This window comes from Sturnira hondurensis, unplaced genomic scaffold (genome assembly GCF_014824575.4).
Source record: "Sturnira hondurensis isolate 20B ecotype Veracruz unplaced genomic scaffold, ASM1482457v3 Scaffold0019433, whole genome shotgun sequence".
Taxonomy (NCBI): domain Eukaryota; kingdom Metazoa; phylum Chordata; class Mammalia; order Chiroptera; family Phyllostomidae; genus Sturnira; species Sturnira hondurensis.
Window position 1 is genome coordinate 752,807 of NW_028092064.1, and position 112,890 is coordinate 865,696.

At 41.6% G+C, this 112,890-nt stretch overlaps 2 protein-coding genes, 2 non-coding genes and 1 pseudogene across 7 annotated transcripts; 2 read left to right on the plus strand and 3 right to left on the minus strand.

The window, feature by feature from the left end:
- The first annotated feature begins 1,593 nt into the window (after window positions 1–1,593).
- On the plus strand, window positions 1,594–17,095 carry F2 (coagulation factor II, thrombin). Its single transcript, XM_037028013.1, has 14 exons — window positions 1,594–1,712; window positions 1,962–2,125; window positions 2,781–2,805; window positions 3,048–3,098; window positions 4,438–4,543; window positions 4,655–4,791; window positions 5,884–6,198; window positions 6,717–6,845; window positions 6,943–7,069; window positions 7,583–7,750; window positions 8,268–8,441; window positions 8,681–8,862; window positions 16,328–16,398; window positions 16,830–17,095. The coding sequence occupies exons 1-14, from the start codon at window positions 1,601–1,603 to the stop codon at window positions 16,971–16,973; spliced, it is 1,905 nt and encodes a 634-aa protein (XP_036883908.1). The 5' UTR covers window positions 1,594–1,600; the 3' UTR covers window positions 16,974–17,095.
- Window positions 17,096–18,570: 1,475 nt separating this feature from the next.
- On the minus strand, window positions 18,571–112,661 carry CKAP5 (cytoskeleton associated protein 5). Of its 4 annotated transcripts, none has more exons than XM_037028017.1 (44): window positions 112,590–112,661; window positions 80,003–80,096; window positions 79,321–79,514; window positions 77,844–78,050; window positions 74,362–74,533; window positions 73,617–73,749; window positions 73,011–73,111; window positions 71,127–71,240; window positions 68,514–68,618; window positions 64,806–64,895; window positions 64,528–64,692; window positions 63,890–64,018; window positions 63,179–63,361; window positions 62,252–62,365; window positions 61,869–61,979; window positions 60,850–60,942; window positions 58,417–58,602; window positions 57,645–57,739; window positions 54,595–54,652; window positions 54,384–54,509; window positions 51,094–51,233; window positions 50,784–50,958; window positions 49,840–49,953; window positions 48,567–48,695; window positions 42,359–42,553; window positions 41,805–41,940; window positions 40,674–40,762; window positions 38,806–38,931; window positions 37,476–37,625; window positions 36,954–37,157; window positions 36,611–36,746; window positions 35,971–36,164; window positions 33,473–33,645; window positions 32,106–32,279; window positions 31,762–31,882; window positions 25,413–25,592; window positions 24,563–24,750; window positions 24,007–24,082; window positions 23,098–23,286; window positions 22,876–23,013; window positions 22,347–22,430; window positions 22,096–22,255; window positions 19,394–19,545; window positions 18,571–19,273 (listed from the first exon to the last, which is right to left on the minus strand). In XM_037028017.1, the coding sequence occupies exons 2-44, from the start codon at window positions 80,057–80,059 to the stop codon at window positions 19,034–19,036; spliced, it is 6,096 nt and encodes a 2,031-aa protein (XP_036883912.1). In that variant the 5' UTR covers window positions 80,060–80,096; window positions 112,590–112,661; the 3' UTR covers window positions 18,571–19,033. The 4 variants fall into 4 exon arrangements, with proteins under 4 accessions (XP_036883912.1, XP_036883911.1, XP_036883909.1 ...); XM_037028016.1 differs by having other exon boundaries at window positions 18,571–19,276; XM_037028014.1 differs by having other exon boundaries at window positions 18,571–19,276; window positions 22,876–23,286.
- LOC118974565 (small nucleolar RNA SNORD67) lies at window positions 36,375–36,484 on the minus strand. Its single transcript, XR_005063927.1, has one exon. It is a non-coding gene; the product is annotated as a small nucleolar RNA SNORD67 (small nucleolar RNA).
- LOC118974563 (small nucleolar RNA SNORA42/SNORA80 family) lies at window positions 65,474–65,607 on the minus strand. The gene has a single exon (XR_005063926.1). It is a non-coding gene; the product is annotated as a small nucleolar RNA SNORA42/SNORA80 family (small nucleolar RNA).
- On the plus strand, window positions 83,999–85,105 carry LOC118974519 (regulation of nuclear pre-mRNA domain-containing protein 1A-like; annotated as a pseudogene).
- Window positions 112,662–112,890: the final 229 nt, after the last annotated feature.

A 112,890-nucleotide genomic window follows, 5' to 3' on the forward strand; every position in this document is an offset into this window, starting at 1 on the left:
ACAAGAGCCCCCAAATAGAAGCTAACCCAAACGCCCATCAGCAGGCGAGCGGGTCAGTAAAATGCTTTCTCCATGCAGCTTTAAAAGGACCAACTGCTGTCGTGCACGATGCGGAGGGATCTCGGAAACACACGAGTCAGAGAAGCCAGACACGACCAGGCAGGCGAACGCTGGGGCACATTGCCACCTAGATGAGTTCAGAGGGTGATGAAACTCGTCTGTGGTGACGTGGGTCAATCCCAGGGAGGACACGAAGGAACCAGGCGGCCGGGATTGCTCTTTCCCTTGATCTGGGGGTGGTTCCAGGGTGTATGGATAAAAGCCTGAGTTAAACACTTAGGGTTTGTTTTAGCATTACTGCATATAGGTTAAACCTCGGTTTAAATATATATATATATATGCATATATATATATATATATATGCATATATATGTATACGCGCGCGCGCGCGCACACACACACACATATATATATGGAGAGAGAGACAGGAACATATACTAGAAATATAAGTTTATGTAACTATAAATGTAGGAACTGGGCCGCCCAGGAATTAAGTGGACTTGTGGGAGCCGGACCCCCAGTTCTCTGTCCGTCCTCTCTCCTCCCGGCTCTCCACTGGCCCCTCCCTGCCTGCCATCTTCCCAGACAGCACACAGGTACGTGACCGCAGTCCCGTCCCTGCCCGGCCAGGTCCTGAAGGAGGGTGAGGCGAGAACCTGTGTTCCCCGTGCTTCTGCTCTTTGTCCCTCTGCCCTAATTAGACCCAGGACTAATATTTACCTTGCTCACTACAAACAGGAAATGGGGGAGGGAGGGGAGCAGGGCTGGGCGGGCCGTGCAGAGCCGGCAGGTGCTCTAGTCTGGCTCAGGGGACAGACAGGCAGGGAGAGAGGGAGGGGCCCTGCCCCGGGGACCCAGGGATTTGGGCTGGCCCCTGTTCCCAGCAGGGCAGCAGGTCCTGGGAGGTGAGAGGAAGTAGAGCGGAGGCCCAAGAGGCCCTGGCCCTGGCCCCGCCTTCTAGGCAACGGCTGTACACAAATGTACCTCCACAGCTTCCCAGATGGGCAAGAGGGGACTGACCCTCCACCGGAGGCCAAGAAGCTGGGGCAGTGCCGGCCTCCCTGCCCCCAGTGTGTCCCTGGCAAGGCGGGCCGCACTCATCTCTCCACGCCCTTGTCTGTGTGCTCTGACTGCACAGACCTCCCACCGGTTTACATCCACACACCCACTCACTTACATTCATAAGCTGCTTCAGCCCCCACATCAAAGTACTATTTCCATTGTACAGATGAGGAAACCGAGGCACACAGATTAAAGCAACCATCACCATGTGTTAGGATTGGAAAGAGCCTCGGGCAGACCTTGTGACCCTGCTGGCCCAACATGGCCTCTGTCTCAGGGAAGGAGGAGCTGGATGGTGGTGGTTACCTTGATGTTTCCTCTGTGGCTGCCTCCTGGACCACCCATCCCTGGTCCCAGGAGAACCTGTGCCCCCTGATGGTGGGGGTGGACTATCTATTCACTTGTCCTCATGGCCCTGACCCGCTGACCTCTCAGCTGATTTCTTCACTCTGGTTTAACATTAACCTAGAGGGTCAGAATGAGCGTGCAGAGTCCCCAGAGCCCACACACTATGGCGCGCGCCCGAGGGCTGTGGCAACCTGGCTGCCTGGCAGTGGTCGCCCTGTTTAGCCTTGTGCACAGCCAGCATGGTAAGGGGGTCCCGGAAGCTGGGACAGGCTGGCAGGATGGGGGAGGGGCCCATGGGCTGGGGTCTCCTTGCTCCACAGAGAACCCAGAGCCGGCCTCCAGGGAGGCCTCAGCTGAGAGGGGGAGTCTCGCGCAGGCCTGGGCGGAGGGTGACTGCTTCTCTCTTGCAACATGGGGAGTAGGCAGGGGGTGACCAGTGACAGGAGGGGCGGGCTTCTTCAGGCCACTGTCCCACGCCCCTCCTGCTGCAGTGTTCCTGGCCCCTCAGCGAGCGCTGTCACTGCTCCAGCGGGTCCGCCGGGCCAACCGTGGCTTCATGGAGGAGTTGCGCAGGGGCAACCTGGAGCGGGAGTGCCTGGAGGAGCAGTGCAGCCACGAGGAGGCCTTCGAAGCCCTGGAGTCCGTCGCTGCCACGGTGAGCACGACGTCCCTCCATGGGGGCTCTGGGGCCCCAGTGACAGGGGCAGGGAGCACCACTACTCTCTGCTGGCAACTTAACCTGGTCTGTCTGTCTCGGGACCCCGTTGCCCTGGGCTGCCAAACGGGTGACGCCTCTTCCTGGAGGCCCTCATGCCTGGTCCTAGGGCCTGCGGAGGCTCCAGGACATCAGAGGGGCCTCTCCGTTTTCAGACATAGGACTATTTGGGGATCTCTGGAGCCCCGGGCCCCCATCGCCTCTCAGCTTCAGCTTCTCTGCTAACTCTGTGCCACCCTCGGGTGTGGGGCTCTGGAGAGGCTGGGAGCCCTTACAGCCTTTTCCTTCCTTGGGGCTCTGCTGGGCCCCCTGCCAGGGACCCACACCCCCTCCTCTCTAGTCTACCCACCCAGGGGAATCCCTTGTAGTCTCCCCTGGGGGTGTAGGAGCCCCCCTCTCCACAAATACCTTTCTCCTCAGAGGGCTTGAGCTTTGGGAAACAGAAGCAGGGAACTCTCGCACTGACCTCCCAGAGCCCGCCTTTGTGCACCCGGGGCAAAGGGGACAGGAAGGTATAGGGAGAAGACATGGCATTACTAAGACACAAAACACAGCAGGGGCAGCCACAGCCTCACATTCAGCCCTTGTTTTTCAGGATGTGTTCTGGGCCAAGTACACAGGTGAGCACTGGGAAGGGCCTGTTTCAGTGAGGGAGGGAGTCCCCGGGGACGCCAGGCAGAGATGCTGTACGTCAGAGAATCTGGCCCATCACTCAGCCACCCCCACTCCTGCCTCTCTCCTTCCTTCCATCCATCCATCCATCCATCTGTCCATCGCTCTGTTTCTGGATGTTGTCCCACCCTTTACTCGAGCCCATCCCTTCCCTACTCTAATCCCAAGGTTGTTTCTGGGTCTTTTCCAGCTTGTGAGTCGGTGAAGACATCTCGAGAAAAGCTTGGTGAATGTCTGGAAGGTGAGAAACTGGCATGGGGTGTGGGCACAGGCTACGCGGGGACAGCCTGGAAGAAGGGCCGAGTACGGGTGGCCCAGCGGTGGCAGCTCCTAACACCTGACGCTGCCTTTCTGTTCCTGCGCTCAGCGACGTATCTTTGCACCCGGCTCTGTGCCTGGCAGCTGATAAGACAGCTCATGCCGGAGGAACAAACGAGCGAGTGGATGATGAATTAATGTTTAAGGTCTCACTGCCATCCCGGCTCCTGCCCATGCACGGCTTCCCCCTGTCCCCAGGGCAGAGCTCTGATGGCGTCACACTCATTCTCCAAAACCTTGACTGGCTCCCCTTCGCTTCCACAGTAAAGCAGCGGCTTCTGAGCCTGGCAAACTTTGCAGGTTCTAGCCTTCACTTCCCCTTCTGGCCTCACTTCCCCTCGCACCAACCACGCACCCAGACCTCCACCTGAGCTTCCTGAGCTGTGCCCCGATGGTTTGGCTTTTGGGCCCTTGCTTACGTTTTTGTCTTTCCCTGGAGCAGCCATTACTACCTACTGAAAACCTCCCTCGCCCTCAAAGACTGGCTTAAGTGCCTTGCCGAGCCTTGTGAATACGCTGTCAGTGTGACTACCGGCTTCATAACATGGAACTCTTTCATTACTGGGCATGCTTTCATTTGTTAAATAATTTATTCAACAGACATTTCGCTAAGACCCTGCTGTGCGGCCGGCACTAAGTCAGGGGGTGGGTTGGAAGAAAATCAGGGAGCCCACAGCTTCAGAGGGAAACGAAAACACTAGACATCAGAGTGGTTGCTGGAAAGGTCCTGAGAATGCCAGAAGGAGGAGCCTTCACTTTGCCGACAGAATCAGGGACAGGCCCCGAGGAGAAGCAGAGTTTTACCTGGATTTGTGGGATGTGCTGATAAACAAATAAGACAGCACGCCAAGGCAAAGAAAATGTCATGTGCAAAGGCCCCGGGGCATGAGGAGCTAAGGTGACAAGACAGGTAGACCAGGGCCGGGTGAGGCCTGTTCACTTGTTCATCCCGTTGGCCATGCAAAGCCCCTCAGCATAGCCCTGGGACGGCAGGGGCCTGCCTGGTCCAGGACTGTCCTGTTCATCCCTGTGTCCTGGCACAGGCCCATCAGTGGGTCGTTACAGAGTGGGCACTCAGCAGATATTCGCTGACTACTGTTGACTGGACTGGAGAACTGCCGAGTGCAGAGAAGGGGCGGAGTAAGTTCAGGTTAAGGGTCATGAGCCGGAGGGACCTTGCAGTAGATGGACAGACAGAGCTTTGCTAAGAGAAAGGGAGGACAAATCCCCAGGATGCGGAAACCAGACTGGGGTCTCTGTAGGTAACTGTGCGGAAGGTCTGGGTATGAACTACCGAGGGAACCAGAGCATGACCCGGTCCGGCATCGAGTGCCAGCTGTGGAGGAGTCGTTACCCACATAAGCCTGAGTGAGTGACAGGCAGGCCTGTCTGCCAGCGGGCTGAGAATGGCGGAGCAAGGAGACCTGGGTGCCGGGGGTGCCTGGGCACAGCCTCCCACTGAGCGATCTCCTTTTCCAGAGTCAACGTCACCACCCACCCTGAAGCCGACCTGCAGGAGAATTTCTGCCGCAACCCAGATGGCAGCAGCACTGGGCCCTGGTGCTACACGTCGGACCCCACGGTGCGAAGGGAGGAGTGCAGCGTCCCTGTCTGTGGTGAGTGGTCGGGCTGCCGCCCAGGGGTCTCCATGGGGCCTGGCGGCCGGGGACAGGAACCAAGACCGTGTCTGCCTTCGAGGGGGGTTGGTCATTTGCCACATATTTGGGCCTGTTGGTCAGAGAAGTCAAGACCAGAGAGAGTTGGCTTCCAGTCTCCTCCCTCCCGCCCACCCAGCTTTACTGCCTTCTGCTCCAGGCTGTGGCTCATCCCAGATACATCTTCCCTGCTGCTCAAGGCACTCCCCCCTCCCGGAAGCCCTTCCTAATCATGTCCGTCCATGTGCCCTTCTCTGGACACCACAGAGCAAGCCTTGTCCAGTCCAGTCTTGCAAGATTCTGTCATTATTATTTCCCATGATGCGTCTCAGCTATAGCCACAATAACGCTGCAAAACCTGCAAAATCACAAACAGCCACAAAAGCTCAGGGGCACACACCTATAAGCATTTAGTTCTTCTTGGCTGGGGTGGCGCTGCTCACCTGTCTGTGGGGCCATGATGGAACCTGGGCTCGGTGGGTGGCTCCTGTGCGGCCTGGGTTCAGGCTGCTCAGCCCTGGCGCTGAGGCTGCCAGGCACCGCCTTCCCATGGTGATGGCTGGCGCACAAGCCGATGAGCAGAAGTACAAGATGTGTCTCCAGGCCTGGGCTTAGAACTGGCCGTCGCTTCTGCCCACAGCCCACTGGCCAGAGGAACCACAGGGTCAAGGTCAACAGGTGGAGAAAGCATGCTGAGAACTGACCTGCTGCCTGGCATGGAGAGCCTTCATCATCCCCTTATATTTCCCTCTGCGCCCCTGTGAAAACAGAATCCTTCTTTAAAAACTCCAGGCAGTCACTACCAATAGATTACAGACAGCCTGAAATGGTTTATGAGGCACCAGACATCAGTGGCGTTCATTCTGCTGAAACCTCTCAACACGCCCAAAAGAACAGCATCACTGACCCCTTCCATAGGCAAGCAATCAGAAGCTCAGACAGGGTTACCTGAGGTCAGGTGGGGAGAAGGCTGCAAGGCAGGGACTCAGGTCCCCTGGCCTGGCTCTGCGTGTGGCCCCACCTCCTCTGCTCCTTTGCCTCCTCCCCGACCAGGCACAGCAGGCTTCACAGCAGAGCTGATCACACGCCCAGGAGGCTCCTCAGTGAAGCTGCCATCTCCAGCAGACCAGTGTGTCCCTGAGCGTGGCCGACATTACCAGGGTCGCCTGGCGGTGACCATGCATGGGTCCCAATGCCTGGACTGGGCCAGCAAGCAGGCCAAGGCCCTGAGCAGCAACCAGGACTTCAGCCCAGCTGTGCCACTGGTGGAGAACTTCTGTCGGAACCCAGATGAGGACGAGGAGGGCGCCTGGTGCTACGTCAGTGGGAGGCCAGCCAACTTCGAGTACTGCGACCTGGACTACTGCGGTGAGAGGCCAGGGCTGCGGGCCTGGGCCAGGCAACAGAGCCTGGAGGGAACAGGGAACCAGCCTTCCCTAATCCAAGGGTTACCACGTGCGTGCGTGCTCATTACAGCCTTCCATTACCCATTTCACCTATCCCCATTTCACAGCTGAGAACAGTGAGGCCCTGAGGTTAAGTTGCCTAGTAACCCAGGGGCCAATTGCACTCCTAACCTCTACCTTACAGGTGGCAAACACAAGGCCTGCAGGCCCAGTCTAGCCCTCCACCTTTTTTCTATCCCTCGGCAGAGCACAGCTCTCGCTTAACTGTTAAGGAGCAGTTACATTTATACAGTCCTAAAATTACATTCGGCCCTTTGAAGGCAACCTCGAGGCTGATGTGGCGCTGGATGAAAATGAGTTTCATACCCCTGCTGTACCTCAACTGTCTCCGAGGCCCTGAGTGGGGGAGCTCGGGGGAGGTCTAGGGCATGGGCAAGGGGCAGCCAGGTCATGTCCCAACTGGTGCCCGGGTCCCTGCAGAGGAGCCGGTGGAAGAGGTGACAGGCGATGGGCCAGATGAAGACTCGAACGTGGCCGTCCAGGGACGCACCACTGACGAAGAGTTCCAGACCTTCTTCAACGAGAAGACCTTCGGCACTGGGGAGGCAGGTGAGGTGCGGGGCCGGGCGGGTGGGTGCGGGGCCGCGGGGCAGGCCCTGCGCTCTGCCACACCCCTCACCGCCCACCCGCCCGCCCCGCTCTTCAGACTGTGGGCTGCGGCCCCTGTTCGAGCAGAAGTCGCTGGAGGACAAAACCGAGGGGGAGCTTCTGGAGTCCTACATCGACGGGCGCATCGTGCACGGCTGGGACGCGGAGATGGGCCTGGCGCCCTGGTGCGTCCCTGGCCCCAGCTCCCTTCCTCTGGCTGGAGCCCAGCCCCACCCCCCACCCCACCCCCACGACCCCCAGGGGACTTCTCTCCCCTCACAGGCATAGGCTCACTGGTAGCGGTAGCGAGAACCCAGTACCAGCACCTCCTGGAGCCTCACAGCAGCCTTTTGAGGTTGGGTTTATTGCTCCTCACATGCAGAAGGCATGGCTGAGGCTCAGGGAGTTTAAAGTGGCACTGGTAATGGACAGCTCTGGGGTCAGTAGGACTGGGGTCAAGTCCACAGCAGAACTTGACCCCAGAGGTGGGCTAAGCAGTGCAACTCTGGACTGGAAGAAGCTGGGGAGGGGTGCAAAAGCAGGAAGCCCGAGTCCCCAAAGTGGCCAGGTCAAGCTGGAATCTGGGTCCAGCAGGCAGTTCTGTCCAGTTAGTTCTTTTTAAAAAATAGGACTTTCTGCTTCCAGGGCTGGTGGAGGGGCAGCTCCTCAGCTCTAACGCTTCCTGTTCTCCCTCCCAGGCAGGTGATGCTTTTCCGGAAGAATCCCCAGGAGCTGTTGTGCGGAGCCAGCCTCATCAGCGACCGCTGGGTCCTCACTGCTGCCCACTGTATCCTGTACCCACCTTGGGACAAGAACTTCACTAAGGATGACCTTCTGGTGCGCATTGGCAAGCATTCCCGCACCAGGTACAGAACCGGGGGCCCAGGGGAGTCTGGCGGGGGTCTTAGCCCTCCTGAGACCAGGCTGGAGGGGCTCCCCTGCTCTGGGGGCGTGAGCCACGACTGCACGTCTCTCTCAGCGGGAAACCCAGCATCCTCTGCTGCAGCGTCCAGGTGGCCACGTCCTGATCTAGGCTTGGAGCCGGAGTTGGAGAAACTAGGACTTTGCAGAGAGCACATCCCAGCCTGCCCTTAGCTCCCCTGCAGGCCCCAGGGCACAGCCCAAGGGTGACTTCTGAAAAGAGGCTCTTTGGACCAGAGCAGCCGCCGCTTCCCTCCCCTGTCTGCCCAGGCTGTTTGACAACAAAGTCCTGTGCTAGGCCAAGAAGAAGCTACCAGGGAGCTGCCAAGTGTCACCTTGTTAATGGCCCACTGGTCCCCCTGGCTCCCAGATCCGAGGGCAAGCAGTTTCCTTTCTCAGGGAACCACTGTCTTTTACTGAGTGGCTTATGGCTTCTCCCTTTCTCCGCTGGGATCTGCGCAGGTACGAGCGAGGCATAGAAAAGATCTCCATGCTCGAAAAGATCTACGTCCACCCCAGGTACAACTGGAGGGACACCCTGGACCGTGACATCGCCCTGTTGAAGCTCAGGAAGCCCATCGTCTTCAGCGACCACATCCATCCCGTGTGCCTGCCTGACAAGCAGACAGCTGTCAGGTAGGGCGGCCAGAGGGGTGGGGTGGCCTTAGTCGAGGAGTCTGGGCTGGGTTCCGGGCCTGCCTGCCTGCCTGCCTCGAGGCCACCCTTCCCTTTCCCAGGCCTCAGTTTCTGCGCTGGTTCAGAGGGAGGCCCAGAACCAGCTGTCTGAGGGAGGTTCTGGTTTCTGAGAGAGGGTGTTGGGGCCAGAGGCTCCTGGAGCAGTGAGTTCTCACCAGGTCCATCTCCCTTCCCCAAAGGCTGCTCCAGGCTGGATACAAAGGGCGGGTGACTGGCTGGGGCAACCTGAGGGAGGTGTGGAAAGCCAGTGTCACCGAGGTGCAGCCCAGCGTCCTGCAGGTGGTCAACGTGCCCATCGTGGAGCGTCCGGTCTGCAAGGCCTCCACCCGCATCCACGTCACCGACAACATGTTCTGTGCTGGCAAGTCCCTGGGGTGGCCCAGCGGGAGGGAGCAGCAGGGCCTCGGTCGGTCGGTATGGCAGGGGGCGGGGGATGGGGGTGGGGGCACGGAATGGAGACGTCTTAAGAGCACAGACCTGGTCAGGTCCTGGCTCCAGCCACTAACAAGCCACATGAATTTGGGCAAAGCTGTTTAACCTGTTGGGCGCTCAGTTTCTTTCTCTATAAAATGGAGATAAAAGCCTCTATTTCAGAAGGTTGCGTGAGGGTTCAGGAAGTGTATAGAGTGTTGGGTGTGGTTCCAGGCCCTGGGTATATTGTCAGCACATGTGAGCGCAGGGGGCAGCCAGAGGCTACCTGGCTGCTCAGGTGGGTCGGGGCAGGGAGAAAAAGCCATTCATTTGCTCAGGCCTTCAGCAAATACCTCCCGAGCGCCCCCAGTGACCCACGCGGTGGTCCAGGGCGCACAGCAAGGACCCAAACACCCCTGCCTGTGTCTTGAGAGAGCTTCCTTCCTAGAGGGAGCGCGTGTCCAGAAACAGACCCAAAGGAACAGTCCCTGGTGGGAAGAGAAATGAGGCAGAGGAAAGTCAGGGTGAGAGAGATGGGGTCCGGTGACCCTCCATGCACAGTGACTGTAGAAGGCTGGAGAAGCCGTCTCGGAGGTGATGTCTGAGCAGAGGCTGGGAGAACTGACGGGTGAGTCAGTCTGGGGGCATGCGCTGCAGGCTGAGGGGACAGCAGGTGCAGAGGCCCTGAGCGGGAGGCGTGCTCCGTGTGACTGAGGAGCAGCAGGGAGGCCTGAGGGCTGAGTTCAGCAGTAAACCCAGGAAGGAGGGCAGGCAGAGGCGGCCACTGTCCTTAGAGCCTGGAAGGACTCTGGCTTTTACTGAGATAAGCAGGGGTTGGAGGGCTTGGGACAGGTGAATAAATGGCCTAACTTAAGTAAAAAATTTCGTTTACATTTTAGTGTAATTTCAGACTCACATAAAAGTTGCAAAAATAATACAAAGAACTCCCGTACACCATCAGTGAGACCCTGCACCTCTGCTCCGTGTGGTGTCTGTGCACACACGCTGTTGGGGGCGGGGGGCTGTACACAGGGGGCCTTTGCACCTCTCGGGCTGAATGTCTCCAAAGCCACAGGGGTGCTGTCTTACAGGACCACAGAGTAGTCACTGCATCGGAAAATTCATAATGACACAAAGCCGTTGTCTGTCTGCAGATGCTATTCAAATGTTTTCCACTGTCCTACTTGTGAACATCTTATTGTCTTATAGTGAAAGACAAAAAAGGTGTTTCTTATCCGGGATCCAATGCAGGATTGCCACTGTATTTATTGTAAATCTTTGTCTTCCATGACCTTGACGTGTTTGGTAAGTACAGGCCGGTGAATCTGCAGGTTGGCCCTCCACTGGGCCTGGCTGTTTCCTTACGATGGGACTCAGGCTCTATGACGTTGAGTCTTCAGCACGTCCCATCAGCAGGCGCGCGAGCGGTATCCTTACGTATCACAGTTGGCAAGCTTGACTCTGACCTCTGGGTGAAGGTGGTGTCTGCCTCTGCCAGGTTTCTCACTGTCAAGTTCTGCTTTCCCCTTTACAATTAGTAAGGATCTTATGGGCAGAAACTTTGACACTGTTATCCTGTTTCTCATCAAATTGTTCTCCCGAGTATAATGGCAGCTGAATGGTGCTTTTGTGATTCTGTCATTTCTGCGTTTATTAGTTATTTTTCCATGGTAGGGAAGACCGCTTCTTTCATTGTATCAGTGTGGCCTCATGGGCCCTTTAAGGGGTCATAACTTGTTACCGTTATTCTTTATTTTGATGTTCAGATTATCCCTGGAATGGCAGGGGGGAGTCACTGCAACCTGGCATCTGGGACTTTAGGGGCTGTCCCTGTCATTGTCTGGGTGCTTTCTTACTTTTGGCACAACAAGACGTTCCCAGTCCACCCGACTTTCCTCCTGGTGGACAGTGGTGTTTAGAAGCCAGGATCTGGGAGTGGGGGGGTGGGTGAGTGCGTCGCTACTGCAGTGTCAGGGTGTCTAGGCCCTCTCCGCTGGAAGCACTAGAAATGTGTGTTATACACACCAACATCTGTACCTATTTTTTCTGTCTGTTTGTCTAAAATCGTGAATTCAGACCGAAGCCTCTCCTAGCCATCCAATAGGGTTACTTTCTCCTTTGTACACTTATAACTCTTGGTTGACAGTGAGAAAGCTGACTCCCATTCTCCATGTATTTAGTTATTTGATGGATACCAGAATACACAGTTTCAGAAGTAACTCCTCTATAGCCGGGACAACCAGTCCTGCTATCTGGAGTTCAGCCTTCCTGTCCTTGGCCTGAGGACATGCAATTGACCTACTGTGTTCAAAAGTGACCTGGGCTAGTTGCCTCCCACCCCTGGCCCCACCCCACCTCTGGGTTATTTAAAGTTGTGTTTGATTCGGGGCCCCTCCCATCTTTGTGGTTCCTATTTGTTTACTTCTGGAGTATTCAAATAGTTGTAAAACTCAGACATCTTGAAACAGGTACCCAGAGAACTGGCACTCCCCTTCCCTCCTACCCTGTTCCCACACCATCCTTTCCGCCCCCGCCCGGGCCTGGTAGCTAGCCTGTGTTAGTAGTTCACGGTTTGTTCTGCCGGTGTCCCCTTTGCACAAATAATCAGACACACATGTATTTTCTTACTTCCTTTTCTTGTACATAGGGCAGCATACTATATTCTCCTGTACTTTGCTTTTCTTTTTTTCACTTTATGCAGTCTGGACATTCACTCCATATTGGTTACACAGTTTTTCCTTACTCTTTAGTGTGGCTATTAAAAACATTTTTTATGCCCCATTATGTGGATGGACCCATAGTTTATTCAGTTATTTCCTGTACGTGGGCCTTTAGATCATTTCCGCTTGGACATCTTTTCATGTGCTTAGTGGCCATTTTTATATCATTTTTTGTGAGTTATTGCTTCAAGTTTTTGGCCTATTTGTCTCCTTTTCCCATCAATTTTTAAGAGTCCTTCATCTATCCCTGGCTGGTGTGGCTCAGTAGATTGAGTACTGGCCTGTGAACCAAAGGGTCGCCGGTTTGATTCCCAGTCAGGGCACATGCCTGGGTTGCAGGCCAGGTCCCCACTGGGCGCCACATGAGAGGCAACCACATACTGATGTTTGTCTCCCTCTCTTTCTCCCTTCCTTCCCCCTCTCTAAAATAAAATCTTAAAAAAAAGAGAGATTTCTTCACCTGTTAGTGACAGTAGGCCTTTATTTGTGATATGTGTTGCAAATATTTTCTCCCACTAGGTTGATTTTTTAATCTTTATAACTTGTGTCACTCACGTAAAAACTTTTATGTAGTCATGTAGTAACAGAGTCAGAAAACCCTTCCTTGTGCGCAGGTGGTGCAGAAAATCCCATGCTGCCTTCCGGCGCGTGGTGTCATTGTTCCACACTCAGGTCCCTGAGTTACTTGGACTTGGCGCTTGTGTGTGAAGCAAGGTGTGGATCGAATTGATCTTTTCCCAGATGGTTCACCAGCCTGCCACACCATTTATTAAAAATTCCATCTTTGAGATCGCCTTTGCCACACACTGGATTTCTGTGTGCACTTCAGACTGTTTCTATTCGAAGACGCTCTATTCGGTTCTCCTGGTCTGTTGTTCATTACAATAAAGCCTGGGCTCGTTTTAATTACAGAGTCTGTGGAGTAATGCTTTAGCATCTGGTGGGGCTTGTCTCTCGTAGCTTTTCTCTTCCAGAAGTTTCCTGGAAGTTCTTGCTTATTTGTTTTTCCATGTGAGCTTTGGCATGACCTCATCTAGCTTTGTAAAAAGGACTGTCGATATTTTTTATTTGGATTATGTTAAATTTAGAAATTAATTTAGGAAGAACCGGCATATTTCTGGTGTTGAATCATCTTATCCAAGGACAAGAAATGGTGTCCCCACTTGTCCAGGTCTCTCTGGTACCTTTCCGTCCTGAGGGGGTGTACTGGGACTTTTTCTCCTTGTCACCTTACTTCATATATTTATATTTCTCTTGAGTAAATTAGCTAGTGGTGTCAAAAATAAACAAAAGCTACTTAGGAATTTGGCATATTAATTAGGCTTATTTTTCAATTTTCTATCTCCTTAATTTTTGCTTTTACCTTTTCAAAAATTTTCTTATGCTTTTTCGGGGTTTACTTTGTTCTCTTTCTAACCTTTTGAGCGGACACTTTGGTTAATTAATTAATTACTTTTTAAGAAATATTTATTTTTAGAGAAGGGGAAATGAAGGAGAGAGGGAGAGAAATGGGGATTGGTTGTCTCTCTCACACCCCCAACTGGGGACCTGGCCCGCAACCCAGGCATATGCTGTGCCTAGTAATCGAACTTGTGACCTTTCAGTTTGCAGGCTGGCATTCGATCCAATGAACCGCACCAGCCAAGGCAATTTTTTTAGAAATTCTATAATTTTAGTTTGTGTTTCTCTTTCACCCAAGAGTTGTTTAATAGGTGGCTTATAAATTCCCAGATGGGAGGGGTCTTTTGTATTTTGATTTTGTTAATGATTTTGAGTTTTGGTGCATTACAATCTGAGAGTATTGTTTGTAATATTTCTACTTTATGGAACTGATTTTTTTTTAAAGATTTTATTTATTTATCTCAGAGGAGAAGGGAAGGAGAGAGAGAAATATCAATGTATGGTTGCCTCTCATGTGTCCCCTGCCAGGAGCCGGGAACTGGGAACTGGCCTACAACCCAGGCATGTGCCCTAACTGGGAATCGAACCGGGATCATGTGGTTCACAGGCCTGCGCTCAATCCACTGAGCTACACCAGCCAGGGCTGGAACTGATTTTTTTTGAGACAGCTGTTGGATTAATTTCTGTGAATGGTACATAGGTGTTTGAGGTATGTGGGTGTGATCACTTATGCATGTCATTTAGTATATAGTCATAATTGCACCTTGTCACTTGTTATTTACAGCATTTATATCCTTATTTCTTTTCAGTTCACTTGCTCTGTTTTGTACTGAGTTTGGTGTGTTAAACTCTATTATTAATGTATTTGTGTCTCCTTGCATTGCTTATAGTTTGTGTTTAACTTTATAAATATGATTGCTGTTATTTGATACAGATAATCATAACTTATTTATCCATTGTAATCATGGCTTTTAGCTTTAAATGTGTCCTTCTTTATTTTCAATTTTCTTTTTTTTAAAGATTTTATTTATTTATCTTTAGAGGGGAAGGGAAGGAGAGAAATATCAATGTATGGTCACCTCTCGTGAGTCCCCCACTGGGAACTGGCCTGCAACCCAGGCATGTGCCCTGACTGGGAATTGAACCGCGATCGTGTGGGTCGCAGGCCCACGCTCAATCCACTGAGCTACACCAGCCAGGGCTATTTCAATTTTCTATCCCTGCTCTGTTTTTATTTCCACTGGTCTTATATACCTTTGCTCATCTCTTTAATTTTAGCCTTTATGGATCACTGTCTGTTATATATATCTATATATCTATATGCCTATAGATAGATATATGTCTATATATAGATACAGCATAGTTGAGTCTTGCTTTGAGTCAAGTTAAAAACTTTTTGTTTTGTAATAAGTTAAGCCCATTTACATATATATATGACTGAATGAGTATTAACTCATTATTTTATAATATTTACATGTATTATGTTTCACTTGCTATGTTTTTCCTTATATGATCTTTTCTTTTAAAAAATATATTTGTTTAGGAAGGTTACGTTTTTGTTCTACACCTTTCTGGAACGTCCTTAGTTCCTTTTCTTCTGTAATCTTTTCACTGTTCACCTGCCCTATTAGCTCTGAACAGTCAGTGAGTTTACTTTCCCTTTTCTCCTCTCATTTTTAGCTACATTTTTTCCACTTGTCAGAAGTCAGTTTTTTGCTGAAGCGTTCGTCTCAGTTGGATGAAGCTTGTCTGCTAGTTGGTTCTTCAAGAAGGGTTTTGAGTTAGGATTTCCTGAGTTCTTATACATTGTTTTTCTGTTGCCCGGACACCCAACAGTCCGTTTGGGAGCACATGGAATCCATGGCCACATTTTCCTTCCTTGGATTTTTGGAAAATATATATATATATTTTTTAAGATTTTATTTATTTATCTTTAGAGGGGAAGGGAAGGAGAGAAGGAGAGAAATATCAATGTATGGTTGCCTCTTGTGTGTCCCCTGCTAGGAACTGGCCTGCAACCCAGGCATGTGCCCTGACTGGGAATCGAACCGCGATACTTTGGTTCGCAGGCCCATGCTCAATCCACTGAGATACACCAGCCAGGAAGTGGAAAATATATCTTGATTATTGCTGGCTTTGTGTGTTGGTTTTGAAAAGTCCGATGTCAGTGGAACTGTTTGGACCTGGTAAAGCGTTCGGTTGTTTTGCCTGGAGGCCTCGAGGGTTTCCCTGTCCCTGTAGTTGAACAGCTTTACCAGGGCACACCGTAGAGCAGAGAGCTTCAGGTCAGGTCAGTGTGGCAGGTGCCCAGGGACCTTGTCTGTGCGTTTGGTCTTCTTGCATTTCTGTGACATTTTGCTGGATATTTGTAGATATTAGTTCTTTTTCATCGTTTTGTTATTCTTCCTGAGGGACTCAGATTGCTTCTTTGGCCTGAATTCCATTTCAAGCACTTTTTGGTTTGCATTTCTTCTTACTGTTCTGCCCATTTATTTTACATTTTTGAATTTCTGAGTCAAGATGTCTTGTCACGTTGCAAAACTTTGCTTGAGGAAATTTAATTCGGTTTCAGTGTTCTTCTGTTTAATGGCTGTGTTTTGGGAGAGAATTTTTGTTAGCTGAGGGTTTTTTCTTATTTTTTATTTCCCTATAGTATCTTTGGATGGATCTCTTTAGCTTTCATCTATTCACTTTGTAGATTTGGGGTTATTTACAAGGGTTTACATTTCAATTGGGTTTATATTTAAATTGCATTTGATTTTTTAAAAAAATCTTAAGTAGATATTTTCTTATTCCTATCTGCACATAAGTTTTAAGATTAGGTGTACAATTAGATGTCAGGTTGATTTAAGTTTGGGTGTTCTCCATATTCTAGGTATACTGAAGGTGTGGTTTTTTTGTGTAGCTTTCTCGTTCACATTCTGCATTGTTTGTGGAGGCTATGTGGGGAGTTTGGACAAAGGCACCCACCATGTTCTCAGCTACCTGTAACCCTAAGATACTTAAGCCTTTCTGCCCATTGGATGCAGAATTGGTTGGAGGTGCGCAAAAGCAGCATTAGTTCCAGGTGGAAGTGCATGTGGTGTGACCAGGGGTAGAAGTGGTGGAAGTGGCTGGATATGGGACCTAGGTTGAGGAGAGAGCTGACAAGATTTGCAAAAGAATTGGTGTGGGGGCAGGGAAGTGAGGAGAGTTGAGCGAGACTAGAAGGGGTCACGTGAACACTTCCCAGTGTGTCTCCTGAAGGGGCTGGAGTGTGAGCCCTGCTCCTGAGTACTGCTGTTCTCTCTCCAGGTTACAAGCCCAATGAGGGGAAACGAGGGGATGCTTGTGAAGGTGACAGTGGGGGACCGTTTGTCATGAAGGTAAGCTAGCTTCTCTAAAGACCAGGAGCTGGGGGTGGATGTGCTGGTGGGTGTGTNAGCTGACAAGATTTGCAAAAGAATTGGTGTGGGGGCAGGGAAGTGAGGAGAGTTGAGGGAGACTAGAAGGGGTCACGTGAACACTTCCCAGTGTGTCTCCTGAAGGGGCTGGAGTGTGAGCCGTGCTCCTGAGTACTGCTGTTCTCTCTCCAGGTTACAAGCCCAATGAGGGGAAACGAGGGGATGCTTGTGAAGGTGACAGTGGGGGACCGTTTGTCATGAAGGTAAGCTAGCTTCTCTAAAGACCAGGAGCTGGGGGTGGATGTGCTGGTGGGTGTGTCAGGAGGGACCCAAGTTCAGAAACAGTTGCCTGATAGGCTAATGCTGCCACTACCCTGGACTTGACCATTGGAAACCCCGTGTTTTTTCCTCAGAGCCCCTTTAACAACCGTTGGTATCAAATGGGCATCGTCTCGTGGGGTGAAGGCTGTGACAGGGATGGAAAATATGGCTTCTACACACACGTGTTCCGCCTGAAGAAGTGGATACGGAAGGTCATCGAACAGTCTGGAAGTTAGGGGGCCACTCCCATTCTGGGCTCCTCACTGTAAGATCACAGAAACCAATCCAAGCGAAGAATTATTTTTGTGGTTTGTTCCTAAAACTGCAGTTCTCAATAAAAGTGAATGCGAGCCTCCAAGCTCCCAGGTCTGTTCACGGGCCTCTCAGGAGCTGGTACCACTCTTGGATGAGAAGGGAGACATATTCTTAAGCATTCCGTTTCCCTTGTTATTTGGGTCACTTATATCCTTGTATGTTTTCAGCTCACTTGACCTGTCTGTACATACTGCCATTCCTGCTGGACTGGGTGCGTGTATGTTACTTGGGGAACTGGTCACTACAGCACCCAACAGGTGTGGGTGACAGTGGGTTTCACCTGGTGTGAAATGCCAATCAGTTGGTGACTGCCTGGAGGACTGTGTTGAGCAGGGTCATCCCTGAGCTTGGAGGGGAAGCGTGAAGGGACTTAAGGTAGGTACCTTTGCTCCCCATTTTTCCCCCTTCCCATTTTTAGTACGTCAGGGAACAGAGTTCCCTGCCCTTTCTCTCAATCTGGGTTGGCCAGAAAACCGTGTAAAAACTAGGCATTCCGTGAGCTTGCAGGTCTTCGCAGCCCGGAGCTTCGATAGAGCAGGGAGGGGACTAAGAATGATCACACCCAGATCTGCTTTCTGAGCAAGGGCGTGCCCCTCACCAGATGATCGCCTCCCTCGTGACGCAGCTGATCTGTGGGCACTGTGAGCTCAGCACTTCGCTCTTCAGGGTTAAGTTAGCGAAGTCCAGACCCCAGCACAGCCGCTCTCCAAACGTCTTCTCCCGCGGCGCAGACTCCGCCTCCACCTTCCCCTCAGGGACCGCCTATTCCCCGAGTTGCCATCCGACGGGAGGGAGGCACGTTGCACTGCAGGTGGCGTGGGGGCCACCTGAAAATCATGACTGGAATCAAGAAAGAACTCATTTCCCATCAGCCTTTCATTTCTTGAACAAAAGGTAGTCTAGAAAACTTCCTTGACTTGATGATGGGCCCGGACGTCTGCCATCTGAATCCAGAACCTCCCAGAACCGCCCAGTGTTTCCGCCTCTGGAGGGAGGCCCGCTGCGTTCACTCCAGCGGTGACTCCTCCGCTGCCTTTGGGGGCTTCGCTCCCAGTGAGCTTCGGGCAGCAACTGTGGTGCGACTCAGGGAGACTCCGGTCACCAGGCAGGAAGCCCAGGGGCTCCCCCGCGCTCTTTTAGTCTAGCGACCTGAACAGTCGCAGTGTGAGAACCACTGCCGCCCCCCTGGCCCTAGAACAATCCTGTGCATTTGGGCAGCAACGAGGCAGGACGCCCACAAGCTCCTTGGAACCACAGTGATGGTGGGACGGAAGCCATGGCCCAACCTCAGAACAGGGAAGAGGGAGATTTCTCTGCCCCTCAGGAGCTGTGCAGGGAAGGCAAGTCCCTTCTGTGCCCAAACGGTGAAGAGGATGCCGAGTCTGAGCCGAGACAGGGCGGGGCTCTGAGGGCAAGCAGCTTTAATCTTTCTGACTGGCTGAGTACCCAGCTGGTCCCTAGAACAGGAGACAGGAAAGTTCCCAACACTCCCAGACATGGAGTATCTTGGGAGACAGGTATAGTTAATGCAAACTTTATTTATAAAAGACTCTTAAATTAGTTGTATCATGCCATGCATTCATACAGAATACAGTGACCCTTCAGGGCTATAAGGAGAAGAGCTCACAAACTCAAAGGAAGACTATCATTAAAGGGGTTCTAATAGTTAAAAGGTAGGAAAGATTAAGACAACTTTACAAATGAGCAAGTAAAAAGAAAAGGGCACGGAAACTAGTCTGAGCTGAGCGGAGGGCAGCTGTTTACAAGTCTGTACACTAAGCTAACACGCAGACGGTCTCCTAGAGGGGCGGGCGCTGATGGAGCAGCAGAGTATGTACAAACCCTTGTGCCGTGACTCCTCCCCAGATCCGCGGTGGATGCGAACGACCAGTTCGTGTGCGCCAGGCCCACCAAGGCCCCTGTAAACTATGAGGACTCTAGTTTAGTAAACTAAAGCTGCGGGGGCCAGGAGGGGGCGGCTTCATTTGCGACTGCTCTTTATTCTCTCCAGTCTCTTTTTCAAGTCATCGATGTTAGCCGTGGACGAGGCCGTGGTCGAGGTCCCTGAAGGGTGAGTCTGGTGAGGATCCAGGTCCAAGTGCTGGTGCTGCTCCCGGGACTCCCGGAGCTGGGAGAGTTTGCTGTGCAGCATGTCTGTGGAGGAGGCGACGGCAGGGACGGCTGGTTTGGAGAGCAGAGAGGTCAGCGGAGGCCGGTCATCCTGCTGTCGAGAGAAGGAGAAACACTGTGGAAGGTCTGGAGGGGCCCTGGAACAACATTTACTGAGACTGGGCCGCTCCTCTGGGTTGGCTCAGCCCACGTGGGCGGGAAGGAGCAGTACCTTGGTGTTGTCCAGACCACATCGCTGTCGGAGGATTTTTAGCCTTTCCAGGTAGACAGATGGTCCCACCTCCTCTCCGTTCGTGTTGCCTATGGAGGACACCGCGCTTGTGGGGGCAGGCGCACAGGTGACCTCCATCTGAGGGGAGATGCCTGGAGGAGACGGAGAGAGGATATGCAGACACACGCCTCCTCCCCCCCCCCCTAACTAGGCTGCCCTCATTAATCTGCTGGCAAAGGGAATAATGTGGGGCTTGGAAGTTGCCTCTGTACTTCATGCCCAGAAGACCACTGGAATCAGTCTGGAGCTGGTAATGAAGGGTGTTCAGAAATGCGTAAGAGAAGCTTACTGAGAACTCAAGAATGGACGTGGAGGAGATATAAGTTGGGTGTCCATCTCTATCCTGGGCGTGTGCCTGCAGCCCCACAACTGACCTGGTCAATCTCAAAGCCCCAGCTACTCCTGAGTGTACGGCCGGTGCCCAAGAGAACCACCCACGGGCTTTAAATGTTTGGAAGAATCAGACCAGGTTCAGGCCACGTGACACAAGGGGAACGCTCTTATTCAAACCAGGGAGGAGAGCGAGGAGCTCGGACCTGCAGGACATTCATGGGGAAGAGGGGGAACCGAGATGCCCAACAGGCAGCCAGAGGCCTGGGAACTCAGAACTGTCATCCCAGCACTGAGATCAGTATGCTGGTAGCAGAGGGGAAAACCAAAACTAAAAGAACCCATCGCAGCTCCTTAATTTCTGAGAAGAAACAGTCACACCACATGCAGACATGTAAAAGGACCAATTTGATGTTAATAAAAACACATTACATAAGCTAAAGAGACCAAGTGCAGGGAAGACACACTCTGTTACGGAAAACAGGAAATAAACCACCTGACACAGTGAGGAGAACACCGAGAGGGGAGAACAAAGGAAGAGTAATGTGAATGCTAACAGTGATGGGCGCTCAGACGGCTAAGGCGTGACAGTAACGAGCGGAGTCGCGGGCCTGCGCCGCAGTGTCCCTCCAGTGTTGAACAGCAGCACAGAGGACTCTGGGAATGAGGAAAGGAGGCTTCACCCGGATCAGCCAAACCATGGTCTGTCCTTGGGTGGTGTGCTATCAGACATTCTGCTCACCATGGTTCCAGAGAAAGACCGTGAGGTGTTTCGAACAACGACACAAGTGACTTGAGAATACAACGGAAGCTTCTGCCCATCAAGGCGCATGGTGAGAGAGAAATGAGTGGAATCTGAAAACTGCACAGGAACCCAGTTTCACAGGCAAACAAATTCCAGAACGTAAGAGCAGGCAAGGCTCCCTGGCCTCGGAAAGAACGAAATGCAGGACAAGTGTGTGCGTTCTACTCTGATGGTCAGAGGGAACCTTTCCAGTTGGGTCCTTCTCGGGTTTAAGGCTCTGTTCAGCTATTTTCTATTAACTGACACCTCCTAAGTCTTCCTTTGCCCCTGGGTCCTGTGAGCAGTAACTCTCCGACACTGGCTTTTTTACTGTGGGAACAGAGTCATTTCAGCTTAACATAAGGTTAAGCCTTCATTCATTTTCAACAAATACGTACTATTTACTATGTGCCAGGCAACAAAACAGACAAGTCTCTACCTTTGTGAATTTTCCACCCTACACTGTGTGGCATGCTGGGAGGGTGAAGGATAGGCTGCAAGTTTTCAGTAAGAGCTCACTGTGATAGTATTTGAACAAAGACCTCAAGGAGGAAACGGAGCTGGCCCCAGGCTGTCTGGGGAAGATCAATCTACACACAAGAAACAGCCAGTGCAAAGGCCCTGAGGAGGTGCATGCCCAGTGGGGCTGGGGTACAGTGAAAGTCAGGGAGGGCAGCAGGAGATGAGGTCCTAGAGATATCAGAGGCCATACAATGTAGGACCTCACAGACACTTTTGCTTTCGCAGAGTGAAAGGGAAAGTCTTTGGAAAATATTTGAGCTTTGTTTTGATGCTCTGTGTGGAAATAACACAGGGAGGCAGGCAAGAGTGGAGCAGGAGGGGAGTGCTCTGATCCAGACCAGGCAGCAGCCACGGAGGTGAGAAGTGTGGGTGGATTTTGCATGTACTTTGCAGAGAAAGCCATAAGGACCTCCTGACAGAGAGGAAAAGCAGGGTCTGAGCACCCTAGAAGGAAAAAGGGACCATCACCAGGAGGGAGACAAATACAAATGGAGCAGGTCTGGGGGAAGGGCAGGAGCTTAGTCTTTGACACACTGGGTTTACGATGCCTATTAGAAACCCGAGTGGAGAATGTCGTGCAGGACATATCAGTCAAAGTCAGGAAGGCGGCCTGAGGTGCCCATCAAACAAGCCGGGCCTTGCTGGCACAAATGCCATCTAAAGTGATGACAGTGGATGGGTTCACTGAGGGGAGTGAGAGTGAGAAGGAAGAGATGACCATGGACTGAACTCTGGCGGATGCCAACACAGACTTCAGGCCCAGGAAGAAGGTCAGCGAGGCGGGTGGAAGCCAAGGGGAGAAACTGGTTCAAGGGCAGGAAGCTTGCCATTGTCAAATGCTGACGATGCAGGAGAAGGAGCTGATGACTGTCTGTAGCAATGTGAACATTACTGGTGATCATTAGGTATTAGGTGCATGGTTATAAATGTAAACCAATCAAAACCTCCGGCTGCTGAGCTGGGAGCTAATTTGACTTATTCCTGGAGCTACCAGAGGAAGCCGTACCTGTTGAAGTGGGAATACGGCCTTTGCCCTCCCTCTCCATTTCGATCACCCGAAGGCCTCTTTCAACATAGCTCTGGAAGAACTGGGAGGAGTTTTTCAGAAATGGTTCGATGTCGGCATCTGAATATTTCTTCTTATATTCATATAACTCTGCTAGGCCCTGGTTATCGAGATAGAGAAAGGGGGTGGATGCCAGTCAGTGACCCTTTCTGTACCGCAGACCCCCACCTGGCTCAGCCCTTTCCTCTCACCTCTTTCGTGTTCTCTTTGGAGCCAATCTTCTTAAAAATCTCGGCTAAGAAATCATTCACTTTGGCCTTTGATGATTTTTCATCCTGAGAAGTTGAAAGACACAAGCAAGGATTAGTTGGTTAGACCTGAGTTATTAATTAGGAACCACAGGTTGGGTAAGGACGGAAAGAGCTCAACATGCAGACCCGCAGGTGACAAAACCACCCATGCTGCAGGACCCGTGGCAGACCCACCACCACTTTGCGTCACTGAGGCCTCCAGTCTCAGGTTTTCAACAAGAGGAGGAAGGGTGGATCTGGCCCATCCCTCCCCCCGTAGAGCCCACAGTGGACTGTCTTAGGCACAAAGAACGCTTTCATAGGAACCAAGCAGCACGTCGTCATGAAACAGCTTGTTTGCAATGTGCACGGTGGAAACGGCTGCAGCTCTGCAGCAGGAGAGCGGTGCTGGGCCGAGCCCCAAGCCTTCGAGAAGACAGTTATGGCCAAACAGCCTCAACCCCCGTGTCGTTCAAGTCAGGACACTCACGATCCGAGACGCTCCCTTTTCTGTTTCCTTATCCGACTTGCTCCCGGCCTGGTCCATGCTGTGCTTCATCATCCGGCAGAGGTGGGCCTCCAGCTCAGATTCGCTCTTGTTGTCAATCATGGATAAATGGTCCAAGATCTGCAGGACACACAGGCACAGTCTAATGGCAGCAGCGCCGTTCCCATGGCGCTCTCCCAAACTCCCGTGGCTCTTCTCACTCACCTTGGGCCCTTTCAATTTGCATAACGTGTGCAGCAACGTCTTTAGGGTCCTGATGGGAAACTCACTTTTGCACTGCTTTAGTTTCTCTTTGGGGAAGACCTTCATGAAAATGTGTATATCCAGAAGAATTCTGTCCAGATTAATGCTGTTGATGGTGTCAGGCAACAGTCGAACCATCCTCCAGAGACACTATTAAGAAGAGAAAAGTTAGAGGGAATGACTGAGGAACAAGGGGAATCTGTCACCAGCCAGCTTCCCTAAGCTCTGGGATCACTTCCAAAAGAAGTCTGGGATATAAATGTGGCACGTCATATCTTTCAAGTGTGGCTGCTAAAAATGAGCAATTTTACTCGCTCCAACCATGTCACTGGCTGAAGTGTGACAAGTCATCCATCTAATCATCTCAGACACCCTTCCTTCCTGCTCCCTAGAGCTAGGGCCTTACATATAAAGAGAATGTGGAAATTCTCTTTGGGGTTTGCTTTGTCCCTATGAGTAAGACAGACATATTACGTACCCAAATCTAACCTGAGAAAACAGAATATTTTTCACTATTACAGTGTATCAACAGTGTTATGTTACAGATATGTACCATTTGGAGTTTTTCCATTAAAGAGACCAAAATATTATTGGGTCATAGGTATCTTTGCCCCCCAAAAGAACTTAAGTTTCTTTCAATTCTAGGAGAATTGGTGAGATATTTATAAAACAGTTCTTCCTTTTTACTGTTTGAGGCCAGGAATTGTTTGGGCCTGAGCTAGGGGTACAAATGGAGGAAGGCAAAACGAAGACCAACTGTGTTCTTCAGGTGTAACTTGATTTGGGTCTATGTCTAGTTCCAACCCCTCTTTCCTAACACTTTAATAAAGTTTTGCATCTTTGAAAGAGAGCCGATTATTTCAACTTCACCTTCATAACAAGCTCCGAGAATTTGGGAGAGCTGGCTGTTGCTAGCAGGCTGTCTTGAAGCAAAACCAGTAGGGCACTAGGGGAAAAAAGCCAACAAAACAGAATTAATAAATTTGCAACCTGAATTCCAATTAAAATCAGTAACTGAAGGGCCAAGAGTAAATACTCTCTATCCATCTAATCAACTGGATTCATCCAGCCTGTGGATTAAAAACTGCCTTTGATTATTTGACATTCAGTTATTAAGAAAATAAACACCAACCATTTAAGCCTTGTAAATTTACCACTTGGTAAATGATAAAGCTTGTCACTATTCATTGTCACTGGTCACTGAAAGAAAAACGTACATAGCCCACAAAACTACTGCTTATTTGCTGGCTTACTGCGTTATTAGTTGATGCTGTTTAAGGCTGGAATGCCTTTGGTTCTTGAGGAAAGAGTAATAAATCAATTCATTAGGCAAACTTAAAGTTACAACTGACCCAGTGCCTGCTGGCCTCCCTGGGTAACAAGAGAGAGGCTGTTCTAGGCTGTGATGCTGAGCGCACAGATGTACCTCAGGATGTTGGTCTGGTCTGACTTCTCCAGAACCTTCACCACCAAGAGGTTCACAGATCGGATCACCTGTTGTCCTTCCTCCAGGTCTTCGATGCGAGAGTCCAGCATGAGGGTGATGAGGCCATGCATCAGGTCTTTCAGAACTCCGGTTGAGGCCTCCCGGGCCAGGCTCTCTATCTGAAACAGCTGTGTAGTCATGACTACGTTAGAGCAGGAAGATAAATGTGGCAACTAGGAAACTGTTTTGTTTTGTTTTTTTAAAGATTTTATTTATTTATTTATCTTTAGAGGGGAAGGAGAGAGGGAGAGAAACATCAATGTATGGTTGCCTTTCGTGTGTCCCCTTCTGGGAGTTGGCCTGCAGGGAACTGGCTTGCAACCCAGGCATGTGCCCTGACTGGGAATTGAACCACGATCCTCTGGTTTGCAGGCCCGCACTCAAGCCACTGAGCTACACCAGCCAGGGCAGAAACTGTTGTCTTTAAAAATGCGAAGTAATAGGAAAAATTAAAATCACCACATTCCCTGAAACCTCCAGTAATAGCTGTAATTAACTGGTGTGCTTCTCTCCTGTTATAAAAGTGCATTTAATGTGAGCAGTTCTATGTGAAAAGCCAGCGGGCCCATCATGCCTGATGAAGAAATGGGCAAGAAACAGAATTCTACATAGTATGTAAGCATTTCACTTTGTACCCTAACGAGGTCAGCTGGAGTGCCACCCCACACCCTGTGGAGGTCACCTCTCCAAATGACAGGACCACTGGAACACCTGCACTGACTCAGGCTCTAGAACCGGGTGGGACGAGAGACTGAAGGAGAGCTTGTGATGTGCAGCAGTGTGTCCTTACCGAAATCATGTTGCCGATGATACAGCTGTACAACTTGATGATTTCGTCCTTCTCCAACTTCTCATCCGCCATATGTGTGTTGTAGATGAGTCTTAGCTGCATGAACGTGGCTATCAGAAACTGATCAATATGGCCAGACATAGCTTCAGCTTTGTCTTCCTGTCTCAGGACCTCATCAATCTGGTAACAAAAATCCAAGATATATTTTCCAAGCTTCATATTTCAAAGTAGCAGTCAGATATAAGGGGTGTCTCTGTGATGTTAGCAAAGCACTTCCAGTATCTTTACATATAAATAACTAGTCCTTAGGGGTTCAATTCCAGGAAATTTTACTGAGCAAGATACTGTAGGTGAATTAGTTGCAGCTTCCATTGTCTCTCACTGTCTAGTTCAGGGAATAATCCCTATGTTTAAATGTCTAATTTATTAGAATGCTTTTATACTCATATTTCATTTAATCACTCCGACAGCTCTGAGAGGCAGACAGGCTGAGAGTAAGATCTCCATTTACCAGGTGAGAAAAGGGAGGCTCAGCAAGATCAGTCCACTTAGCTCAAACTCAAAACTCAGGCTTCCCACATCTTGATTCGGTGTTCTTTTTGATTTGACACATTGGTTGTCACCAATGGAAAGTTGTTACCATGGGGAAAGCATTTATTTCCTATTCCCTACTATGAAAAGATCTTTATCTTTATGATTACATAATAACACCCCGAGACAATCCTGTCGGTCTTCAGTGATAGTCCTTCGTGGTAGGCAAAGCTGCACAACCCTGATGGGGGCGTGGGGGGCATTTACACTGCAGAGCACAATGCAGATGGTGTTCCCTAGTGTTGACGAAGCCGATGGTCCTACTTTCATTTACCTCTTCAGGCGTGTATACCTGCAAGCGTATACTATTTTACATAACTGGGACTTTCCAGTAATGCTGCTTCAACACAGCTACTATAAGAAATACTTTTTTGTGGGGGAGGGGGCCTGCTCTTTTTCCAGGGTAATTACCATTACCAACCTGGTACATCATCGTTCATGTTCACAGAATTATACACAGCCACATCGGCACACACACACAGGGTCAAGGTTTAGGGCACTGTTTATTCTCCAGGAGTTATAGTATAGAGTTCTCTGCATCTAGCTTTTCTAACTCAACAGAAAATTACAAAAATCCCTAAGGTGAACAGGAATACAGGTGTACCTTGTTTTATTGTGCTTTGCTTTACTGTGCTTCGAAGGCAAGACGAAGGCAGACGAAGGCAAGACCCTCTACAAGCAAAAAGGTCACGACTCACTTTGCCACGACCCTCCCTTTAACTGCAGCAGTCTGTAACTAAACCCACAGCAGCCTGAGGTTGGCCTGTGGTTCTGTTTTTTATTTTAAAGATTTTACTTATTTTTAGAGAAAGGGAGGGAGAAAGAGGGAGAGAAACACCGATGTGTGGTTGTCTCTCACGCACCCCGCACTGGGGACTGGCTGGCAACCCAGGCATGTGCCCTGACTGGGAATCCAGCAACACTCTGGTTGGCAGGCTGGCACTCAGTCCACTAAGCCACGCCAGCCAGGGCTGTGTCTTTGTTTTTACCTCTAGAAGAAAGAGTCACAAGAGCCTGACTTTTTAGTCTGAAGGACAAAGTATTTTAAACGATAGTGCTCTGCCTCACTTTCTTTAAAAACATACTAACACATATTCACATTTTTTTTTTAATTAAAAATTTTCATTGATTTTAAAGAGAGGAAGGGAGAAAGGAGAGGGGGGAGAGACAGGCAGAGCAGGCAGAGTAGGGGGGGAGAGAGAGAGAGAGAGAGAGAGACAGGACAGCGATTGGTTCACCGACTCTGGCACGTGCCCTGACTGGGGACGGAACCTGCAACCTGGTGCGTAGGGATAATGCTCCAACCAACTGAGCTACCTGGCCAGGGCTCTAAAACAGCTTCTATATTTATTATTTTAAAAATCCATTTTATGAAGTTTAGCTTTATTATTTCTTACTTTAAAATTCATTTTATTTTTTACTACATTCTTTTATTTTAGCCTTTCTTCAGGAATACATGCGTTTCAGGCAATGTTTCTGAGCCCAGGAGTCTCAGCGTGTTGTTAAAGGAAGTGTTTTCCTATTCGCTATGAAGAATTTTGATTATTTTTCTTTTATCAAGGGGTCTTTTAGGAAGGTGTTTTATGATCCCTGAGTAGCCAATATTTTTGAAATATTAACATTATTTAGTAAACATTTTGTTGGGTTTTCAGTAAAGTCTTTGGTCAGTATATCCTTTGCTTTTTGTGTTTGTCAATGTTTTCTTTGTGGACATAGATTTTTAAAAAATGTTCAATAAAGATACAAAAAATATAAATGATTTTTTCAGACATTGTGTAATTCTCTCTAAATATAGCATATTAGTTAAATCATAATATTCTTTTTATTGAGGTTTAACTTTCATGGAGTACGATGTACAAACCCTAAGAATACAACTTAATGTTGTGTAATTCTGTAAGTGTACATGTGTCTACGTGCCTACCATTGCAAACAAGCTGCGGGACATCCATAGCCCCCAAAGGCCCTTCCAGCCCCCACAAGTCAGCACCTGGGCCCCTGACCAGGGGTTATTACTATCCTTTCCAGTTTTTCTTTCTTTTTTTCACTACTATTCTGATCTCTAAACTGATAAAACATTCTCCTGGCCCTAACTAGTGCGGCTTGGTTGGTTGAGCAGCCTCCTGCAAAGTGAAATGTTGCTGGTTTGATTCTTGGTCAGGGTCCAGGCCTGAGTTGCAGGTCCTGTCCCTGGTCGAGGAGCATATGAGTGGCAACTGATCAATGTTTCTCTCCCTTTCTCCCTCCCTACCCTCCCCGCTCCTCTCTCTCTCTCTCTCTCTCTCTCTCTCTCTCTCTCTCTCTCTCTCTCACACACACACACACACACACACACACACACACACACACACAGTTCTCCTCTAAGTTTCCCGCCTAATATCTAGATTTTTAATTTCTTTCAAATACATTTTGGTATAGAAAATAGCAATCTGATCACACTGTTGTTCCCATTACTGATTAATCTAGCTTTAATTTTTTTAATTTATTAATTTTAGAGATAGGTAGAGGAAGGAAGGGGCGGGAGGGAGAGAGAAACATCTATCTGTGGTTCCCCTTACTTATTATGTGTTCACTGGCTGCTGCTTATATGTGCCCTTGACCAGGGCTAATCTAGTTTTTGCCAAGAGATGTTTAATGCCCCCTCTGCTTTGAGTTTCCGAGAGATGGGGGTTGATTTCTGGTCTCTTTGCTCCCTCACCCCAGTAGTCCACCTGCTTATCCTGGGGCCCATACTATTTATACCAGCCTAAGTACGGTGGCCCCACTGTTGGTACTGGTGATGTAAGTCCTCTTCACTGTTTTTACTTTCAAAAGTGGTCTTAGAACATAGATTTCCATTTATTTAAAAATTTCCTAATATCATTCAATACAGCTTTATAATTGTCTCCGTAACGGTCTTACACACACTACTTGATTTAATCCTAGAAACTTAACTTTTTTGTTGCTGAGGACCTCATCTTTTAATTTATTAAGCTAAAACGTGTAACAAAATTTATCATTTTAAGTGTATAACCCAATGGCATTAAGTATAACCAGCATCACTATCTATTCCAGAAGGTTTCAACATCCGAAACAAACTCTATTTCTGCTTCCCAACCCCCTGATAACCACTATTCTGTTTTCTGTCTTCATGTATTTGACTACTTTCCCTAGGTACCTCATGTAAGTTGAATCACACAATATTTGTCCCTTTGTGTCTAATTTATTTTACTTAGCATAATGTTTTCAAGGTCCATCCATGTTGTAGCAGGTATCAGAATCATTCCTCTTCATGACTGAATAATATTCCACTACATGTATATACCACTTATTGTTTCTCTGTTCATCTCCTGATGGACACTTAGGTTGTTTACGCCTTTTGTTTATCATGAATAATGCTGCTATGAAGTTTGTACACAAGTATCTGTTTGAGTCCGTTTTCTAGGAGTGATTTGGGTATCTTATTATAATTTGATGTTTAACTTTTTGAGAAACCACTGAACTATTTTCTACAATGCTTGCATCATTTTATGTCCCCAGAGCAATGCACATAGATTTTTACATCCTCACCACGCTTGTTACTTACCATCTCTCCCCTCCCTTTTAACCCTAATGTGTGAAGTGGTTATCTCACTGTCATTTTGATCTGCCTGCCCTAACAACTAATGATGGTATCTTCGTGTGCTTATTGGCTATTTTTATATCTTCTTTAGAAAAATAGTTGTTTCTTTAGAAAGTTGTTTTCTTTAGAAAAATAGTTTCTTCTTTAGAAAATTCAAGTTCTTTGCCCATTTATGAACTGTTTTTTTTCTTTTTACTTTTTCTTGTCATTGAGTTGAAGGGGTTCTTCTTGTATTCTGGATATAATCTTTTATTAGATTAAGATTATATGCAAATGTTATGATCTGCAAATATGATTATTAGATTATTAGATTTTTATTAGATTAAGATTATATGCAAATGTTATGATCTGCAAATATGTTCTCATTCTGTAGGTTGGTTTTTCCCTCTCATAGTAGTGCCTTTGATGAACAGAATTTTTTAACTTTGAAGTTCCATTTAATTATTTTTTGTTGCTGTCTGCGCTTTCAGTGCCACAACCCCGCAATCACTGCTGAGTCCAATGTGAAGGTTTCCCCATGTTTTCCTCTAAGAGCTATAGTTTTGGCTTTCACATCCATGTCTTGGACCCACTTTCAGTTCATTTTTGTATATTATTAGAGCCCAACTATATTCCTCTGTGGGTGGATAAACATTTTTCCAACATCATTTGTGCAAAAGACTGCCGTTCCCCCTTGTCATCACTGACTTGGCTTCAGTAGTGATCATCATCTCCTGCAAGACAACTGCTATTCTCCAGTTCTCTCCATGCCAAGCGCCAGTGAGCTTATGTCTCTTATCTCTAACACGCATCTGTACCACACGCACACACGTGCATACATCCATACTGGTATTTATCTCTATATTTGCATATTGAAAACCATGACTTCATACTGATGCATCTATTTCTGGTCCAACAGCAGAGTTCACTCTATCCGCTTTCCTCCTGTATTTGTTTTGCTGTTCTTGGACAGTATGAAACTTGGCCAATCCCTTTGTATGTAATCAATCTCCCATCTCTGCCATCCATTCTCTCCCATCCAGATGCCCGCTCCTGCTTTGGCTCTGACTCCCCATTCTGAGCTACCGGCATGCTGCCCTGCCTCCCTCCAACACACATGGATGTCCTGCTCACCCTGTGTGGGGTTTTGCTACCATGCTAGTCAGGCTGTCTGCATGGACATCCTCTTCACTGGCTCAGGCTCCGAGACCACCACCCTGGGGCACTATGGCCTCACCTCCACTCCCTTGCCACAAGATAAATGCCTACCTTGTTCTACCCACCTACTGGCTTTAGAAGTGGACTATTAGGGAAGGAAAGTAGAGGAAGAAGAGAATGATTTTTTAAAAACATGTAGCTTCCTTATTTAAATTTTCCTGATGGCTTCTCATCTCACTCAAAACTCAAACAACTTACCGTGGGGCTTAATTTTTTTTAATCCTCACCTGAGGACATTTTTTCATTGCTTTTTACAAAGAGGCAGGGAAAGGAAGAGAGAGAAATGCTGACATGAGAGAGAAACATCGATTGGTTGCCTTTTTGTACACACCCCGATCAAGGATCAAACCCACAACGTGGGTAAGTGCCTTGACCAGGAATTGAGCCCGCTACCTTTTGGTCTTTGGGAAATGCTCTAATTAATGAACCACGCTGGCTTTTAAAGCTCTGCATAGTCTACTCTCATTCTGTAGCATTCTCTCCCTTGCCCACTGGGCTGTGAGCATATGGGCCTTGTAGTGTTTCCTTGAACACACTAAATTTATTCCCACACTCAATTGAGCCTTCATTCTAGTTGTTCCCTCTGCTTGAACCCCTGATCACCAATCTAAGTAACTACTTAGCTCCTTTCTCCAATCATCGCATTTGAGTTATACTTACAGTAGTTAGCATTCTTAGATACTCTCATTTACCTATTTGTCTCTGTTCATTAAAATCTAAGTAAGTTCCCCGACAGTTGGTCCCTACTTACTCACTGCTGTATCTCCAACCTCTGGCAAATGAATGCAACTGTACAGAGCAAGGCTCTGTGAGAACTGCATCCTGTGGACCAAGTGATGACTGAGCGGTCCCTGTGCACCTTTTTCATTGCCACGGTGCTGACTGCCACCGGTGTGCAACCACCACGCCTATAGCATTTAGATCCACCAGTGGCATTAATGTCATGGGTAATACCCCCATTACCTGGGTCAGAGCTTGGATGCTTGTGTTGATGTCACCACTGGCTACTTGGGAGATAATGAAATTGATTGTGGATGCTGTGTTACTGTGCATATCATCGAAGTGTGGAGAAACAGCCCGGATCCTAGAGAGCAGAGCAAAAGGACAAATTCAATCTTTATTATAAGATATACCAGTGAGTTGGAAATATATGCAATTCCCCACTAGAACTGCTTAGTAAAGAACTGCTAAGGGCTAGGTAGTAACCAGTTCTAAAAAGCTCTAACTGCACAGAGAGAGCGTGCTTTTCACCCACACATTCTGATGGTTATGAACTGCTCACCCTTAAATGAAAGAGGCTAACTTACTTGGGTTCAGGAATAAGGACCGGCTCAAAAATGTCATCCAGTTTGTGCTGCACAAGTTCTGGCATTTCACAGCGGACCGTACCATTGTCATTCTCGATCTCATCGAGATCCAGCTGGAATTCTCGGCGCACCATCTGGGCCGCCTCGGGGTGCCCACTCATGCTCCGAGCTTGGCTGAGGAAGCAAAAAGAGACCCCTGAACTAAAAGAGACTTCTAACCAATGGGCAGGAGTAGCACTGCCAGCTGCCCCACAGCTTCAAGACAGATGTTCAACTTCTGGTTTCAGCCCCCCTGAATGATTTAAGCCTGAGGCTAAGCCAGTGCCTTCAATGGGCAACAACAATGGTTCATGAATATTCTGAGAACAGACTACTTTACTTCCTACTTGTAGTACCTGCCAAGTTGTAAATATTCTTTCCAGTTCACTAAAGCCAACAAACTTTGTACTGCTATTCCAGATGGGGCAGAAAATAATTAATAAAGTACACTTATATTGACTCAAAGCTTACTACTTCTGGCAAAAATTTAAGAAAAATCTGAATTGGCTGGTTCTTCTCTACCAAATAAACCAGTGTTTACGTTTTTCTAACCATAAGCATCATTCCTTGCAGTGTTCAGTACATTTTATACTTTGGGGGATAGTCAGCCACCAATTTTTATTCACTCTTGATGGTTACAGCCAGAATTATATCCAAGTAATAGACATTCAAAGATTCCAAATTCAAATTGGCCGAAACATATTCATGACACAACCTAAAACAGAGCTGTCTGCCTTAAAAGGCAGTATGTTGAGTCCCTAAGCCCGTTCTGGGTGGCAGACATTTTACTCAGCTTTGTCTGAAAAACAGGAACCTGAGTGTGACCAACAACGCGGTGCAAGGAAGAAGGCGAACCAGTATTTTTAGGCATGTGACACTAAGCTGCCACTTCTGCCAGCCAGTGCGCTTTCACGAAAGGCTGGATTCAGGGGATACTTATGAACACTCTGTACCCTGGTTACAAATTCTAAGCCAATCACCCTCCAGAGGGGATGAATCCAAGGCAGAAGTTAGAAAGATATAAGAGCCCTGCTAATGAGAAATTAGCAGGCAGTACTTACATCCTATAAGTGCGATACATAATTCTGTCCACGGAAAAGCAGTGAAAGAAGGCACAAGACTATTTAGAAGTGGTTTAGAGACAAAGACAAAGACAAAGACAATGAAGACTGAAGAATTAAACATCTGGTTACGAGACGTTTACTCAGACACTCTGTCATGCATGATAATGACTACAAGAACGCAAGATCCATGTTTCAGGATAAGCTTTGAGCACACAAGGCCAAGTCCACAGAGATGCTGTCAGATGACAATCTCCATCTACATACTTGAGTTTAGAGGACATGTCCTCAGCTGGTCCCTTGCGCAGCATGTTGGCATTGGAGCTTATGCTCTGTGTGCGCTGAGGTTTCTCTTCTACCTGTTTCATTGGTGCAGCAGACGGCCTCTTTGCTGACCGCTTAATCCTTTCCTCAAGCATGCTCATATCCTTTTCAGAAAGCTGTAAGAAGAGGCCAAATTTAATTTATTAGCATAGCTCTCTACTATAATGTGAAGAAAATGAAAACACCTAATTAATCGGAAAACTCAATAATTAATATCCATTTTCATATTGAAGTAAACAGAATCTGCTATGTTAAGATATATTTACTTTCAAGCCCTGGCTGGTGTAGCTCAGTGGATTGAGCGCGGGCCTGCGAGCCACACAATCGAGGTTCTATTCCCAGTCAGGGCACATGCCTGGGTTGCAGGCCAGTTCCCAGCAGGGGACACACGAGAGGCAACCATACATTGACATTTCTCTCCCTCTCTCCTTCTCATCCCCTCTAAAGATAAATAAATGAAATCTTAAAAAAAAAAGATATATTTACTTTCACCCCTGGATCGTGTAGCTCAGTGGATTGAGCACAGGCCTGCAAACCAAAAGGTTGCAGGTTTGATTCCCAGTCAGGGCACATGCCTGGGTTGTGGGCCAGGTCCCTGGTGGCACGTGATAGGAAATCACACATTGATGTTTTTCTCCCTCTCTTTCTGAACCTTCCCTTTCCCTCTCTCTAAAAATAAATAAAATCTTTTAGAAAAATACATTTACTTTCAAAACACTGTCTACAGCCCTGGCTGTTGTGGCTCAGTGGATTGAGTACTAGCCTGAGAACCAAAGGGTTGCCAGTTTGATTCCCAGTCAAGGCATATGCCTGGGTTGTGGGCCAGATCCCCAGTTGGGTGTGTGCGAAAGTCAACCACACATTGATGTTTCTCTTCCTTTCTTTCTCCCTCCCTTCCACTCTCTCTAAAAATAAAGAAATAAAATCTTTAAAAAAGAAAACTACATTTTTATTTTATATATTTTTTAAAAAATGATTTTATTTATTTGTTTTTGGATAGAGGGGAAGGGAAGGAGAGAGACGTGGGAGAGAAACATTGAGGTGAGGAAGAAAAATTTTTTTTTAAAGATTTTATTTATTTATCTTTAGAGGGGAAGGGAAGGAGAGAAGGAGAGAAGTATCAATGTATGGTTGCCTCTTGTGAGTCCCCTGCTGGGAACTGGCCTACAACCCAGGCATGTGCCCTGACTGGGAATCGAACCACGATACTCTGGTTCGCAGGCCCGCACTCAATCTACTGAGCTACTCCAGCCAGGGCTGAGGAAGAAATTTTGATCAGTTGCCTCTCATTTGCACCTCAACCGGGGAACAAACCCACAACTCATGTATGTGCCCTGACTGGGGATCAAACTGGTGATCTTTTGCTTTGTGGAATGACACCCAAACAACTGAGCCACACTGGTCAGGGTACTATCTACATGTTTTTATTTTTTAAAGATTTTATTTATTTACTTTTAGAGAGAGGGGAAGGGAGGGAGAAAGACAGAAACATCAATGTGAGAGAGAAAGGTTGATTGGTTGCCTTCTATAGATGTCCTGACCGGAACCAAACCTGCAACCCAGGCATGTGCCCTGACCATGATTTGAACCAGCAATCTTTTTATTTGTAGGCCAGCGCTCAGTTCACTGAGCCACATCAGCCAGGGCACTACCTACATTTTTAAATCAAATATGCTTAAAATCTCCCTTGCTATAAGAACAGAACATATGAAAGAAGAAAGGGATAGAAAAGTAAAGGCTATTAATAACTACAAATAAAAAGATCAAAAATTAAATGAAGCATCCTCATTTTTGCAGTTACCACTAGCTGACTGTGTGACTACGGGCAGAAGGCTTTTGGTCCTCTGTGAAATCCCATCTGCTTTACCTCCTTCACTGGCCTACAGTGAGGATTTAATTAGATTAACACAGGTAAAAATATATAGGCACAGTATAAACATACGCGATGCTACGACGTAACAGGAGTGAAGAGCTGAGGTCCAGCCACAACACTGATTGGATCAGAGGAGGTAAGGAGTTGGGAGCAGAACTCTGGCTCACGGCTGTAGCTCAAGACTTAATGTGACAGGCACCAGTATTGTATTATGCACACATTCACCAAAAACTAAATGCACTAAAATTTACAGAACAGGTTGTCAGGTAGAATTTAAATCCCAGACTAACTCAGATTTCTTGATTCGAAAATAACTAATTTCTTAGGAAACTGCTACAAACAGAATGCTGAGAAAAAAAATCTGATTTCCAGTCAAACACAACCTAAATGTCCTACAATAATCAGAGAGAAACACCCTCCAGGGTTTACCTGGATTTTAAGACTCATTGATAGGCTGAATTCATTAAAAAGTGGTAAGAACTTCAGAGTTGAGATGGCATGAAAACTGACACCTAAGTGATCCTATAATTCACAACATGCTGACAATATTCAGAGAAAAGCCACTTACAGTTCCAATGAGTTTGAACACCTGATCCCCATGCACATTGTACACCGTGACGATGGTGTTGAGGGCAGCGTTGCGCACAGCGTTGTCGCGGTCTCCTATGTGAATCGCTATCTCCTTTAAGGCTTTTCCCGCGGTTGGTTGGCAAACATTCATGCCGTAGGACTCGACCAGACACCCCAGTTCTTCTAGGCACTCTGACCGGGGAGAAAGGCTACGTTAAGGAGACTCAATGCACATCTGGCGCAGAGACTTATCTTTACTAGATCCATTCCCTCTTGGCATAAATGAAGGACTAAAATCTTAACCTGGCTCTGCCTATAATTTTTCCTCATTTACTACCTTCTTATAAAACACACAATGAAACAACGGTATTAAAGCAAGTGCTTAAGGAAGAAAGGGATGCCTGTGAGTCAGATGGCCCCTGTGCACCTGATTTTGTCACCAGGGTGGTACTGAGTAGTGCCCGTATCACTGATACTGTGGCTCCACCAGTGTGCAACTCATCACTCTCACAGTCGAGATTGGGAGGTTGGAGTCAACCACACAGACACTGAAGACATTTTCTTGTTCGAGTATAAATTATTTCTTTTTGAGGTCACTGCTACACAGATTCATGCCTCAGTTTAAATCGTTGCTTCACCTGCTCTCTGCTTTGAGTTTTTGGATTTGGTTCCTTCCATGATGAAGGGGAACATCTTGCTGGCTGGGTAGACAAGGCACATCCGGTTCAGGATGGCACGGACATCTTTACGAATGACATCCTTTGGTTCTCCAACCTAGTCAACATAATAATTAAGTGAGGCGTTTTCCAAAGAGCAAAGGTTCGCCCCCTCCCGCACATGTATCACTAGATCTTAAAAGAATAGGGGCATGGAAATGAGTGATGGAAATTATATCATATAATAAACAGAAAGGGATATGGAATAAAACACAGGATCTGAGGTCGGCTGGAGCAGTCTTCCAGGGTAAGGAAAGCACATTACCTTTAGGATGAGATAGGGGATGAAGGAAGATGCTTCATTCTCAGTAAGATGATACTCTTCCTCACTTAGCAGGGTGAAGAGCAATTTTAAATATTCTAGGGCTTTCATTAGGACACTTGTGTTGGTATCAAAAAACCGCAGAGTAAGCCACTTCAAGATAAGATCCAGGCAACCAATGACACCCTCTTTTTCACTCTCCAAGTGCTTAAAACAAAACAAGACAACCCCCACAAATAAGTCTGTATAAAACTTTAAGTTCTATTATTAGGTAACAACCTCTTAAATTTTACTAGAGCCCCCCACCAAAAAAAATTGAGAGACTTGTAAGCCTCCATTTGAGACCTAAAATTATAAACGTAAAGTCATTTTTCCATCAAATAATACAATAGCTCTAAAAATACAGAACATAATGTATTCCAGTTCCTTCTCCCTTCTGAAGTCATGCAAACTTCCGATTATTTCATAGGGCTCAGTGTTTCCACATGTAAGAGGCAGGTGCATATTTATCTACTGCAAACTTACATCAACCATAACAGCAAGGGCTTTGTTATGATGCTGAAAGTCTGAGTGAAACATCTCATCTTGTAACCACTTAGCCACACAGCTAGACATCTGAGTCTTCAGTTGCTCAATGTATTCATCCCTTGGAGTAGTAAAATTCCACTTCAGCACCTGAAAAACACCAGTGGGAAGGGTCTGGAAGGTGTTCAACTGAAATGAGGTACCAAATTCTATTTAAAGCAGCTGTAGGAATCAATTTAATAGGATATTTTAAAATTTAACAAGGTTAATTTGTAATTAAATATGAATGAAAATGTATTCTCAAGCTAACATATCTCTGGAAGCTTAACTCTGAAAATCATCTAGGAATATAATTTTTTGACAATTCTTATTTTCTAGAAAAGTCATGCTCTTTTATTATATAATATGTTGGACCCTGTTGGTACAACTTTAAAAATGGAAAAAATTGAAATAACTAATATTTAAAATGTACATACTTTTCTAAGAATTTAACACTAATATATACTCACATATGTACATAAACACCACTTTTGGAAATAACATGAGAGACTAGAATGTTCAAGGTGGTGAGTTGGGAGTAAAGGAAGGTACACACACACATATATATATATACTGTACTGATAAAAAGAATGAATGCATATATGCATGCAGATATGATCTTCAAGATATTTCAAATATTATTATGAAAAAGATATAGAGCAAAGAGTATGCTATGTTCCCATTTATGCAAAAGGAAGGCTGTGTATTTAAACACTTATGATTGTACAGGTATGGAATATTAATATGTCTGGAATAATGTATAAAAAGCTGGTAATAATATCCTCCCTGCAGAGGGTGACTGGAATGGGAGGCAGGCTTTTCATACTATATTCTGAACTTTTTGTACTGTTTGAATTAAAAAAAAAAAAATATATATATATGTTTGTTAAAAATCATTTTAAAAATTTTTAATAAAATTAGAACATCAAAAGAGGAATGGCTGAAGTACATATATATAGGCACCAGTTTGTCTTATAAGGTATCTCATGCGAGATTATGTCTACTACATACGTAGAATTGATAAACATCAGTGAATACTTTCCATTCTTTGATTCTAGAAGCTAAAATGACAACTTCTATTTCTTTCTGTTTGGAGGAACAATAGGCAGCAGTCCCATTCTAGTTTCTTTTGTAGGAATTAATGCTCCTATAAAGTAGTTTTATAGAAACAAGATATGATTTATAAACAAAAGGGTTAGTTTATTAGATACCCATTTCAGATAGCAAAATTACTTTTGAACAAAACAGAAACAAGCAAAAAAACTCCGGAGGAGCCTTATTCCTTCCTTACCTTTAATCCCTTTTCGTCTTTCATTCTTTGCTCCTTTCCATTTGGAACAACAATAAAAATAGGACCGGATTTGTCTTCATCCTCCTTTAAGCTGGTTTTGCTCGGCACTTTCTTCCCTTGTGCACTCTGCAGCCGTGGTTCAGAGAACACTGGTTAGGCTACTGCTCCTCGGGACTCAATGCTGCTGCCCAGGAAAGGGCACTACACGAACCAGGGACACCTCTCCTTATTGTATTCCACATTACAGAAATGGATGGACCACAGAATCTCGCATGTATCATGTCTCTGCACAGGTTTCCTGGAGATGTTTCTAATAACATTCTTACAGAACTGCTGGCTAGTCCTTGGATTGGCATGTACTGAACAACACAGTTAGAAAAGCTCTGTTATCGATCATTGGTCTAGGTCACAGAATATTTTTGCTTATCACACAGTTCAGGTCTTTCTTGAAACCTCATTAATGGCATTTTTTGGATGGTAGTCACACATTTCACCTCACTTACTTGAAAAAGCTTTGCTGTTTCGCTCCAATACAATACATCTCTGTCATAGGATTATAACTGGAGACCCTTTAAACTTGTTTCTAGAGAAAGTTGCTAAAAACATTTTAAATACTTAAGTTACCACAGTGGTTTTAAAAAATAACCCAAGTTGTAGAATCTTTTTACAGATTGAAAGAAATGAACACTTAGTTCACATAGTTAAGATAGTATTTGAATTTCACTACTGGAACCATTGTTATTAAAAATGCAGCAAGAGTCAACTATTTCTAGTAGGCTAGTTGTTTTTTCTACTTCTAACACTAAAATCATCCAATCAAGACAAGTATGAAATCATTTATGTGAAATTGCTTTATAACTGCAAAAGACTGGCATAAAAGAACTGAGTCAAACATACTTCAAAGATCTTGTGATCAAAATACTAAAATTAGCACTTGTTAAATCTGGGAAGAGGACAGGGAGGAGGACAAGAAAAGCAGCTTCACTGGATTGTGTAGAAGAGAATTACCCACTTAAATTAACTCACTAAATTAAGGATCCATGCATAGGGAAAGAACACAAATAATTGTAATATTTAAACCAATGGACACAGGGCATCTATTCTACAATGAGCATAGAATAATAAATATACTGGATAATAAAACTGTTCCCAGTGTAATATTTTTCCTCAGTTAAATGTAGTTAATGAAATAGTTTTCTCTATTTATATTTATTATTAATTTATTACTTATTACCTAGTTATGCAATTTTCCTTTTGAAAGTATTTAATAATACTCTGAATACAGGGATAAGCTCCGAATCTTGATACAGAAACTGGTGACAATTTGCCATGATTCAAAAACTTATGTTAAAAGATACCCAAGGGATATTTGAAGTTGAGCATTTGGACATATTTCTTTACATTGTCCAACTCTGCATGGATACTAAAGGAATTGCTGATGCATCAAATTAAGTCCCACTGGTGCAGGGATAGAAAGTATTCCTTGCAGGCTAATCAGAACACTTACTAATGACCTAACTATGCCAAATTTGAAAGAAGTTAATTACCTTACATTTTGCAAATCAAAGTTGGCCTAAGTGCTTCTTCTGCCTGAACTACACAGGATTTTCTCTCTTCACTACTGCGAATCTTCCCCAAAGACCTGCATGGCAGAGACCATGGCAGCACCTCTGGGGAGCTGGGTGTCTCTGTCTTGGGACCTTATTAAAAAATGAGCCACAGAAATTTGTATAGATAAGTACTTCATAATTTAATATCAAGATTAGTAACATTCTTTTATACATAATATGTATCAATTTCCTAGCAGAACAACTCTGTGTAAAACACACAGACATAATTCTACATCCAAGTATACAGAGTGAACGTACCTTGGCTTTAGAGGAAACTCCTAGAGCTTTGGCCTTTTTTGGATCAGGCTTGGGTTCTACAGTGCTGGAGACAGAATCTTCAACAGGAGCTTTGGGAAAAAAAGATGTACTATAAACTCTAATATCACTTTACTCTGGTTAGGTTAAATATATAATAATGAGAACGCCTGCAATTTTAAATGTATCAATATAAAGTGTTTTCAGTTACATTCTTCTCCAATCTTTTTTCTCCCTGCCTTCCTCTTTAAACATAACCTCAGGAAATTAATTCAATAAATTTACATCTGCTTTACCAACATTAAACTGCATTTAAAAAAAAACCTATTTTCTAAATAGCAGTTAAAGAAAGCTTTTTGCTAGTTTGCTATTTCCCTTAGGGTCTGTCATCTTTGATACTTTGTATTTTCTCCATAGCAAGATTCCAATAAAGTTATAATTGAACACACACACACACACACACACTTTGATACCAACAGATGTAAAATCTCTAACTTTAGAGCATCAACAATTTCTATTCCACTAAACAGAATATTATTCTGTTTAAGCAGTACGTCTAGAAAAGTGGTTACAGTTTAGAGTTTTATTTTAAATGATGGAATTTTAACATCAGAATAAAGAAATCAAGAATTTTCCTTTAAAGACAATTAATGCATAGGAAGGAGAACTCATTTGGGAATGAGTACATGGAGTTCTGTGCTGGTTTAGGACTGGCTGGCTGTCTGGCTTTGTGCAAATCACTTAAACTTTTGGGTTTCCTCATCAGTTAATACAGGGGATTGAGCTAGATGGTTCCAATTCTCCTAATTATACTGAATGGCAGAAAACAGTTGTGGAAACCTTAAAGATAGGATGGAACACTTGCTTTCTGGAGTATTTCAATGAGCTACTCCAAAACTCCTCTTTAGACTTGGGAATAAATTAATCATCTTTGTACCTTCAGCATAGTTCCTGGTATAAAATAGGTACTTGACAAATGTTTGTGAACGAAGGGTAAGGAGAGATGGAGACAAGGCTTGAGATCTAAGCCTTGAGGAAATATGATTAAAAAAAATGAAAGCTGGACTTCTTTTATTAGACTTCCTTTGGGCTAGTTCCTTCCCCTTTAACCCTCTCAAATCCCAAAAGAGTTACCTGAGGCAGGCTGAAATTTGGCTGGAGCTGACCCTCCCATTGGTTTGGAAGTTGCTTTAGCAGGTGCAGCAGGCTTCGCAGGCATGTTAGCTTTGGCTTTCTCTAGCATGGCCAATACCTGGTCTTTAGAAGTTGGCTATGGAGACAATATAACAGAAGTGAGAGGCCATATAAATTATACACTCATATCATTCTTACTAACTGATCTGCAGTCAAACAAATCTTTGAGCTCTTAGTTTTAAAATACCAATGAAGCAAGCACACGGTACAAGAGAAGTACCACACTTTATGAAGTCACACTGAATTAGCTACCATTCTGGAAGGCCACATTCCTTGCACCGCCCACCCCTCCCCCCCACACCACCCCAGCCCCCTGCAGGGTCAGTAGGTTCTAGTTCTACACTGTTAAATAGTTTATTTTTGCTCTCACTGGGATTTCAAATTGAAACTCCTAGCAGGTAAATGTGACCTTTTGCCTATATAGATTCATGTTCAATGTTTTTCTGATGGTTTTTAACAACAGCAGCAGCAGTAGCAGCAGCAAGAAGTAGTACCTTTAGTTTCCCTGTAGCCTTGGCCATTTTCTCATATCCTAAATGCATCATGAAGAATGGTAAGGCATCTTGGGCCTTCTTTCGCACATCTCCATTGCGATCCTCCAGGCAGGAGTAGAGATGAGGAACACACAGGATAAGGTCTGTGGGGGTGGAACGAAGAGTCGGTAGTTTCTCAGCCAGCCAGCCCAGAAGCTGCCAAAAGAAATAAATCTTGGGTTACACTTCCAGTAGAAAACTGTTTTTATGACCTCAGGTTTAAGGATTCCATCAGTACCAAACACAGAACTCATTCTCACACTACAATTTTCCAGTATAAAGTCAGTAATTTTCATTAAGAACTGTGCTATATTTAAATAATATATCCAAACATGGCAATCTTCTTTACGACAAGGACACAATTCTTTGGACCATACTTGGGCATTAAATTCTTAGTTCTTAATACATTTTAAAGATGAAAAACTTTCACTTATCTTTTTTTTTAATTCTAAGAATTATTCAGCTAAAGAAGACACAAAACATTTATTTGATCATAAGATGACAAGTTCTACCAGGGCTTCTGGTTTTATCCTTATATCAAGTTTTTCTCACAGCCTCTAAAATAATTCGTATCTATACTTCTAATTCAAAGTTTTATTGAGATGATTACAGATTCACATACAATTTCAAGAAGTAACACAGAGAGATCCCATGCTCCCTACACTCAGTTCCTGTTAGGTAGCCCTTTATAAAACTATAGTAGAGTACCACAACCAGAATCTTGACAGTGACAAAAGCCACTGATCTTATCCAGACTGCCCCAGTTTCAGTTGTTCTCATCTGTGGATGTGTGTATAGCCTGTACCACAGGTGGCAAACACAGGACCCCCAGGCCGAATCCGGCCCTCCTCACTTTATCCAGGTCCAGCACCTTGTTTCTACCCAGCAGCAATGCTGAGCTCTCACTTAACTGTGGAGTAGTTGCATTCATGCAGTCCTAAAATTATATTCGGCCCTTTGAAGGCAACCTTGAGGCTTGCCGGGGTCTAGCCTCAGCAGATCTCAGGGTCACGGAAGGATGGACAGCGCAGGCGACAAATGAAGAGTCAGACACCTGGTTGGATGCTGGAGAACAGCCATCCTCTGTGGGTCTGACTGAACTCTCAGAGTTTGATTTACGTTTTATTTTTATAGAGATTGTTACATAACATTAAAGGAGCAGGGCATGGCATGATCAATTAAGCAGAAAAGATTAATGCAGAGGTAACTAGAAAAAATACAGAAAATTCCATAGATTAAGTCATGTTAAACAAAGGTTATTTTGACCAGGAGTCATTAATCAGACAATTAGAGTTAGCTGTATATACAGAGCTTTATTTGTCCTGCTTTTTTTTTTATCTAATTCTACTTGATATATATTCCTGTCCAAGGTAGAGGAGGGGCTGTTACTCTGTCAACTTTTAGATATTCAGAGCCCACCTCATTAGGGGGAACTTTGTTCTCTGGCCAAGAGATTATTTTGTACAACTTCATTGGAATTATGCAGATCATTGACCCTGAAATGCAAAATCCCACCACCTATGAATTGCAAAAACAAACATGCAAGGAGAGGCAGGAAATACAGGAACAGCTGCCTCTGCTGTGCAGATGCATCTCATCCGTCCCCACTGTGTCAAGGGATGGCTGCTGGTCGGCCACAACAGAGACTGATCTGGCCACCAGTGAAATGAGTTTGACACCCCTGGTTTATAGTTTCACATGTATGTTAGTCCACCCGCCAATACGGTCAACAGGTCAAAGAGCTCCATCGAAAGCATCTCTTATGCCCCTTTTACAACCACACCCTTTCCCTCCCTCTCCCTCCCCTACCCACAGTCCCTGGTAACCATTAATTTCGTCATTTCAAATGTTTCACATAAATGGAATCATACATTATATTACTTCTTGGACTTGGTTTCTATTATTCAGTATAATTCCTTTGAGATTTATTTAAATTGTTGTATCAATAATTTGTTCCTTTTATTGCTAAATAGTATTACACTTACCAACATAGAACAGTTTAACCATTCATTGGTGAAGGATAGCTGGCTATTATAAGCTTTTTTTTCTTTTAAAGATTTTATCTATTTACTTTTAGAGAGAGGAGAAGGAAGGGAGAAAGAGAAGGAGGGAAACATCAGTATGTGAGAGATACATCGATTGGCCTCTCACATGCCCTCACTTGGGGACCTGGCCCTCAACCCAGGCATGTGCTGTGCCTGGGAATCCAATGGGTGACCTTTTGGCTCGCAGGCTGGTGCTCAATCCACTGAGCCACACCAGTCAGGGCATATTATAAGCTTTTTGGCTATCATGAATAAAGCTCTATAAACATTTGTGTATAAGTTTTTGTGTAAACATAAACTTCTCCTGGAATCAATGCCCAAGATAACGAGATCACAAGATCACAATTTTTGGGTCACAGAGTAACTACATGTTAGTTTTTTAAGCAACTGCCAAACTGTTTTCCAGAGTGGTTGGACCTTTTACATTCCCACCAGCAGTGTTCACCCTTCTCTACATCCTTGCCAGCATTTGGTGTGGACTTTATTTTAGTAATTTTAATAGGCGAGTAGTAATATCTTATTGTAGTTTTAATTTGCGTTTCCCTGATAGTTAATAGTGTTGAACATCATTCATGGCTTATTTGCCATCTGCATCCTCCTCAGTGAAATGTCTGTTCAGGTCTTTTGCCCATTTTCTAATCAGCCTTTTTTTCTACTGTTGAGTTTTTAGAGTTCTTTACTCATTCAGACTATAGTCCTTTATCAGATATAGTTTGCAAATATTTTCTCTCACTCTGTAGCCTTGTGTTTTCATCTTCTTCACATAGACTTTTATAGGGAAAAGTTCTTAATTTTGACGAGGTCCAATTAACCAATTTTTCTCTGATGGATTGTGATTTTGGTATCAATTCTAAAAATTCTTTGCTTGAAGAATTTCTATGTCCTGAAGGTTTTCTCCTATATTATCTTTAAAAGTTCTATAGTTTTGAATTCAACATTTAAGTTCATGATCCATTTTGAGTTAATTTTCGTGTAAGATATGAGGTTAAGGTTGAGGTTTATTGTTTGGTCTATGAATGCCAATTGCTCCAGAATCAAATGTTGAAAGGCTATCGTTGAATTCTTTCATCAGCATTCTATAATGTTCAGTATACATACTCTGTATTTATTAAATTTGCATATTTAAAAGATTTCACTTTCTTTGGAGAGATTGTAAATGGTATTATCTTTTTAATTTCAGTCTTCACATGCTCATTGTATTGTAAAGAATTGTGACTGATTTTTGCCTGTTGATTTTGTACACTGCAATCTTATTGAATGTAATTATTAGTTTCTGGGAGTTTGTGTGTAGATTCCTTTGGACTTTCTATGTAGACAGTTGTCACCTGCAATTATAGTTTTATTTATTCTTTATACAATCTGTATGATTTTTATTTGCCATTCTTGCTTTGTTGTGGTGACTGGATCTTCCAGTAGTAGGCTAAATAAACAGCAGTGATGAGAGTGGACATTCCCGTCTTGTTCCCGGCCTGAGGGGAGAGCACCCAGGCTCTCAGCGGTACATACAGTGTTGTACAGGGAGGTTTGTGGAAATGCCCTCTATCAAGCTGAGGTGATTCTCCTCTTCTATTACTAACTTGATGAGAGTTGTTGTTTTTTAATCATGAATAGGTGTTGCATTTTCTCAAATTCCTTTTCTGTATCAATTGATATGATTTTATGATTTTTGTTAGTATTTAGCCTGTTGGTATGATGAATTACATTATAATTTTTTTAATGTTAACTCCATTTTTAATAAAATTTTTTATTATTTTATTTTGTTGATTATGCCATTAGAGTTGTCCCATTTCCCCCCTTCATTCCCCTCCACCCTGCACACACCCTCCCACCCACATTCCCCCTTAGTTCATGTCCATGTGTCATAAATTTTTTAGCTTCTACATTTCTCACACTATTCTTGCCCTCCCCCTATTTCTTTCCACCGTCTATGCTACTTATTCTCTGTACCTTCTCCCCCACTCCCCTGTTGCTAACCCTCCTTGTGATCTCCATTTCTGTAGCTCCGTTCCTATTCTAGTTGTTTGCTTAGTTTGCTTTTGTTTTAGGTGTGATTCTTAATAACTGTGAGTCTGCTGTCCTTTCACTGTTAATATTTATTAACTTCTTTTTCTTAGATAAGACCCTTTAACATTTCATATTATAAGGGCTTAGTGATGATGAACTCCTTGAATTTGACCTTGTCTGAGAAGCACTTTATCTGTCCTTCCATTCTAAATGAAAGCTTCACTGGATACAGCAATCTTGGATGTAGATCCCTGCATTTCATGACTTGGAATACTTCTTTCCAGCCCTTTCTTGCCTGTAAAGTCTCTTTTGAGAAATGAGCTGACAGTCTGATGGGAACTCCTTTGGAGGTGACTGTCCCCTTATCTCTTGCTGCTTCTAGAATACTCTCCTTCATTTTAATCTTGGGTAATGTAATTTTGATGTGCCTTGGTGTGTTCCTCCTTGCATCCACCTTCTTTGGGACTCTCTAAGCTTCCTGGAAGTCTATTTCCTTTGCCAGACTGGGGAATTTCTCATTTATTATTTATTCAAATAAATCTTCCACTTGTTGCTCTTCCTCTTCTCCTTCTGGTACCCCTATAATTCAGATGTTAGAACATTTAAAGATGTCTTGGAGGTTCCTAAGCCTCTCATTTTTTTTTAGATTTTTAAAAAATTTATTTATCTTTAGAAGGGAAGAGAAGAAGAAAGGGAGAGAAATATCAATGTATGGTTGCCTCTCATGAGTCCCCTGCTGGGAACTGGCCTGCAACCCAGGCATGTGCCTTGACTGGGAATCGAACTGCCATCATCTGGTTCGTAGGCCCGTGTTCAATCCACTGAGCTACACCATCTAGGGCCTCTCTTCATTTTTTTGAATTCTTGTTTCTTCATTCTTTTGTTTGGTCATTTCTTTCTTCCTTCTGGTCCACTCAATTGGTTTTAGTCCCAGTTTTCTTTCCATCACTATTGGTTCTTTGTGCATTTTGCTTCATTTCAATTAGAGTAGCCTTCATTTTTTCATCTAATTTGTTTGTGACTAAAGTCAACCAGTTCTGTGAGCATCCTGATAACCAGTATTTTGAACTGTGCATCTGATAGGTTGGCTATCTCTTGGTTGCTTAGATGTATTGGCTCTGGGGCTTTGATTTGTTCTTCTGTTTGAGCCATAATGTTTTGATCAGGTCGTGCCTGCTACATATGAGTGGCTGAGCCTTAGGTGTTCACCAGGGTGGGCCAACCCAGTCTCTGGGTTGTGACACTCCATGTGGGGGTGGGGTCAGAGAGGGAGCAGTGGAGTTTGTTCTACCCTCTCTCGGATTTCAGTCCCCTCTGCCACTTCCCGCAAGCAAACTGGGACCTTCTGGTGCTGGTTCCCAGGTGGGTGGGCTTGTGTACATTCAAGGACCCTGTAGGTCTCTCCAACTAACTCTCATGTGAAGCTGGGAGCCTCTCCCAGCACCTCAACTGCCGAGCTTTTCCAATTAGTGCTCTTAGGCTTTATTTCTTGTAGCTGGGGCTCTAGGCTGCGCAGTCTGTCTCACCGTCCTTTTTTTTGCCTGGTTTATCTGTGCGAGAATGTGTGTGTCCTTGGTCAGCCAGCCGCCTTGCATGCCTCATTTCCTCCTGCACCTGGGTCTGCCAACCATCACCTCTTCCTGCCAGGACCCCTCTCCGCTGGCTGCCGACTCTGCCCCTTTACCGGTCTGGATGAATGGTTTATTGTTGTCAGACTTTGGTACAGTTCAAGTTTCTGTCTGTTCTGGTTGTGTTTGTTTATAAATCGTTGTTGTCCTTAAATTTGGTTGTGCAAGGAGGTACAGTATTTGCACCTACGCCTCCATCTTGGCTAGAAGTGAATGTTAACTCTATTTTTATGTTCTGATTAAAACCTCTTAATTTTACTATTTAAGAGTTCCAGAAAAGAGAATATTTCACAAAAAGGCTAGTCCTTGCAAAAATTTTATTGTTTTAACAAAAGCACGAGAATACAAAAGCTCCAGAAATTTGGTTTCATTTTATTAACTGTTTTACGATGAAACACATTCTGTCCATATATGTATATTTATTAGGTAGGTCCGGACCTCTCTAAGAAGGTAAAAGACATTAGTAAGGCACATGATCTTTGTGGTACTAACCTCTTGCCGCAGGAAAGGATTTTCCTTTTTGAGCTCTTCAGAAAGATCTTCTCCCTCCAGCCATTCCTTCATGCCAGTCTGTTCGGCCCAGGCGTTCACAGTCGCTAGGGCAGCAGCTCGAACATTGTTCTGATTGGAGGAGAGAACCAGTAAAGACAACATTAACTGTGGTCTGTAGGTAGGGAGTGAACATGGAGCTCTCTTTAAGGTCCACACGAATATACTTGGAACCATCCTCTTTGAAACAGAATCTAGTTCTATGGTTGTACTAAAACTCCAAATTAGCCCTGGCTGGGTGGCTCAGTTGCTTGGAGCGCTGTCCTATACACCAAAAGGGTTGTGGGCTCAGTTTGATCGCCAGTCAGGGTGTGTATGAGGGGCAGCTGACGGATGTTTCTCACAACGATGTTTCTCTCTCTAAAGTCAATAAACATATCCTCGAGTGAGGATAAAAAAAACACCCCTCTAAATCACAGTAGAAACATAAAAGTCTAAATTGTCAGTAGTCAGAACAGTGACCTGGGCATAAAATATGTAAGGGGAATAAACTCTGAGGTTTTGTTTCCTGAACCTTTGGGGGCTCTCATGTCCATGTAGTAATTCTACACATTAGAGAACGCATAATGGTTATACTGAAATTACTAACAACTGTAACATTTATGTTTTTATATTAACTTGTATTCATAGAATGGGGACTTACTGACATGAAAAACATTAAAATAGCCTAATTCCTTACATTAAATGCATTACACAAAAATAGTCATTCAAATACTCAATCTAGGGCTAAACATAAGAGGCTTAAAACACTGAACAAGACTAGTTATCTTACTCAAGTGCTAGAGGACCCTCCTCTGGTAGTTCAGGGAAGAAAGTACACGATCTCAAAATTCCTATTTTTATTCATTCTTCATAGCAACACTTTTAACAATGATATCATAATCGTAATAGGAACTGTTTTTTAGTGCATACTACATAAAACAAGTACAGGTACCTTATGTAGAGACTCATTTAATTCTGTAATGATGAAATTACAAAGATAATGAACATCAAAAGATAAATAACTTATCTAAAAGTCATAAGCTAGTAAGAGATGTAGCTGGCCATGTTAATACTGCCTGGGAAGTAAAAATGGTTACTATTTTCTTCTTAATATTCTCTTCAAGGTTTACAAACTGTTCACATGTTTCCTTACATGTAAGTAAACAGAATTATTCTTAGCTCCAGTGTGTGGCTGGCTTATTCCAAACTGGAGGGTAGTGAAGAAGCAGGTTACCTTGCTGTCTCCAAGGACTGTGATGACAGGGATGCCTAAGTTCTTCACGTGTTGCTTGATGTTCGGGCCCATGGCTACTGCCAGTTGCTGGAGGATAGTCAGTGTCTGCTGCACCTGAGTGGAAAGAGCCAACACTTCACGTTCAAATCACGAACAAGCTGTGCACAAAGTTTCACAAGTCTGCTCTACACAGTCATTGCCGTGCGAAATCTGGCGTACTTAAGAGATGGAAAATCAGCTTTTTAGGACGCTACTCTAATTAGCCTAAGTAATTTTTAGGCAGTGGCCTCTGCTTTCATCATTAGTTCAATGAATCAGAGTATTAGAATTTTAGACTATAGGTTATACTGCTTTATAATTTTAAAGTAAGGTAAAGCATAGTTTAAGAAAATCCTGGCATAAAATCCAAATTTAAAAATTAGAAATTAAGCATAATTCTGTACATTACAAGCAGTTTTATATAAAGATACTGAACATTAGGGTCCTATAAAAATCAAATCTGAGCTGCATAAAAATTTGACTAATAAACTTGCCATCTACCAGCGTATCTTGTGGCATATCTAAGAAATTAAAGAAAGCTATTTCTAGTTCAAAGCAAATAAAACAACCAGTAATATTTCTGCTGGTGACAGTTGCATTGAAAGGGAACCTCCTGGTCCTGACTGGTGTGGCTCAGTAGGCTGGCACTGTCCCTTAAACTGAAAGGTACCCCGTTCAAGTCCTAGTCAGGGTACAGGCCTGGGTTGCAGGCCGGCTCCCTGGTTGGGGGCGTGCGAGAGGCAACTGATTTTTGTTCCTCTCCCACATCGATGTTTCTCTCCCTCTTCCTCCCTCTCTTCCCCACTCTCTAAAAATAAAGAAAGAAAGAAAACCTTAAAACAAAAAAAGGAACCTCTTAAAAGGGGGAAGGGAGAAGAAAAAGGACGGGCATCAACTCTACGTACCAAGATTTTATTTGAATCATTGAGTCGACCCTTTAAGGCAGTTGGAAGTTCACCTATGTTTGCTTGGATAAATTTTGCTTCATTGATAATACTCGCCACTTCATCTAGGCCTTCTTTCCTGATCTTCCAATTTTTGTCACCAATCTTAGATATCAACTCTGAGGTGATTTTGTCACTGAAAAAATGAAAGACACCTTATTTCTGACTCCTAAAGATTAACGATACCAAAGTACTCCTGACTGAGAAAGAGAGAGCACCAGATTAAAAATTCTGTAAAATTAATCAAATAAACCATTTCCAACAAGCCTACCTTATTTCTGTCCTTGGCAAAAGATCCACAACATCATTGCCCCCATCATCTGGTTCATCTCCATCTTCTCCTTCCTCCGTACCACTTGTGCTATGTTTGGAAATCCCTCTGGTTGGAGCAGGTGGGTTCTGTCCTTGCATCTATAGCCAAACAAGCAAATGAGTGAGGCTAACGAACTTGACGAAGGATGTGAGAGCAGACAAGCTAAAGAATGGTGCCTGTGTCAAAACTTCATAATCCTTCATAATACATAGCACATGTCTTAATTCCTATTTAGGTTCCAATTATGACATGGCAAAGGATATTTTTATAAAATGTATAAAATCTGGCTTCTTAATCATGAAACTGTCTTCTGACTTGTGTGCCCAAGACAACATACAGGAAGTCTGTCAAACCACAGCAATTTCCACTGGAAAGTTTATTCAAGGAGAAACAATATTTTTACTTAAAAAAATTTTAATGTTATATTTAATGAACTTTTTGAATAGGTCATACATTCAAAATACTAAGTTAACCAACAAAACTTCGTTTTTTCAGTAAAACAAGACACATTTTAAAAAAATATATTTTATTGATTATACCATTACAGTTGTTCTATTCCCCCCCTTCATTCCCCTCCACCCGCACACTCCCTCCCCCACCATTCTCCCCCCTTAGTTTATAACCACGTGTCTCAAGCTCTTTAGATTCTATATTTCCCCCACTATTCTCACCCTCCCCCCTATCTACTTTCTACCTACTGTCTATGCTATTTTCTGTACCTTCACCCCCCTTCTCCTCCTCCCACTCCCCTATTTCTAACCCTCCATGTGTTCTTCATTTCTGTGGTTCCACTCCTGATCTAGCTGTCCTCTTGGTTTGCTTTTGTTTTAGGTGTGGTTAATAACTGTGTGTTTGCTGTCCTTTCACTGTTCATATTTTCCATCTTCTTTTTCTTATATAAGTCCCTTTAGCATTTCATAGAATAAGGGCTTGGTGATGATGAACTCCTTGAATTTGACCTTATATGAGAAGTACTTTATCTGTCCTTCCACTCTAAATGAAAGTTTTGCTGGATAAAGCAATCTTGGCTGTAGGTCTTTGGATTTCATGACTCGGAATACTTCTTTCCAGCCCCTTCTTGCCTGGAAGGTCTCTTTTGAGAAATCCACCGACAGTCTGATGGGTACTCCTTTGTAGGTGACTGTCCCCTTATCTCTTGCTGCTTGTAGGAGTCTCTCCTTCATTTTCATCTTGGCTAATGTAATTATGATGTGCCTTGGTGTGTTCCTTCTTGGGTCCAACTTCTTTGGGACTCTCTGAGCTTCCTGGAAGTCTATTTCCTTTGCCAGACTGGGGAAGTTCTCCTTTATTATTTGTTCAAATAGGTCTTCCACTCGTGGCTGTTTCTTTCCCCCTTCTGGTACCCCTATAATCCAGATGTTGGAACGTTTAAAGATGTCCTGGAGGTTCCTAAGCCTCTCCTCTTTTTGAATTCTCATTTCTTCATTCCTTTCTGGTTGGATGTTTTGTTCTTCCTTCTGGTCCATTCCATTGATTTGAGTCCCAGTTTCCTTTCCATCGCTATTGGTTTCCTGGACATCTCCCTTCATTTCAATTAGTTTAGCCTTCATATGTTCCTGTAATTTGTGGCTATAATCCACCAGTTCTGTTAGCATCCTGATAAACAGTGTCTTGAATTGTGCTTCTGAGAGGCTGGCAATTTCTCAGTCGATGAGAGTTATTGGCTCGGGGACTTTGAGTTCTTCTTGTGCCATCTTTTGGGCTGTTCCTGCCTGTTCCGTAGCAGGATCGGAGCCCTAAGGTGTTCACTAGTGCAGGGCAACTCAGTCGCTGGGTTGTGACGTTGTATGTGGGGGCGGGGTCAAAGAGGGACTATAGTGTCCCGTCTGCCGTCTGCTGCCCGGCCCTCACCAGTGCCGCAGCTGCTGCCGTCACCGGGCCCACGCGTTTCGTCCCACTGCACATGAGTGTGCCACCGCCGTCAGCCCTCCCCCCCTGGGGCCTGCGTGGTCCGTCTCACTGTGCGCGAATGTGCGACTGAGGTCAGTCTGCCCTGCACCCCAACTGGTTCCGGGCTGCCTGTGCACCTGGGTCGGGGGACCTGTCCTGCCCGACCCTGTTGGCTGCTGGCTCCGCCCCTCTTACGTCCCCGTTGAATGGTTAGATGTAGTCGGACTTCCGTATAATTCAATTTTCTGTCCTTTGGTTGTGTCGTTGTTTCTCCAAACCTTTGTTGTATTCTAACTTGGTTGTGGGAGAAGGCACAGTGTTTCCACCTATGCCTCCATCTTGGCAGAAGTCTCAAAACAAGACACATTTTTCATTTTCATCAATAACTTTATTGATTTGGATATTTTGAGTATGCTGGCTTTCTCACTATTGGTTTCTAGTGAGTAGAGGCCAGGGCTGCTGCTAAACATCTTCCAGTGCATAAGACAGCGCCACAGCAAAGAATTATTTGGCCAAAATGTGAATAGTCCCAAGAAACTTCATAAACCACTTTGGACATGTTAGATCAGTCACAGCACCTTCCCCATGCACTGCAAAAATCTTTTCTTTCAGTTTCAGTTGCATTTTTACCTTTCTTGAAATAATAAAGCATAATATACCAAAAATGTTGCATTTTCTTCCATCTTCCATATTAAAAGGGCTGCACAAAAATTCACCAATTTTGTAAGTTTCTTTAAAAATCCACGGTGATATGACAGCTGTCACAATACAATTTAATAAAATTGTTTTGAATGAAACTAAAGGCAACTAAACCCTCCTAGAGCCATCGTACAGAAGAAATATTAACGGACTTTTTGGCTAACACAATATTTGAAATTCCAAAGGCACAAAGGATATAAAGGGGAAAGTCTCCCATTCTGTACCACAGCTACCCTGTTCTCTTCCTCTCAGACAGTCAAAGTCACCAATTTCTGCCCTGGCTGCTGTGGCTCAGTGGATTGAGAACCACTGAGGGCCTGTGAACCAAAGGGTCTCTGGTTTGATTCCCAGTCAGGGCACACGCCTGGTTGTGGGGCAGGTCCCCCGTAGTGGGCATGTGAGAGGCAATCACACATTGATGTTTCTCTCCCTCTCTTTCTCCCTTCTTTCCCCTCTCAGGAAATAAATAAATAAAGTCTTAAAAAAAAACAACTCATCGATTTCGTAGAAACTCTTCCCAGGGACACTATACATATAAAAGCAAATACACACTGTTCATTCCAAAGAGTTAAAAGTTTAAACTTAATATAAGCTTTCTCAAGTCTACCAATAGATTATGTCATTTGTGGAATCTTTACCTTCTCAAATTCTGCATCTATCTGGGACAGGAGAGCAGGCTTTTCATCTTCAAAGAACATTCGCAAAGAGGGACCAACATACAGATACATTACACCAAGCAGGGTGATAGCAGAAGTCCTCACAGCCTGGCAGAACAAAGGGAATTTTCCAAGTCAGAGCAGAACCACAAAGATGGCTGTACTGTCCCTATACGTGCTGGTATGTACTCACTGGGTTTGTTGCAGCAAGAGCTGTCTTCACATTGCTAATGAAAGCTTTCACATTCAATCTAGAAGAAATAACATTTAGAGTTAAAAACAAACAGAAGTTTTTTATAAAGCCAGACTTTTTCAACAGTTTTATAAAGCCAAACTCTAGAAGTGGTTTCCTTTGTGTGTGTCCCAGAATCTCACGTTTAATTTCTACGCTCACTTGCAGTGAGCTTAAAATACTATCCATACGCTATCACTACAAAATCCAATGTTAACTTCTCTCCTATGAACTCCAGATTCTGATAGGCAACTGCCTTTGTGACATTTCCATTCGTATGTCTAGATGTCACCCTACATCTGTCACCAAACTCCTGATTGTCCACACCCCCAACCCCAAAACCTGTTCTTCTCACAACCTTTCCTACCTCAGTGAACAGCCACAACGTCCTTCCCGTCGCTCAGGCCACACTCAACTCCAGAGTCACCCTGACTCCTCTCTCTCAGGCCCACTGTCCTCATTGAGTTCTACTTGTAAAACACTTGCACCTCCACAAAAAACATCAAGCCAGTGGAATTTCTTGACAGGATTATTCCAATAGCCTACTAAGTGGCCTCCTTGCTTCTGCCCTTGATCCTCACTACGTGTTCCAACTATAGTCAGAACAGTCCCATTACTCATCTGCCCAAAACTTTGAACCTCCAAAATCAGCTTCTATTCCTTCCCTCCACTTCCACTTTCAAAAGAGACCAACATTCTTAGTGCCTGTATCATGCCAGGTCCAGTTCTCAGCATTTTACGTATTTTTCACAACAGCTCTATGATGTGCCATTCCGGCATTTTACAAAAAGGTAAATTAGGTCAAAAGGGGAGCAGTCCCTTGCCCAAGGCTACACAGCTGGAAAGCAGCAGGTTAGAGATATGACCCCATGTGGGCTGGCTTCACAGACAGCCTTCTGAACCACTGCTCTCCCAGGTGAAATTTTAGTTCATAGCTCTTTTGCAGCCCAGTGCTGCTCTTGCTCTAAATAGGGGCTTCCAACCAGATTTCTGCTGCATAAAAAACAAAAATAAAAACAAAACAAACTTAGAGGTGCTGTATTACCTGGCTTTCTCGTTTCTCTCCAATTGTACCTCCTGCCACTCCCCACCAGCTCACTTATTCCACTCCAGCTACAAGCTGAAGAACAACTACCCCTTCCTGTTCTGCAATGTGTCACATGTGCTCCTACCACCGGGCTTCTACACTTGCTGTCCCTTGGTCCACAGAATGTTCTTCTCCCAGATTGCCTCAGCTAACTCTCTCATGTCCTGAAGGTCTCTGCTCAGATGTCATTGTTTCAGCAAGGGCTCTTGATCTATCTTACAGAAAAGAACCCCGTCCCAACAACACTAAGGTGATATCACCTAACCCCTCAACCCACTTTTTAAAGTTCTGTTGTTCTTAGACCTCCTCACATATTTTTTTACTGTTTATTGTCATCTCCCCTTACTCAAATATAAGTGCTATGAAATCAGGAATTTTAACTTGTCCATGATGTATTTTTAGAGCCTGGAACAAATGACTGGAATCATAGGTAAACATCTGTAGTCACTGAATAAGTGAATACATAAAAGATCATAAATGATAGAATAAAAAGAGAAAAATATCCATCTGGCTTTTATGTCATGCCAAGAGATTAGTTTTACAGCAAAGGCTATACAATTATAATAATAACAATTGTTATAACAATACCCTCAACTATGGGGAGGGCACCACAGATACTGACATGACATTTCTTTGTGTGAATGACACTTGAATGATAATTTCTAACGCAGTATTTCTTTACTTGGTAGAATTCAGAACTGTTTTGCAAAGTATTAAGAGGCATGTTGTAAAAAGCAACATGACACAGAAAAAGGCAACTTAATACAGCAATTACAATATTCTTTCTTGGAACTAGACTGCCTGTGTTTAGTAATTTTTTTAAAGATTTTATTTATTTTTCTTTAGAGGGGAAGAGAAGGAGAGAAGCATCAATGTATGGTTGCCTCTCAAGAGTCCCCTGCTGGGAACTGGCCTGCAACCCAGGCATGTGCCCTGACTGGGAATCAAACCACGATCATGTGGGTCGCAGGCTCACACTCAATCCACTGAACTATACCAGCCAGGGCTAGACTGCCTGTGTTTAAATCTTGGTTTTGTCATTTCCTAGCTGTGACTTAAACGGATTACTTAAGCTTTCTGTGCCCTAGTTTTCTTATTTATAAAAGAGATAACAACAACAAAATATGTGTGTGTGTGTATAAGAGAGATAATAACCTCACATGGCTTTTATGATGATTGAATCTAATAAATTACTTAGAAAATGCCCAGCATAAAGTAAGCTCTATAAAATTTTTGTTAAATGAAGTAAATGTTCAATATGCAAATAAGTTTGGGAAAACAGCAAGTTAAACAAGCTTCTCTATTGAACAACTTCTGAAAGTCTTTATTTCACCAGTGTACACTAGAGGTCTCTAAACACATACAATTATATGTAGTGATTTGCAAACGTATTTGATTAGCAATCCTGGGAAGTGGCTTTTCTGTGGGACAGTTATTAACACTCAAGGAAAAATAACTTAGAGAATGTTAGTGAATATCAAAATGCAGGTGCACAAGCCAATACAGGCAGTCCCCGATTTATGATAGTTTAACTCAGGATTTTTTTGACTTTACAATGGTGTAGAAATACACATACTCTATTCCATGAGAGAGTCAACACTTCAGATGACTTTGTCTCACTGTAGCCTACTGTAAACACTCTGAGCATGTGCGAGGTAGTGTATGCTAAGCTATGATGTTCAGTGGGTTAGGTGTGTTAAATGCATTTTCGACTTAGAATATTTTCAACTTACAATGGATTTACTGCAATGTAACCCCACCATAAGTCAAAGAGCATCTGTATAGACATCTGAGGAACAGGTGTAGTTTTGTTTTATATAAACTCTGGCTTCTGAGAATTAAGCAGAGATAACTAAAACAAATATAATCACCAGTTACAGATTGGTAAAACAATTGTTTTGTACTGGATTTTTTTCTGACTTACCCAGAAAAACCAAATTCTTTTATTGCATTGGATAGCCAATTCAGAGTTTCTGATTGATTCTTGGGATTCTTCTGGGAGAAAGCCATTGACATAACCTACAGCAGAAGGGGAAAAAGCACAAATCTGTGTTTTCTCTCATATACCTCATAGAAATACAGGTGATGTTAAGGCAGAAGTGGATGAAACATGGTTTTCCTGATGCTAAAGCAATTGCAAGAATGACTAGGAATAAAATACTTAACCCATATAAGAAAATGATGTAAGTGACAGTAGTATTAAAGTATTTTGGATTGTTTGTAACTTTTCAATAGTGATCACTCTGGATTGTATCTTAAGATAAAATCACTCTCATCTTTAATAGAATATTCTTTTTAAAATTTATTTATTTATTTTTAGACAGAGGGGAAGGGAGGGGGAAAGAGAGGAAGAAAAACATCAACGTGTGGTTGCCTCTTGAGTGCCCAGCACCAGGGACCTGGCCCATAAACCCAGGCATGTGCCCTGACTGAGTATTGAACCAGTGACCCTTTGGTTTGCAGGCTGGTGCTCAATTCACTGACCCACACCAGCCAGAGCTTCAATACAATATATTTGACTAAGATAAAGTTTAATTATTATGCAATAATGTATTATTAATGGTAAAATAAAAACACAGTATCAAAAACAGCTTTACTTGAGAAGACAAGAACTGAGCTTAATTAGTAACCTCAAATTAAAATAAAAAAAAAAAAAAACCTAGGAAAACTTGGGGAAAGAGAGCTGTGTCACCAACCTGTTCAGCTGTCCACGGCAACACACACGCCTCAGCTATTGCTGTCATAGCTTCTTTCGCATTGTTCCCACATTTCACATCTCCAATCTTGTCTACAAGGCCGTCCAAGACAATCTGAGCTGAAGTTTTGGAAAAACTTCCCTTCTGGGCAATTAAAGCAACTATATGAAGCTTCATCTGCATCACCTGAACAAGGATAAAGTTATGATAAAGTTATAAATAAGACAAAGATAATTATTTATGTACTTGTCTGTTTTTAAAGATTTTATTTATTTTTAGAGAGGAGGAGGGGGAGGAAGCAGGAGAGAAACATCATGTGGGAGAGCACCGCTCTCACACCCCAATAGGGACCCAGCCTGAAAACCAGACGTGCCCTGTCCGAGAATTGAACCTGCGGCCTCTCAGTTTGTGGGACAACCCCTGACCCACTGAGCCACACCAATCAGGGCTGTACTTATTTTTTATAGCAGCCTGAAGATGTAATATAGTCAAAGACAGCTGAGAACATGACCAAACTGAAATCAGAATTTTAAATAAAGAAGCAAACTAATTTTTAGCCTTTGTTACCAATTAAAGTAGCTAAGTAACAGGTAAGAGAAAACAAATCACGCAATGCTTTAAAATATCAGCAATGATACCACATAGACATTTCATGAATTGAAAGTTTTAATTTCTGTATTTTCCTTACATAATGATTTGCATCCGGTATGAATGCACATCTTCCTACACACAGTGAATGACTACATTAACTGCAGGACTCAAGACTTCCTCATAGAGCTGCTCACAAAAGAACTGTGACCCTCCTGTGCACACACACAACAGAATCTGAGAGACTGAAAGAACTTGTAGATTTTTAATTGGAAGAAAGAAAGAAGCTTAGAAAACAACTTAAAGATACTGATGTAATGACAGCAGATGTACTGGACTTGAGACCCCTTTGCCCATAAATATTTCCCTTTGTTCTGTTTGAATGTTGAATTAATAAATGTTGGCAAGGATGTAGAGAAACTGGAGTTCTCTTGTATAGCTGGTGTGAATACAAAATGGTGCTACAACTTTGGAAAACGGTTTGGCAATTCCTCAAAAATGTTAAACATGGAGTTACCATACGGCCCAGCAATTCAACATCTAGGTATATATCCAAGAGAATTTCAAACATATTCACATAAAGACACGCATACATGCTCATGGCAGTGTTATTCATGACAGCCAAAAAGTGGAAGCAATGAAAATGCATATCAACTGATAGGTGGGTAAATAAAATGTTGTACATCCATACAATGGAATATTATTTAGCAATAAAATAGAATGTAGAGTTGATAGATGCTACAATATGAACAGTAAAAATATCATGCAAAGTAAAAAGTAGACACAAAAAAGGCTACATTTTGTATCATTCCATTTATAGGAAATGTCCAGAAGTGATCCATGGAGACAGAAAGTAAACTAATAGCCTCCAGGGACTGGCGGGGGGCTGGGGATTTGGGAAGGAACAGAGAGTGACTACGCATGGGTATGGGGTTTCGTTCTGCGGTGATGAAAATATCCTAAAATTATATAGTGGTAGGAGTTGGAGAACTATGTGAATACACTAAAAAATGCTGCATTGTACACCTTAAAAGAGTGAGTTTTACACTCTCAATAAAGTTGTTATAAAGGAAAAAGTATATAAAATTACCCTGCGTTATGGATCTAACACACAGGAGCTGAAACCAGGTGTGCTTCCTTCACCTGTCTGAGCAGCTGCAGAGAGAGGAGCGTTAAACGTGGTGTGAGGGGAAGAGGGAAGCCCGAGAGGCTTCGGCGTGGAGAGATTTCCTGGAGCCAGGCAGAGTGGGTGGGCACTGCGGAACAGTGCGAAGGGGACACAGTGAGAGGGAGCTACAGACCCCACGGAGAGAACAAGAGGTGGCAGAAGAGAAGCAAAAAAGAGACTAGCAGGATGCTAAGTACAGACTTGACACATTAAAAAAATTTTTACATGAGGTCTATGTATATCTGGGAAAAGGAAACTCTTCTCCTGTTTTTCTCCCTGTATCACTTTGCTGAACCTACTTTTTAGACCAAGTAACGGCATTGCTGAATTTCATCTCTGTTATCAGTTAATTAAATAGACTGTGGTAATTTTTCACTGGCAATTTAAACACTGCATTTATTTTTTATCCAAACAAATAAGAAAGCTATTTCACTGTTTATCCCTCCTTTGAATATGTAAAGATTAGAGGACTTCTAGGCCTAAATAATGAGGAGAAAATGCATATACATAAACTAGACAAACATTTATTCACTCAAAATTAGGTGACATATTTCTGAGTGATTAAAAAACAAAAAGCTAAAAATCATTGCTAAAACTATACCTCTCTACTACGCCATACAAAGATGTAACGGAAATTACTTCAATAAAAAATATTAAATCTCCAGTTAAAAAAATACCTGAAAATTAGTTTCTTTCCATCCAGGTTTCTTGGCCAGCATCCTCACTAATGCCTGACATGGCATTTCAGTTCGGTCCATTAGTTCAACAGCCTTGAAGTAAAGCCAGAGAATAAGAGTTAAGGGGTAATGAGTAGTTCCAAGGAACAGTATATATAACAAAATGGGAATGGAAATAAAGAGGGACCTTAAATAGTTTCTGTTATAATGCTTTGTTTCTTAAGTTGGATATTTAGTATACAGTTGTTATAATAAAACCATTGAAACTTTTTCTTCAAATTTTAGGAAATCACAATTTGCTCCAAGGAAAGTAATGCTAACAGTTTTCATTTGCCTAGTGTGTGGCAGAAAATGCTTACTATTTTGACTTATTTGATTTTCCTAAAAACACAGAAAAGGTAGATCTAAAAGTGGTTAAGTATTAAATTTCAAGGATGCACAAATTCAGGTGGGAACACAACATGTGGCAGGTGCTGGACTGGCAGCCAGGTCCCCTGCCCCAGCCCCAGCGCTCTCTCAGTTTCTCCCCACCCCTCCCCATCAGAATCACAGAGGATGTGCCAAGGTGACTTCCACGCTCCTTCCCAACACAGATCTTTGAGAGGAGCTTCTCATACCACGTGATAATATCTGTTCTCCAAGAATTATGACGACAAAGAGAGAAACACAGAAATGGTTGAGGGGGTGGTTTAAGTGGAGAGATGTTTGCCTACTAGTATTAAAAAACAAATACTGTACCATAATATTAAAATTCATCTAAACCTTATACTCAAAATAAGCCTAATTTTCTTGGGTAAGTACTAAGTTATGAAATTATAGAAACCATAGGAAGCAGAGGTTGGAAGATAAACACCACACAGCTAAAAAACAAACAAAATAACCCCATCTCATTTTTAGGTAACACCTCAAAACACGTTCACTTATAAAACACAACAATAGGACAGGTTTTCCATTTTCAGTTTCATCACTTCTATAAAATGTCATTTTCTTTCATTCTCAACTCATCCTTATGCACCTACCTTCTGGAACTCTTCCATACACGCCAGTCTTTCCTTCCAGTTACTGCTGTCTAGAAGTTGTATACATGTAGCAGGAAGGACAGCTGAAGCTTTTTCTTCACAAACTTCAATCTGTAAGATACAAACACATTAAAGTTAAAAAATTGCTTAAGGAAACAGATAGCAAGAATGTAAAAATACAAGAACATCCTATAGGTAAGCTACAGTATCTGAGGTTTCTATTTTTGTACCATAAAGGGGAAGTTTGCCTAAGGCAGTTTCAAGAAGCTAAAAAGCTGAAATAACTGTACGTTGTAGAATGCAGGAAAGGAAGAACTTAAGTTTTCTTATAGATACTGACTTTCCATGGCTTACGAGTCTGAGACGCGTTATATAACACTGACCGAGAGCTCCGGCTCCACTATTTCCTTGATCTCCAATCCCTTCTTGTTCTTGGTTCCAGCACTCCCTGCACCTCCTGGTGCACTTGGTTTCCCCTTCTTAGGTGGTCCACCAGCCTACAAGCAATTAAAAAAACAATCAGACCACTCAAGGATTTAGAAGAGTGTTTCCTAAACTTCTGTGGGTCAGACACTTCTTGGAAATTTTTCTGAAATGAGGGATCACTGTAACTGTGTATGGCTTATTGTGGTGATTATTTCCAAACATACACAACTATTATATCGCTGTGTTACACAAAAACTAATATAATGTTATATGTGAACTATATCTCGATCAAAACTTTTTTAAAAATGAGAGATAACACAACCAACAACAACAACAGCATATTTTTAGTACCCACAGAATTTAGCCATTTCAAAGGCAAGCAGACCTTCTGAAGACCATTCACAGGGGAAACTGTAGGCCCCATTTTAAACTTAGAAGAGTCCCCAAGATAAGTGTCCATTTAAAGGAGGGCCGCATTTGCCCCTGGGCACTTCCGCCTCTTCTACACTGTGCAAAGGTAACAAGACGTGGACTGGTAGGAGGCTCAGTGATGCAACTCAGCAGCATTATTAGCAAAATGACAAAGGTGATGTTATTTATGTTAAGTGCCTTGCCCCATTTTATTTCATAATACTTTCTGATCCCTTAAAATGCACTCATGTACTTCCATTACCATTTTTATCTCTATTAAAGTCTCAAATAACCAAATGTATTGTTGGAATACTCTGCCTTTATGAACAGACGTTCTGCTGTATTTTGAATGTGGTAGTGAGTTTATTTCTCAAATGAAATCATACTGGAAGGACAACCATTAACCTGAGATTCAGACCCTACCTTATATAAATTCTAATTTTTAAACCATATTTTCCAAGTCATCTATTAACCTTAGTAGTAGAGGCCTTTTTTAAGGGTCCTGGTTTGGGTACCGAAACGTCCTTCGTGTCCTTATCTCCCGCGGCCCCTGAAGAAGCAGTCCTTCCAGGAACAGGCTTGAATTCCTTCTTTTCAGCTGCCAGTCCAGCTTTCTTACCATGCGCCAGCTCCACCTTTTCTGAACATTCTTTGATCTGGAGAATGAAATTGAGAGGAACATCATCAAGCCCAACTTTGAAACACAATCACTACCTTACTATCATAGATCATTTAAATCACAATGATATGAGAATTCAGAGAGAAAAGTTTCCTTTTCCACAAAGATAAATTACCCAGACTTTATCTTTTTATTTCCACACAAATTAGAATTGCAATAACCACAATCTGAGAAGACATTCATATTAGAAAGGTAATTTTCCAGATACTAGAAAAAAGTTATCTTAAAACACCGTTTTCACCTTTATAGGTTATGGTCACTAAGCTTTATTTTTTATGTTATAAGTTGAAAGGTATTTCTACTAATATGATAACTGCAGCTTGGAATGAAATTTAAATCTTCAAAAGCTGTGTTTTCAAACTCTAGGTTTGAATCACCAGTGGCAATGAAATAAACTTCACAAGTTGATATTAGTATTTTTGTCTTAATAAAACAGATGACAAAATAGAAAATAAAGCCATAATACATTATTGTCCAATTTCATTATAATCTATTACTAACTTACCTTATCAAGCTTAAGTTTGTCGACATCAACTAAGAATGGGTTTACTGCTTTCTCACCAACTACCTTCAAAGCTGTACCCAATGCTTCAAATGCAGCGTCTCTGACTTCAGAAGCTGAATCACTGATGTGCTACAGCCCGGAAGTAAACAAAATGATCTCAGTAAAGGTACTCTAGGTATTACTGATTTTAAGTCACACTAATGGTTGTTAGATAACGAATTTGTCTTTTATGACTCATTGAAGCTAAGTAAGGCTTTCCTTTTGTCAGTTTTCAGTTATTCTTTCACAAATTCTTTTTGGTTTAAGGGAACCTCTGATATCTATTCAGCATGTAAGTGCTCCCTTTTCCTCCTACCCTTCATCTAAAGTGTCTCACATTCAAACGATCTTCAGATAGTCCAAACTGTATGCCTGTGCTTGGCTAGATCCAGCTGAACACCAGTAAATGGGCCAAGTTAAGAAAATGGTTAGCAATTAATGGAACTTGTGCTTCAAGGAGAGGAACACAACAATACACATTTGGATTCAGTTTCCAAAGCTTTTCAAAACACTGGAATACACAGTCTGAAAGTCAAATAGACACCATACATAATTAGCTGGATATAAAATATTCCTCCAATTTCAAAGAGAGTCTATACCTTAAGTAGAGCTGCACAAAAGGGCTTCAGCAAGCTCTTAGGCAGGGTAGCAGCAGTGCAGTGGCGGAAGCTTCTTGCAATAAAAAGCGATGTCTGCTGCTTGATGGTTGGATTTTTATTATCCATTACCGCTAAAACATCCTCACTGATGTTCTGTAGAGTGGTCTTTAGATAGAAAATGTGGTCAGTGAGCTTTTCTCAACTCTAAAGAATAATCAAAACATCGCATTAACAAAACACCACATAGACAAGAGCCCACACTCCTGTCGTCCACTTACAGTAAGGAAGATTGCATCGATTGCCTCCTGCAGGGCTTGCACTACTTGAGGCTTCTTCTCTTTAAATTTTTCCAAAATGGTTGGCACAACCTACAAAAATGAGCAGATAGAATACTATCTGGCAACAAAAAGGAATGATGTACTAATAACATACTATAACATGGATGAGCCTTGAAAGCGTTATGCAAAATCTAAGAAGCCAGTCACAAAGGGTCATATATGTATGATTCCATTTATATGACATGTCGAATCCATAGAGACAGAGCAGATTAGTGATTGCCAGGGTCTAGGGGTAGGGAAGAATGGGGAGTGACTGATAATGGGCGTAGGGTTTCATTTTGGGGTGATAATATGTTCTGGAATTAGATAGTAGTAATGGTTAATAATGATTATACAGTCTTGTGCATATACTAAAACCACTGAATTACACACTTTAAAAAGAGGGTGAGCCCTGGCTGGTGTAGCTCAGTGGACTGAGAGCGGGCCTGCGAACCACACAATCGTGGTTCGATTCCCAGTCAGGGCACATGCCTGGGTTGCAGGCCAGTTCCCAGCAGGGGACTCACCAGAAGCAACCATACATTGATATTTCTCTCCTTCCTTTCCCCTCTAAAGATAAATAAACAATATTTTTTTTTCTTTTCTTTTTTTCATTTTTTTTTCTTTCACACTGTACAACCCCCTTCAGTGCTCACAGCCCACATAGGAGGCTGGGCAATGGTTCAAGGCTGCAGTTTACTCTGGCATGGGTACACTATGAGAGGCCCACAGGGAAGGGCCCACCATAAATCCATTACCATGCTCAATAAACAATATCTTTAAAAAAATAAAAAATAAATAAAAAGAGGGTGAATTTTATAGTATATAAATTATATCTCAAAAAAGTTGTTATTAAAATAAGGTTTGGCTCACCAAAACAAAAAGTGAATAGCTAAGTTGGATAAAAAAGTCATTAAAAATATTTTATTTATTTATTTTTTATAGAGAGGGGACGGGAAGGAGAAAGAGTGGAAGAGAAACATCAATGTGTGTTTGCCTCTCATGTGTCCCCTCCTGGGGACGTGGCCTGCAACCCAGGCATGTGCCCTGCCTGGGAATCGAACTGGCGACCCTTTGCTTCATAGGCCCATGCTCCATCCATTGAGCTACACCAGCAAGGGCATCATTTTGTTTTTTGACGGGCACAAGAATCTTACATTAGAATAATTAAGGGGTCCAATTCCATACCACCATAGCAGTGCATCTCAACCTTTTTCAGCATCTATACCTTACATGCAACCATGAAACCATTTTGATCAGTAAATCTCTTATTAGACAACATAATTCTCAACAAGGTGGATTTACAGGTATAGTATATAATTCTTCATCCCCACCCAAGATTCTGATATATCACACTGGACTAGGCTGTCTACTGTCCCTTCACTAAAGAAAAAAAAATAGTTTCAGAAATAGCAGCAATTTTGATCAGAATTACATCCTTTTATTCAAGTGTTCAGTTTATTTATTTATTTTAAAGATTTTATTTATTTATCTTTATAAGGGCAGGGAAGGAATGAGGGAGAGAAATATCAATGTGTGGTTGCCTCTCGTGCATCCCCTGCTGGGAACTGGCCTACAACCCAGGCGTGTGGCCTGACTGGGAATCGAACCATGACCCTTTGGTTTACAGGCCCGTGCTCAATCCACTGAGCTATATATCAGCCAGGGCTCAAGTGCTCAGTTTAGACCAGTAAAGTTGGAATTTTTATATATTTTTATCTTATAAACCATCACTAATTCATTAAATATTTAGTACATGCCTAATGTACCTATTGAGTATCACGCACTGTGCTAGCAGGCAAATTAAAGTTGTTTTTAAGGTCTGAAAGATATAAAGTTTAATGAAATTCAAAATATTTTTTTTTCAAGATTTCACAGAAATTATCATACATAGTATAAAGAATATGGTTTCCATGAAGAAATATAAAAAACTTTTTAGTCCTGGCTGGTGTAACTCAGTGGATTGAGCACGGGCCTGTGAACCAAAGGATCGTGGTTTAATTCCCAGTCAGGGCACATGCCTGGGTTGCAGGCCAGTTCCCAGCAGGGGATGCACAAGAGGCAACCATACATTGATATTTCTCTCCCCCTCTCCTTCCCTTCCCCTCTAAAGATTAATAAATAAAATCTTTAAAAAAACTTTTTTAGCATATACACAGATAGTATATAATATATAATTGCTATAAATATATGATTGCTATAAAATATTTATTAGCCCTGGCTGGTGTGGCTCGGTGGACTGAGTGCCCACCTGCAAACCGAAAGGTCACCACTTTGATTCTCAGTCAGGGCGCATGCCTCAGTTGCAGGCCAGGTCCCTAGTTGTGTGTGTGAGAGGCAACTGATCGATTTAGCTCTTGTACATCAATGTTTCTCTCCCTCTCCCTCTCCCTTCCTTCCCCACTCTCTAAAAATAAAGAAATAAAATCTTCAAAAATGAGAGAGAAGACTTTAAAAGTATATTAATTATAATTTTATTTTAGTTTATGATTTATATGTCTAAGGCTTTTTAAAAAATCTTTTTATTTATTTTTAGAGAGAGGGGAAAGGAGAGAGAAAGATAGGGAGAGAAGTAGTGATGTGTGAGAAAACATTTACTGGTCGCCTCTCACACACCCCCAAATCAGGGACCTGGCCCGCAGTCTAGGCACGTGCCGTGACCAGGATTCAAACCAGTGACCTTTTGGTCTACAGCAAGATGCCTATCCCACTGAGCTACACCAGTAAGGGCTAAGGCTTTTTTTGGACCTTTATTTTTATTTCCTGGTAACAAGCTAGTCATGATTTATTTTTATTTGGTACCATCTTCTTTTTTCCAGCTAAGTTCTCTGAAATTATTTTTAATGTTATGAGTTAGCAAGCTCCAAATACCATAACTAAGAGAGGCTAGATATTAGCTTCACAATATAAAACCCACACATGGTTATGGACCATTAGGAGAATCTTATGTTCATTTAGGGAATCAAATGATCAGGCGGTGAGCAAGTTAAACTTTAGAGTTCAGTACAATTTTCAGATGCTGAATCATTCTAAGTAATTCAGGTTTAGAAGCCAACAACTGACAGATGCCAGTTAAACACCTCAATTTATTAAAACTATTATCAAACTTGATTGCTTCCAAATTTATACAAAGAAAATAGTATATTCAATGAATGTCTCCAGTGAGATTTTCTTAGAATAAATTAAACTGATATATCATGAACAGTGTAACCTATATAAAATATCTCAAGTATATGAGTAAATTATTTTTCAAATAGGAAAACACTATACAAATGCATTTTATATGTTAATATCACTTCTTGTTTTATATCGTCTTTTCTACTCTCATTTTTGCTCTGCCCTGGATATCCGAAGTTTTAAGTTCATCCTGTTATACTATATGTAATGTTGTAGGACAAAAGCAAGATATTAATCAATAAGTAATAAGCAAATCAACTGAACTAAGTACTTTAGGCCAAGTGCCTGATTTTCTACATAAAGCTAATGAATTTAGTTATAAATGACATCTTCATTGAAATGTTGTGAGGAGTTATGTTCAATATCAATATAACTTAGTGAGAAATGTACTTTACTCAATATCTATACCAAAGAGATGTTTTAAAGTTTAGAGAAAACTAGCCTGACATTCTTGATAATACTGCCCATTTGTCCTTAAGAAGTATTACTTACGTGTCCTGCATATTGTCCAAATTTCTTCCTTAGCCCAACAGCCAGGCCAGTAAGACATTTTGCTGCCAAAGCCACCAACATGACATTGGTGTCCTTTCCAACTACCTATAAAAAGGAAAACAAAAGAGTCACAGACCTGTAGAAGGAAACCGAAAACTTCCTCTTAAAAGAATTCTAAAAGCTATTATGTTAATAGATGGCCAATTACATTCCCTACAAAAGAAGAGATTCTTCTTTAACAATATCAAATTTGGGAGCTTCCTTTCAGTATGTTTAGTCTCCAATCTTGAAGTTTTACCAATAAAAATATACATAAAACCACAACGTCCAGCCACTAACTCTCCATCAGTGGTAGTCTGGGCTGTCAGAGGAGGAGGTGACTGACAAAGGCAGGGAAGCTGGAGGCCTGCTGACTTTGCTCTGGGGCAGGGAAAGCTACGATGATGTTTCTCTGGAAGACCCCACAGTGCAGCAGCCCTAACTTTAATACCCCAGGAACACCAGCAGAAACTGCTGTAGGCAACCATCAAGAAGTCCAGGCAGATTCTAAATTGTAAGCACCACTGCAACCTTTCCTCTGAGGGAGCTTCTGGCTTCGCAGCTGCCATTTTAATTATGAAAAGACCATCAAGCTTGCATTTACAGCCACTTGGCAGAGTTTCCTCCCCCACTGTTTGTACTACCACCCTCCTGTACTACACCCCAAAGAGCCTAGTACTTCCCAAAACTCACAGGTAGTAGATGTTCCTGTGTCACTTGAGCAAGACGGTGACTATGCCTGGCTTCCTTCTTGCTAAGATTTTACTGAGGTATATTGCCCAAGTCAGCTGGTGGTAAAAAGCTGCTTCACTTTTAAGTGCCCCAAACTCCTGTTTTTTTACTCTTTTCCTACATAGAGGTAATGCTTCCACTTTTCTTTGGATTTTATATAGTCCCTAAGATCTGGCATTCCCTAAGCAGAATGCTTCATTCCCAATTCTCCAAATTAAACAATCTGTAATGTACAGCATGCAAGGAAATTCTAATGGCACCCATAGCTACTCCCTAAGTGCTGAGGAGTAAGGATTAAGAAAAGAGTTAACATTTATTTTAAAAAATTAGATGGCAATTTTATAGGTGTTTTATAATCCTTATTTCATTTAATATTCACCCAAACCCTATCAAGTAGGTACTACTATTAGTTCAATTTTGTAGATTTCAAAAATTAAATACAGATGAACTTGCTCAAGGTCACAGAGCTAGCAAATAGTAATGCTACATTCAAACCAAGTCTGTTCTGACAGCAAAGCTCTTGCTCTCTTGCCCGCAGCACTTTCCTGGTCATTCGCAGATAAGCACAGAGCTCCGAAAAGTCTGAGTGGCCTGATGTGCACATTGCCAGCTGAGACTGAATAAAGCAACACTGCATTCTTCTTTTAGTTCCTGTACACTAAATACATATCTTTTCATGGTCTATTTAGTGCTATGGTTTCTTGTTTTTTTTTTTTTAATTTTTATTTTTTGCATTTTGGTGCTTTCTGTACATCCTTTCACTGTTTAGAATGGCCCCCTAAGCGTAGTGCTAAAGTTCTGTCCAGCATTCCTAAGCACAAGAAGGCAGTGATGTGTCTCACACAGAAATTCTGTGTGTTAGATGAGCTTTGTTCAGGCACGAGCTATAGGGCAGTTGGCTATGAGTTCAATGTTAATGAATCAATAATTTATATTACATAAGGCATCTTCAAAAAGAATAAAACACGGTTAGGTATTGTTTTATGTATTAGCTGATGAAAACGTTACGATCAAATGGTCTCAGGGCCTTAACCCTGTATTTCTCCAGGAATAATGGTTCAGCATTCTCTAATTCAGTATTTGTGGTAATTTTATAGAATATAACTACCAGGAATAAAGAGAATTACTGTACTTACATGTGTCTATAATTAAAGATTAACCTCTTCCCCCTACCATTTTAATCCTCTGTAATTTCAGGCTGAAGAAACAAAAAAGTTTTCAGCTTTGCTGTACTCAAGACAAGGTCTTCAGTTTGTTCTTAGGTTCTACCACTACATCCACAGTCTCTGATCTACACTTTCAGATTTGATGAAATGCCACTGTATTTAAAATTATCCCCCAGCAGCAACCTTAGACCTAAGCAACATTGAAGGAATACTTTCTAAAAATATTTTTCTTATTTAGTACTTGCCTACTTTATAGTTAACCACATGCCCCACATCCTTTGCTTTACATGCTGATATAATCTAGTGTGGCATCCTTAACAAAAAAGTCTTTGTATTTAATAGCTATTGCATTAAATGAAGCCAACTTAAATAGTTCATCTGACAAAATTATAAAACTGGAGTAGTCGGGTCTGGATCAGCAAGATCGTCTTTTTCTTGAGGTTTGTACATGCTCTTAAATAGCATACTTAAAGTCAGACTGAAAACTACTCCCTCCAAAATAATCTAGGACAATAATTTTAAACAGTCCTTCAAAAATGAGTGCCTGTGATTTAAAAACCATCAATAGTGTTCCTTAAATGGCAATGTCGCTGTGATAAAAAGGATGACCAATAAAGAGAAAGTCAATGGCCTTAACTGTTGCTGGGATACCAGCATGGAAACTCCGCACATTTACCTTCTTTAATGCTTTTACTAAATCCGAGTAATCGCCTGCTTCCAATTTGGGGTTTTTCACTAGTACTTCTACAGCCTCCAAGGCTTCTTTTCTCTCTTGCCATTTTTTTGCCTCCTGCAGGACACAGTATGAATCATTTGTAAAACAGAAAATAAGAGAGCAAAATAAGAATCTATTTCTTTCATACCACTAATTCAAAGATATTTTTTATTTTCAGACACTTTTTCTAAAGTTGGTTAAAAAAATTGCAAGTTGTACAACTGATCAGAATGTTTTGTTCATATAAATAAATTTGTTTTAGTGTATAAAAAGTCTTACCATTTCATAACACTAAATGCAATAGTAAGTAAACAAAGTAAGATGCCATACATAGTCTTTTCCTTCCATTCTCTAGGCAAACATTGGTAAGCATGTATCAAACAGCAAACATTTACAAAAAGCATTTCTAGTGGATCTGACAATGGGACAACTATAGGAGAATGGAACAAGACTAGAAAAGAACAAATCACATAACCAACAACCAAAACTGTTCTAATCCTAAAGATTAATTTTCCAGAATGAGAGTAAAATGTAAAACCTTTGTTTTATGTCCATAAAGTAGAATATGCTCCACTAGAGATCAAGCAATCACTCATTCATTTGAATATGCACTATTTGAAAGAATTGGGGGTACAAAGAAGTTGATATACTAGTCACCCTAGAAGACATTACTGTTCAATTCCTCAAATATTTATTTATTCACCAAAAGTTTACAGGACACTCAAGGAGCTGACAGAAAAACTAGGAAAATCATTAATAAACAACTACAAGGTCATGACCACTATAAAAAGAGAAGTATACACTGCTCTGGTAACACAGCAAGAGGTCTTAACCTAGTTTAGGATGACAAGTAGGCTTTGCCCTACAAAAAAGATGCCTACAGTGAGATCTAGAAGATAAAGAGGTATTACGAGCTGAATGGGGGCAGAAGAACATTATAGGCAGAAAGTAACAGTCAAGGCCCAGAGCTTAGGAACAAAACGAAAGCATGGCACATGCGATACTAGGAGAAGGTCAGTATGACTGGAGTGTGGAGGGTGTGCGCCATTAGGGATGTGGCTGGAAAGTGAGCAGGGCCCTCAGAGAAACCAGAGATGGCCTCAAGGGCCACAGGATGATCTCAGAAATAATCTTAAAACTCACTGGAGGGTTTTAATGAGGCAATAATATAAGAAGATTTGCGTTTTGGAAAATGACACCTCTAATTACATTGTGAAATATGATGGGAAGGAGAAAGAGGCAAGCGCAGAGACAGGGAGCCCTGTAGGAAGACTTCTGCAGCACATAAGGCAAGACATAACGGTGGTTGGGATAAGACCGTTTCTCAATTGGGGATAACTTTATCTTTTGGAATATATTCAGCAAAGTTTGGAGACGTTTTTGATTATGACTTTGGAGATTGGTGTTACTGATATCTGATGGAGAAAGGCCAGAGATGCTGCTAAACGTTCTATAATGCACAGGATACTCCTCTGAAACAAAGAATATCTGGGAAAAGGATGTCAACAGTGTCAAGGTCAAGAAATCCTAGAGTAACTACTTGGCAGCGGGATGAAGAGAACGGGATGAATTTGAGAGCTACAAAAAGATAAAACGAGAGACACAGTGAGGAAAAGGAAGATGTCAAGAAAAATGTTCTAGTTTTTGGCAAGATGTAAAAAAAGTACAATAATAAGTACACACACAAAGTAGTACAGGAACCAAGAAGCAGCAATTAATTCACTCTACGAGGGAAGATACAGGGTGAAAGGATACACTGGGAAATGGCTCAGCAGAACATTCTCTTAATTATACTCAAGCAATTACTTAAAATGAAATAAATGCAAGAAGTTTACCATAACTTACAATTTTGTCATAAAAGTCTTTGGGAAGTTTGGAAAGAATTTCTACTGCTTCCAAAAGCTCATAAGCATCTATCTGTGGCACCTCATCACCATCATCACCACCTTCCAAAAGAAAAACAAAACAAACCTCAAAAATGGATGGAATGGTTTTACTTCTCAGTTACCAGTCCTTTCACGTCTCTGATGAAATCTTGATACAGAAAGAATCAGCATTTTTAGTGCTATATGTCACTTATATTTTATTCAATAGCAGTCCTATAAAATGGGACTAGTGAACATAGGTTCTTGTGGTTCTACCCATTCTTGTGAATTTTTTTAAATCAGTTTTTTAAAGATTCTTTTTTTAAAAGATTCCATTCAGTTATTTTTAGAGAGAGGGGAAGGGAGGGAGAAAGAGAGGGAGAGAAACATGAATGTGTGGTTGCCTCTCACACAGCCCCCACTGGGGACCTGGTTGTGGACCTGGCCCACAACCCAGGCTTGTGCCCTGACTGGGAATCAAACTGGAGACCCTTTGGCTTGCAGGCCTGTGCTCAATCCACTGAGCCACACCAGCCAGGGCATTCTTGTGAATTTTTATAGATGCCAGTGTTTAAAATTGGCTTACCTCCCTCAGCATCTCCACCAGCAGACTGCTGTTGTTCCAATTTCGCTTCTAGTTCTTGCTGGGAACGCAGAAAGCGAGTTGGTTTAGGAGCACCTGTTGGCAGTTTGACCCATTCTTCTTCTAGTTCTTTCAACTACAAGTATTATAAAATATTTTAAAACATTATCTACATCTCCACCATTAGAGAATATACTTAACACTTATATGTACTAACAACATAAAACTTTATTTCCTATTTATATGGCTCCAAATGGGCAAACACGATAAATTTAAATTTTATACATTTTTTAGTATAAGTCAAACTAATTTATATTTACTATACTGAAGATTATGACTAAGCACACAGAAAAAAAAGAAAATCCGTTTTTTTCCAGACACTCTCATTAGTTCATGAATTCAGTATATTTGTATCAGATAAAGTCGCCAAAACCAATTATAATAAAAGAAGGATAAGTGCATTTTATCCAAAGAGATATTAAGTCCTGCTACCAACAGCACTATAAAGGGATCTTTTAAACTCTCTAGATTCAACACAAACATACTGGAATCATTGAATGTGTGGCATGCAACTTGAGAGGATAAAGTAACAGCAGAGACAGTTTGCAATGCTCAGAAAAACCAACTGATTTCAAAGTGAAGAATCAAAAATAGTTATTGTAAGGACAGAATATCAACAACAGTGACAAGAAGGAAATATCTGCACATATTAACCTCATGCAAAGACAACTGGAAATCTGTGCCTCACCTGGAGGGAGTTTATATTTTGTAATGGGGGTCTCAGAGCATCCCGAATCCATCTGTAAATCTCTACAGCAATTAGTTTGGCTTCATCTCGAACTGCCTTGTCTCGAGACTCAAAAAGTTTTGGCAACACTTTGATAATTGGCTTAAGCAAGATGATTTTGGAACCAAATTCACTAGAAGTAAAAAATTGGAAAAAGAACTGTCAACATGCTTGCTTGGGTAAAATTTTAGCTTTCATTCTCTCAAACAGAGTTCCATACCTAGAGATGAATAGAGTTATATAAGTTGAGTTTTAAGGCAGAAAAAAAGGGAATGCATATTCACATCTGTGTTTAGATGTTGTTCTTCCAAGAATAGTATATAATGTCTAGGGTCCAAAATAAAGTTACCATTTTATTTTTATTATTATTTTTAAAAATATTTTCTTTCTTTTTATTTTTAGAGAGAGGGGAAGGGACAGAGAAAGAGAGGGAGAGAAACATCAATGTGTGGTTGCCTCTCTCACACTGCCCCCACTGGGGACCCAGCTTGCAACCTAGGCATGTGCCCTGACTGGGATTTGAACCGCGACCCTCTGGTTCACAGCCCACACTCAATGCACTGAGCTACACCAGCCAGTGCATAATGTTACCATTTTAAAATTAACTTTCTAATTAAAATTAGGTAACTAGACTAGAAATAATTCAAGTCTATAAAGGGCCAGCACTGTGTAATATCTTAAACACACACACACAAACACACAAAGTTAAAAATAAGAACAAATCAGTTTATACATATATAGATGAGTGAAATCTGCTTTTAATAAACTTTTTAACAATTCTTACAACTAAGGTGGTTCACTCTACTCAATAGATCATTAATCCTGGCAGTGCAGTATGTTTCATTCCTGACTTCGAAGATATCACACTATAACTGCATGCAAGTTAAATCTTTTTGCTTCATTTTTCTACAGGGAAAATAGTAGCATTCTGATTTATTTTAAAAAGATAACATATTCAACCTCATATAACTGTCACTTTTTAAAGTTCAACGGCCAAATTTAGCATTCTGATTCTCTGCTAACAATTCTGAATAACATTCTGGGACAAAACAAATTTAATTATGAACAAACACTGAAATTCTCTAGTAAGAGCCATATATATTATTTATCTATTATCTAATGTGGACAGATTTATCTCACATGCATAAACACAACAAAATTTTTCAGTAATAGCTACTGACATATTCCAATAGGGCAAAGGAGGAGACTGTGAAAATACTCTCCCTAGAAAGTGATATTTAACAAGCTACCTGGTTGTGAAAATAGTTTAAATATAGATATCTCAACAAGAAACAAACTAGATTATCTCCGAGACTGCCTTTTGCTGATGATAAACCATTCTTTTTATATCATGGTGCCTAAAGAATCGACCATTTGGAATTCTTAGTTTTCCCTTACATTATTACTATTTCATCTGATTTTTGTTTGTTTGTTCCACTATTCTGGCCTGCTTCTGAAAGATTTAAAAAATTATGGAGCAGGTTCACATGGAAAATACCTTAACAAAACAAAAGCTAATCTTGGCACTAAACACATTGCTATAGAAAAAACAAAAGGGTTCTAGAGGACCATTTTAGGGGCCATAGAACATATTTGGTCTCCTGAAGTTATCACTAACATAGACAGCTTAAGGAAGCTCTCGAACCTAGGATTAAACAGTTGACCTCAAGGTTCTTGAAGGTCTGAAAGAACTATCTAGTTCCACTTGTAGATTCTGAGATGTTTTAGGAGAAATAAAGAACCACTGAGGGGTGGGACTAAATAACATCTATAAGAAAGATGTAAAGGCCTGCGAACCAGAGTATCGCGGTTCGATTCCCAGTCAGGGCACATGCCTGGGTTGCAGGCTGGTTCCCTGCAGGCCAACTCCCAGCAGGGGACGCACAAAAGGCAACCATACATTGATGTCTTTCTCTCTCTCTCCTTCCCCTCTAAAGATACATAAATAAATAAAATTTAAAAAAAAAAAAAGAAAGATGTAAGAAGATATACCTAACTTGTTCTTTTTCTACCCTTATTCTCTTAGTCAGTTTAAAATGAAGTAACCAGAGTTTACAGCCTTCTAGATTAGAAACTTCTAATTAAAAGGCAGATTATAGTATAATACATATTTTATCAGAGATCCAATAGTAAGGACAGAACAGATCTACTGATAAAAGCACAGCTTTGTTTTGTTTTTTTAAATTTATCTTTAGAGTGGAAGGGAAGGAGAGAGGGAGAGAAATATCAACGTACAGTTGCCTTTCATGCGTCCCCTGCTGGGAACTGGCCTGCAACCCAGGCATGTGCCCTGACTGGGAATCGAACCGTGATCTTTTGGTTCGCAGGCCTGTGCTCAATCCACTGAGCTACACCAGCCAGGCCACAGTTTTAATGACCAAGTCAATTCACTAAATTTTTAAGATAAAAACAACCATACTATTTATTTACTATTCATAAAAATACTACTACTATTCTATAATAGGCTAGACACCAGGAAACATTTATCACACAAAAATCTAAGGGAAAGTCAAATTTTAAACATTATGAACTAACTGAAAGACAATATACAAGTTTAAGACTTATAAATTGATAGTTTATCGAAATTAAAAAATTTTGAAATTTTGATACTTTCATATAAGACAAGCACCAAAGGAAGTATTTTCTTTCTCCAAGAAGTAGGTCATATACAAAATCACAAGAGAGTTGAGTTCAGATGATCTTCATTCCCATAGGCCACACATGTAAGGTTTCACAAGAGCCGTTTTCTAAAGTATCTCATGTGAATGGTTTGGGGGACAGGATGTCAGATTAGAAGGACTACCAAATCAACAAGTTAGTGGCCTGTCTAATTCAGATTTTCATAGTAAATTACAACTACTTGTTCTTGAAAGAGATCCCATTCATGAAAAACTTCAAAAAAGAAAAAAAAATTCTGGAGTTGAAAATAACTTGTTACAGAAGAGTACAAGTTATTTTCTATTTGCTGTTGCTATGATTCTGTTCAAAGGCGTATAGCATTTGTTTCAACTTTATAAAAAGGCACCTAAACTAAGGTTTTCTTTAATCATCAAACTATGTCTTTAGCCAAGCTTCAAATTATATAACTTTATGCATGAGGATAGTTAGAGAGAAAGAACTGCTTAAATATCCTGAGGAGTGCTTTTCCACAAAAAGGCCAATTCATAATCTAAGACTAAGACAGAAATACCGTTTTATCTTCATTAGAAAGAAATTTAGATAAAATAACTATGCAACACACTTGAGGAGGTTGAAGGTTAGAATTACTGACTTTGTACAAAGCCACAGTTGACGGTGAATTCAGCTTTTCCAGGTCCTTCTCCTGGCTGGTTTGGCATGCCAAGTCATGTCTAGCAGTTTTCATTTCTGTTTAAACCAGAAACCCAAACTCAACTGAGATACTACAGTTAATAGAACTAGAGCTAAATGAAAAAAAATCTTACCTTAAGGCTTTCCTCAGTGTCTCTGTGCAGGCCACGATAATCTTGGGGTTCTTATTGTCCAGGCCTTTCAGGAGCTCTTCTTGCACAGCCTCTCCTTTCTCAATCTCTATGTACATGAGACAAATCTCGATGCCTAGCTCCTTGGCTCTGGCTTTGGGCTGGTTGAAAACTTTACTTACGACACCTGATACAACTTCTCCTGTGGTTCTGTAATAGAGATTATAATAAACAAGAGCCACACACACAAGAACACACTTTAGTAGAAAGAGCTGGAAAAAGGTCAAGGGTAGGTGTGGGGGGACATGTGCCTTTTAAAACACTTAGGAATAATGTAAATGAATTTCTAATTTGTTAATTTATGTTTGAGAATATTAAAAAACTTATGTAAAAGTTTAAGACATGTCACACCAAACAATAACACAGAACCACAGATTGTTTATAAATGTAGAAAATTCAAACGAGAAAGCAAAAATTCTTTGAAATTCCACTACCCAGAGAAAACTACTTTCAACTTTTTGGTATCCATCCTTTCAGACCTTTCTATCCATCCTTCCTTACACACACACACTATACAAAATAGGATTATAAATTTCTTGATTTTGTGACATTTTTTAAAAAGTAATTTTAAACACTCAAGAGAATTTCTTCACAGAAGGAATTGGATATGTATGCACTTTTAGCAACAAAAGGCTGATCCCAACTCTTTACTGCTTCGAGTCTCTTCGAAATTAAATAAAACCTGTGCTATGGGAAATTAGAGGCATATGCAGCATTTGTCAAAAAAGTTTCTGGCATCAGAAAAAATGAAATAAAAAAAAACACAAAATGATTTCACTAATGGCAAGGGAGACTTGGTGATGTTAACAAAACTCTCAAATCAAGGGCCTGCACTGGTGGGTGTGTATGTGGGGCGAGCATCTTTCAATGACATGAGGACTAGAGTTAGAAAGATTAGGTTTAAGAGGTATGGGAGAGGAGTCACAGGCTGAAATGTAAAAATGACTACTGACCACAGGAGACAGATATGATTCTAAGATCATCTAACTGGGATATTAGACAAAGGTTTTTGTAAAGCCCAAATATTTTCAGTGAAATTCTGATAATTTCTTTGCTGACAACCTCTCAGTTTCTTCTAAAAGCTACTGAAGATTTCTTTCTTAGTCTAGAATAATTTCCATGTGAAAGGATGAAAAGGAAAAACCATCACTTGTTCATCAAACCTTAAGGTAAAAACTCAAGATCTGACTTCTAATTTGCTCCTTTTTAGAAATCTCACATACCATTCAGACTTCTCACATACCATTCAGAACAGATAAAGACTGAAAAAAAAAAGAACAAGAACCAAGGAACTATGAAAGAAAATTAATATATTCTAAGAGTGCTACTAACTAAGAACAGTGATACATGAAGATATATAGATTAATCCAGGTAGCACAAGACAAATTTTTAACAGAAGAGTTGAAAAGAAATTACTTACTTTCCTGCTACATGAGCATTTTCAACATAAACAAGTGCGGCTTCTAATCCTTTCAACTGAACCACTGCATTGGAATCAGTCACAAATTTTTTTATCAATCCTAAAAATTTGGACCATTCTGGGCTCTTTTCATCTCTTATTTTCTGGAAGATCTTCAGGGCCTCTTCATACCCATTTAACCTTGCTTTCCACAGCTAAAAGAAAAGTAGTATTTTGAAAAATAAAACAGTAATACTATTATTATTTATTGTTAATTGGGGAGGGAGAGAGAAATAACTACCCTATACCAGGATATCTGAACAAAGGACCCAATGAGTTGAAACAAAAAAGGAGTTTAAGAAATTCAGATAGTTTTTTTAAAAAGACTATCTAATAAACTTTTTCTTGTGTTTAATATTTATGATATTCTGCTAAGGCCATCTAAAATTCACAACAGGCCATTATAAATGTATCTCAGTCAGATACAAAGTATTCAAATATTTGTTATTACTTTGTCAGAATATGGCATTAAAGATGTGACAACTCAAACATGAATCATCCTGCTGAAACTTCCCAACAACTGAAACGTTGTTTTCGGCTGTTCTGTGTAATCACTGGGTAGCATTCAACTATATGCTACACAATATAACTGCTGACAAAACAGGCCAATGACACTGAAATCTGAGTTCCGGAAAAGTCTCACCTTGTGTTCACATTTCTGATCAACTGGCAGCTTCAGCCACTCACTATCATCTCCCATTGTGCTTCCAGTTTCTCCTTAGAATTATGAGTAATTCCTAATTAAACAAAAATTGATATCTATTAACTCTAGGATCAAGCAGTCTCTTAAGACAAGATTACTTTTCTGAGATCTTTATCATGATGCACCAAAAAGATTTTTAAAAGCCCATTCTTTGTTTATATACACCTTAACAGAGCATTTTAAAAGTAAAAGCAAGAAAAAATAAGTCCATCGGAAACTCTAGACAGATATTTGTTTTTTAAAAATGATGGTTATATAGTTTCTTAAATAGGAATCTCTTAGATTATATAACAAAGCTAGACTAAAACTGAAGAGCTGAGCTACCTGGCCTTCTAAAAGGGCAAGAGAAGATGACCCTGGCCAGGTAGGTCAGTCGTTTAGAGCATCATCACAATATGCCAAGGCCGTGGGTTAGATCCCCAGGCAGGGCACATACAAGGAGTAACCAATAAATGCATAAATAAGTAGAACAACAACAAAATCAATGTTTCTTTCTCTAAAATAAATTTTTTTAAAAAGGCAAGAGAAGAATTTCAAAGAATGCCATACTTTCAGCTGTTAAACAAAAATTCCTTATAGAAAACATTCAGTATGGAAAAATCTCAATGCTACTCAGCTCTCTAATTCTGGTAAATATGACTTCAGTCAATATGTTTATGTAAACTAGTAAAAAAATAAATCCCTGAATGAACTATTCCTTTTTTTAAAATTATATTTTATTGATTATGCTATTATAGTTATCCCAATTTTCCCCCAAACTATTCCTTTATAAATTTTATATTTAAACAATTTTTTAGTCAGTGAGGTTTACAGTCCACATTCCTTTAATAATTTGTGCTACTGTTTAGATGACATTTCCTTCTGATTATCAAAGTACATATGCTAATTGCAGAAAATCTGGAAAGGACAGAAAACATATAAGGAAAGTGTTAAACAAAATTTCACCCCCTTGATGAACACTAAAATGTGTGTCCACTTGAGTCCTTCCAAGTTTTTCTCAATGCATAGACAGTGTATAAATTACACACACACAAAAAAGAGGGAAATCTTTTTCTTATATGGTCACATTCTCCTATATTTGAGAACCTGATGATCTTTAAAGGCTGCATAGCACTACATTTTTATCATCAATCCTACTGTTGAAATTTAAATTGTTTCCAATTTTTCAATATTGTAAATAACATAGAGGGATTCTGCTTATTTCTCCTGTGTATCCCAGTCCTGGTCTGACATAAATATATCTTCAACAAATATTTGTTTAATGGATGCATATCATGATAATGCCTATCTTGAATCAGGCATTGCGCAAAGTACTTGTTAAGCATGTTGATTCATTTTGTACTAACAACTACATGAAAGATATTCTCTCCACTTTATACAAAGGCTCACAAAGATTAACTTGCCTAAAACAACAGACCTGACAGGCAGTGAGATCACACTAAGATTCAAAGTCTATGCCTCTTCTTTTATAACCTGTTCCCTTCCACGAAAATGTAGGAAATGTTCCAGGAAAAGTTAAATACTCAAAGAATGAATTGTAAAAGTTTATCAGAATAAGTGGAACTTCCTTTGAGAACACTCTAAAATCCTCAAGACCCTGTAAAATAACAGCAGCACATTTTAGAGTAGGAGCCAAACCTTAATAGAGAACAGAAACTCTAATACAGCAATGGAGTAGATAAAATTGTACGATAGTTTGGAAAATAGTATGGCATTACTTAGGTTGAAGATGCACATACCCTGCTATCCAGAAACTCCATTCCTAAGTATATACCCTAGATATTGACGAAGACCTATACAAGGTTATTCACAGCACTGTTGTTCATGAAAGTGAAAAGTTGGAAACATTTCACAAGTATATCAAAAAGAATGAATAAAATAGTGGTATAATTACACAGTGTAATATTATATATACAGCAACAAAAATGAATCAACTATGTAGTGCTTCTCCAACTCTATAGTGAAGGACCAGTCCTTTTTGGGTAATTTTTCAAACAATTGTATACTGATGTTTGTCAAATACAATAACAATTAATTATTAGATCTCTGTATTTTTAAAGTCCCCCAAGTAAATGAAAAATAGTCCAGTCACCATGTAAAACAATTTAGTGGTTCCTTAAAAAGTTAAACATAGAATAATATGGCTCTGCAATTCTAGTCCTAGCTTTATATCCAGAAGCACTGAAAACAGGTACTCCAGTAAGGACATATACATGCATGTTTGTAGCAGCACTATTCACCACAGCCAAAAAATAGCTCAAAGGTCCATCAATGGATGGAATAAACAAATTGCGGTATATACATACAATGGGCTGTTAGTCGGCCATAAAAGGGAGTGAAGTTCTAATACGCGCTACAACTGGATGAACTTCACAAACATGATGCCAAGTGAAAGAAGCCAAACACAAAAGGTCCCATACTATATGATTCCATTATATGAAAATATCTAGAATTATAATAGATTGATTCATGTAGACACAATGCAGACTGGTGGTTGCCAGGGGCTGAGGAGAGGGGGAATTGAGTAGAAGCTGTTTAATGGCTAAGGAATTTTACTGCAGAGTGATGGAAATGTTTCGGAACTAGATGGAGGTAGTAGATGCATAATATTGTGAATGTATGAAATGCCATTCCAATTGTTCATTTTAAAATGGTTAAGTTTTATGTTATGTGAATTTCACTTCAATAAAGTATTATTATTTTTAAGCCCCACAGTGATCCAATGTGCAACCTGGGTTGAAAACATCTCACATTACTTTTTTGGCCCAAGTTTGAGCTGCAATCTTTCCCCATCCGTTTTTTGAAGAGAAACACTCAATGAAATCTTTTAAATCATTTTCCAACCAACAAAATGTCAACAATAATATTCAACTGTCAGTATTTTATGAGTTCATTATAATACTTTTTCTCCTGTTCATTACTTTTGGAAACATGAAGAAACAGGTTATTCAGCCTAAGTGCCTCACAAAATTTAGATGCCATTGTGTTACATTTTCTGAAACGGCTTCTACTATGTTATAGTCTGAGTTTTTAAAAGTTGGTGTTTATGATCTTTCTGTTGGAAAGGAAAGGCCTGTTTCATACCCAAACCTCCCCAGACATTGAATAATGGATACAGTGTTTGTGCAAGCATGTGACACTGAGGACGCCTGTTCTGCCTCTGTGTTTGTCTTCTTCCAGGATTGATCCACTGAAGACAAAAGCACTTCTCCGCTCATTTTTCCCCATAATTATTTTAATTATAAAATTAATTTTAGAATTTAATTTTTACATATCTAAAAAACATATGCAATGAGTTATGAAGCATTACAATAAAGTTGACCTACCACCCAACCTGAAAATTAGAGACTACCAATATTATTATTGTACCTGCACATTTCTTTCCTACTCCATCCTTCTCCCCACAGAAGCACTTCCCTGAATTTGTTTAGTTCTACGCTGTAGTCATAATCACATATTCCTAAACACCAAAATTAACTGCGCTTGTGAGCTTTAGAAAACTGTTATCATATTGTTTGTAATCCTCCATAACTTGCTTTTGTCATTTAAAATTTCATTTGCGAAATTCACCCACACAGTGTACCACAACTCAGAGCGACTCAAAGTGTGGTTCAAAGATGTGTACTGGTTCACAAACTCCTTCTAGAGAATTGAAAACAGGTTCTCAAAGAGATATTTGTACACCATGTTCAAAGCAGCGTTATTCACAGTACCCGAAATACAGAAGCAACCCAAGTATTCATTGACAGATGAATGGATAAGCAAAAAGTAGTATACACATACACTGGAATACTACTGAGCCTAAAAAAGTAAAGAAATTCTGGGTTTTGCATGGTAGCTTGGATGTAGTGTAGTGAAAGGTGGTGTGAGGGGTCAAGGTCACAGTGAGTTCGGTAAAACTCTCTTCCCCTTGCCCCACTGTGTGGGACAGTGTGAATGCAGTGTTCGAGGGACTCTGTCTCCTCTGAGGCAGCACTGGAAAACAAGCTGTCAGAATTGAGCAACCTTGTCCCTGTGACTCATACTTCATCCACCACCACCTAAAGCACTCTGGCCCTATCGTCACCCTGTGGGAACAGGGGCTGCCTAAAGCCACACCAGACAGGAAGCTTACCTTTCTTTACCTAGCCACGATGTCATTCAGAACAGCAAAAGGCAGGGGCCAGAGTTTACAAAGGATTTTGCACCAATTAAGGTGGAGGCTTTTAAGCACTTTTCAAGTGAAACTGATGAAGTCATAAGAAACACCTTTGAAGAGTATTATCCGACAGGGAGGAAAGGTCTGTTTATGGAAACGATGTATTAGAACAATTTAAGCAATCTCTGTACAGCCATAAGAAGGCTAGGAAGCGAAGTTTCAAACAGATAAAGGTGGATGAAAATGAAAACTGTTCCTCTCTGGGGTCTCCAAGTGAACCACCATAGACTCTAGATCCTGTTAGAACATTACGAGATCTAGTAAATGCTGCTTCAGGTGATGTGGCAGTTCAACATAGAATAGCTTCTTCACTTGTTTAAGTCCAAGAAGCATCTCTATTAGATCACAGATAGAGAATCTGGAGAAAGGCTTTCTAGAATAGTAGAGGATATTTGTACGTTGCTGCAGATTACAATGGCAGATTTGCAGCTGAAATAGATGATAGGAAGCAACTCACTCGAATGTTAGCAGATTTTCTTCATTGTCAAAAAAGGAAGCCCTTGCAGAGAAAGAGCATAAATTAGAAGAATATAAGCACAGGCTAGTCAGTTTCCCTGGTGTGCAAAGAACTCAGGTCCCAGGATCCAGAGCCTGCCAGACTTATCTCAATTGCCCAGTGTCACTGGCAGCCACATGCACCTGCCCTTTGCAGGGAACATCTACAGTGAAGACTGATGATCAGTCTCTTTCCAGGGTTCAGGATTTCGCAGGAGATGGAGACGGGATAGATAGATAGTCCAGTAGCATTATTTTTGTATATTGTTGAAAGTGACAGTAACAACAACAAGACAATTTATAAAACTGTTTAAAATGTTGGTTTGTTTACTATTTCACTGGTAAGTTAACATGACAGTTTAAACAAAGTGATGATCTGTGTGCATTAATAAGATCACCAATAGTGATTATTTTCAAAAGATCTCGTAAAGGTTTTTGATCCAGAGTCTTGTGAGAAATTCCATGTTTCTATTTCCTCACTTATTTTCAAATGTTTTTATTTTCTTCAGTATCTAATCACAGCATACCATGTAATTCCCAAAGGGTGAGAGCTAATCAGGAGTTGGTTGAGACTTGATTATGGTATAGTTAGAACTCGACTGTAGAAGAGACTAAGAGTTACAACTTAATCTTCCTCCTCCCTGACCAAAATATCAGTTCTGTGCCTCTCAATGCCTTTGATTCCTTATTCTTTAGAGATCAGCAATTTAACACTAAACACGAATGTCATTTTTAGGGTCAGATCTTAGAGAAACGTTTCCACGATAGCATTATAGGGGCTCCGCTCCAACTGCCAGTATAGAATAAGAGGAATGTTAAAGAGGAACCCCTTTGATTAAACTGTTTAGAAATAGGTGATTAGATTAATATGAATTGGTTGGAAATGTTATAAATTTTGACATTTTTCCAAGAGGATAGCTTTCATTCCAGAACTGATTTCTGTGAGATCAGCCTCCTTTTAACACAATTGATCCCTTTAAAGCCATCTACAGGATTAAGCAAAACAAAATAATGATACTTTTATTATTTCCATAGCCTTTAACTTTAAAAACAATAGTATTTCTAGCTCTAACATCTCAAAGACACAATATTCATTAATGTTCAGTAAAGTAGCCTGGAACATTTTTAATGTTTCCTTAAGGTTTGGAATGACTGTATACTTGGAAATTAAGCAGTGCCACACTACAGGGAAGATCTGGTAAATATTCTATGTGTATATTTAGAGTTACCAAAGCAAAGTACTTTTACCTTTCTTTAATCCTGTGTGTTAGAGCGGTTGCACACTCTCCTGCTTTCTTCTTAAATCGCAGTGTTAAGCTGTGATTAAATTAGTTGGGAATACAAATTAGTTGGGAATACAACTAATTTGTATTCAATAATGACTTAGGAGAAACTCATTCATTACTTTACATATTAGATAGTTTTTGTTGTAAGCAGATTCAAATTAGATAGTCAATAAAACACCTTAATTCTCCCCCCCCCCATAAAGGAAAGAAATTCTGACATGTTGTAACATGGATGAATCTTGAAGTCATTATGCTAAATGAAATAAGCCAGTCACAAAGTTACAAATATTCTAATATTCCACTTATATGAAGTACTTAGAGTCATCAAAATCATAGAGACAGAAAGAATGGTCATTTTCAGTAGATGGATGGAGTAGGGTTATTGTTCAATGGGTATAAAGTTTTATAAGATGAAAAGATTGTGGCGATGGATGTGATGATTGTTGTACAACATTATCAATATGTTTAATACCACTGACCTTCACACTTAAAAATGGTTAAGATGGTATATTTTATGTTTATTTTGCCACAATAAAAAAAATGAAGTACTGATACATAGTACAACATGAATGAACCTTGCAAACATGCTAAGTGAAAGAAACCAGTTACAAAGGACCACATATTGTATATTTCATTTATATGAAGTGTCCAGAATAGACAAATCTATAGATACAGGAGATAGATAGATCAGTGGTTGCCTAGGGCTGAGGTGTTTGAGGATATTAGAAGACTAGGGGGTGTGGGGTTTCTTTTTGAAGTAGTAAGAATATTCTAAAATTGACTGTGAGCCCTGGCTCGGTGGATTGAGTGCAAACCAAAGGGTCATCAGTTCGATTCCCAGTCAGGGCACATGCCTGGGTTGTGGGGCCAGGTCCCCAGTAGGGGGCAAGTGAGAGGCAACCACACATTGATGTTCCTCTCTTTCTTTCTCCCTGCCTTCTTCTCTCTAAAAATAAATAAATAAAATCTTTTAAAAAAAGCCAATCTTAAAAAACACTGAATTCAATTAAAAAAAAAAAACCCAAACTAACAAAGTTTAGTAAGAAAAGTTCTAAAGAAATAAAACTTATTTGTTAAAGCTACCAATCACTTTAGAGGTGCATAGGTTGGCTGTAAACGTTAGAGTCCCTTCTCATAGTAGGACCTAATAATAAAGAATTACTCTATTCCAATTTTACCTAAAACTTTCATTCACTGAATTTCCATTATATGCTCAAGGAGTTCATAGGAGTACAAATAATATGTGTAAATAATCATAATACAAAATACAGTATATATGGAAAGTGACATTAGCAAAGGACAAATGAAGGTTATGAGAATTCAAAGACAGGATTAACCACCAATGAGGGAGGGATGGTTAGTGAAAATCTCATAGAAAGAATGGTATCTGAACTCAGTGATGAATGATAGGTGCGCTTTTTCAAATACAAACCAAAACAGGAGTGGATGAGGAAATGTTCTAGACTGAGAAAATAAGAAAGGCAGTCTCAGGTGTAGAAAAGTCTTAAGCATGTTTGGGGAACACTAATTGGCTCCATTTACTGGAGTGTAAGACCAGAAAGGGGCCCTGGCTGGTGTAGCTCAGTGGATTGAACACAGGCCTGCGAACCAGAGGATCGAGGTTCGATTCCCAGTCAGGGCACATGCCTGGGTTGCAGGCCAGTTCCCTGCAGGCCAACTCCCAGCAGAGGATGCACAAAAGGCGACCATACATTGATGTCTCTCTCCCTCTCTCCTTCTCCTCTAAAGATAAATAAATAAATAAAATCTAAAAAAAATAAAAAAATAAAAAAACCCAGAAAGGTAGATCAGGGTCAGATCATGCAGGATGCTGAATATTAAGCTAAACAGCAAAGGATGCTGATGAACTGAAGCAGGGCAATGATGTGATCCTACCTACTTTAGAAAAGTCTATGTAGAGTGAATTGGAAGAGAAAGAAAGTAAAGTTTTGATAGGAAGTTATTGCAATATTCCAGGGCAAGATAAATAGAAGCCAAAAAGGGGGTTTTGGAAGTAGGAATGGAGGTGAACAGGAGAGACTGAGGGAGTTACATTAAAGGAGTAGAATCAATAAGCCTTAGCAACTAAGGATGTATGAGTAGGAAGTCTAGTAGGAGGCCCCAGTCTAGGTGATGGGGGAACAATGGTACCAATGACAGAAGAATATGTCAAAAAGAAGTTCTAGGTTGTTTGTTTGGGGGATGTGAAGGAGAGGTAAGGAATATGGTAAGTTTGGTTTCAGACTTGAGAAATACAATCTTCAAGTGGTCAGAAATATGGCAGCAGGGATGAACACAGGGGTCTGGATTTTATAAACACAGACACAGAAAATCAAGTTTTCATTATACAGCAAGGTTTGATGCTTTAAGAATGAATAAAATTGCCAACAAACAGAAGCATTAATAAAATTAATTTGAAATACTACATATAATGCTTGCTATGGTTCAGTCTAGTCCATATTACAAATATTTAGAAACTTTAAATTAGTCAGATCTCTTAGGTTTTACCCTAGCCTAAAACAGAGGCAAAGGTAAGGAGGGCAGTTAAAATACATGTGTTCTATAGAAATATAATCTTATACCACTGATGTATCTAAAATGTCTTTCAAAAACCTAAAATCCCATACAGTCCACACTACTGCTAGAAAAAGTTTAGATGTAATTGTTTATTTTTAGACCAGAAGTTAAGAAATGTTTCTAAAGTCACACATAAAGGCAGAACTTAGAATTGCAACTCTCTGACTTTTCAGTTTTGTATTCAATTAAATAACAAATTACCTACTAAATACAAATTATATACTATCATAACAGACTCAAGCAATCTATGAATCTTCTCATTTGTCAACCAACCAGAAGTAAGGCACAAAGAGATTAAGTTGTGAATAATGTTAGAGCTGGCTCTAGAACCTATGCTTCCTGTCTCCCAGTCCACTAGTCTTTCTCAGTACCCAAGGGTACCTTTCCTGTACCTTGACAGTCTGTAAGAATAATTATACAGCTACTAAACAGATTGTTCTAGCTTTCTACTTGGGAAGAAGCTATGGCAATGGAACTATTTTATGGCTAATTTCCAAGCCTTTGACCTACAAAAGCTCTTCACTATCACAGTACAAAAGATCTGGATCTGATTACCATTCCTAGACTCTCACTTCTGGCTAAGGAAATGCTACTGCAGAAGCACAGAATGAGTCTGAGAGAAGTTTGAGGAAATTTTTTGCCCACTCGAAAAACATCTTTGAATGATTGATGGATGAGATGTGATGATAGTCTCACTGCAAAAAAGAAAATAATTATAAAACAAGGATAAAACAGAATACACAAATGGCTCAAATCATGTCTAGGAACAAATAACTGGATTAAGGAAGTATAACAATTATGTAACTAGCATAAAAATTTAAGAGCTTTATTACTTGGCCAAGCCAGACAAAATTTCTAGGTAACCAGTAACAAAATGACAAGGCTTTCTTTCCTCTTTTTTCCTCCTTCACTTTCCATTTATTTTTATTTTTTATTTACTCTTTATTGTATTTTTTCAGTTACCATTTAGTCCCCTTATGCTTCCCTCCAGCCAGCCCTTTCCTTTGAAACTCACTGCCTCCAGGTAATTCCCATTAACAAGGACAAGAATTATCCTCTTGCTGGAGTATTCTGCATTATCAGGGAGCCAGAAACCTGAACTGCTTCTCTAGCAAGTTATCTTAACAAACTTGGGTATGCTTGCTGTTCTAGTCCTGGAAAGGTGGTCTCTCATAAATTCCTTCAGAGAAGGGGAAGAGCTATAAAGAGCTGTCTCTTTACACATCAGCAGGAAAGAAAGTTAACTGGACTCTCCCTAACAGATGATCACTGTCATGTCTCCAAAAGGTGGACCTGACAACAACACGGGCCTCTGGGGAGGCTGTAAACTAAACCTGGCTGTGAATTAGGTCAACTTTAAGAGTTACTTCTCAACTGTACCACGGTAGGTGAAAACCTAACGCTTACTCATCCCGAAACCACTCAGGTCTCCAAATCCCAGGATAAGGACCCAAGGCTCAAGGGCACTGGATTCAGCTGCAACCATCCAGCTCAAAAGGTTATACTCGGGTAAAAGCAATCCCCTCTTTACTCTAAGTAGGAACCAGGGAGGCAAAGCCAGGTAGTGGGTACTGCTCAATCACTGCACAACCAAACAAGCACTCTAGGGCCGCTGCCACCACCCAGAAGTAGAGCAGATGCCCCAGGCTTTAGCTCACAGCAACCGGCATTGTTTATGCTTTTTTGCCGGCCTTAGCCACTGATAAGCCGGGAAAGTCCCCTGAACTGTCCACCAGGGCTTCCGGCCTGGGCACCGGATGCTGGACTCCCCCTCCCCCCGCCCCCCGCCCGCAGTTTGACACTTACGCTCCCTCCCCAGGCTGGGAGAGGCCCTAAAGTCCGAGCAGAATCAGCAAGAATACCAGGCAGGCGGCAGCAGAGGTGCTGCTGGCCTGCTGGGAACTACCTCCTCCAGGGGCGGGGCCCAGAGCGTGCTGAGAGACGGCCCCTCCTGGGCCCCTTCCCGCAAACGCTAATAGCTTAAAGGGGCCGCTGCCCTTCGCCCAGAGGTCTGCAGGACTAAGGGGCCTCTTCCCACACAAAGTTTCTAAGGCAAATTAAGGACCAACCAGTAAGATTCCATCATGGTTGGGTGGACCTCGTTTTTGGTGGCAATACAGGTAATGTTCCAAAAACAAAGGAGATGATCAATTCCTAGTATCACAATCCTAATCTCTCCTCCAGTGGTGAAAAAATTGATGCAGGAAACAGCCTAAGCATCAGGGTAAATATATAGAACCCATCGTGTACGCTGCTTACTTCTTTAACTTGAGAGTCAGTGTTTTTCAAATGGCAACTCAGAGGCCCAGAAAAGATTTCTGGCTGCTGGTACTGCTTCACTCACCCCTTCACTGACTCCTGTCTCTTCTCTCAATACAGGGAATCCCACGCAATGATACAAGATGGGTAGGAAAGTAACAGGAGATGAAATAGAAAAACAACACTCTTCTTGTGAGTAAAATGTAATCTTTCAAGATTGGCCAAGATTCATTACAAATCTATGTATCTAGATAAGGAATCTTGCATGCAAATACAATTTTCATTCATCTAATTTAATATGAAGAGTTGAGAAAATTCTAGGAGACACTGAATTAATAATATCTCAGAGAGTTAAGTAGTGGTCTCTGAGCTCTCCACAGGTTATCAATGATTTTTAATTTTTTTTTTCACAGAAGGAATTTTTTCTCAATCTCAGTTTATAAGGTTTGACTGCATTTTATGTCTCCTTCACATATCAAGAAAGATTTGTATGTGTATTTATTGATTTTTAGAGAGAGGAAGGGAGAGGAGAAAGAGAAACACCGATTTGCTATTCCGCCCATTTATGCAGTCATTGGCTGATTCATGTATGTGCCATGGCCAGGGATCCAATCCGCAACTTTGGCTTATCTGGATGACGCTCTAACCAACTGGGCTGCCTGTTCAGGGTGTGTGTGTGTGTTGTGTGTGTGCTTTTAATCTTTACCAGAGGACATTTGTTCATTGCATTTAGAGAGGGAGAGAGAAAAAGAAAAAGGGCGGAGGAGTGGAGTGGGAGAGAGATAGACAGGCAGACATGGATGCGAAAAACATTGATTAGTTGCCTTCTCATACATACCCCGACTGAGACTGAGCCCACAACCAGGGCCCGGTGGGTATAAAACCCAGCCTAGACCTTTTGGTCTACAGGAGGACACTTCAAACAACCGGGCCACACAGGCAAGGGCTGTGTGTTTTTTAAGTCTGTATTATACTCCATTTAAAGTTAATAAACACAACTTACTAAAGCCTTCAATCACCACCAGACCAATAAGGGACTCAATTTAGTGAAGCTAAAGCCCATTAATAAATGCCCTAACATTTATCATCACAAACAGAGGTTTGAGTAGAAATTTAGATTCCAAAGGACAGGCATTAAAACAGCTCTATTAGGGAGCAGACCCAGGTTACCTTTATTTGGAAGGTCTCAGAGAATTTAAGGCTAAGTAAATGATACGTTTGAGTTAGGTAATTAAGATTTTCTTTCCAAAGGGGAGGAGGGATTAAGAGAATAAATGGTAGTGGTAAAAAAGTACAATAAATTCAAAAAACATTTTTTCTCATTATATCTCCATCAAGCGCATCACACCATTCTGAGGGTAATAATGGTTTGTAGAGCAGCCTTCCATTAGATTGTGGAAGGACTTGGGCAAGGACTCGAATGTACTGGGTTGGCCAAAAGTCCGTATGGTTTTCTCCATGAAATAAAAGACACATTTTTCATTTTCATCAATGACTTTATAGATTTGGATATTTTGAGTATGTCAGCTATCTCTGCACAGTATAATGTTGATTATTCACAATTAATGTCTCAATTTGATCTCTATCAACTTCAACTGGTCTACCCAACTGTGAAGCATCGTTCAGCAAGAAATCTCCAGCATGAAACTTCGCAAACCACTTTTGACACATTCAATCAGTCACAGTGCCTTCTCCATGCACCGCAATTTTTTTTTTGCATTTTAGTTGCACTTTTATATTTCTTGAAATAATAAAGCACAATATGCTGAAAATGTTGTGTATTTTCTTCCATCTTCAATATTAAAAGGGCTACACAAAAATCCACCATTTTTGCAAAGTTTTTTTCCCATTTTTTAAAAGATTTTATTTATTTATCTTTAGAGGGGAAGGGAAGGAGAGAGGAAGAGAAACATCAATGTATGGTTGCCTCTCGTGCATCCCCTGCTAGGATCTGGCCTGCAACCCAGGCATGTGCCCCGACTGGGAATCGAACCATGATCCTCTGGTTCACAGGCCCACATTCAATCCACTGAGCCACACCAGCCAGGGCTGAGAAGTTTTTTTAAAATGCATGCTGATATGACAGCTATCACAATATAATCTAACGAAATTGTTTCAAATGAAGTTAAAGAAAACTAAGGCTGGAGCCATCTTATGGGAAAAAAAACAACTTTTTGTCCAACCCAGTATCTTAATCATCTTTTTTTTCAGTGCAAAAAATGAATACTGAATATTTGTCATAAAATGTATGACCAACACTTTGACACAGGAATCCCGATCATTTCAATAAGCACACTATAGTGCATACATGCAAATGATTAATACCCACTGCAGTGCTTATTAGTGAATTAAAAATTTAGAGAAAAAAATCTGTTGACTGTACAGCTCAGTCTCTGACATCAGAACTCAAGATTATTATCATAAGGATTTCTATCTTTTGCTCCAAATTCATATACATTTTATATAACTACAGTATTTTCAAATAATTCTAGATACCTTTCCAGATATCACAGTCCAAACATAGCTTATTTTACTTTGGTTACTGCTTCTTTTCTTTACGATAGAATGAAGTGACTAAACTGGACACGTAAAACCTTCATAATTCAACAAGTTAAGGTAGTAATATTCTCCTTAAAATGGCAAAATGAAAACTTTAGGAAATGATTTAGTAAATATTACTTATGCATATGAGTATAACATAGAAGAGAACATGGGAAAATGATAACAATTCATGTATTATGTAGATGTCATTTCTTATGTTTTTTTAAAAAAATCCTTCCCTACTGTAATGTTTTTTCTGCAATAAATGAAGCACAGGAAAATATTTAGTGCATACATAACCAGCAAAGGAAAAAGAAGTTTTAAGCAATACTGGTATTCTTTATTAGAGCATATTCAAGGAAGGAAACAAGCCAAGTCCATGGTTAAGAGCATGGACTCTGGAATTAGAGTGCTTAGTTCAAATCCTGATTGTGCCATTTATTAGCTGTGTGGCTTTGGACAAATACCTACCTCTCTGTATTTCTGTCTTCTATATGTAAACTGGGAAGAGTCATACTACCTATCTCATTGTGTTATTAGAATTACATAGCTTAAGTGTTTTATATTTGTAAAGTACCCACAACAGTGTCTAAAATACAGTGGTATATATGAATATTTGGTAAATAATACATACAATGTTTAACAAATATAGGGTGGGGCAAAAACAGGTTTACAGTTGTAAGTATGGGAAACACTATTTCTGTATTATTATTTATTAATTATTGTATCTTTTCCATACACACAACTGTAAGCCTATTTTTGCCCCACCCTGTATTTATTGTGTAGCTTTTCTATCACATTCCTTTTAAAACTAAAATGCAGCCCAGGCTGGTGTTGCTGAGTGGAGTGAGTGCTGGCCTGCAAACCGAAGAGTTGCGAGTTCAGTTCCCAGTCAGGGCATGTACCAGTCCCTGGTTGGGGGCACCTGAGAGGCAACCACACATTGATGTTTCTCCCCTTCTCTTTCTCCTCCTTCCCTTCCCCTCTCTCTAAAAATAAATAAAATCTAAAAAAAAAAAAAAAACACAATAAAAAGCAAGTGTATAGCTCCCTCCCACTGACTGTTCCTAACTCCCCATGTTCTGGTTGTTAGAATCAGCCTGATTCTCTCTTACTGAGAATCAGGGAGAGAGAGAAGACACTCCTTGAGCTAAGAGCTTTTAAGTAAGGTTTACTGAGGTATAACTTAAAGTAAAATCCACTGTTTAGTACACAGTTATATGACTTTTGACCAACATAGGGCCATGTACCCATCACCACAAATCAAGAACATCTCCAGTAGCCAAGAAATTCCCTGTGCCCCTTTGCAGTCAACCTCTCTCCCCCAGGCAATCAGTGCACTGATTCTTATTCTGTCTCCACAATTTCGCCTTTTCCACAATGTCATATAAAAAGAACCATTCAGTAGGCAGTCTTTTGGGTCTGGTTTTTTTTTTTCACTTAGTAAAATCCAACTGAGATAACCCATGATGCTTGCTGCACATATCAATTTGTTCTTTTTTATTGCTAAGCAGTATTCTATTGTATGATCCAACTTATTTTGTTCATTCATTTTCCAGTTGAAGAACATGTGCACTGCTCCCAGTTTTTAGCAATTAAGGAAAAAACTGCTTCAGATTTTTGTATGAGCACAAGTTAGCATTTCTCCTGGGCAAATATCCAAGAGTGGGAATGCAGGGTAGTATAATAAGTGTATGTTTAATTTTACACATAACTGGAAAACCGTCTTCCACAGTGGCTGTATGAACCATTCTGCACTCCTCCTCCACCAGTAATGTATGAGAGTTCAAGTGTAACTGGATTATTACTTGGTACTAATTTCCAGTATGGATCTCTAGTTTTGTACCTATAAATTAAAGCCAGTTCTTTCTTCAATTTATTATTAATGGTTTGTACTGTACTCTTCTATTTACAAACCAGTCAATGGTCATTTGGTAAGAATCTTAGATGCTATTTTATAACACTTTCAAAGGGAAACATCAATGAAAATGACTCTTTCAAATCCCATCCAAGAGTAGTCAGTCTGGTCATTCTGTCTGCATCAACAAGCTACGAGGATCAACAAAATGTACCCGAGTAAGTACAACAACCCAAAACATACATTACACATCTGTCAGTCAGCCTAACTAAATTCCTCAACAATGTCTTTATATAGCAAGTCATATATTAAACATCTTTTGCAATAGTATAATTCTCTTGATTAGGAAGCAAAAAGAACATTACAAAAATACTAAGAAAAGACATTTAAAAAACTTTTTGTAAATATTATGTCCAATATTACAAAAAATTCATTTAAAAAAGAGGTCTGAAATTTGTGTACATTGTTGGTGAGCATGTAAATTAGAAAATATTTACTATTAACAACCTATTCTCCAGAGAACTGAAAGCATCTGAAAGAGAACACAAACCATGTTGTGGGGATATAAATGTCCATACAAAAACTTGTAAATAAATGGTAATAGCAACATTATTCATAATAGCTCCAAAGTGGAAACAACCCCCCAAATCCATCAACTGATGGATGGGTAAACAAAATGTGTTATAGCCATATGATGAAATATCATTCATCCATACAAAGGAATGAAGTACTGGTACATGCTTCAATGTGGATTAACCTTGATAATATTATGATGAGTAAAAGAATCCAGCCACAAAAGGCCATATGTTGTATACTCCCATAGGAAATGCCCAGTTCAGGCAAACCAACAGAGACAGAAAGTAGAGTAGTGGATGCCAGGGGCTGGGGAGGTGGGTAGAGAGGCTGGAGGGAAAGGGACAATGGGGAGTCCCTTTTGCTAAGGGACAGTGGGAATGACAGAGGCACTAATAATTTACAACCATAATTACACACACGTGGGTTCTACCATCATTTCCCTTTTTCAGGCAACTAACCCTGGTAGAATATATTTTGTCCCCAGGTCAAAAAGTAGGGATTCACACAAGCCGCTCAAAAAGCAAAAATTTTTTTTCAGAAACTCTTTTTTTTTAAATTGTTGTTCAATTACAATTGTTCAAAAAGCAAAATTTTAATCATCAACCTCTTATGCCTGGCAAAGAATGTAATGTGGTAAAAAGACTGATTCAAGAAGTCAGAAATATGAACTGTACTTCTTTCTCTATACACATAATACTGAGAAGAGTTTTCTAAGTTATTTAGTCACACTTAGCACAATTGGTGGCACCAAGTAGTCAGTTTCACATTCCGAGCAGGCCTCCCTATAGCTTATACTCAACTAATACAATGAAAAGAAAACTATAGACCAATATCGCTAATAAATATTGATGCAAAATCCTCAATAAAATGCTAGTAAACCAAATACAACAGTATTCAGGGTGAGGAAAAGGAGGTTTACAGTTGTAGGAAGGTGAAAATCTTGAGCTTAATCTTGTATTTATTATTTATTGTATTATTTTCCATCCAAACAACTGTAAACCTACTTTTGCCCAACCCTGTAATAAAAGGATTATATAGCATAACCAAGTAGGATTTATTCCTGGAATGCAAGGATAATTCAAAATACCAAAATTAATCAAGGCAGCACACCATAACACTGTCCTTCCCCCCCCCAAATGAAGATAAAACCCACATGGTCATATCAATTGATGTAATAAAAAGCATTTGACAAGATTTAACACTCTCCATGGTTAATAAAACAAATCAAGTCGTGATTAGTGTGGCTTTGTGGGTTGAGCCCCTGGGTATAAGAGAGGCAACCAATGTTTGTCTCTTTCTCCATCCATTCCTTTCTCTCTAAAAATAAATAAAATCTTTAAAAACTAAATGAAGCCCTGGCTGGTATAGCAGCTCAGTGGATTGAGTGCGGGCCTGCGAACCACACAATCGCAGTTCGATTCCCAGTCAAGGGCACATGCCTGGGTTGCAGGCCAGTTCCTGGTTCCTGGCAGGGGACGCACGAGAGGCAACCATACATTGATATTTCTATCCCTCTCTCCTTCCCTTTCCCTCTAAAGATAAATAAATAAAATCTTTAAAAAAAAAAACACCTAAATCAAGAAACTAGAAATAGAAAAACTTTGGTCTTTACTCTTAAATGAAGCACCCAGAATGCTAGTTCTAGAATGGGAGATGTTCAAAAGACTTTTTACTTCTTTAAAAAAAAATGTAGCATATTGCAAAAGAAGGATCAAGAGAAAAGTATGTAATTACAGTACTGAAAAAAATTCTAATATGTACAAGTGTAAAACTTTATAATGCAGTAGATAAGAACATGAAATGAAAAAATAAGTGCTACAAAAATATATAAAAAAGAAAAAATAGCAAAATAATGAGGGAATGAGATGTTCTAGATAGCAAAGTTTGTCAGTATCAGAGATTTAGTCCTGAAACACCAATTATTTTTATGTAACTTTTTTCCATCAAAGAAAACACAACCTCTTAGTCTTAACCAAAGTAGAGTGATAATCATTTAAACTTTCCAGGATAATTCATGCGAGCAATGAATGAAGCGATACCCTCAATATCCAGTGACACAGAGGTATGTGGAACTCTTGAACCAAAACTAAATAGTTTCAGTTTGGCTTTCTGAATTTTAATGTTTTATATTTTGTAGCTTTCCTACCTTGATCATTGTGGTCAAGTTAAAACTTCTAGTTAGTTAGTAGCAGTGCCCCTTTCCAATTTTAGCTCTTGATTTCAAGAACCAAGCAATATTGTGCACAAAATCGTGTATAAAGAGGAAATAGGATCTACTTGAGGGAAGTCAATAAAATTCGTGATACTTGCTGAAAAGACTTTTAAAATTTATTTCCTGTAGTTGACTTTCAGATAAAGAAAATTCTACTTTGTCTTATGATTGAAAAGAGAAAAAAGGCACTCACATTAAACAAATGAGTTTTATTTCAAAGAAATACTTGAAACTACTCAACTTCTTCTCAGCTTTATGGAGTAAAAAATTTAGAATTACTGGGAATTCTGTTTTACTAACAAAATTCTAAGAAATTAAGTTATAAAAAATGCAGGTTTCTTATCCCAATAAAATAACACGTCATGTTTGAAGAGACAGGTCACCATAGCTCATCTGACATCATATCTATGCAAAAATGTCTTTGACATTTCAACTGAGTCAGAATTATGCTTTCACTGCATCTCTAAACAAAGCTCATATCCCAGGAACAAACAACTGCTATTATCAAGTCATGGAAAACAATATTTTCTGTGAAAAAGTATTATCAGTTTTAAAAATTTAGATCTCTGCAAAAAATACATTACAAAAAGGACTTTTCTTTGGGACATAACTTTCCTCTAAAAGTTGGAGAAAACTGTATGAATTCATACAGTTTTAGCTAAATATAAACAAACACATATGGAATGATATAGAAACAATTATATGTATGTGTAGTATATATGTGTGCAGAGTGAATATACGTACATATATTACCTAGCTCTATCCACTGAGTACGCCTAGGAACAATGACACCCCCGGCAATGAACACCGTGAGCACCCATATTTCAGTTTCCATGTGCCACTGTCCAATAAAAGGAACCTGGGCTCCTTGGAGAAATTGCTGATTCTAGGGTTAGGGCAGGAAAAATATAAGATGAGCTTGGAGCATCTTACAGTACCTGTAAGTTAGGAAATGTTTAAAAAGAAAAAGAAGAATGGGGCATGTGAAAGGGGAGCAGGAGCCAACCCAAAAGCGCTCCCAATGGTCAAAGTTGGAAAAATTTGAGCAAAAAAAGGAGTAACATAGAATCTGATTATAACTCAAAGTATAAAACAGATATATAGTGATATAAATGGTTGAATAAAGAAATAAATGGGGGAAGAAGAGCTAAATCTTCCTTATAAAATTCCAAATAACATATGTAGATACTCTTCCCACTGGGAATTGGAACTTAGGCCCTGCACTTAGAGGGTGGGCTAGACTTAATGACTCACTTCCAAAGAATAAGTATAGAAGAGAAAAAATAGACTTCCAGGCAAGATGGAGGCATAGGTAGGTAAACATGCCTCCACACAGCTATAGCAAAAAATACAAGTAGACTACAAAACAATTATCACCTGGAATTGTCAGAAAATTGAGCTGTGTGGAAGTCCAACCACGGATCTAAAGAACCCCATTCATCCACACTGGAGGAGGGGGAGAAGCACAGAGAGGCAGAGAGGAGTGGAAACTCCTCAGAGCAGCACAGGGAAGCATGGAGACAGGAACAGGTGGTCCCACATCAACGTGTAGTGGATAAAAAAAAGAGGGATACCTCAGGAGCAAGGGATCCCAGCCCCAGTCCAGACCACCCAGCCCAGGACTCCAGTGCCAAGAAGATGAGTCCCCATAACTTCTGGCTGTGAAAACCAGTGTGGGTTGGGTCAGTAGAAGAAACACGGATTCTCAAAAGACTCTTCTTAAAGGGCCTGCAACAGTCTTAGGACTCATGCAGACCCCCCCACTCTGGGATTCAGCACCAGGGCAACAGCTGGAAGGGCACCAGTGGCATTTGGGGAAAAAGTGAAGTGCTAGTGCCAGGAGACAGCTTCCTCTCGGAAAAACTTCAGGGGCGAGGCAGAGGCATTGTCCCTGCTGAGACCTCCCCCAGACCAGAGAGCAAAAGAGTGGTGACATGGGTTTTCCCAGCCCAGTGATTACCTAAGGCTCAGTCCCATACACCTTAACAGGTGCATCTTTCTACAATAGGCCACCCTACTAAGACAGGCAGTAAAAGTTGTTCTACCTAATACACATAAACAAATACAGGGAGGCTGCCAAAATTTGGAGACAAAGAAATATGGCCCAAATGAAATAAAAGAACAAAATTCCAAAAAAAAGAACTAAATGAAATGGAGGTAAGTAACCTAACAGATGTAGAGTTCAAAACACTAGTTATCAGGATGCTGTAGGAACTCATTGGGTACTTCAAGAGCATAAAAAAGACTCGGGTAGAAATGAAGGTTGCATTGAGTGAAATAAAGAAAAATCTACAGGGAACCACAGTGGAGAAGAGGACACCAAGAATCGAATCAAAGATTTGTAACAAAAGAAAGGAAAAAGCATTCAATCAGAATGACAAAAAGAAAAAAAAAGAATTAAAAAAAAAAGGACAGGCTTAAGAACTTCTAGGACATCTTCAAGCGTACCAACATCTGAATCATAGGGGTGCCAGAGGAGAAAAGGAAGAGCAAGAAATTGATAACTTAAGCCCTGGCTGGTGTAGCTCAGTGGATTGAGCATGGGCCTGCAAACCAGACGATCGCAGTTCGATTCCCAGTCAGGGCACATGCCTGGGTTGCAGGCCAGTTCCTGGCAGGGGCCAGTTCCCAGCAGGGGATGCACGAGAAGCAGCCATACATTGATGTTTCTCTTCCTCTCTCCTTCCCTTCCCCTCTAAAGATAAATAAATAAAATATTTAAAACAAAAGAAATTGATAACTTATTTTTTAAAATAGACAGAAAACTTCCCTAATTTGGTGGTGGAAGTAGACATACAAGTCCAGGAAGCACAGAGAGTCCCAAACAACATGGACCCAAAGAGGACTACACCAAGACACACAATTAAAATGCCAAAGATTTAGAGATAAAGAGAAAAATCTTAAAAACAGCAAAAGAAAAGCAGACAATTACCTGCAAAGGAGTTCCCACAGACGGCAGCTGATTTCTCAAAAGGAACTGCAGGATAGAAAGGACTACCAAGAAGTATTCAAAGTGATGAAAAGCAAGGACTTACAACCTAGAATACTTGAGCCAGCAAAGCTATCATTTAGAATTGAAGGGCAGATAAAGTATTTCCCAGACAAGGTAAAACTAAAAACGTTCATCATCATCAAGCCATCATTATATGAAATGCTAAAGGGAATTATACATGAAAAAGATCAAAACAATGAACATTGAAATGGCAATGAATTCAAAACTATTGATAATTGAGTCCAAATGACAAACTAAGCATACAAGCACAATAGAAACAGAATCATAGATATGAAGATCATCTGGAGGGATGTCAACAGGGAGGGGGAAGGGGGAAAATGAGGGGAAAGGTGCAAGTATAAAGAAGCACTAATTGGACTTCCAGCCAATTTGGAGGCATTAGTAGACATACTGTGCCTCCCCACACAACCAAAACAAAGACAACAACAAATTTAAAAACAAACCAAACTGACAGAAAATTGATCTGTATGGAAGTCCAACAACCAAAGGGTTAAAGAAGAAGCATTCATCCAGACTGGTGGGAGGAGCAGAGACAAGCAGCCAGGTGGAGAGGACTTGCAGCAAAGTAGCAGCTGGCAAAGTGGGTGGTCCCACATCTGTGTGTGGATAAACCAGGAAGAACAACTGGGGAGTGAGAAACAGCGTGCAACCCAGAGTTCCAACATGGGGCAATAAAGCCTCAAACCTCTGAGTAACAACATCGGTGGGAGTTGAGGTGGCGGGAGAAAGCCCCAGCCTCACAGGAGAGTTCGTTGGAGAGTTCTAGAACCCACAGAGTTCTAGAACCCACAGGGTTCCAGAACATACACAGGCCCACCCACCTGGGAATCAGGACCAGAAGGGCACAATTTGCTTATGGGAAGTGGGGGAAGTGACTGAAAACCAGCAAAGAGAGGAACAAGTGGTACTGTTCCCTCTCAGACCCCTCCTCCACATATAGCATCACAAGGCAGCCATGTAAAGAGAGGAACAAGTGGTACTGTTCCCTCTCAGACCCCTCCTCCACATATAGCATCACAAGGCAGCCATGTAGGTTGCCCAGCCCTGGTGAACACCTAAGACTCCACCCCTTACTACATAGCAGGTGTGCCAAGCTAAAAATATGGCCCAAGTGTAAGAACAGATCAAAGCTCTAGAAAAAATACAGTTAAGTGACAAACAGATATACAACCTATCAGATGCACAGTTCAAAACACTGGTAATCAGGATGCTCACACAACTGGTTGAATATGGTTGCAAATTAGATGAAAAAATGAAGGCTACACTAAGTGAAGTAAAGAAAAATGTACAGGGAACCATACGTGATGAGAAGGAAACTGGAACTCAAATCAATGGTGTTGACCAGAAAGAAGAAAGAAACATTCAACCAGAACAGAATAAAGAAACAAGAATTCAAGAAAATGAGGAGAGGCTTAGGAACTTCCAGGACATCTTTTGAACGTTCCAACATTCAAATCACAGGGGTGCCAGAAGGAGAAGAGGAATAGCAAGAAATTGAAAACTTATTTGAACAAATAATGAAGGAGAACTTCCCCAATCTGGCAAAGGAAACAGATTTCCAGGAAGTCCAGGAAGCTCAGAGAGTCCCAAGGAAGTTGGACGCAAGGAGGAACACACCAAGGAACATCATAATTACATTATCCAAGATTAAAATGAAGGAGAGAATCTTAAAAGCCGTAAGAGAAAAGGAGACAGTAACCTATAAAGGAATTCCCATACGACTGTCAGCTGATTTCTCAAAAGAAACCTTGCAGGCAAGAAGGGGCTGGAAAGAAGAGTTCAAAGTCATGAAAGGCAAGGACCTACATCCAAGATTGCTCTATCCAGCAAGCTATCATTTAGAATGGAAGAGCAGATAAAGTGTTTCTCAGATAAGGTCAAGTTAAAAGAGTTCATCATCACCAAGCCCTTATTATATGAAATGTTAAAGGGAATTATCCAAGAAAAAAATTAAAAATATGAACAGTAAAATGACAATAACTCAGTTATTAACAACTGAACCTAAAACAAAAACAAAAACAAATTACACAAACGACTAGAACAGGAACAGAATCACAGAAATGGAGATCACATGGAGGGTTATCAGCAGGGAAGTGGCGGGGGAAGGTACAAGGAATAAGTAGCATAAACATTAGGTAGAAAATAGACAGGGAGGTTAACAATAGTATGGAAAATGTAGAAGCCAAAACTATATATCGTATTTTTTTTGGACTATAAGATGCACCCCGGCCCCATTTGGGGGAAATAATGGTTGTTAATGCTGCTGTTGAGTTCTGTTTACATTTACATTGGTGAAGTATTATGTTATTTGTATTATTATATATTTTATCATATTTTCTCCTTCAAAAATTTTTTCCTATTTCCATCCTCTAAAACCTAGGTGTGTCTTATGGTCTGAAAAATACAGTATATGCGGAGGCACTTGGCTTCCAGCCAAGATGGAGGCGTAGGTGGAAACACTGTGCCTCCTCGCACAACCAAAATTAAGGACAACAAAGATTTAGAAACAAAAACACAAACCAGAACAGACAGAAAATTGAACTGTACTAAAGTCCAACAACCATTCAACCAGACTGGTAAGAGGGGCAGAGTCAGTGGGTGGCAGACGGGGTCGCAGCAGGAAAAGGCAGTGGCAGCCAGGCCTGGGAGCGCAGGTGGCACAGGGCTGACTATGGTCACACACTCGTGCTCAGATAACCTAGGCAAAAACAGGCAGCAAGACGGACTATGCAACCCAGGGCCCCAGTGACGGGAAATAAACCCTAAAAGCATCCACTGAAAAGGTGCTGGGGCAGGACTTTCGGCCAAGATGGAGGCATAGGTGGAAACACTGTGCCTCTTCACACAACCAAGTTTAAAGACAACAAAGTTTGAGTAACCAAAATGCAACCAAAACACAGAAAATTGAACTGTACAGAAGTCCGACAACAACAAACCATTCAGCCAGACCAGTAAGAGGGGTGGAGTCAGCGGCTAGCGGAGCAGGGTTGCACAGGAAAAATCAACCAGACTGACCCAGGCGCACAGGCAGCAGCTGCCAGATCCCAGGTGTGGGATGGCAATGGGCAGACCCAGTGAGTGCACAATATGGCTGGCTGACCGCAGTCACACATTCGCGCACAGATAAACCAGGCGAAGGAGCAAGCACTGAGATAGACCATGTAGGCCCTAGCAGCTAGAAGCAGCAGGGGGAACCACCATTGCCCCTCTCTGACCCCGCCCCCACATATAGCACCACAACCCAGTGACTTGGGTTGCCCCGCCATGGTGAACACCTAAGGCTCCGCCCCTCATACGTAACAGGCATGAACAGACCAAAACATTATGGCTCAAGAACACCTCTAAGCCCCAGAGCCAATAATTCTAAGTGACGAAGAGATAGCCAACCTATCAGATGAACAGTTCAAAACACTGGTGATCAGGATGCTCACAGAACTGGTTGATTTTAGTCACAAATTAGAGGAACAAATGAAGGCTGAACTAATTGAAATGAAAGGAAATGCACAGGAAACCAATAGTGATGGGAAAGGAAACTGGGACTCAAATCAAAGGAGTGAACCAGAAGGAAGAAAGAAACAACCAAACAGAAAAGAATGAAGAAACAAGAATTCAAGAAAATGAGGAGAGGCTTAGGAACCTCCAGGACATCTTTAAATATTCCAACATCTGAATTATAGGGGTACCAGAAGGAGAAGAGGAAGAGCAACAAGTGGAAAACGTATTTGAACAAATAATAAAGGAGAACTTCCCCAGTCTGGCAAAGAAAATAGACTTCCAGGAAATCCAGGAAGCTCAGAGAGTGCCAAAGAAGTTGGACCCAAGAAGGAACACACCAAGGCACATCATAATTACATTAGCCAAGACTAAAATGAAGGAGAGAATCCTAGAAGCAGCGAGAGATAAGGGGACAGTCACCTACAAAGGAGTACCCATCAGACTGTCAGCTGATTTCTCCAAAGAGACCTTACAGGCAAGAAGGGGCTGGAAAGAAGTATTCCAAGTCATGAAATCCAAAGACCTACATCCAAGATTGCTCTATCCAACAAAGCTTTCATTTAGAATGGAAGGGCAGATAAAGTGCTTCTCAGATAAGGTCAAATTCAAGGAGTTCATCATCACCAAGCCCTTATTATATGAAATGTTAAAGGGACTTACCTAAGAAAAAGATAAAAAATATTAACAGTGAAAGGACAACAAACTCACAGTTATTAACAACCACACCTAAAACAAAAGCAAACTAAGCAAACAACTAGAATAGGAGAGGAGCTACAGAAATGGAGATCACATGGAGGGTTAGCAACAGGGGAGTGGGAGGAGGAGAGTAGGGGAGAAGGTACAGAGAATAAGTAGCATAGACGGTGGAGAGAAATAGGGGGAGGGCAAGAATAGTATGGGAAATGTAGAAGCTAAAGAACTTGTGACACAAAGACATGAACTAAAAGGGGGAAATGTGGGTGGGAGGGTGTGTGCAGGGTGGAGGGGAATGAAGGGGGGGAATGGGACAACTGTAATGGCATAATCAATAAAATATACTTAAAAAATAAATAAAACAAAAATACGGTATATGACCCATGGACATGAACTGAAAGGGGGAATGTGAGTGGGAGTGGGTGCGCAGGGCGGAAGGAAATAAAAGGGGGGAAGTGGGAGAAATGTAATAGCATAATCAATAAAATATATTTTTTAAAAAGCACAAATTGGTATGTAGAAATAAGACAGGCAGATGTTAAAAATAGTATAAGTAATGGAGTAGCCAAAGAACTTATATGCATGATCCATGGACATGAACCATGGGGGAGTATTCATGGAAAGAATGGGGGTACCAGGTGGAGGGGGCCAAAGAAAAAAAATTGGGACAACTATAATAGCATAATCAATAAAATGTATTTTTTAAAAAAGGAAAAGAAAAATAGTAATATTACTACTTAACCTGGCAAACACTACCTTAACCAAGTGATCATGATTAACATCATCAGTGGTACGTAGATATTACATATACCAATTATGAAAAAATGGCATTCTGTGGCATTCTTTCCAAAAACATATAACCCTTGTTAAATAGTGAGAAAAACATCAGACAAACCCAAAAGAAGGGACAATCCACAAAGTAAATAACTACTAGCCCTCAAAATTGTCAAGGTCATGAAGGTAAGAAAAGACCGTCAAATATCAGAGAAGACTCAGAGAGATGATATCTAAATGCAGTGGGTTACCCTGAACTGGATCCTGAAACAGAAAGGCAATATGAATAAAAAACTGCAGAAGTCCAAACAAAACACGGAGTTGAGTTAAAAGCAATGCATCAATGTTGGTGTCTTTCTTTTGACAAATGTACCATGTGAAATGTTAACAACAGGGCAAATTTGGGTGAGAGGTATACAGAAATTCTACATATCTTCCCAGCTTTTCTGTAAATCTAAAATTATTACAAAATAAATGTGATTGCGCTACCAAACTAGGTAGCTCAGTTGGTTAGAGAATTGCCCTGACACATTGAAGTTGTGGGTTCAATCTCTGGTCAGGGCACATGCAAGAAGCAACCAATGAATGCATAAATAAGTGGAACAACAAACTGATGTCTCTCTCTAAAATGATTTTTAAAGTATATTTTTAAAAGTTCTCTCTTTAAAAAGACATCATTTCTCTTCAAAAAATTCAAGGTCATGAAAAAGCAAAGTTTTTAAAAAGAGGGAGCACTGCACACCTACTAAGAATGGGCCAAGTCCACAAAAAAAAAACCAGATAAAATTAAATGTTGACAAGGACATGGAACAAAAGGAACTCTCAGTCACTGCTGGTGAAAATGTAAAATGATACAGCCACTTTGGAAGACAGTCTTGACAATTTCTTACAAAGCTAAACACTGTCTTACTACATGATCCAGCAATCACACACCCAGGTATTTACCCAAATGAACTGAAAATGTATATGCACACAAGAACCTGTACACAATATAGACAGCAGTTTTGTTCAAAATAGTCAAAAACTAGAATGCCCAAGATATCCTTCAACAGGTGAATGGATAAACAATCTATGGTTATATCCATACAATGGAATATTATTCAGCAATAAAAAGAAATGAGCTATCAAGACACAAAAAGGCATGGAAAAACCTTAAATAGATATTGCTAAGTGAAAGACACCAGTTTAAAAGGGTAAATGTTGGGCCTGGCTGGTGTAGCTCAGTGGATTGAGCGCGGGCCTGCAAGCCAGACAAGATCGTGGTTCGATTCCCAGTCAGGGCACATGACTGGGTTGCAGGGGAGTACCCAGTGGGGGACACATGAAAGGCAACCATACATTGTTATTTCTCTCCCTCTCTCCTTCCCTTCCCCTCTAAAAATAAATAAAATATTTTTTAAAAGGGTATATGTTGTATAATCCCAATTATATGTCATACAGGAAAGGGCAAAACTATGGAAACAACAAAAGCATCAGTGGTTGCCCTGGGATAGAGGAGAAAGGAACGGACAAATAGGTGAAGCACAGGGATCTTTTACCGGCAGGAAACTATTCTCATGATACTGTAATGGTGGATAAACATTATGCACTTTTCAAAATGTAAAGAATGAACATTAACGTATGCTAATTAGAAGGTTGGGGGAATTCCAGAAAAGAATGCAAACTGTGACAAAAGAATGTAACTGTATTACAAATGCAACAACCTTCCTGCAGGGGGTGGGGTAAAAGATGCTGACCTAGGTAACTTTGGAAATGCATGGAGTCTGTAAGGCTAAAGGCAAAAGGAACTGCATAAAACACCGTACTCTGTTGATAAAGTTCTTTCCCATGGGAGAATGGGTAAACAATTCTGATACTGCTGTATGTGTATTCTGGAAGTGAACCATTATGTAAATGAATGGTGGACAGTGAAAGCCAGGTTTCTCACTGTTGACGTGGAAATTCACAGATCAGCAAGGGGAGAAGGCTATAATGACCTATGTGGTAAATAGATTGGAGTTACAGGTATGAGTAAGAACTCATGTGTAACTTAATGTAGTTATAGACCGCTACACATAGAAATATTTTAGACATGTCTATTTACACTAGTTAACATACACACATATATTGATTTGCTCTGTTAGCTGAGAGGTCCTAAAAGAAAAAAACACCCCAATAGCAATCAGAACTCTTAGTGCCAAGATCTGGTTTCTTATACCATTTTCCAATAAAAGGAACCAAAGCTCCTTGGAGAAATGAGGATTTAGCACTGTATCAAGGAATATACAAGATGAGCCCAGAGCATCTTGCAGTGCCAGTAAGGAAATGCTAAAAAAATAACTAAATAAATAGCCTACAAACACACACACACAAATGCTGATGTGCGTATGTTAGAAGGGCACAGAAGCCAATTAAAAGAGCTCCCAATGGAGAAATCTGGATCAATTTGAGCAACAAAATAAAGTAGTATTTGGAATGTAACTCAAAATATAAAACATATATCTTTTAACCCACACTTATATAAATTCCTGTCTAAATTAAAAAATGATCAAAGAACCCTGGCCAGATAGTTCAGTTGGTTAGAGCATCGTCCCAATACACCGAGATTGAAGGTTTGATCGCTGGTCAGGGCACATACAGGAACCCACCAATGAATGCATAAATAAGTGGGACAACAAGTCAACATTTCTGTTTCTCCCTCCCTCCCTCTCTAAAAATCAATCAGTAAATATTAAAATGATAGAAACAAATTTTTCATTCAGAAGAATTTCAAATATTCCAAAGGACAGGGAGCCTAACTCCTCACTCCCTAAATGGTGGCTGCACATAGTTCCTTCCTTCCCAAGACAGTATGGAGAAGGAACTAAGAGTAACTTTACAGTGGAGAAAACTGACAGACACTATCAATACTTTAGTAGCTGAGCAAAGTCAATATCATCAGTCACAAATCATGTTGATAGTATGTACCCTTGGTACTTGATGACATTTTATCTCTATCATGTTCCTCCCCAAAACCTCCTATATCCCAGTCTAATCATGACAAATATCAGATAAATTCCAACAGAAAGGCATCCTACTTAACCAATATCCCTAAAAACTTCTATAGATGTGAAAATTTTTTTTAATTGAAAAATGAAAGAGTGGGGAGGGAGGGAGGATGGGGAGCCAGGTCTACTTTCCCTTTCAGTAGACATGAACATTAAAACTATCATTTTTCCACTTTTCTTAGTTGAAGACTTTCCAAATTCATCTGTTCAGACATTGCTCCCATCCAAAGACACAGCAACACAGCCAGCTTTACTTATACACTATCTTTATCATTTGATTACAAGGAGAAAACTATGACGGTGTGGGCCAATTTTGTTCGACAAATTTTTTAAAATATTTTATTTATTTTTTAGAGAGAGGGAAAGGGAGGGAAAAAGAGGGAGAGAAACATCAATGTGTGGTTGCCTCTCACGTGGCCCCCATCCGGGACCTGGCCTACAACCCAGGTATATGCCCTGACTGGGAATCGAACCAGTGACCCTTTGGTTTCCAGCCCACACTCAGTCCACTGAGCTACACTAGCCAGGGCTCGACAAATATTTTTTGACCGCCTTTTTTGTTTCAAGTACTGTCTGAGGCACTGAGGTAATTGTACAGATTGGGGAAAAAATCTCTGTTCTGCTTTCATTTCTGTGAGGAAATCGGACAATATATAGGCAAACAATGAATGACCTATCAGATAGCAATAAATGCTACAAAGTAAACAAAAAGGAAAAGTAAGGTGAAAGTGACCAAGAGGGCTACTCTAATTGGGAGCTGAGAAAATGCCTCTTTAAGGACATGACATTTGAGTTGAGACCTGAGTGGAGCCTGTATACAAAGACAGGCTTGAAGGAGGGGTGCAGCAGGATGAGAAGTTCCAGGAGGAGAAGAGCAAATTCAAAAGCCAAAAAAGAATAAGCTTAATGTGTTCCAGATTTATCAAGTAAAGAGGGCAACTGCTCTGATAGGAATGAACTAACATTTTCTGAACTCTAGAGGTAAGAATATGAGAATCGCTTAAGAATCTCAAAACTCTGCAACACTGACCACCAGGAATCTACCAATGATAATTAGATCAAGAACTTAATTTTGTACTTCCCCGTACTGTGCTCCCCAACTGCCACAGCTATACATCCCTCATATGGTAATACTGTATTTTAAACTGCTCCATCTTCCTTCTAAAAACTACCACATCTATCATCCATATTTCATCACGTCTCTGATAGAAGTATTAACAATGGAGATTCTACCCAGAAATGCTCCTGAATTCTCCCTAACAGATCCCATTACTTCATACAGTACAGCTGTAGATTTAAAAAAAAAAAAGGGCCCTGGAGACAGACTAACTCACGTTCAAATTCAGGTTCTATCAGTTGCATGACCTTGACCAAGTTGCAAAACCTTTCTGAGACAGTTTTTCTCATCTGTAAGAAGTTGTATTAAAAATGATAAAATATGGCACCTAATGAGCACTTTAATAAATGTTAGCCCCTACTAGGAAAGTATTTGAGCATTGGTTTGTTCAGTAATGAGAGCTGGGCCAGAGAAATTGTAGAAGCAAATTGTTCGAGACACAAAACTGTCAAACTTCCTTAAGTCAGGGGCTTTGTCATTTTCTGGTTCACTAGTGTATTCCCAGAATCTAGAACAATGTTCAACAGATTGTTAACCTCTGGCATCAACCTCAATATTTGATGAATGAGTGAATGAGACTCCATTAAGTCAAAGAAGGCTAAGAAAGCCTGGCTTTACCCCAATACAAAGAAAAGGTTTAGGCCCCGGCTGGTGTGGGTCAGTGGATTGAGTGCCGGCCTGCAAACCAAAGGATGGACGGTTCAATTCCTGTTCCCAGTCAGAGCACATGGGTTGCAAGGCAGGTCCCCAGTAGGGGGCGCGCGAGAGGAGCCACACACTGATGTTTCTCTCCCTCTTTCTCCCTCCTCCTCTGTCTAGAAATAAATAAAACCTTAAAAACAAAGTTTTCATCCCTCAAGATCTTTAACAATACCGTAAGGCATTATTAAAGATGTTTGTTATTTTTAATTGCCTCCCCCAAACCTAGAATTGTATTCAGTATTAAGATACTCAAATTTATTGTAATTAAAACTTAGCTACCAAAATTGAGCTGTCAGCTGTAGAAGGCTATACCACTGTTCATAACTCAAAGTTGACGACCAAGACTTTAAAAGTAATAAAGTATAAGGTATATTTTTATGGACTTCCTTTGCTTGCCACTGCCTGAATGAACAGACTTTAAAAACTTGTGTAAACTTCTTTTGAGTTTACCAACTAGGTTTAATTTATATTGCCAAAAGAAATCAATTTCACCTTTTCTACATCAAGTTCTAGGAAAACAACGTTACCGTATGTCAAGTCACTTAAGAAAAGTCCCAATCTTTTAGACTTAAAATTTTCCAAAGATTGGCAGCTTGATTTATTGGCTCTTTAGGTCAAAGAAGGACTTTTCAGGGTGAAGAAATGAAGATGGGAGGAGTTCACCTCTCTAAAAATGAGTTTTCAATTACTATAATTATGTATAAAATAAGACAGGCAGGCTTTCTGGGCCAAGATTTGATGCCTTGGTTCCCATGAGAAATACATTAGAGCCATGCATAAATTTGGGGCAAGATCTGCAAAAACTACTTCACCCTCTAATGTTGAATGAAAAACCTCATTTGTGGAGATTCATCGATGTAAATGTTTTCTAACACACAGTAGCCACTGTGGCGACATCACTTCCATCATTTTCTATCCCAGATACAAAACGGGGTACATTTAAATCCTGCCTGACAATTACCACGATTGCAGGATAACAACTATCTTAACAGCCAAAGACTGGTAAGAGCTAACAAGTAAGAAATCTAGTTTACCAAGCCCCCACCTTGAAGTACCAAGCCCTACTTAACCTAAACTGCTGGCTATTGTTTTGGTCTCCCAAACGTTCAGCGCTGGAAAGATACCTGAACTCTACTGACACCTTTTGAGAGAGAAAGGCGTAAGGGCGGAGCGGTATGATCGGAATTGTTAAAATCGAAGCAAGCCGGTATGGACACAGGTGCACAGGCAGGCCCGATGCCGCTGTCCTTGTCAGGCTCTGAGGTGACCAGGGCCTTAACAACCATTACGGCGCTCATAGACTCTTACTCACTCATTCATTCATTTAACAATCACGCGATGGGCACTGCAACAGGGCCGTTTCGCCGGGCCCCCGCCCCAGTCCCGGAACAACCTCAGCCGCCAGGCGCGGCCCTACGCTTCCCGCATCCCTCGGACGCTGCCGCCCGCACCCCATCGCGCCACGCTCTAGTCACTCCGATCCCAGCCCCGGCCTCATCCGCACCAGAGCGCCCACGCCCCCCACCCTCCCAGCGGTGGGTCCAGGGCCTCCGCCCCGCTTCCCCGCGTCAGACCCGCCGGGTTCGTGCGGAGAGGGAGGCACGCGTCCGCGGAGGCCCAACGCCCGGGGTCCAGGGACGCTCCGCGCACGCGACGCCCGGATCCCGGGGCCTGAGCGGGTGGGTTGGGCCCACCGGCCACTCACCTCCGCTGGGTCAGAACCGAGGGGCCCTCACTAAGCCGTTTGAAACCGCTTGGGCCGCCGCACACCCCGCAGTGTCCTCGTTGTTTATTGGTTCTCGACAGACCGCCCTTCGCTCCGCTATTGGTCCATTTGAAGGGAATGTGGGCACGCGCCGTCCACAGCCTTAAAGGGGCCGCGCGCGAGTGTTTCGTTGAGAACTGGTGGTGCCAGCTCGGATGGCGAGACTGAGCATCAGTGGAGCGAAGGCTGCCGACCACCCGGCAACGAAGTGCAAAAAAAAAAGGTGTGTGGAGAGCTGTGC

Coding starts and splice junctions, on each gene's coding strand:
- F2 (XM_037028013.1), top strand. CDS start 1,601: ATGAGCGTGCAGAGTCCCCAGAGCCCACACACTATGGCGCGCGCCCGA. Junction 7,070..7,582: donor GAGATGGGCCTGGCGCCCTG/GTGCGTCCCTGG, acceptor TCTCCCTCCCAG/GCAGGTGATGCTTTTCCGGA. Junction 7,751..8,267: donor GGCAAGCATTCCCGCACCAG/GTACAGAACCGG, acceptor GGATCTGCGCAG/GTACGAGCGAGGCATAGAAA.
- CKAP5 (XM_037028014.1), bottom strand. CDS start 80,059: ATGGGAGATGATAGTGAGTGGCTGAAGCTGCCAGTTGATCAGAAATGT. Junction 71,241..73,010: donor AAGACTTTTATGACAAAATT/GTAAGTTATGGT, acceptor TGTGTCCTGCAG/GAGGCAAAAAAATGGCAAGA. Junction 64,693..64,805: donor TCGATGCAATCTTCCTTACT/GTAAGTGGACGA, acceptor TTCTATCTAAAG/ACCACTCTACAGAACATCAG.